A 144179-nucleotide genomic window follows, 5' to 3' on the forward strand; every position below is an offset into this window, starting at 1 on the left:
TTTTAAGTTTAAAATCATATTAGTTTATTTTAATTTTTATATTATCTAAATAAAAAAGTAGATATATTTATATTAAACTGTTATACATTTTAATACATTCTAATTTTTATTTCATTGGATAATTGAAGATGAAGACAAAAGTGTTGGGGATTAGCTTATGCTTTAGATATCTAAAATTATACTAGTCCTTTGTGTAAATAAAGTCTAACCTTTTTCCAAATTCTAAAACCTCTTGGTTTAAATGATAAAGATGTAAAAAAGGAAAACTAAGAGAAAATTTTGAAAGATATAAAATATATTTTTTAAAATATTATAGAAATTAAATGGATAATGAAAAATTAATTTTAAAAACTATAGAAATTAAAAAGAAAAAAAAAGGAATAGATGCGCCATTTGTCATCTCTTTTCTCTAATTATTTTTGAAACCTATGCTCAAATGATTTTAAATGTTCATGGGATAGGAGAACGAAGTATTTATGACTTCTTTTTCAACTTTGTTCATGTTTTATGCCAACAAATAAATTAATTCATTGAGTCTTAATTCGATTGATACGGATATTGTTGCCAACGTAGGAGGACGTGAGTTCAAGTGTGTTGAAGTACATATCCTCCTATTTATGGGTTAATAAGAGACTATAGGTAGTTTTAGATATTATGTAAAAAAAAAAGCAGATATGATTAGCAGCGGCGAAGGCAGAACAATTTTTTAGGGGGTGAATGAAATTTTAGTTTTTTATAGTCTATATCTTTATAATTTTTAAAGGATTAAATCAAATTCTTATAATTTTAGGGGGAGTCAAAGTGTAATTTTACCTTTATTAATTTAAAATTTTTTAAAAAAAATTAGAGGGCCTCCATTTTAGGGGAGACTGGGGCCGGCCTATGCCAACCCCCTCTAGATTCACCTTTGATGATTAGAACATATAATGAGATTATTAAAAATAAATAAATTATGTACTGCTCTTGGGTGAAACTAATACATGATTATATTCTACTTGAAATTGAGTAAAAACCCATTTTCTTCTTCTTCTTCTTTATATATATATATATATTCTTCATGTTTGTTTTATAATCCATGTTTGGGGTTCATGATTGTCCCTTTCAACAGTATTATCTCTAAGATTTAAACCTAGATTATTCCCTTAGAAGTACAATGTATCTAAGCATTGCACCCAACCACTTATTGATTATTTAAATCATTATCTTACAACCTTCTCTTATTTCATCGTACGTTGTATTAACAGATTCTCGAACAATCATTACTTTGTTCAATCTTGATATAAAAAATACAATTTTTACATGTATAAAAAGCTTTAACTCTTGCTATGCATCATTTTGCAACTCAAATTCCATGCCAACATATGGCTGTATTGATATAATCAAAATCATTGATTGTTGGATAGCATGTTCTACTGTATCTTCATCTCTAAGGACTTAAATATTCTTCAACATCTTCTGTTTCTACCAAATGTATTCTCCATTTTAATCCAAAAAAAAAAGTTAAAAGTAAAGGATTTGTTTAAAGCTATCAAATATAAGAACTTAAATTTCTATCAAGTGCTTAAAAACAATTTTTCCTGATATTTAAATTAAAACCATGTGCATCTCTTATCGGCTCTTAAAATAAAAAATTATTATTTTAGTTCTTTAAAATTTATAAATTTATAAATTAATATATGATAAAATTATTATTTCATCTAAAAAATGCTAGAATTTCAATTTACTCATTCTAAACATATAAACTGATATAATGATAAAATTATATTTTAACTCTCATAAAAATATACAACTTAATCTCAACCCTAAAAAAAATATTAAATTTGCCCCTCATAACTATTTATATAACTCAATAATCACAAAAATAGGCATGCTTGTGAATGAAATAATTTCCCATCAAATAATAATAAATGATATTATTATATATAACATACAAAGAAATAATTTTTAATACAATATAATAACAAACTTTAGAATTATAATTGTAGAATTTATGCAAATTATTTATTAAATAAAAATATATTTTAAATTTATTTGTAAATGTCCTTAATTTTATAATACTTAATTGAAAATATATATTAATATTGAAAACTAACTAGATTAAAAATACATCAAATTAATTTATAAAATTTTGTTACAAAATATTAATTAAATAAAGTAAAAAAAAGCAACTTAAATCTTCTCAATTTCAAGATTTTCATTTCTGTCAAAAAAAAATATTTTTTATTTCTCAATATATTTACTAGAATGAATCCAATAACTAATCCTCTACAATATGTAAACTTATTGAGGAAAATTAATAATTGCATATTAAATATCTCCCCCAATAAGGAAAAACAGAAGAAAGCAAAATCCATGTGAAGTTTTAGTGGTACATATAAATTAAATTTTACACCTAAAAATATAATTAAAATTTCCCAAAGCTGGTTAACCCAAAAACCCAACCCATCTCAAACCCCCATCGTCATTGCTAAAACCCCAAGTTAAGGGAAGAAATGGGGTTAAAATTCCATAAATAACTAAGTTTGAATAAGAGCGTTTTAAGATTTTAGCCTTTCCATCTAAGGGGTGAAGGGCCGCCCGTATTGTGTTGGGCAGCTACCTAAGAATTTGCTCCTCATTTTGGGGCAAGAAGAAGCTACAGCAAAGATAAACATAAAGAAATTTTGGGTAAATCAAGGAGCTTATAGCTTTGTGGCTTCCATAGGGAAGTTTGTTATATAAATTGAAAATCTCAAGGGGAAAATGAAAACTAGCAACGACGATGGGGGATTTGAAGAAATTTTATTTGTTTTTTTATTAGGTAGGAATTAGGTGCAAATTTTAATTTACATGTATCAATTAAAATTTGACATGTGGATTTGTTTTTTTTATTGTCTATTCTAAATTCAGAAGAAATTATTGAGGCTGTAATTAATTATTTTTAGTTATTCACGAATTAAATTATTTTATTCTTTAAGAAACATCAATTTGGGAGGAAATTAAGACATCGTTTTATTTTTAGACAATTTGTGAGAAAATTTAGATAAAAGAATTAAAATATAAAAATATTATATTTTTTTATTGATATAAGAAATTTTTTAATATTTGATTATGTTTTGAATTTGTCATATACAAATATAAATAGATTTGAGTAAAATCGAAGACTCATGTTTCCAGCCAAGTTTAAATAGTTATATATTAATATCATGAATGAGATTTAACATGATTCAATCCATAAACATGATTAACGAAGAGGATTTAGAGCAAGGTTTGAGATAGAAAGTATAATTAGTGGAAGGGTTGAATAATTAATATACCCTATCCCTAATAATTAAAAGGAAGAAAATGATGGTGGGTTCTTTTCCATCACAAGAAAGACCAATATTCTTAAGGAACTTGACCATACTTTTAAAAGAAGAAGATTACCCCTTTAATCAAACCCACAAAACAAGACTTAAAGTAGTAAGGGACTCCTTTTTGTATTTGGGTTAGAAGGGGGTATGTGTATATAGGATCATATTTACAAATAATAATTAAAGGAAAAGTGGAAACATTTTGAATCTTTTCCAACGACTTGGAGCAAAAGGGAAGCTTAGATAAGTGCCCTACAAATCTAGAGAGACGAGTGATTGAAAGAAATTTTGTAGATTTTGACAGCAACCTATAATATATTAACATATATTTATTTTGATTTTGTTCCTTCCATACCAAAATATTGCCCTTTGGTTTCACTTTGCACTCCACAATTTTATTCTCTTCCAAATAAAGGTGGGAATGATTAATATGGGCATTGGTCCCACAATCCTTAAGCCACACTCCAAATCCAATCACACATTGGTGAGGTCAGTCAAGGTTGTAGGCTCCCCACCTCTTCCAATTATTACAAATTAATCACATATTTCTTTGTGAGATTAAATATGTAAACCAATCTTGCCAAATTTTAATTTTATTTCCTTGCTAATTCACATTTACTTCTTATTGTAGGAAAAATCACCAAACTCTAGACTAGTATTAAACATCAGTCTGGTGCATAGAAAATGATAGACATATATAACACATGTAAAAGTTTGGTCATAAATGAAACACAATTGGCAGTGGGATCATCCATCCCACATTTACTCTCACGTCTCACCACGATAATTGCATGGTCAAATCCATAATAAACTCCGGGAGCCTCTACCAGTTCTTTTCTTCTTTAGAATAGGGCTATGGTAGAGTGGAACCAAAGTCTAAATATTAGGGGGTTTGAATTTGATTCGAAATTTAGAGTTTTATATTTAGGTTAAGTTTTTTCTAATATTTATTTTTAGATTTGAACTCGATTAAGTTTATAGTATTGAAGCTCAAGTTTAGCTCGATAATTAAGCTTAGGGTCAATAATATATCTTAAGGGCAAATAACGTAATTTAATAATATAAAAATATTTAATATATATAATGAAAAGTTCAATAAAACTGGTAAGTCGTTCAAGCCAGGTATTACTTTGGGAAAAGTCAAGAAATTTTTTAGGAGAGCTAGGATTATGCTATACATTTATATGGGTTTTAAAATACAATTTCATCGTTACATTTTGATTTGTGTTTTTATAGTTTTTTGGAGAATTAAATCAAAATTTATTATTTTTTGGAGAGCCAGTTATCATGTATTAACTTAAGAAGTTATAGATTTTGGAAGATGTAAAATATAATTTTTTTTTTCCAGATTCTTAGTTTTCAATTATGGAACTTCCAAAGTGAAAACATTTTGTTTTAAGTTGTTGTTATTGAAGCTTCCGATTTTGTCATGCTTTTGGAACATAAGAAGTGAATTACATAATGGTAAAAGCTCTATTCTCTCTTACATGAATCCCAATTGAAGTAAAAGAATATTCCAACACTGAAAGAAATTGGATCGAGGGAATTGGGCTCGAAATCCACGGCTTCGCCTAACTGAGTGATGGTGTGGGTTAGGAAGCAGGGCCCATTTTTGTTAAGGGTTGCTGTCATCACGATACAAACAAAATGTGAAAAAAGGTGATTTCTTGTTCAAGGGTTGGCCCGGAATCTCTTTGGATTTAGTTGAGCAACCGACACTGATGTTCACAAGATTCATTCCTTTTTAGTTCTGTGTTTTCCTTTTTTATTCCTTTGGGTACAAAATCATTTTTTTTCCTTCATCTTGTGATGAAGATAATGGACAGTAGAAAATAACAGTTTCAAATGTCCAAGAATAGCCCAAGCCATAGTCTCTATGGCCCGTAAATCATAACATGAAATCTTTGGCCCGTCCATCTCATACTTCCTAACACGGTACACGGACAAATTCCAAGCATGCATTCACTTATTTTAAACCCCCAACAACAATAATACGTTTGCTGATTGTAAAAACCCATGGACTTTGTTGACTCGCATTGAAACGACAAAAAATCGTACATAATGACAAGGAAATTTCACATTTAAAAAAAATAGAAACATTGGAAAAGCAAAACAAGATTATAAATCTCAACATCAGCAAACAAGGAATGGAACAAACATTATGGCTACGTTGTCTGCGCTTCTGAATAGAATTAAAAAGGATGTGGCAACCATGGAATTGTCTCGACTTGTTAGAAATGGCTACTTATGGAAACAGGACAGTGGTCCATACAGGACCCCCAGCATTGACACAATTGCTTCAACGCAGAGGAGACCCATTTCTAGACCCCATGAAAACTAACAATACTCTCCTTCCTTCCTCCTTTTGCTTCCCACTAGTTTCCAAACCACCACAGCAAAAAAAGGCCGTTGCTGGCTTGTGCACCCAAAGCTTAAAAAACACCAACATTGCAGGCCCATCCGACATTGCCAACTGCCACATGGGGTTAAGTCAATTTCCAATTTGGAGTTGGCCCCACAATCTTATAATCCAGGACAAAGATCATTAAGACGAGGAAACATCTACGACTGGACTCATAACACAACATGGTTCACACAAATAGAAGTAATGAAATGTAAGGAAACGATTTGAGAAACAAAAAATAAGGCCGCATTACTCTGCATTTTATTTAAGTAGTGTACAACATTGCTACAGAAAAACGAATAAAGATCCTAGTAGCGGAAGCAGCAGACTTCTAAAAATTAGAGGTTGTGGAATGCCCAATTTCCTCGGTAAGAATTAAGATTTGAGTGGCGAACAAATTTACAAACGTAAATTTTACTAACCCGAATTCTACTTTTCAGCTTTTGCTGCATTAAGGTTGGTTCTCCAGCCATCGAAGGAAAAACACCCCGGGCCTGAGTGAGAACCATAAGAATCACAACTAGGACGTGCACTTTGCCCCAGTTTTGGAGGCCTGCACAAAGAATAAAAATATTAATGTCCTAAGCTTGGTTAATCTTCCGCTGCTACCCCTTAGTTGAATCGGTCATTTGGAATTTTATTGTTAGAACCCCCATTTAGAAGGAATGAAGTTAGCCAAGTCAAGCTCCAGAGTCAGGACCCAATCACCAGCCATCAGTTTCTGCACATCTATATCTTTGGAATTTTATTGTTGGAACCCCCATTTAGAAGGAATGAAGTTAGCCAAGTCAAGCTCCAGAGTCAGGACCCAATCACCAGCCATCAGTTTCTGCACATCTATAACTTCAAACCAGTCTGCTTTCTGAACCTAGATGTATTGGGCTTGGGCCTCTCACTTTAAGGCGCTTTGGACCTGTCTCTGAAGGAGAATCCCTCTTGCGCTTTCCTAACTCCTGCTGGAACCTATCATTTCTGTGGTGCTCTCGCCGCCTGCTACTCATTCCTGCCTCACTGCCCATCTTCTTATATTTTATAGAAATGGGAATGGGAAGTGTGCCTCTTCCAAGTCTGTCCTTCACGGCATTCTCCAGAGCTTCTTTAGAATCAGAACTACAATTTGTATTGCGGTTTGGTTCGTCGTTTCTACAGCATTCAGATTCATATGCCACTGGTCGCCCACATCTTCCTTCATGTTGTAGTTTCTTTAATCGTTTGAACGCCTGCCATATGAATAAAAGGCATGAGGACAAGATAACTGAAGTCCCATTAAAGTGAATAAGCAAGGCAAGAACTGATTAAGCAAAATTCAGAAAGCAATATCAGAATAGTCATCCTCTACCAAACCATCAAAAAACTTCCCTGGAATACAACAGCAAATGAGTGATGAGATGCTTTCTCTAAAGTAAATCTATTATAGGGGCCCAGGTACAAATGACAATTACAAAACAGAAAGAAACCGGCCAATGACAAAGTAAAGACTACAATTTCGTTTTTTCCTTTTTTTTAATTTTATGCACAAAGACAAAAGGGAAAATTTAAACAACAACAAAATGTTAAATCCCACTCAGTTGCTCTTGTTCTCCCCCCCATCCCCTCCCAATTTTTTTTTTCTAAAATGAAAAAACAAAGATCATGATGGTCACAACCCAATATAAGTCCAACTCTTTCATCATTAAAAATATTGTCAAGTCAAAACATTTACCAAAACGGCCCTAAGCGAGGGCCTTTTTGGATTGAATCTTTAGTCCATCAGTGGTCTGAAGCAGTTTTGCCCTTTCCAGAAGGGGAGTGAAAGTTTAGGCCTTAAAAAGTAAGCGAACAGCAGTTCTACTCAGGTGTGGCATTCCCCCTGGACTTACCTAACGTCTAATAATTGCATCTTAAATTTCCATGGGCCCAATGATAAGTCAAAAGTTAAAGTTAAAACAAGGTTCTTTATAAAACCAAAGGCATCCCTGAAAGTTAAGATAGTAACTTTATAACAGACAAAATATAACTATGGGAAGCTAAAACTATACCTGGTGTTCTGAGTTCTTTGATGATATGGTATCATTCCCAAATCTTTTCTCAACCTTCGAAAAAGGACGTTTAACCCTAAATATTGGTGAATCGGAACTATCACTGTTTTCATCCACTATAGACCTGCTCACTGGGTCATGAACATTATCCTGATGGATACTTCGATGATCTTCACGTGACAAACAGGAAACAGACAATTCATATGTTTTCTCTGAGACTTCTTCAGGGAATCTTTCACCATTAATGCTTACTTGGTTAGCTACCCTCTGTACCTGCTTTGAGTATATACCAATTGCACACTTAATGGAGGAGCAGAAGATCATGTTCAGATTAAGAGGCTCAGTGGGCAGAGAGCTAGACTTACAGTTTTTGGTGACGATCCGACTTGCTCCAAATTAGTAGAAAGACTTGATGTGGCAAAAGTAGAGAAAGCATCAATCAATTCAGGTTGAAATTTTCCATGGTTCATAGACGATATATGTTCTAGTGGTTGAACCATTGTATTTATTGGGGCAATATCAGGACCCAAAACAACATTAATCTCACAGTATGGAAAGTATCCATCCTCTACATCAGTCTGCAACTTATTTGACAGTGGAAACAAATACAAGTCATCACCATTTTCAACTTGTTGCTCGATTTCTTTTGATATGGCATCATCTTGCTCAAACTTCTTGGCAGCGGCCTCCATCTCTGCAACATCATCCCTCAAGAAAAGATAACGATAGCTCCCACATGGTAGGTTTAGTGACCTGATATCTGCAGAAGGCAATCAGCTCATCATAAGAAAAAATTATTTATCAAAGGGAAAACTACCAAAGCAAGGCAGGATCTGGGAAAGACTACCATGTCGCAGGCAAACAGGATGACCATTACAGCTGCAGTTAATGAAAGCAACATAACAATCGCGTTTGCATAAAGTGCAGACAATAGTTCTATAATAGTTTGGGGATATACTAGTGCATGCCCTTGATTTCATGACAGACCAACGCGCCCGGTGCACGAAACGCATTAGTTTTACAAACGAAACCTTGATGCAATGATGAGCAGCAAAGTCTGCCAGTGAATAATCCAAATCTTCCAGTTCTAAACTTGTATAGAGAAGCATTGCTTCTTTGCACAGAAGTTCCTCGTGAGGAAGGAGAGGTGCCCTGTTGAGATGTGCATAACGCAAGCTTGCTATAGCCCCTAAAGGAAACCAATCACCAATAGCAAAGTTCACAGCCTCACCACAGTTGAAACCTAAATGATTAAAGTTAGGAACATATTCATTAATTCTGTGGGAGCAAATATGAACAAATTAAGTAAAACATGCCTTACCATGACTAAATCCAGCATGATATGCCCTTGGAAAGGTAATTACAAACTCTCCCGGCTTCTGCACAGCCTTGTAGACAGAGACATCATGTTTCAACAAAATACTTGGAGGAAATAATGTTGTTTTACCCAAAAGCACATCAAAAGCTCCATCTTCACCATCCGCAGATAGGATATCATTAGTGTACACATGTTCTCTGACAACCTTCTCAAATTTTGATGCAGCATGACCAGGTATACCATACCAAGTTTTCGAAGCCCCGCAGTGATGATAATTAATGCTGCCACAAAAGAATAGGAGAAGGATTAGTTAAAGGATTAGTTAAAAGAAAACAACTGTAAAGGAACTTAATGTTTAATGACATTTTACCTATACAAATAATGATCCTCCACGTGCCAAGCAAACATACTAAATAGCATTCCTATGTAAAGCATAGGGTCAGTTACACCCTGAAACAAAGACCAGTTCAATTGAACAGGAGTATACATGTGAGAATCAATTATCTGTATGTATACAGTGCCAAATTGAGATTAGGATCATTTTGATACCGGAATTGCTGTTTCAAGAAGACGCAAGGTGGACTTTGGCAGCCGTGAGAGTCGCTGAAATCAAGCAAAAGGAAGCATATAAGAAACAATTGAACCAGAATCCAGAACAGGGATAGAGCAAATCATGATAGTATTAGTATCAAATTGCTTCCTCAATTTAAATCGACCTTGAAATTACTAAATTCAAGAGAATTTTGAGAATCATACAACATTACTTTATCTGAAAAATGTCAATAAGTAATAACATAAATAACTACTTTCCCACTTATAACAGACCTTGGCAACTTGGGGATGGAATAGAGAGGTATCAACTCTGTTGGACCCTCCTGGAACCAATTTGCAACAGGAAACATTTAAGATATTACCAAACAGATACTGACAGGATGACTTAGATATAGCAGCTTTAACAACCACTGTGCTAGTTTGACAGGATCTATCTCCTTAGGACCACATATTAAGTCATAGTATCAATCTTAGTTGACAGGGTCTCCTAGAATTAAATTTTGAGACCACATCTATACTTCAGTTTATTCTGGACAGTCCACTAAATGACCAGTCTTACAGCGAAAGTCTTTTGATAAACTTTTTTGGCAGGAAAAGAGATCGTGGTTCCTTGTTTACAAACAAGTATAACTTATAGCCAAACGAGCATTGGAGCTTTGATTTCAATCCAACACATATGAACATCTAAACTTGTTACACTTTATGAAGCAAAGTGATAAGAAAGGATCAAAAAGACAACACAAGATCAGTCTATCAAGCATAATCTACAAAAAAAAAGTTACATGAATATCCAATAACATGACCCAAGAATGAGATTGGTCAGCTATGCAAAATAATAGCCATAGTACTTTTCTAAAATTTCACTATCATGGTAAAATTAAGCAAACAAAGCCCTACAAGAAGCATTCAAGGAGGAAAAAAAAATGAAAAGATGATAGTACTGAAATCAACACCTCCAAATTCCATTTGCTACTTCCAAGTGGGTCACTGGGAGAAGAAGAAAAGGCACTACCCTCAACATCACAAGCATATTCAACACTTTCTGTGTTCCCATAAGCAATTTCATGCCAAAATTCTTTTTCCAAGTAAGTTGCCGAAAGACAACCAGCACTATAATATCTACGACCAAACACCTTGTTCGCCATTTTCTCGAAATCACGAAATGTATAATTTCTGAAAAGTGATGCTCACATTCAAAACCAGAAAAATTGAAAAAAAATACTCAAGGCACAAAATAACATCTGTTTCAATAGAGTGAGCTCACATTCCACTCATGAAAAAGGTGACTTTGTCATCAGTATCCCACTCAGCAAGACGAAAAGGCTGTACTCTAGTTGTGAACTTGAATCCTACTTTCTCCTTCATCAATACAACTCCAGCGGGAACAGTAGCAACTAGAGGGGAAACAATCTTGCAAATACCTAAGAAGCATACACTCAAAATGCTTCAGTGTTTATCATTAAAAATCTAGAGGCAATTTATACAAAATTTCCTTCAAAACCAATTGATAGAGAGAGGAAGGATATCAAAAGTGTTGAAGCTAGAGACTAAAAGCAGAGAAGGTGTTACCATATCTTGAAGCTTCAGGAGCTATCTTCTGCAAATAGACCAAAGGATCTTCAAACTCTTCCTTTGTTGGGCAGTACACGGGACATTCTGGAATTTTCTCAGTCCATTCTAGATCACTCGTGTCAAACTTATCAACCTTGTGCTTAGAAAAGACATCATTCTCACATGAAGCGCTGTTTGACCTGGAAAATGATCCTGCATTCCCCTGTAACCTCATTCCACATGATGCTGAAATTCTCAGAGCATCTCCTCCACTTCTAGCCATCATATTTATGAGATAAGATGTCCCAGAGGAAGATTCTGATTTTATTTGTTGAAGCTTTTTATGCTTCAAAAACTCTAACCGGTTTTTAACCTCCTTTGACAAACGAACCCTTCCTTCCACCTATAAAAGGAGGCAGATAATTGCATTTAATATATATATATCAGTATATAGAAGCATACTTGAGAAAAATGTAGCAAGAATATAAAACTCGCCTCAATATTTATTATTTACAAAGTTGACCACAATTCATGTCCATGCAGCTACAATATTTATAACACACTAAACACACACAGTCGACACCATTACTTTTTAAGTTATAGCTAATTAGCTATACTAGTTCAAACTCTGCAGCAGATTAACTATATCAGCTCGACCAACGCAAAGCATAGATTTCAAAAGAGCTCTTAACAAACAAATATTATCTGATACTTCAGTAATTTGTTTGCGTTATTCTCTTGACAAAAATAAATGAAAAAAAAAAAAACCTATTCAGGCCACACAATCAAAAATTGTGTTCAAAGGTGCAAAGGCCCAATCCAGTCCATCCATATAAGAACAGCTCAATAAATGTTAATGAAAGAGCACCTATAGCTGTATTTCAATCACTGTCACTAGACTAGACTATCCACTAATTAACAGAAGAAGGGAACCAAATTCATTCCGAAATGATACAGTCAAAAGAATAAATTTGAAAACATGCATAACCATTTGTACCGAAATCTAAGAACATAAACCGAAAATCCGACGTCAATCTGAACCGGGATAATTTCTAAGGCACACAGAAGATGGATGGTTGGCTGAATGGAAATCAAATCAAAGCCCCAATAATAGATTAAATTTATACCACCAAAATTTCCCATTAAAATCGTGCGTCAAAGTTTACAACCAGTTGAATTCATCATGCATAAATATGCCAAAAGTATAAAGTCAAACTATGAGTAATTACATATACCCGATAAAAAAACTAGACAATTTAAACAATAATACACGGTATTACCAGATCAGGTTTTTAAATAACAGTAACAATAAATTTACTTGAATAACTAGAATTTTATCCAATTTTATCCACAAAATTAAAAGACGCAGTGAAAATAAAGCTCTACTTTAAGAACAAATTCAACAAATACAAACGTGAATTCTCTTACTAATTGAAAAATAAATCATGATAGAAATATAGAAAATAAAGTCTGTAAAATTTTACTAATGAAACATAAAAAAATTTAAGGAAAACCTGTCCGATGTAAAATTTAACTAATGAAAAATAAATCACAGTATGAAATTTTCATCGAAGAAGATTAACTTTTCTAGATTTCAAATTTGAATTTCTATAATTCTCTAAAGATGTAGGAAAACTGTAGGAAGCGAGAACAGTTATTGAAAAGCTAAGAAACGGTTTCAGAATTAAAACAATGTCTACAACGACAAAGTAAATAGAACCAAGGAAAATTCATTAAAAATATAAAAGAAAAGAAATTTTGAAAGAACCCAACAGAAAAAATTAGCGTACCATCTCATGCCGCAATGGTTGTTCGCGCGCCACCGTTTTGCCGGGATTCACCAAAACAAACAATCCAATGGAAAATGAAAACAAGAAGAAGCCGCAAAATCAGCAAATACCAAACGTTAGGTCACGATCTTCGCCATATGCTATCAAAACAAAGTATCAAACGTCAACCAAACTCGCCACATTCGCACAACGAGACGCGTATACAACCGGACCTGGTCAAATTCGGAGATCCAAATCCGAATCACGAAAAGAAACGCCCGCACTATACGCGAAATTATCGAAAGTTGAAAGATGCTTCCCGGCAAATTTGACTCCCTTCGTCGGATAAATAGCAGTTTCCCGGTGGAGAGAAGCGGTTTTCCGGCAAAGGCAAGAGAGAAGCAAAAATGAGAAGCGGTGAGAGAAAACAGGAAAAGGGTAAGGCTTGGAAAAGCGGAAAAGAACTGCAAGAGGATGATTTATAACATTTTATACCCAAATATTAATATGCTTTATCCTTTAGATTAGCTTTAATAATTTTATTAATAAAATGAAATAAAAATATAATTTAAGAAACTCTAAAAGAAATGTAAAGAGGTGGAGTTGTGAAAGGCTGGAAAAGTGGTTGTGTTACTTGTTAGGTGTTTCAACCAAACGCCTTGCTTGCCGGCCAAAACGCGCTTTTTTGGCTTGGCGCGTTTATAAGGAACCTTCCAATTTTTTGTCTCTTTTTACCTCATTGCCCCTTTGAATTATTTTACGTATGTTTTGGTTAGGGCTTTTTTGTCAATCCAAAGGAACAGTGTAATCAAAGGTTTCTGTTTGGTCCTCCGTTTGGGTCAGAAATCAAAAAAGTGTGTGGAAGAATTGACATTATTACCTGTGCCCAACCCCAGGAGCTAAATAGTAAGTTTGCATCTCGATTGAATCTGGCCATCAACTGAATTTAATCAAATGGATGTTTAACGGCCAAAAAAAAAAAAAAAGGTAACGAACTCCATAGATCCGGCACAAATAGCTGGCGTGTACTTGGTAATTTGAACAGCTGAGTTGTACAGTAACAGCTTCACCTATCTTCTAGCTAGGCTACCATTGGATAAGGGTGCCCTTCCCTTTTTTCTTTTTTTTTTGTGTGTGTGTGAAATAATAAGGGTGCCCTTTCCGTACGCAAAAGGAGGGTATTTTCGACTTCCTATAATCATTAAAGTTACCACCCGAGACTCCACAAATAAGTGTGAACTCGAAACGTGGCCCAATCAAAGGGATTGATAAGACACGTTGCAGTAAGATTTGTTGTCGGGTTCCGCCGCTCATGCTCTGTGCTACTGTTCTGGAACAATTTTTTGAAAAATATTAGGGTTATCTTATAATATTATTTAAAAATAAAAAATTAAATCAAAACTAACCAAATCACACTGAATTGCTTTTATCTGAAGCAATGATCTTGATCATCAATTTTTGAAAATAATTTTATTTTATAATTTTAAAATTTCTATAACGTTATTTATTTTATATAATAAAATTAAATGAAAATTTTTGAAATTAATACGATTGAGATCATTATAATTTTTAAATTTATACAAAATAAAATGAATATTCCAACCAGTTAAAAACCTTAATATAAGGACAAAGCCAACATCATTTTCCGTTTTCCGTTTTTTAATAAATTTTTAAGTTTGGCGGCTCTAATTATCAAAAAAGGGAACAGTTTGGCGGCTCACTTTTACACTCAGACAGTCAATGTTAGTCTTAAGCTCGCCGGCTTAGATTCTTAATAAGTTGGTCTTAAATATGTCAACCATCAACGATAAAATTTTCAACATTTATATTATAAATTCGTATTTTGATTATGAATTTAAAAAATTTACTAATAAAACAATAAAAAATGGGTAAAATTAACCACTTACTGTTTGACAGGAAATGACAAAAGATACCTTTCTTTTTATTATTTCAAGTAACTGCCACAATAAAAGTACAACCATACCAACCACGCTGCTTCGGGTCTACGCTTTATGTTTTTTGCCAATTCTCGACAGCTGTCAAATTACGGTAAGTTAATAAGATTACGATTCTAGAAGGTTGAGTAATTGACGAAAATGCCAGCGTGAACAGTGCGAAATCACTTCAATGCCCCTTTCACAGTTTCACTTTTTGCATGTTTGGTGAGTTTATCTTTAATGTTTTAAGAGTGATATATAATTCGAGTTGCTGGGCCACCTAAGAGCTTCTTAATTATATCCAAATCTTGTTTTCATGAAACTTAAAATGTTATTCAATCTGTTTTCAACCTTATAAATTTGATTCTTCCTAATTAGTATCCATATTTCTTAAAACATTTTATTTATTAACAGGAAAAACTATTAATAATATAACGTAATACATGTTGATTGAGTAACTTACATTTTGGTGATTTCTTCTTTCTTGGGTGATGAGATAAATTTGCCTAGAAAAAGGTAATATAGGGCAGGCCACTGCTCACAAGCAAGGGATGGGGACCCATGGTTAGTTAAAAGTTGGATGAGACTTTAGTCTCGGGTAGGCCATAAATTGGCATATAGTAGATACTTGTAGCATACAATCTTTTGATAGATTTTATGACACTACCTTTAATTACCACCGTCAGTTGTTATTGTTAACCAACAAAAGTGAGCAATACCAACCCAAATTGGGTAATTTTCCCAAAAGTCGATTTCCCAATTACACTCCAAAAAGATAGCGTATTAGTATGACAAATTCTAGGGAATTTAAGTTCCAAATGGTTAAATAAAGGAATAGTATAAAAGTCTATAGGTCATAAGCTTCCTTGAAAACCAACCTTGCTCATAAGAATTCACACCAAAGCCTCAAACCAACATTTGCTTAATTACTATCCTTCTCTTTTTTGTGTGTCACATTCTCAATGGCTGAGTGGCTGACCCTTTAATGGATTTTTTTTTCTATATTATTTTCTACAAATTGCAAATTTGTATGCATAACAGCCTTACAAATGAGGGAGCGAGACAAGCTTGCTCGGGGCTCACAACCCAATTGTTGAGATTACAATCAATTTTAGTATGTTTACCAATCTAATCCGCCACTTTATTTTCTTCTTTAACAGGAAAAGAAAAATTGAATTTCCTCAAAAGAGGAAGACAAGGAAATAATATCCTGCTCAATTGCAAAAGTATTCCAAGACTCGGATGGCAAAGCTAATTTGTCACATTTGATGTGTAACGTCTCAATTTTTAATGGTGTCGAAAAGTACAATTTTGAAACTCAATTCCGTAAATTGAGTTAGTGAAATTATGAATAAGAGAACTTATGTGCTTACATTGAAAACATATTAATGGACGATCAAGAAATTAAATCAAGAAAATCGTTAATTATACTACAGGGATTAAATTGTAAGAGTGCAATCACTATTAAATTTTAATCTATAAAATGCTTGAGGACTCAATTAGCAATTGACCAAAGGACCTAGTGGTTATTTAACCATTAAAGTCTTAAGAGCTAGTGAACTATGATGTTCATCCAGTTAGTTTTCATAAAGAAATGTTCATTAATTAATTAAACATGCTTTAAGTTAAACTTAAAGGTAATTAAGCTTAATTAAGTAGTTAACCATCATATACAAGGCTATGTGAGTAGAGAGATGAAAAACATTCATCTTTTCTCCTTCATTGTGCCGTCCAAGTGAGGAAAAGAAAAGAAAGAAGAAGTTTTGCTCTTTTTCAATTTTGTCCAAAATCCCTAAGGTACTTAAGTTCCTTCAGCAACAAACACGGCATCCCACATCTCGGATCTAGCGATCGGGTCGGAAGTAGGATGTTACATAATGACACTACCATGATTGATTTCAAGAATAATTTTGGTTCACCTTTTTCCTTTTGCAAATAAATAAGCATGGTGAATGGGAATTGCCTCAACATCCTCTGTAGATGCGACATCGATATTCTCAACCAAACCATCAATCACCAAGCCATAATGGTCTCAAATGGCAGTTCCAGTGCCAAATCTGCCAGATATGGGATTGAAGAAGGCATCACAGTTACCTTTAACGAAGGTAGGAGGAGGTGCCATCCACTTTGCAGTGAATCTCTCTTATAATAGTCGCACTAAATTTTTGACAAGGTTGTGTAAAATCGCTAAAAGCATCGTGCCAAACCCCTATCAAGTTAATCATAGAACTATTAAATGGGAAGTTGTTTTGTGCTTTCCATAATTGCTAACATATATAAGCAACTGTTCTTTGGATGGAAAACCATCTCGGTGCGATTGAAAACTAAAATTAGATACACCCCATGAGGCCAAAGCAAAATGGCAAAAAGAAATGGATATGTTCAATAGTCTCTATTTCCTCACCATATCGAGGGCAAGAGGAGTCAACCTCTTTTAGTCGATTATGGAGATTCTCCTTTGTAGCAACAACATTGTCGCAAGCTCTCCAAAGAAAACATTTAACTTCTAGTAAAGTTGCAATCTCTTAGCATATGCAAACTTGATTCTAACTCAACAACACAACAAGGACATCAATTATCTATTGTCATCCATCTCCTAACCCATTCCTCATTTGTCAATAACCATTCCTTAAATAAGATCAAAAGAAATTGCTTAACTCATTGAGGGCAGATTGCATTTCCATACTAGCTCTGATGTCGCATCATCTTTCCCCCAATTTCCCCTACAATAGCCCTACATGTCGTCGAGATAGAGAAATCACCATTTTGAGACCACTCCATGCTAATGTATCCTCGTCTGCATCCTTTGATGGTGACAACATGCCAACAATTTTCGTTACAATGTTTTAAGGTAAAACCATTCCTAATTTTTGCCAAGACCAATATTCCCCATTTGTCTCCGCCATATCCTCAACACATAATCCTCTCTTAATGGTTCACTTCCGACATGTAGGTGCTTAAGCAACCATATTCCTTTCCCCCAACAATCATTACAAAAATTAATAATTTTATCATTTTACCTACTATTCTTTCTATAATTCCAACCTCCTTCTTTATAAATATTAAAAATAAAAAAAAAATTATCTTTCCAATTTAGCAACAACAATACCAACAAAAAAAAACACTAAATTAATTAAGGGATCTTATGGACAAAATCAATACCCTTTACATGAATTAAATAAGTCCTGTAGTGCAAAAGGGGAGCCTTCAATGTCCCCACCAATCAAAATCATAGAAGGGAAGCAAAGTAAGTAGATTATGCAAGGAAAAAGTAAACCATCCAAATTATGTTAAATCAAATGTGAATAAGTGGTTATGTATCCATCCCCTAAATGTAAGTGTTATGGATCATATGGTGTTTCTTGAGTAGGAGTAATGTAACATTAAACGATCTTTTATTTGGAATTAGTAGGTAAGATTTTAAAACCAAGTCGTAACATAATGATAAAGGAAGATTATAATATGCAAACAATGGAAAAATTACATAAATCAATTTAATTGAATATTAAAGTGGAAAGATATCAAAGCTTGATGTTATGATTATTGCTAGAAAAAAAAAAGTCAAATGGTTTAACTAAACAATTAAAGATTAAAGGGAATCAATCCTTTTGCATATTATAATTGATTGAGTCCATGTGCCTACATTGATAACAACCTTTAACTTGGGATCCTCCTTTGCATAATCATGATATTTTAAACTTAAAATATTACAAGAGGGCATAAGATATTGTAATACCACGTGCTTGTTAACAAAAACAATTAATTTGAGTTTGAAAGGGTTTCTAATTTCCATGGACCAAGTCTATTGTGAAGCCAAAATTATTTTTTGATTTCCTTTTCGATGATCAATGTTGTGAGGTAATAATTTCTACGTGGAAAGCCAGGTAAAACATTTTCAGAACTGAATCCCGACATTAACCAAAACAGCTGTCAAAAAAAAAAAAAAGAACGTCCACTCCACATGACATAACATCCTTATACCTCCCTAGATTTCAAGCATCGGGGCAAAGTACGAGGTAATTTATAAGAAGCTGCCCAAATAATATAAAAAAGGACCCAAACAAGTCTACTTCTACAGTGACCTAAACTCCGATGCAATCTCATTTTCATGGTACAAAAAATACTGTGTTAAAACTCGTGGGTCATTTTAATGAAAAATATATTCTAGGATAATTTATTGTAATCTTTGATCATAAATGTAGTTATTTGAACTGTCTAAATATAAATGTACTAAAAAATCTATTACTTAAAAGAAGCACAAGAAAATTTTAATTATTTTATACTACTATTTTGACCTAATGACTTGAACCAACTTTGATTTGTTTATTTGCCTAAATTTCAGCTTTTTATTTATTTATTAAGGAGGGTGAATGGAATGTTTGTTTATGGGAAATGGTAAAAGAAAGCTCCACGTTGCACACTCCAATTGCACAGGGAAACGAAAGCAAAAGGCAACTCTTTTTACATACACATAAAAATTGTTAAGAGAGTTTGCTGGCCCAGTGATTCAGTGCCACATCTTTATTTGCTTTTCTCTCCTTTACTCTTTTTTGTGATAAGGCACAAAATGAGAGGCCCAATTTGGGTTTGGTCTAAATTCTCAGATTTCTCATTTCTTTTTACATCCTATAATTACATGAAAATCTGATTAATATGATTTAAATTTAAATCATATTTAAGATGATAAATATTTTAATTATCACACCAATATAAGATTTATTTAAATAGAACGAATACGGTTGGATTAGTTCAATTCATTTCTCCTTATGGAATCAAAACTCTTCTTCAAGGCGCTTACACCCCAGCAGGCTTCTCTATATATAATATTAGATTTGATGGTCCATTATCCTTTTTGCGTAGCAATACAGAATCTTTGCCTATAGATTTTGATGTCGCATCTTCCTATTGATGCGTCCATTTCTGAAAAGGATTTAGACATCAATTTTAACCTCGATGAATAAAGAAAAAAAATAGCTATCCCCTCTCTCTCTGTCTCAGCCTTTTTAAAGTTAATTTCCAGTGGATGGAGACATCAAAACTTGTCGCTGTTATTGTAGATATGGTCATGTTAGTGGGTCATACTTATCAACTTCAAAACAAGAATGGGTCACATAAGTTTAAAGATTAGAGATAAGGTAAATAACCGACATCCAATTCCTTCACCGTGAAACACTAGTCCAGAATTTTTGGAAGTGAGTTGCGGTCTTTTGACTAGGACCAATATTTAGACGTAAAAAGCTGAATGGAACCTGCGCCGTTAATCCCTCAAAATATCAAAGAATGAGGCCATTGGGTTCTGTGGGATCTTAACACATCAATTTTCTTTCTACGTGATCATTAATGATAAAAAGAGCAATAAATTGGAAGAGTACAAATGTAATTAATAATTAATATAATTTTATTTAAAATAAAAACAAATGATAATTCTTTTTTAAATATATTTATAAATATTACATATTTATATTAAAATTTTATTAATAAGAAAGGTAATTAATAATATTTTTTATGTTAAATTTATAAAAAAATTAATTTAATATAAAATATTTTTAATATTATAATTATATATGTATAATAAATATATAAAATTAAAATTTAATGATAATATAATAACATATTATATAATTATTACCGAAATCGAAGCTAATTACACCTTATACCAATATACTAAATTAGTATATTACAAATACATAAACTAATATTATAGTATATAACTATTACTAAAAATATTAGTACATATATCACTATTATTACAATATCATAAAATAATAAATTTTACTTAAAATAATCACTTTAATTATTTTTATATAAAATAACTTTATTAAATATATATAATTTATGATTTTTAATAAGACAAATTTGAATTGTGTTGTCATAGTATAAAAGTAAAATAAATTATTACATTCAAAATTAAAACATTTATCTTATAAAATTCAGAATCATCTGAACCGTTAGAGCCCACTTGACTCAATCTGAGCTTGAGAAAATCTAATCTAAACCTACCCATTTGCCAGCTCTAAAGAAGATGTTATAAAGAACTAATTTAATAAAAAAAATATTTCATATTTTATGGTTGTTAACCTATTACTATTATAGATGGAAACATGTTATAAAAGATGAAAATATAATTTTAAAAATCAATTTTAAAACCATATCTGTAGTAGAGATGATTTATATATATATATTATTCATAGTCAAACATGTATTTCAAATTCCAATGGTTGGTAGTGTAACACTTTTCACCCAATTCGGTCGTCAGAATCAGCTACGGGATACTATCATAGTTATCATACTATAATATCACATTCAAATCATGATACAAAATTTAATTACATACTAATTCATGTCATAAAATCATGTATAATGTGAAATACAAACAAACCGAGTCAAAATTAAGCTTACGAAAGTTTTAAAGATGACCTAAGCATGAAAAAGGACTATACTGAAAACTTTTCAAAATTTGAGTATAGGTATCGATACCAAAATTCAGTATCAATACTGTTTCAAAATTTGAAACAAGTCATTTTGTATCAATATCATTATTTAAATATTGATACCTATCCTCAAGGATCGATACTTTACACTGGTATTGATACTAAATTAGCACTCTATCGTTTTAAAATACTGTTCATTTGGTTAAACATGAATACTCTTAATCAAGGCATCAATATTTATGGCAAAAAGGTCAAAATCATCACATTTTAGTACCTATTGATGCTCAAATCAAACGATACCTAAAATGGTGTCTTAGACACAATCAAACCTGCACAAAATCATTTATAGCACAATACATATACACATCAAATGATCCCAAATTTAACTAACCAATATGTCATCACTTGGCACCATTTCACAACAAGATTGCAACAAAATCATTCAACCAAATTATACCATTCATACCATCCATATGACATGATAATCAATATGCATATACATATATCATAACACTAATTATAAACATGATCAAGTTGTCATTACTAAAGGTGTTCAACAACAAGTGAAATTCCAAACCAAACTTATTATTTCCAAGTAACATGATAAACCCTAAGTACATGTCACATATAACCGAATTCAAACCATTGAAAGTCTACTAGGTCTGGAGTTGGATAGTGTGAGCTCCTCGAAGATTTGATCGACACGTTTCGAAAATCAAAATCTACAAGAAAGGAAAAACAACAGGTAAGCATTACGAAATGCTTAGTAAGCTCATATGTAAATAACAAGTAACTTACCTCAAATAACATGTACATATGTAAAACTAACATGAATAGTCAAGTTTACTTAATTCATCAAAACACACTACAACAAGGTGAGTTATATTCATTTCAATCTAACCATATCTCATTCATAGTTATACATATATTCAAACTTGACATTAGATCCTTCACTATGATATCTTTAAGCATTTTGCAGAACAAATTTCATTTTCACCTTTCATATTAACTATATTACCCAACAAAACTCAACAAACAACTCAATTACACATGTATTAATTACATCAGAGGCTTATCCGTGCTGAGCATATAATCATGTCAGGTTACCCGTCCAAGCTAACCTTTATGTTGACACATCAAATAGCTTGGCCAGAGTTATAAATATATGTAAGATTACCAATCCAAACTAAACCTTTAAAACGACAACAGATTACCAATTCAGGTTAAATATGTGTCACATGTATCTTTGAGTTCACAACAAATGCTGGAGCTCGCGATAATCATAAATCATCCAATAATCATGTGTAAGATATGCTTACAGAGTTTCATCAGGGCAATTCCCATTGTACAAGTTCATAGTTATTCATTTTCAGATTAATCCAAAACTCACATTTTTTGTACTAGATTGTAAATAAATAAAAGTTCACTAATATTATAAATATTCACATTATAACATATATATAAGGTTCAAAAAATAAGTATATAGTAATTAATTTCAAACTATAAATTCTAAACATTCCACAACAACATACTATTATCATATATCAGTTCAATTTCATTTATTGAATATACTTTCAACTTTTGCATTTTATTCAATTTAGTCCTTAAAATTGAATTTGTCATAACTTCCAAAATTGAGCTTCAATTTCGAAATTGATCCAATTTCATCCTTCTACAAACCACCAAAACCTATAATTATAGAAAATTCATACCAAAATCGAAGTTATTGCATTTTAGTCCCAATGTTCAAAACCAATAATTTGCACTTTACAAACTAGTCATTTTTCATGTCTAAGCTCAAAATCTATCAATTTAATACCAAAAGCTTTAAGATTCATCAATGTCAACTTTCATAAACTTTAGCAATTTTGCAAAAAGTCCCTGAGCTATCTAAGTCAAGCTCTCAAAATCTCAAAAATATAAAATTAAAAAAAAAACTTAATTTAACTAACAAATTTAAGCTTCAAAAATCCAAAACTCTTAGCCGAATGTTCTTATTTTCTAATTTTCGGTGGTGAAAGGTGAAAACAACAATGTTCTCTCTCTCCCCACGTCCAAGTTTTATTACAAATATTTTATTTAATTAAACTAATTTTATTTTCAATTTTTATGAAATATAATTATATAAATTCTATTCATCTACCCTTCACTATAATTCCAATGCGGTAATTTGGTTCTTAATTTAGTAATTTAACTTTTAACACTTATATAATTTAATTTTTATATCACAATTAAGTATCTATTCAATAAAATTATTATACTAAAATTCAATATAATACTAAAGTAAACTCGTAAATATTAAATAATAATATTTATTGACTCGATAATAAAAAAAGGATTTTAAATTACCATTTCTTATATTATTGAAAACTAACTGTTACAAATAGTGACCAATTGACCTACTAATTTACGAACAATTGTTGCAATTTTCTTAGCCTCATATGTCAAACTCAAGTTGATTAAAAAGCTCGGTTGGGATGATTATTTCAAGGTCTAATGCCAAAACCCTAAACCTTTTATGGGTAGATCACCCTCAAAATGAAAATGTAAGTACGGCATTTTAATGGAGAGCAAATTAAAAGATCACAAGGTCTACGATTAATTAACGTTCATCAATTGTAAAGATTATAGATGTATTTTTTAGATTATTTGAATTTGAATATTTAAATCTATTATTAACCATGAAATATCTAAACCTACAAATATTCAAATCCAAATGAGTCGATTTTTTTAAAAAAAATATTTAAAATCCGCAAAAACCAAGCATATTCAAGAACCGAAAATCATAAGCAATAGTATTAAAAAGTCAATAATTTTACCAAGCTTTTGTTTTTTCAAAAAATTCATCTGCTGTTTGAAATGCAAAAGTTTTAAAAAAACTTTGTTATTTAATTTTGGATTTTAAAAATATACAATGAATATTAAAAAAAATTTTGAAAAGCCATGAAAAGCTTTGATTTTAATGTTGAAATATTTCCATTTTTGTTCTCTACCCAAAGTTTGAAAAAAACTGGAAGAATTTCAAGAACGATTTTCAAGGCAATCTTGGATCCAATAAAATCAACCCATATCTCGGAATAAACAAATCAATTAGCCCAGATGCCAATATTCATCTCGATTTTCCGACACATCGTTAATGGAAGTGATGATCCAAGCCGTCTCAGACAATAATTTCTGTTCCACTTATTAGTTTGCTAATGAATATCTGCATTTTATTGTGATCGATTTGACCGTTGATTGAGAGAATAAATTTATAGAGATTTGAGGTTTGTTATGAAACATGAACGACAATCAACGCGCAAAGCTAGACGAAGAGCAAATGGCTGAACTAAGAGAAACATTTCCTTCATTTGATAGGAGCAACGATGGTAGCTTAACGCAGCTTGAATTGGGTTGGCTTTTGCGGTCCTTGAGGCTAAACCCCAGCAGCACAGACCAGGTGGAAGCCCTGATACAAAAGGCTGATTCAAACAACAATGGGCTGGTCAAGTTCTCGGAGTTCACGACTATGGTAGCACCGGAGCTTCTGTCGGAGAAGTCACCCTGCAGCGAAGAGCAACTGAGGCAGCTGTTTAAGATGTTTGATACGGATGGCAATGGCTTCATCACAGCCGCTGAGTTGGCACATTCCATGGCCAAACTTGGAAATGCACTGACGGTGGAGGAGTTGTTGGAGATGATCAAGGAAGCCGATACAGACGGGGACGGTGGGATGAGTTTAGAAGAATTCTCCGATGCCATTATTTCCGCTGCTTTTGAATTTTGATAATCCTCGGGGTTGATCAAGGCACATGATGCATTGATTTAAAGGGAAATTTTGTGGTATTGAAACTACCTGAATTGCTCTATAAATGTTGATCAACCATTAAATGTTATTAATGGCTGAAGGACATTATTAAATTGATTGGGATTAGATGATTTTAGAAATCAGAATAAATCAAATTTCGTGAAGGGACTAAGAATAGTGACAAAAACAAGCAATAGGTTGAACTATGATGTAGTATTGTACCCTCTGTTTTGGTTGCACGTGTAAACTTAAAATTGAATATTGATTTGTGTTTGTTGGCTTTTGCGTTATCATCTCTAATCAGATAAAACTATATAAAAATTTGTAAAACAAAACCACCACCAACGATGTAACGTTAGTTCAATTCACTCAACACTGCCCCAGAATATAGTTTAATTATATACTAATATGCTATAATGGACCATTCCCGCACCAGAAATACAAATGCGAGAGAAACTACTAAGAGCCGACAGAGTTCAATTCCAAAGGTATTAACAGCAGCAGCAGTAACTCAAAGGATCAGCCCTTGAGCAGATGCAGGCTTAGAGGGATTATGTTGTTCGTTTGGTGCAGTAGCTTTAGATGACTCAGATAGATGAATCTGTGCAAAGTCATCCAGCACTTTTCTTTTTCGCTCTTCTTCAGCCGCTCCCACTTTTTCTTTTGTTTTCTGGCCAACATCACCTGCTGCTTTTGCAACCTTGTTGAAAGCACCAGTCACCCATGAAGCTCCGGTGAATACATACCTGTTCTTCATTATGGCAGTTCCTGCACTGCTCACCTTTTGCTCGGCCACAGAGAATGCTGATTTGGTTTTCTCTGAAACCTGAAATTTTTTATCCACTTCCCTAACTTTCCCACTCACCGCACTAGTACCAGCACTTACCTTCTCGGTGAACCCAATTTTCTTGTCAAAAGATGCTACCTTGGATGAGGCTGTTGATGTTAGCCGGTGCTTCTCATCGAAGCTCTTTGCCTTGTTGACTGCATCTTTGCCCAATATAAAGCCCTTAGCAAGCATGCCAGTAACAACATCCTCTGCCTTCCGCATTGCCGAATCAGCACCAGCAGGAGTTTGGTTTTGTATTGGCTGCATAAAATAGAATTGTAAGCTTTGTTCTAGCGTTTAAACTAACCATAGAGTGTGACACTTACAGGAGGAGGTGCAAAAGCAGCAGGAGGCGGTGCAAAAGCAGCAGGAGGCGGTGCAAAAGCAGCAGGAGGCAATTTGTAGTCTGGAGCTAACGAAATGCTGACAGACAGATTGACTATCGTTGCTCCCTGAAACACAAGTACTCACTCAAGCAATCCTTTATTGACATCTTAGTAACTATTTGTAGAGATTAATAGCTCATGAAACCACAAAGAAAGATAAAAGAAAGTAAAAAAAAAAAAACAACAAATTTGAAATAAAAGATAAGATAAATTAAGTTTAAAAACAGATAACAACAAAAAAAAGATAAAGTCAATGGTTGTTATTACTGTTTAGTCATAAAAAATCAAAGATTTTTCAATATTTGCACGGTCTGGCAAGAGAAGAATCGCACTGCAAATTTCTTTTACAATGGTTATGAACAAAGAAACCAGAAGCAACCATTTCCACGAAAAAGGCCACGTATTATAGCGTATTTATTAATAGTATGCAGTTGAATTACCGAAAGAAGAATAGCAGTCTCTGCTCCTTGTGAATCCTTGAAGGTAACATAGGCAGTTTGAGACCGCTCATTGTCACTGCATAACCATATAATACGCTTTACACCCATCGAAAAGTTGCTAGGAAGGAACTAATGTAAACCTCTGCATTTCTACATATTCTATATCACCAGAAAAGGAAAAGAACTCATTGATGTCTCGCTCAGTAGCTTGTAAAGAAACATTGCTGACCTTAATGGTTTTAATCTGCAATGGCAACAACAAGCATCACTAATACAATCTTCACAGTAACTATCAAAAACGAAAATCACTGTAAATATATGCAAATTAACAACCCTAAAATAACCATTTCTCATTAATTTTATATTATATCTGCAAGTCATAACCTATGAACTCCAATGATTTATCATATAAGCACTAAGCAAAACTCAACCTCAAGAAGCTTACGAGTAGAAAGAAACGAAGCGATCTGGGAAAGAAAATCAGAAAAATTAAATGGTAAATCTAGAATGATTCAATTAAGTAAAAACACGATCAAATGCATAAGGCAACCTCAACTCAAGAGCTATAACCCATTAACTTATATTAATCAAGTCCTCCACCCCTTCCCCAAGAATCCTTTGAAATACAAACTGCATTATGCACAAAGTTACAGTAATTGTTGAATCAACAAACATATATATCAAAAGAGAAATAGATTCAAAGATTGGAACGAAGAAATAGCAAGTGTGAAAAACAACTTCGGATTGCATAGAGAGAATCAACAAAAGGAAAACAAAGTTAACATTCATGAATCAAAAACAAAAGCTAATAGAAGAAAGAGAAAAAAATCAAAGGAAAGGAAAGAGAAAACTAACAGACGACATGGTCAAAGGGAGATGAGAACTTTGCAGCCAATTAATGAAGCCTTTGTGACTTTGTCTTAAGGACGGAAGGAAGAAAGAAAAATAAATGAGGATACCGAGGGTAGCGAAATAAGACTATAAGAGGTTTTGGACACACGTGCGAGGATTGGGGTGGTGGACAAAATGGGTAGTGCCTAGCACGTGCGCGCGAGAGAGAGAGAGAAAGAAAAAAGGGAAGGAGTTTTCTTGGGGCCAAACCGTCAAAGCGAGAATTTGTTTTAAGGCAATAATTACAGATTCCGTTTCTTGAATCTGAATTGCTTGGTTTAGGCCCACCTCACACGTTATTCCGACAAACAAAATCAATTTAATTATATAAAATAATACAAGAGTTAATAATAACAGTTACTTCTGCTTCCTAATAATATCATTGAATCACTTAAAATATTATTAAAATTTCTTTTATATAAAGTATGAAATATTTTTAAAACTCTGTTTCAACTTAAACAATTAAAAAAATTATACCTTAATCGTGATGATTACGGAAGTTAAGAAGTTATAATTCTTTTATTTAATTTTTATAATTAATAAAAATTGACGATTTAATATTTTTATGCAATAAATATGTTATAATCAAATGTTTAAGTTTATATATTTGGATAATTTTTTTAATTTTTTTAAAATGAATAATAAAATTATAATTATACTTATAGTTTATGATTAATCATAAGTGTTAGAAATGTACAAGAGAAGACATACCATATTTATCAATTAATTGATATTTTAACATCCAAATAAAATCAACTTACATTGTTCCATAAGATTTACAAATGAATTGGTGCTGTTTGCTAAGCACAAAATTCCATTTTCTAAGGTTTAAAACAGAAAATTTTCGCCAAGGCTTAAAAACTATTATTTTTCATGTGGGGTTGGCATTAATGAGTATCATTATGTGATTTTCTCTTTGATTGGAGGAAAAGTGTACGGCTTAACACCAAAATTATTTGTAAATTACATTACTTTGTTTAACCACATTAGATAAAAAGTAATCTTAGCACCTTAAATTCCCCTTAAAAATGTTCTAAAATGATAGTTTTGCCAAATGACTATTAACAAACACGATTCGGCCTTTAATCTAAACATAAGTTTAATTATAGAACTTTAATGACTAATCCCCGTTAAACAACAAAAATGAGTATGCATAACACGTGAGAGTAAGACAGCACACCCTTCAATCACTTCAGAAACACAGATTAAACACCCTCCGTGACACATTTGGTAATCTAGTTTCCCATTCATACTATGACAGAGTTGCAAAAAGGTTTATATAGTATAACATAAAAATCTCCTACTTCAAAATACTTTCATGTTGAAACTCTGTCAAAATTTTCTCCAAACCTCTAACCTTTCAACACTCATTTCCTAAAAACACTTTCTGAATCACGAGAACTGTCTTCCGCTTTTATAACCCAAATTTAGCATGGCATCAACAAATTATCTATATTATTATGATGTGTTGGATTGAGTTGGTAATACTCATAGCCAGGTTTTAACTTAGTTGTAAAATTACCAAATGTGTATGTGTTGATACAGATAGTTCTTCGATACGTTTTTTTAGATCCCCACTAGCTTCAGTCATGAATTTGTTAGGAAGAGATTATAATATGTCTATTTTCTGTTGATTATAGTTTTATCTAATGTAATCGCTTAATTTGTACTTTTCTACAAAAAAAATATTTTTAAAATATTAAATCACTTAATAAACAATATTATATATTTATGTATTAGGCTATTATTAATTCGGTCAAATGAACATTATAAATTTATTTATTTTTTATATGTTCTATACTTGTTTTAACAAAAAAAATTTAGTTAACTAATTAAATTAATTAAAATATATTGATTCGATTAATTAAAATATTTTTAAAAATCTAATTCAATAAATAATTAAAAAATTTAAAAATAAATTAATTCAATTAATACTAATTCGATATGATTAACCGATACGTTCCCCGACTATATCTGTCAACAATGTGTGTAGATGCAGATTGTCTTGAAGATCGAAGAGTGTAATGATATTTTATCATGGACTAAGGAAAAAGTTAGGAAGTTAATAAAACTAATGTAATATTGGTATCTATTTGTTAATTTTGGTCACTTTATTTTTTTTTAAAAAAAAAGTGGAACTTTTAATGCGTCACATGTCTAACCTTTTTTCTATGTTATCGATGATATGGCTGTTGATAATTGGGTATTGATCGACATTAATTGGCAATTAATTAATCCTGTATTGAGCGTTGATCAATTATTAACATATTTTTTTAAAAATAGAATTTTTATTTTATATAGTTGGTATACTAAAAAACAATCTTTTTAATTTAATATTTTAAAAAATATATTTTATATCATTTATATTTTTGTTTTTAAAATTTTACATAACTATTATGGGTAAAGGGATGCGCAATGAAGGAGCCAACAAATTTTTCTTGGTAACTGAAATTAAATTATATATTTTTATGATAGTAAAAATATAATTTTATTATTTTAATAATTTATATTTTAATAATTTTTAAAAAATTAAATTAAATTTTTATTATTTTGAAGAATAATATATAATTTTATAATTTTTAATTTAAAATTTTATTTTAAGAGGGCTCAGATCCTACTTACCCCTTAGCTATGCTAATAATGATGTATTCTCATTAATTGAATGTATCATTTTTTTTTTAACATCGTTACTTTTTTTAACTAAAAATTATTCAGAGTAATAGTTTAGGAATGGATAAAAATTTTATGTACGAATATATATAATTTATGAATTTATGGATTAAATGATGACATAAGCTTATAAAATTACACCTTAAGGCTTACTTTTTCATGGGTGGATATGATAATGTTGAATCTATTATTTTATGCGCTTCATTTTGTTTGTCCATATCATGCAAGTAATAATTTAGGAAACTTTCATATTTGATCGACACATCTTCTGCTCGACTATACATATCTTATGGGTTAAAGGTTTTAATTTTTCATTGATTTGAAATGAAAACAATATATTAATTAATTTATTTATTTTCACATTCTTTTATTAAAAAATAATAAATTAAATGAAAAGTCATTTTCTGTTGTTTGGATTTGGATGCACTCAAAAAATTTAAAATTATATTCTTTTAATTTAGTTAATAATAAAACCATCCGTTGACAACTCACCCTCTCCTCTATGAGTCAGCCACGTGTTCCGTTTCCCGTCCACACCACTTTGCCGTACCCACCAAAAAAACCCGAATAATAATATTAATTAACAACCAAATAGATATAATTATTATTTTTTTCCATTTCTGATTTTTAAATCATTCGCGCGCCAACCAAGAAAGGAAATAACCTAAACCAACCGCTTGGCACGATAATTTTGAATTATCAAATCTATTATTGTTTTTCGCTTTTTATTTATTTTTTTTAATAAACGTCAAATTCTTTTCTCCTTCCTATCTGTCGCGATCCCTCAACTCTCTCCTGTTCTTAGATTCCGTTTTTTTTTTTTCCCTTTTACTCCAACTGCAACTGAACAGCCTGCTGGGCTCGCATGTTATTTTCATTTTCCCAAAATCTTTTTCTAAAGAAAGTTTATTTTTCTGGAAAAAGTTAGGGGTTATATCAATATACTTGTAGAGAAGTAGCGATCATGAGCTTTCAAGATCTGGAAGCTGGACGGCCATTAGCGTCTCGGCAAAATCTGAACAACGGCAAGCAAGATGCCACCCAAGCAGTGGCTTCTGGCATTTTCCAGATCAACACCGCCGTTTCCACCTTCCAGCGACTCGTCAATACCCTCGGCACTCCTAAGGACACGCCTGAGCTCCGAGAAAAGCTGTGAGTCTTTGCCCACTTCACTTGAGTAGATCGCTGTTGTAACTGATCACGGGATATAAATCTGACCGTGTTGTGATTTTGAATCAAAGTACATAACACTGTTGGTTTAATTTTGTTCAATTTCTTTAATTTATATTCCATCTTTTTTTTTAATTGGGCTTTTAATTGGGAATGACAAATTGTCATAATGCATTTAGTCGTGTTCAATTTGACTTTCCTCTGGGAAAGCTCAGCGAATTATCATTTTCGTTTCGATGAATGTCAGAATTATCTAAGTATATATCTTTCTTGATATTAAATGTTATACAATCTATTTTCTTTCTGGTTACATCATCGTATTGCATGAGCAACGAGTTGTTATCTTTGGCATTTCTTGAGTGATTTTGACTATATGGTAATTAGTTTTATGAGTGGGGAGTGTACCTGACAAATCTCACTCGGCAGGCATAAAACGAGGCTACATATTGGGCAATTAGTGAAGGACACTTCGGCCAAACTTAAACAAGCTAGTGAATCAGATCACCGTGCTGAAGTTAGTGTAAGTGTTTTTTCTGGTTATGATTTTGTTTTTCGCCCAAGCTGCCTTCTTTTTTTTCTAACTTTTTAAGTTAACAAATAGGGGATGATGAGTGTATTGGTTGTTATTCACGATGTTCCTCTTGTTCTATATTTCAAACTCATTTTTAAACCACTCAAATCCCCTCTCTCTCCCCTTTCCCCTCTGGAAGTACTTGATGCCCTATAGTTTCTTGTTATTGTAGGCAAGCAAGAAGGTAACTGATGCTAAACTTGCGAAAGACTTTCAAGCAGTTTTGAAAGAGTTTCAGAAGGCTCAACGGCTTGCAGCTGAAAGAGAAACAGCATACACCCCTTTTGTTCCCCAAGCAGTTCCTCCTTCAAGGTATTTACCACAGGAGGGTTTATATGTACATAGATGTTTAAGAGAGTGAATTCAATGCATTTGTGTTCATGGCATACATGGAAAATTGAGTTATTAGCAAGATGGTTTTGAAAATCTTGTATATGACATCCATATTGATAATTGAATTTTGTGCCATTTACTGGTAGTTAATGCAAATTTTTTATAGTTGTCCTAGTGTTATGTTTCAAATCTGCCTAGGCTTTTGCATGTTACTTTTATCCTTACACTGGAGGTTTCTTCTTGTTTTATACAGCTACAAAGCTGGTGAGGTTGACACAAGATCAGACGAAAGTGCTGGCCTTCTTGTGCAATCCAGAAGGTAAGTTCTGCTTTACAAATGCTATCTGTTTCATATGCTGCACACTTACCCTTTTTTGAATTTAAACATGAATTTTCTTTGTTGTTGTGCCTCTGTGGTGCTGATTCATGTTCATCGGCAGCTTGGATAAGTTTTTTAATTAGATTCTGGAATTGGTCTTCATGCCAGTTTTTCATTGTATTATGGGTGTCTCTTAATGCGCACTCGTCTGTTTTTGTATTTGCATGTATTAGATTGGAGTGTCATCATACTCGATACCCTGAATTACTAAATTGTAGATTCAAAATCTGGAAGGATGATTGATCATAGATTGACTTTGAAGATCTCATAGTTTTTACCAATCATAGTTCCTTGTTCATGAATTTTTCTGTTCCCAGAAACTTTGAATCAAAGGTTTAGCTAATCCTTGGATACTATTTGTTTTATAGACTGTTTATATATTGCATTATTGTATTGTTGATTTTTATGAATTTGGTTATCAAACTACAGCCTTTAGCATTTGAGTGTTGTTTCTTCTTGCAGGCAGGAGGTATTGCTGTTGGATAATGAGATTGCATTTAATGAGGCTATCATTGAAGAAAGAGAACAAGGAATCCAAGAAATTCAGCAGCAAATTGGTGAGGTGAATGAGATCTTCAAAGATTTAGCCGTGCTAGTTCATGAACAAGGAACTATGATTGGTAAAAAATTTCATCATTTGTATTGAGTTCGCTATGATTTTTCTGACCTTCTGGGTCATGTTAAAAAGAGCTCCAAGTCAACCTATGCTGCAGATGACATTGGAACCCATATTGAAAATTCTCGGGCTGCAACTGTACAGGCAAAATCCCATCTTGTGAAAGCTGCAAAGACTCAGAGATCAAATTCTTCCCTGGTAAACATATATTCTTCTGTTGTAATTTTTATTAATTATACACAATCATGCGCCAGACGTAAAGTACCATCTTGAGAGATTGACACTTTCTTTATCCCTCTTTGATTGGAGTCGTGGGACATGGTATGGGGCTTCCTTTGGTGGGTCTAGGAATCATGATTGATTGTACACTTAAATTGACCAATGAACTGCCTATTTAAAACTGCCTTGTATAGTTGTTTTCACCAGTGAAAGATACCATCCACTATCCTTCCAAGGAATTAATGTCGTTACTCTCTTTGGACAGACCTGTTTGCTACTGGTGATATTTGCAATTGTGATTCTGATCGTGATCATAGTACTGGCAGCCTGATCAACAAGCTCATCCAATGTGTTTGAAGAACCATTTAGGTAGTGTTCGGAAAGTCACCTAGTTCGGTGTAATTGTTTGTAATTACACAATGATGACATGTTTGGGTAACCATTGTAATTGATAAGTCTCACCAAATTGGGTGACCTTAAAGATCCTTAAGATCTTCTCGGGAAGAGGAGGGTGAACTTTTTGGTAATGCATTTGATCATGTTGTTTTGTGAGGATGATGTCTGACTGGAGTTTCACTAAAATTCTTAGTATATAGCATGTGGTTATCGGTCATTCATTATGATGTTTTTGTTTATCTTCGGGTAGGTTCTTTTTAGTGTAAGTTGTTTTTGGGTTTGTTGAGGCTGTGTTACAGCTTTCTTGCGTTGCGTGCTCCCTATTGTTTTCTTGAAATTTCGTGTAATAACCAGTTATAATTCTTTGTTTCTCAATATACATGCATATTACATAGTGCCTTCTGGTATTCTAGATTGATTTATTTCAAGCATTGTTGGGTTAAGCTGACATATAATTTTCTCAATAACTTAAATACCATTGACGTGAAGACATTATTGAACTCAGATGAAAAGAGGTCAAAATCTTTAAGAACAAATGTGCAAAATCTGTCTCCCAATAACGAAGTTTATGACGGAGAAACTGGTTGCTTCAAGTTTTGGATACCTTGGTACCTGACCAAAACATAGATGCGTATACAATTGAGAGAGTTGATAACAAGGCTGTAACAAAGGTTATAACAGATACAAATCCAGCATGTGCCTTCATTCCAGCAGGTATTTTCCATGCTACAGTTGCGCTTGTGGATTTAGCCTTCTCATTGGGTGGTGACATAAACAAACAACTCTGCTTATGTTGCTTTCCTTCCACACTGCATCTCATCAACATATCAGGTTCACCAATTTCAACAACAGAATAGCCACTTTCATCAAGGGGCTGCAAACATGGGAAAAAGAAAACGCCTGAACTTTCTAATCGACACTCCCTATACAAGTGCATTTTGCTAAGTGAATGAAAAAGATTAAACATTTCTAATGATAGTAAAATCTATTAAAAAGTAACTGAAACACAATCGTATTGAAAGGTGATTTTCCTCTCACCTGATATCGAGCATGTAGTGGAAGCAATAAGTTAAATTCCGTTCCATTATTCTGCATAAACAAGATGTTGGATCCAGCATCAATGTGGAATTCAACAGCAGATCGATTGGACTGAAATGAAGGCAATTCCAAGTTGGTGTCTCCAAAAACAGCTATATCTCTAAATGCTGCAACGAATAGAATTGCATATATCAAAAGGTTTGTGTTGTATCATAAGGGAAATCAATAGCTGGTTTACCCTTGTGCTTGTGAGGATTTTGTAGCTCAAACGGGTCAGCAAATACTCCAAGGGGTAGTCTTTGTATGACTATAACTTCACATAGATGAGCAGGCAATTTAGGAATGGAAGCTGCTCCAATCTGCAATCTGATAGACGAAGATAAATGACGATGAGAACCTTCACCGATCAGAGAGAGCTCTCTAACTGATAGTCTCACACCAACATTCCAGTTATCGGGAATCCCTTGACACAAACTAGAAGAAAGTTGATGTGCCATAAAATCTTCAAAACTTGAATCATGCAGGCTCTCATAATTTTCAAAATAAGATTTCATTATAAATTTCCCAGCATCTGAGTTTGTTTCGACCTGAAAACTAAGAATGTCAAATTCTTCGAAACTTGGCACAAGCAAGACAAACTTCATGCGTAGGACATGGTTACTCCGAGCAAAATGAAGAGTTCGAGTAACATACATGATGTCAACTAACCTCAGTTGTGGATGCGAAGACATGTATGCAAAAGACAGCACCAGAAAAGAACATCCACAATATTGCCAGTTTCAGATGAAAGCATAATCGATTACATTGTAGGGTTGACATCGAGTAACTGAATGCAAGACACAAAGTGGATGAGAAATTACATGAAAGTGTCATGATAATAAAATTTCCATATTAAATTAAACGCTTTATATAAACAGGAATGAATTCTGGAAAGGTTGAAGCATAATTTAACAAATCTATCGATCTTGCAATAAATAAGGATAAGTTCCCATAGTTTAAAAATGTTTCTCTTTGTGAACAAGAACAATGATCTAAAAAACAAATTTTAGTTCTCTATTAACTACATCAATACCCCAATTCAAAACTTTACCAAAAGCTTACACACAGAGAGAGATTTGAATTACATAAAAAGAAGATGCAGACGCAAAGCATACAATCAGATTAATCATAACGAAAATAAACATGAGAGGCAAAAGGAGAGAGCTGACCTAAAATTTTCCTTTTATTTTCCCCACTCAAAGCAATCAATCTCCACGCTCTTAGTGACTCAACTCGATCAATCTTGGAAGAGGAAGAGCAACCCAGATTACAGGACCAGGAAAGAACAATTTTTGAATTTAAAAAAGATGAAGATCTATATCAAATAGCATAGCTTTGGGCTAAAATAAGGCCCATATGCTCCGTAGCCCAGAACCCATAAACAAGGAAAAGCAGGAGAATTCAATTTACTATTTTAAATATTGCAAATAAGACCCAAAAACCCAAATCAACACCTTCCGAGTTCCAAGCATGTGAACAGAGTTTGAGAACTGAACTGTAAATCTAGCATTCGAGAAAGGTAGTTTCTTTTTTCCTTTTTCATCCAAAACAAGGTAAAAACAAGAAAAATGAATAGTTCATCACCAGCGAATTCATCAATATCAACTACAGCAATCGTTGGAGGAGGAGGAGCAAGTGGTCGTACTAATGCTGCTTTGGAGGATTCCCATTTCCCTTCTGATCTTATATCCATTCAAGACCGCAAAGATGAGGCCATGCTCGGTTTGTTTCTTTCTTCTCTTTTGGTTTTCTTCCTTTTTCTTCGGAGTTGGAATAATATGCATTTATTAGTGTAAAGTTTGTGCTTTTTAGTCATTAGGGTGATTTTATTTCTGCATTAACACTTAGGGTTTAATTATGTTTGTGGGATTTTTTCTGGGTTTTATTGTATGTCTTTAGTATTGGAAGATTATGGTCTTGTTGTATGAGGCTTTGAGTGGATAAATTTGGGTTTTTGACATCAAAATAATGAAATATATGATACTAAAGTTGATGTCTTCTTTTCAGTTTCATTATTCTTACAGACATTATATTCAATGGGTTGATTTATTTGGTTTATGCTTGTAAGTTTCTTGAGATTGTATTGGAGGATTACTTTGAAAACTTATTAGATTGTTTTCAGGTTTGATTTTAATTGTTTTTAACATTAATTTTGCTTTGATAAGTCCTAACACAATGGAAAGAATGTGAAGAGAAAATTCTTAGGTCCATCTTTATGCTTTCTATATGTGAAAATTTACTTGCCAAGTTACTGTTGCTGCCTACTGCTTATTCTATAGGTCCTCTCAGTGAAAATTCTTATTGCTTCTGCATTGCAGTTTTAAAATCTGATTTGATGGCTGCACTCAATGAAGAGGTTAAATCATTGGATGAAGATAACTGGAAGTTTGAAGGTCCTCGTTCCCGCATCCACCTGATATCAAGACCAGGTTAATCCTTCAATTCATTTCACACCAATTTGCGTTCTCAATTTTGTTACTTCCTGTATATCAAATATAAGTCCTGTTATAACGCGAGCCCTGCAAACTTCAAGTTTGCTTAATGCGTGGATCATTTGATTCATTTTCCAGTTGTGGTTTCCCTCTTTCAAGGTCCTACATTAACCTGACCATACCTTACCTTTACTTACAGTTCCATTGTTCTCATTATTTGCCGTTCTGTTCTCTATTCTTTGTTGTAGATCAGATCCGGTTTGCCAGTAAAAAGGAAGTGATAAAAGGAACTTAAATGCCTTGAAAAAATAGTTGTTTGTCCACATACCAAACTCTTCTTGGCTTCAATATGTATGTCTTTCTAGCTTCCTGTATTTTTGTGGAGTTGTATTTATTGATTCGATGTTATGGATTCCACCAGGTGGGTTTCTACAGAAGCAGATGGAGTTTACAAAAAACTGTAGCACAGCCCCGAAAAAATGATTTCAGATTTCCTGAGACTGGACCTTACAGCTAAGAGATTGGCTTTACTCAGACAACTTCATTATATCTGTATATTGCTGAATTTCACTATGAAATCATGCACACATGTGAAGAATTACAAGTATTTCCTTCTGACTGTTATTGTTAAACAAGACAGTTTTGCCTTTCCATTTTTGAGATTTTAATATCTTAAATGCTCATGTACGTAGCACAGTCCATTGCGGTGTGGAATTCGATTCAGATTCTAAGTTACAGTAAAGAAAAGCAGGATCAATCTTCCATTAGGATATTGCCAAAGAAGCTTATAATGCATAAAGCTCAGGGTTGCATCTTGAATACGAGGCTTAACGTTGAGTTCAGTGCAGCTTTGACCTTTCTTACAGAAAGGCGTTATTTTAGAGCTCTGCAAGGTTTTACTATTCATGGTGCTCATAGTTACAGGCAGCAGGGTGGAAATCTGCAAGTACAATGAGGCCAATTCTTTAATAGCCCGGTACAATTACTGGGATTTTTACATTGGAACCGCGTGCAACTGGTAATATCATTTTGTAAGGGTTAATCAGAGTAGAGTTTTGTTTGTTTGTTTTAAATATAGCAAATATTTCACCATTTAGCACCATCTCTTTGCTTAATTGAACCCTTCACTCATTTCCAACAAAATGGAATTTTTTTTTTTATAAAATTTCTCTGCACATGATTTTCCACCCATTTCTAACAATGGCAAACTTCACATGCTTGGAAACCCAGAAAGGTCGCATTATGAAGGAGAAAAGCTAAAACTGGAAACAAAGTTTTTGTTTTTCTAGCAAAATTGAAGAAGGAACTCAATGGTGCAAATGCAAGGCAAATTCCATTTCAGTCCTTGCTTGATTAGAATAAAGAGCCGCCTCACAAAATCCTATTCACAAAAGGGTGATCAAGAAGCTCATCCACCGACCCTCTTTTTCTCCAATCTTTCTCCAAACACCTCCTCACAAAGCTTCTAAAATCCGGCGAAGCCGTCTCCGGTATCTCCAACCTCTCTCCCAAGCATATGGCACATATCAAAGCTGCCCAATCAGGCTTTTCCCCGAGACCAATCAACGGATAATGGCCAACCAAACATTCTAATAGCACCACACCTAGCGACCAAACATCACCGGAGAAACCATTGGCGTTGCCCCCATCCCACCTCTCTGGATCAACCCTTTCAGGACTCATGTAAGCACACGTACCCATGCACGCCTCACACGCGTTCCGCGTCCCAACAACAATCTTACTCACTCCAAAATCTGCAATCTTCACCTCTCCTTTCCCGTTTATCAACAGATTTGATGGTTTTATATCGCCATGAACGATTTGCATTCCATGCAAATACTGCAACCCTCGTACAACTCTTTGGGTAATCACCGAAACAACATCCTCAGGCAACTTCACCCTCACTCGGAGCTCGTCGTACAAGGATCCTTTCTCCATGTGCTCCATAACGAAACACAGGTCTCCCCCTATAGTATCAAACACTGCGAGGCATTTCACAACGAATTGTGAATCAACCCTTTTCAGGATTTCAGCTTCACATGCCACCTGGTGCCGTATTACAGCCGCGTTTTGATCGAAACGGAGGACCTTTAACGCGTAAACCGACGAGCTTTTACGGTTCCGGACTTTGTAGACAGTGCCACCATTGCCATGGCCAATAACGGTGAGTTTCTCTGAGGTCGGAGAGGCTTTCGATGTCTGGGGATGTTGGACCAATAGCTGAGAGCAACGCTGCATAATGGGACCATTGCCGGAAATCAGCTGCCGCTAACGGTGACGGTAGGGATAAACGGAGTCCCTGTTGGTGCCTTCTCTCCCTAACTAGTGTCATTTACACATTTTCTATTTTTGTTTTGTTACCTCTGCCTTCCGCTTTTATCTACTAGTCTACAATTATTATTAATGTTTTTTTTTTAAAAACCCCACAAATTTTAATTAATTTTCTTATCTTTAAAGATGTAATCTTGATGTTTGAAGTTGCGAAGCATACAGTTGATAGCAAATAATAATCTAACAGCTATTAACCCATAAGTTAGGATTATAGGTAGTGAAAATCCCATGATCTATGGGCGTGTGGGTCTCTTCAGCACTTGAAAGTTGACACGTATTTCTTAATTAAAAATTATGTTTTAATGTATTTTTTTTAAGTAACGAAACACCCAATTTCAAGGGACTAATCGTTAAAAATGTGCTTCTAAAATTGCAATTTCAACTGCGAAATGAAGGGGGAAAATTGAATTCCTTAGTTTTGATAATAATAATAATTAGAGAAGCAATTGAGTTGAAGAAAAGGGGAATAATGTGTTTGCCTACCGCCTATATCAACAAATCGAATTATTAAGATCACAATGCGAAATGGAAGGTCAAGCCATGCATCACATAACAACTTTGATTTTACTTCCGATTAATCAATCATTTTTAAGTTTATGTTGATTTCATGTTTTCTTTTGATATATCTATTTTGTGTTTTTTTTTTTAGATACAAGTGATTTGAGTCAAATTTCTCATCATATTTATCTTCTGATCCACAAGGGAAATAATCTGCTTACTGATCACAAGATAGAATAATGTCCCACAAGATAAACCAAATTTCCCAGTAATGAACATTCATGATTAAACTGCTATCCGCCCCGTGGTAGGGATAATACCATCTCACCCGTCACCAACCTTATACCTCTTGTTTGTTTCACTCTATCTTTAGTTTTACAGTATAGTCAGCCAACAGATGCTGGTGCCCTCAAACTAAAAGGTAGGAGCAACAACCGTCTCCGAACTACTTCATATCAATGTTCACTAACCACCAATTACCAAACTCACAAAATGGTGGAGTGCAAGAAAATTTCCAGTTAGGAGGAACAATACCCAAAACAAAACCAGAATACATATGAAGACATTACTCGTTTTCCAATGACCAAAATAAAGTCAAAAAATACAACTTTCAGGTTCACCTCAAATAAATGGAAATAAAAGATTAGATCCCCTTGTTTTCTGATCTAAGAAGACCCATCTGTTCTGTGAGCTTATCCATATGCTGATATTTGTCCCATCCATCGTCCATCGCCTGCCCTTCATTTTCCTTGCTTTTACCCTCCATTGAGGTTGACTCAATTTCCTCACATACTGGACTTGGAAAAAGGTCATGAAAAAAAGGAGAGTTAACCAGTAAGGCATCTATGTCAGGATCAGAACCAATCTCATCAAGTTCTATGGATAACAAACCATTTACAGCCAATGTATCGGGATCAATCAATCCATCATTCCCCATTTCAGTAGGAATATCAACAATGCTTTCTGGGACCATTTCCAATATTTGACTAAGATCAGGCATAATTACATCTGTCTGTGTAACAGACACGGATGGTGGTTTTTCTGCTCCAATCAGTGCACTCACATCTGGAAGCTCTGCTGTTGTAATCCTTTCAGAGGATGTTGTACACGGGGAAGATTGTATTTCAGAAATGGCAGCTGAGGGGCAATGCCCCGAGATACCTGAAGTTGGTGAGACCTCTTGAAGAGTCACCCCTGATACACGACTTGAACTGTTCCCACCATCCAATCCACTAGATGACGATGAACCGTCACCTATCAGGGTATGTTCATTACTGTTGTTAAAGGAGTCTAGTCTGGGAGAAGCATCCCCTTTCATCATCTGCATAAGCATTGCTTTTGCGTCATTCATCAAAGGTTGATATTTAACAATCTGCCCATCAGAGGCAGTTGAATGGTCTTTATCAATGATGCCATCCTGCTTTAGCCTCCTTTTCTTGTTGGTTTCACTTATTCGTCTATTGCTCTCATTTTGCTGATGCACAAATTGAGCAAAAAAGCTGGGGCTCTGCACAGCCTTGGCTAAGAATGACATCATCTGCTGCTGCCGCTGCTCCATCCCCTGAAGACGTTGCACCATGTTCTGCAGCTGGTTATCAGTAGTCTGTTGCTGCTGCCTTAACCTAACAAGTTCCTGCATAAGGACATTTTTGTCTCTCTTGAGCCTCTCAACCTCTTCCTCAAGCCCAAATTTCCCAACCTCAACACAGGCACCCATAGATGAACTCTGTCCATGTGGTTGTTGTGTCTGTTGATGTCCATGGCCATGGGCAGGCTTTCGACGGCTAATGTTCCGAAGAAGGTGTTTCTGACCTCTTAAAAACCCCTCATTTGCAAATTCCCAGCGGTCTGGATCAACCTTTCGGAAACCCTGTTAAAATAGAGGCAAGAACAAAAAATATGGAGAAAACAGATAATTCAGCAGAATTGCTACTGACAATAAAAAAAATTAAATAAATATCGGTCCCAAGGGAATGACAAAAAATAAAATTCATGGGCAATCACTAACAAGCAGCGCTTGGAACTGATTGGAACTAGTTTAAATAAAATAAATCGAAACTGTTCTTTCAGCTTGTTTGGAAAATGAGCCAAGACTGAGCAAAATGGGCCCCACCTCTGATCCCCAGTCAAGGACAAAGCTTATCACTGCTCTAAACTCTGAAGGCAAAAAATACCATATAACGAGCTCAAATTGAGCTCAGAAATTTGACTGGAATAGAATACCTCAATAGAAACTAATACAGGGAAACTCAAGTAAAAGATGGCAGCTTGAGTCAACTAAACCTTGAAATTTTAATTAGAAAAAGTTCCAGCATTCCGATAACCATCACAGTCGAAATTCCTATTTTCACTGGAGGCTGTAGAACAAAGTTAAAATTAGACACCATTCTAGGCATTTCGAGCTCCTAAAGATCAATATATTTATGTTACACAAATCATAAATTCAAGCCATTATTCTACGATCATACTTGAGGGGACATGGATTTGATGAGATACCTACTTCTTGGAACATTTTATAATCTTATTAAGAACACTACTAACTAGTAAAAAAGCTTACCTAAATGCAGATTGATATAATGTTAAAAGGAATATCTAATGAAGAAAATGATTAAATGTAATGCTCAATCTGCCAAGACGCCAACCTAACATATATCTCAGTCCAAAGGAAATCTGTAGAGGATCATTCAACAAACATTATGCGACACCCATGGTACTAAGATGCCAAAATAATATACAGCCCCACTCCCAAGGAAATCTGTAGAGGAGCATGACATAAATTAGAATCAGATCTACACAATACTATAGAATTTGAGATGAACATTTCCCGAACTACAGCATAAAAAGTACTATAAGATTTCAGATGAGCATTTTCCAAACTATAGTGTAAACAGAACTATAAGATTTCAGATGAATATCTTCCAAACTACTGTCTACAACAAGCACCTTTTTCTAGATCTCTTGCTTTACAACAAAGATAAAAACTGCTCCAAAGTAGCCCTCACATAATGAGAAAAACATAAATATATCTGAACTCTGAATCTCATATTGGTAGAATGACAACCAAAGCCAAAAACCTAGGATCATGCATGAACAGAATAGTGTATGTATTTATGATGCACATGTACATAAAAAGAGCATGTGCATGCAAAGAACATAAAAGGTTACGCATATTGTTTGAGGGTTGCATGTGTAGCAGAAACAAATTTTTAATACACACAATTCATTTATTGGCTAGCTCTTCCATTTTTAAAGAGTGATGGTAGAGTTATCACTGAAAGAAAATTGAACTAAGATCTTAGAATATTGAAGACGTCGTTTTCCTAAAAGAGATTTATTTTTGCATGTACTAAATGCTAGCCTCAGTCAAGTGAACACTAGATTCGTGGTATGGCATTAGTCTATGATTGCTTATCAGGATTGAACAACTATCTGATTGCACAACTTTCACCTGAAATATGCAAAAGATTTCCATATTGAACAAGTTATCTAACTAGAAAAATGTAAAAAGACTAATTTTAAATTTTTCCCTCACATCACAATACAAAAATCTTACTATTTGGTTACTCATTCCTGCAAACAAATTCATTCTTTTTAGTCATTTATTGACCTTAATATCACAAATTAAATTCCATGTCAGTCCAAAAGACAAAATCTAGCTCTTGAGGACCTAAATCCACAGTGATCAAAGCCTAATCCCAGAGAAAAGCCTAGCACACAGATTTCATAAAATCTGTCTAGCTTAAACTAATACAAGAGAAGTCTGAATACTTGGATAATATGACTTTGCAATAAGCATGTCTTTCACCCAACATTGAAGAACATATCCAATCTTATGTTGGATTATCAGGATCTGAACAGTTAATTATTTAAGTGAGACATTCTATGCACCACACTCTCCACATCTAATATTAAATGTTCTTTACGTATGAGTCATTTAAGCTAGCAGCAACAAACAAATAGAAATAAAAGTAACTATCCATTGATGACCTTGTGACCACGTGTCATGAACAACATGGATCTGCTTTCTTTTTCCAATTTCCCCATTGTGCTCCATTTAGTTGCTGAGAAAATCCAGGAAGAAGCACAATTAAAACCTTAAATCACACAATTCCAGGACATGGGAAACGATGACAAAGCCATCAACTCCCCAGTATAAACATCACAATTAGTTGAGACAGGATCCTGAGCCTGTTTTTCGAAACCAAAGCAACCAAAATGATAATATAGCTTAGCACATATGATCCTTGATTCTTCACAAACATCTTATAACCAAACCCTAAAGCCTCAGTGAGAATTTAACTGATAACTTTGAAACCCTAGCTGGCTAAAGCCCTCACCTAGAGATAGCCTAACATAGAACAGTGATTTGCTGCTACCATGCAATCCTATATTCCTAAACTTGTTCCTCTAAATTTAATTTCACATAAAAGATTCCTAAAACTTATCCTCTACGATAGTTGCTTTCCTAAACCTTCTCAGAAATGGCTTTAGAGCCGACCACTTCCAAAGCATTTAACTCGATTAGGAGCAATGTCAAATCCGCAATAAAACCTTATCATCAAGGAAATCAAATATTTCACAAGTCAAACTAAAAGAGACAATATCAATTAAAATTTCCTACATTTTTTTTCTGATAAAGGTAAGTTCAAAACACTAAGCAAGAGTTAACTACTAAGGCGTACATAGGTGTTTAGTTGCCTGACAAAGCTCGAGAAGTTGTTGTGCTTAAAATACTTGGGCAAAAGATCCCGAGCGAACTCCGGCGGGTTCCAAACAACAAAGCTATTGTTGGTTGGGCTCCAAGAAACGATGGCATCGGTGGCAGGATCATCTACCATATCGTAAGTCTTGCTAAGGAAAGGCGGTGGCCCGTTTGCACTATGCCCTGCCACCGGCTGGGGCATTGGCTGAGGTTGTGTTGCTGTTTGGGTTCCTCCGCCGCTCGTCGATGCATCGGTTTGGTTGTTGCTACTGCTACTCACTCCATCCATTCCACGTCACAAAATCAAAGAAATAATAATAATAATTAAAGTATAAAGTAAAGCCGAGAAGTGAAAGGGGGGGGGGACTCTAGGGTTTAGAGGCAGGGTTAATTTGCGGCATTAGATATTTGCGAAATTTGAAATATAAAAGAGGATTGATATGAGAAGAAAATAGAGAGGAGGGAACTTAGAAACAGACAACGGGCGGCTTAACGGCCGAAAGAGAGAGCGGCGTTAAAAGGGAAAGGGAAGCCTGCAGGAGGCGCTTTTCTTTTCGTGATTCGGCTTTTCTGAGGAAGCTGATGTCGAAATTGGCTTCCCCATTTTCAGTTTTATTGTAATTTGTTGGGTTGCTTTTAATTCACTGAAAATATTTTATCATAAAATATGTACCAGATAATTTAGTAAATCGAAATATAGTATTTATTCAATTAATTTTATTTTCTAAATATGATCATTACTACATGGTTATATGTCATGTTGTTATGTTAAAGGATGATTATTTGTAAATATACCATTATAGTTTAAGTAATTGCTCTTTTCCTTTTTCTTTTTTTTTTTTAACTTTTGATTTATTATTTATTTATATCAAAATATAAAATTAATATTTTCATATATATAATCAAATAAGAAAAATTCAAATCTTCAAATTATATTTTATTTTATTTTTTCAATTAACATTTGATTTAGTTATCATGTATTGTATTCTAAATATGTTAATATACATTTAATTTTATATTAAATTAAGGTGAAATATATATAAAAAACTCTTATTTAAACACTTTTAAAAAAATTAAATTTTTATAATATTTCTTTTATTTACTTAATAGAAAACATTTAGTTTTGGTCATAATAACCTAATGACTAAAATATATAGGATTGTAAATAAATAAAACTTCGATAAATTATTTGTGAATCGTTGAAATGATATTCATTTATTAAATTAAATAAATGAGTATTAAAAAAATTACAATAACATCTACGTTCTATTTTTTATGAGCCAAATACTCCAATACCCAATATAAAGTATTTCCTTATTGAATTTGATAGACAACATAATCATCCTTTTATTCGATTTGTTCAATTTCAATTCTTCACATGAACATTTTAAATTACAAGTAAAAATGGCAAATAAACAATACTTAAAAGCTTTTACAATTCTTTTTAATTCTTTCAATCATATAGAGAAATTCAAATACTACTTAATGAAAACTTAATTCTTTTATTTCATGATCTTGAAATGGACCATAGTCGATATTTTTTGTTAATAACTTTATACCATTCATAATCGAATCCTCTTTTCCTTTTAATGTATCTTTTTATTTCCATTAAATTGACAACTATCCATTAATTCATTTTGAGATGGTTGAATGCCATTCATCTTTAGAGATCGTCAAATACCATGAAAATATGAACTGCCAAATGTCATCCATGGCTAATGGTCAATTGCCATTTCAAATATTTCAATAACTTAAAGACATTATAACTCTCATATTAAAAGATCTTATTTTATACGGCATAAAGAACATACTCGTTTAAATTTTATTGATTTTGAACTATATATATAACATTTCATTAAGCAATGAATAATATAGGTAAAGGTTTAATTCAAAAAAACCAGCATGTGCGCATAGTCTCTAGATACGAACCCGAAAAACTAGAACCAAATGGCCAAGATATATGCTGACGGATAAAAGCCGTCCCTTTAAACTGTGAAAATCTAATGTTAAAAAGATACTGCGACAAAATTCAAGTCGTTGCTATAGGATTTTGTGGCTATAAGCTTTTAGCAACAGTAATTCCTGCCTCTCTATATTGAAAATCCATCGATAAACAGATTATTTTTTGGAGATCATTCCCATAAAATCAAATACACACAATTTAACAACAGTAAAAGGGCATTCCCAAAAAAATTCATTTAACTACTATTGATTTTTCATTAAAAGAGAATTTATGGATTTGAATGCAATTAATAAAATTATACTATAAAATAAGATTTATATAATAAAATGAAATAATAAGTGGACTTATTTGTAATAATAATAATCGAAAGCCAGATAATATTTGTGATTTATAATTCTTACTTCAAATTTGATCTTAAAGCAATCATTTTATTGATAAACTATTTGAAATATCGTATGAAATTATATAAAGACCTTAAGACAGTTAGAAAAATAAATACTAAAATCTAATTTAATGAAATATAACGATTTTGAGGCATATTTTCACACAAAAAAATATAAAAAAATTTATTATTTTTAGGCTCTAATAAAATTTCAATACATCACCCATTTTTAAATATATAAAATTATTGTTATATACTGACTCATATTCAACTTATTTTTTAATTTTAATTAAATTATTTTTAAATATAAGTAATTAAAATAAAAAAAATCAAATATTAAGAAATGTTAGGTATAGTCGCAAATCAAGTTGCATTTTCAAGAAAAGAATAAGATTTAAGTTTTGAAGAAAGATATTATTGGGTCGGACACTGAACATGAAAAATAAAAAAATAATTATATAAATTAGTTATGGAATTTTGTTTTATTGGAGCTACTTATGTTTTAAAATAATTTAATTAGAGTTAAAAAATAGGTTGAATATATAGCTAACTACCACAAAGAAAGCACCGCCAAAAGAGGCTCGCTGGTAACTTCGGCCTCCACCATGAGAAGAGCAAGAAGAGGATCAAGGGGAAGCCACCACCAAAGCAACGATACCTGGTCCGTCAAGCCTGATCGTGGTACTCCTCAACAACCACCGCATGGTTCCCAAGAACAACAACAGGAATCCAATCTTAATTCTCCTTCAACCTCCTCTACTTCTAATCAACAACAATTCCTCAATTCTACCCCAGAACCCCATAAAACGCATCGAAATCCCAGCTGGAAATACCGACGTGGCCACGTGGTGAAAACCCAGTTCGTTAAAAGATCCGACCTCGCTTCTTTCAAACATGAGCTTAGCTCTGAGGATAATAACGCGAGTTTGGGTGTAGCTGAAGACGTGAATGTGGACCAAAATGAAAATAAAGGAAGAGAGGTTTTGGAGTCAAAGATTGAAGAGGACGGAGAGAAAATTGAAGGAGATGAATCACATGACGGCGCGGATGATTTAGTGAATAGGTTGGAGGAGCTGCGGTTAAGGGGGGATGAACCCGAGTTGCCGGAGGAACAACTGAGCATCAATAAACAGTTGCAGGAGGACGAGGTAATTCCTCGAATTTTTTATTTCTACTAATTTCCCTTTTTTTTTTCTCGAACAATTATGTTGCGTTCTCTAAATTTGTGCACTTCTTTTATTCTATTGTTATTATTATTGAAGCCGAAGGCATTATAATCTTGGTCCGAATAATGATGATCTTGAGTTTAGCTTAGCTTCTTGAAGTTCATATGCTTTAAAACTATGTCTTGTGTCATTGTTGTCCTAATGAAAAACCTAAAATTTGTGTCAACGGAATGTGATGATGCTAAAGTTGTTTCTTCCCCCTCTCAATTCCCTGGCCATAAAAAGGGTTCATTTTTATCTATATCCAATTCTCCTTATCTGATCTCTCTTCTTTTTTCCTGGTAGCTACTTGTGATACAGTCTATTTATGGAGACAATGTCTTCATCCTCGAGGAACATATGGGCTTACGGTCCTTGAAGGTTATGTATTTGCTCTATAACTTCATGTTTTAGCTAGTAGCTACAATCAATTGATTACTGACTAAGATGATACCTTTGTATTATTTTACAGATTCATATTCATCTTGAAGGCTGTGGAGAGAAAATTATAACAACAAAATTTAATTCATCTAATGGTGTTGGTGCAAAAAGTGAGGCTTCGGTTGACTTTTCATACTCATTCAAAGTCCAACATCTTCCACCGATTGTGTTGACTTGTTTACTGCCTAAATCATACCCCAGTCATCTTCCTCCTTATTTCACCCTCTCTGTTCAGTGGTTGCATCCTGCTAGAATCTCCGATCTTTGTGGTCAGCTTGACTCATTATGGAAGGAGCAAGAAGGGCAAGAAGTTATGTACCAATGGGCAGAATGGTTACAGAATTTCTCTCTTTCTTATCTTGGGTTTGATAAAGAAATAATTCTTGGTCCTTATGGTATTGAGAACACTGGAGATAGACGTGCAATTTCAGGAAGTGTCTCCCCAGATGTTGATGTTCCATTTATTAGGAGTTACAATGAAGATAAATTGCATGAGAACTTCCTAAAAGGCTTGCATGAATGTTCAATCTGTCTTAGTGAGCATGCAGGTAATTTTACATTGATCAATTGTAAAAGTTCTGCTATTGTCGGCATTTCCTTCTGAGAACATTTTAGGGCTCATCCTTTGTGCTTTACCAGAGAAGAGCATGACTTGAAAAGAAGCAAAGGGTTTGTAATATCTTGATGTTTTAAGTGTGTCATCTTTAGATGATTTTATTTGTTATGCTAAGGTTAATTAACATTGTGGATCCAAAGTATCAGTAATATCATTTTCAGTTAAGAAAATTTCCACTATAATAAGTTGGAGAACTTGCATTAACCATGCTGGGAGCTTGTGACTTCTGGGGGGTTGGATTTGAGTATGGATGGCCATTAAGCATATGGCATGTGCATTTAATAAAAAATGAAAATAAACTATGATTTTGGCTTTAATATGATGAAAATATTGTGCATTCTATTGTGACATTTTTGGTCCTATGTTGAATATTGCTCTTTTTTTTTTTTTTTTTCCTTCTTTCACCAGGTATTGACTTTGTTAGGCTGCCATGCAAGCATTTCTACTGCTGGAAATGCATGGAAACTTATTCTAATATGCATATCTCTGAAGCCACCATAACCAAGCTGCAATGCCCTGAAGCTAAATGTGGTGGTATGGTCCCTCCTGCTTTATTGAAACGGTTGCTTGGCGATGAAGGGTATGAACGGTGGGAATCCCTTATGCTACAGAAAACACTTGAATCAATGTCAGATGTTGCATATTGCCCAAGATGTGAAACACCTTGTTTAGAGGATGAAGAGCAACATGCACAATGCTCCAAGTGCTTCTTTAGCTTTTGTACCCTTTGTAGGGAGCGCCGTCATGTTGGCATAGCTTGTATGACACCAGAAATTAAGCTTCGTGTCCTGCAGGTATTAGCTATGTCATTTTCTTCAGTGGTGTTTTTCTGCTCATGTCTACTTGGACAAGCTTATCATTTCTTCTGCAGTAATTTTTCATCAGCATTTGCTCTCATGTTTTCCTTGTAAATTGTAGAAATTGGCTTTTAAAGGTTAATTGGATAGTTTATAGCTTTAGCTTGGACTTCATGGAATAATATAGATCAATGATTGTCGATGTCTTCTTCTTGGCTGTGCTCCTTTCCCTTCACTGCTTTCAGATATTTTAGCATTTTCCTTGTCCTGTGATCATCTACTTATATTATAGAAACTTTGCTCATCACTCATGGAATTAATATTGTTGACAGGAACGCCAAAGTTCATCCCAATTGGACCATGAGCAAAAGCGCAGGGAGCGTGAGATGATCAATGAACTTCTCAGCATGAAGGAAATAATGCGTGACGCCAAGCAATGTCCATCTTGTAAGATGGCAATCTCAAGGACTGAGGGATGTAACAAGATCGTATGTGAGAACTGTGGGCAGTATTTCTGCTACCGCTGTAACAGTGCGATCAGCGGATATGATCATTTCAGGTACACAAACACATACGATATTTCCAGATAAAGTCTTATTGTTGGCTTGGTTCAACTCGTGAATAGTTGATTGGTCAGTATTTAGCTAACAAGGTTTTTCCTCTTTCCTTATTGGAGGGATGGGTCATGTGAATTGTTCCCACAAGAAATGATACGGGAGTGGGAGGAAAGGGTGAATGTACGCCAAGTATTAGGTCAAGTTCACGCTCAACTATTTGCTGACCGCGGGCTGCCGTGCCCTAACTGTCGTCAGTTCAATGCAAAGGTGAGAAAATTAAATCGGTTTGTTGGAAATTTTTTCCCCTTATATGTACCTTTTATCTCCTAATGCAATCTTGTGGAAACTAACTGATATGTCACAGAAGTATGAATGTCATGTTATATAGCATTCATCCTGATTTAAAATGACAACCCCAGCCAATGGTACTTTTACCCAAAATTACTGATATATGTGTTGTAGTCGAAAACATAACAAAAAGTTTCTTTGATATTTGAACCGGAATATTTTGACATTGTTAGATTGATTTATTGATATGTAAATAGGGGTTCTAGTTTAATGTTTTGATTGTACGCATTAACAGGTAGGCAACAACAATCACTTATTCTGCTGGGCATGCCAAATGCACTACTGTTACTTGTGCAAAAAGATTGTAAGGCGCGGCTGTCAACACTATGGACCCAAGGGTTGCAAGCAGCACACAGAGGGATAGCAGCAAATACCATCGATCAACCTTATTGATAGATGAAGTGGTGAAGGAATAGAAACCTTGCCCGTCGTCTTCCAAGGGCAAGGATATTTGGCTGGGCTATTTGTGTTTCCTATTCTTCCTTAAAAGACATTTTTCCCGTGTGTTGTAAATTACTATAATTTTGTTATTGGTAACATCATCCCCGTCTAGGTAATTGCTTTGAAATAATTTCAGTTTCCAAATTGGATGCTGGTTCTGGACGTAAATTTGAGATCTGTCTTTCTTTCAACTGAATTGTAGCAAATAAAAAGGAATATTTGGAACCTATCCAGAAGAGATGTTATTATGGATTATTATCCTCAGCAGTCAGTTGAGTAAAAACTCCACAAGACTATAATAAAATAATAATTATTTTTTTATTATATATTTTTTAATTAATTTTTTGGATTAATGTGACTTTTGTCAATTAGGTTTTTTTTATACGAGTGATCCAATTATTAGTGCTTATTCTTTTGGATGGTTCAGGTCTAGAAGTTTTCATATATTTTATTTTGGTGATTAAAGTTTAAAAAATTTTAATTTAGTTATTACTAATGCTAGCGGAACTGTTTTTTTATTGGTATAAAAATAAATTTAATTTTTTATTATTTTATTGATTTTATCAAATTATCGTAATTTAAAAAATTTAACTAGTTTAATTCTCAATTTTATATATTTTATCAATTTAAACTTAATTCTTAAAAATAAAAAATTTAAACTTAATTCTTAAAAATAAAAAAAATTACACAAGGTTTTATAAATATACATACAAAATTACAAAAATATGTCCCATTTCCTCTTCATTTTCATCCTTTGCTGAGGCCACTACAGCATCTGCAAGTTCGTCCGATGCATCATCTTCATTCAGCAAACTCCATCCAGGTATGAGTTTTCCTGCTTGTCTGATCAGACAGCTATAGTCATATATATTGTGTTGGGGCCAAAACTTGCAGGCCAAGTAAGGGCTTCACTAATAATCGGGGTGAGGTTGGTTGTGGGGCAAATTACTTGCATTAATTTCCAAGTCAACACTATTATTTGTTACGGCAAATGGGAGTTCTCACCATTATCTTTCTTGGTACTTGAAGTAGAGTGAGTGAGCTGTTTTTTTCCACCTTGTTCAGATAAACTTTCTCAAAAACAAGAACTGTAGGCTCAGCTTCAACTTTACTTGCTGCAGGTTTTTGACCTCTTGCTTGAGGATAACACTCATCAGACACGTCAATCGAAGCAACCAAGTTCTTAGACATACCCTTTTTTGATACTGCTCCTGATGGCTTCCAGTCTGAACAGCTTGAGCAGAAGGCTCGTCCGTTCTGAATATTTATAAGGGTAAACTATTTAGTCGGTCAGCCAACTTTTAGGATGCTTTCAGTTTGGTCACTCAAAATAAAATCTTTACAATTTGGTCACCCAAACTGTACATACCAAATCATGTTTACACTTTCATTTTAGTCAACCAAAAAAATATCTTTTTTAAGTATTGATTGGGACAAAAAAATCAATGATTAAAGTGAAAAAGTGATAGAAATTTGACAATTTTTGTATATTATTTTAGTTTTTAAACTTTTTTTAATATAATCTTTGATTTTTTTACCTCAATCAATACTAAAAAAGATATTTTTGGGTGATCAAAATAAAAGTACAAATATAATTTAATATATACATTTAACCGTCTTTAGAGATATGAATGACTAAAATGAAAGTGTCTTAAAAGTTAGTGACTAAATTTCAAAGATTTCATTTTAAAAAATCAATATAAAAGTCCATTAAAAGTTGGCTCATCAAAACTAAACAGTTTACCCTATTTATAAAATGGTTACTGATGAACATATCGCCAACATCTAAAAGTTATAAAAAGGGATATTTTATTTATTTTTTAAATATTTTTATAATTTTGTATATATTTTTACAGAACTTTATGTATTTTTATAAAAAATAAACTCTAAATAACTATTTTTTTAATTTTTATTTTTAAGCTTTTAAGAACGAAAATTAAATATAGAATATATAAAATTTGAGACTTAAATTATTGACTTTTTAAAACTAGGACGAAATTAATAAAATTTATAAACATTAAAAAAGTAAATTTTATTTTTATGCAAATACAAAAAATCACTTTAGTATTCCATTAATTACTTAAGGAGCCTTTGGATCTTCGTTTAGTCCTCGCGTATAGAGATTTTGTATTCAAAATTGTGCAATCGCAGAATAAATCTGTGGTGGGATGGAAAAAGTGTAATCACACCATACCCTAAAATTTTCATTGCTCTATTTTGGTCTCGTTAAAGCTTTAACGCTGCATTTGCAACTTATTTATTTTTTTTATCGGTGAATTATAAGAACATAATAAAACTCGAATAAAAAATATGATTAGTGTGATTTAAACTCAGATCACATTTGAGATTATAAAAATTCTGACTATCAGGACATCACATGGGATTCTATTTTTTTATTATTATCTTTCTTCGTTGTTAATAAATCCGATAAAACAACCAATGAGGCTTTTAAAAAAAAGATATAATAAAATAAAAAATAAATTCAACAATTATAATTAAATGTATAATTAATTTTGAAAATATAAAATAAATAAAATATTATAAAATAATAAATATTTGAATCTTATCAAGTTTTAATTTTTTAAATTATTTATTAATAAAATTATTATTAGACATAAATATAATTGTAATAATTTATTAATTTTATAAATGTTAAATAATTTATATATATTTTTAATTATATATCATGTTTAATCAAATATCTTTGATGATTATTTTATTTTTTATTATAATTCATATTATCGCCTCCACAACGATTGAATCCAAATATTTATCTCACCACTAATTTTAATTTTACCACTACAGTAATTAATTTTGTCATCACTATTATTTTTAATATAATCAGAGCTAACCTCACCACCTATCTAAAGTAAGATGAAAGAGGGGAAAAAATATTAAATATCACTAAAACAATTTTTTTAAACTTAAGTGATCAAAATATGTTAATAATTAGATAATTATTTATGTAATTTTTTTTATAAAATTAGTTTCTTTGAAAATCGTTAAATATATAAATCCAAAATGTTAAAAACAAATGCTGAGTTGGCATCCTTAGCTAACCACCTTTGTTTGTTGCTGTGAAAAGAAAAAAAATGTTTCATATGTGGAAATATTGGAAAATAGATAAAAATATCAAAAAACTATATATAGAAATATTTTTTTAAAAATATTTCAAAGAAGTGCAGTCTCGGTTCCGCTTCAGAAAACAAAAACATTATTCTTTTCTAAATATTTTTAAAATATCAAATATGTTATGTTTCTATTATAGAAAAGTAAATACCAAAATATTTTTTAACAAATTATGCTTATTTATCAAAGGTGTTTTTTAATTTAAAAAAAGAAAATAAGTTTTTAAAAAAATAAAAATAATATCAAAAACCAAACAAAGCTGTAAGTTTTTTTTTTGAATTACAATAACAGGATAAATCCCGAACAACCAACGAGACTCAAATCTAATTTATACTTGAAACAGTGAACACCCTTAACCATCATACCATTACATGAATTCAAAGCAATAAATTATTCAAGAAAAATAGACACAACCTTTTTATCATTGTTGAGCCTCGTTTTCGGCTGAGAGGGGCACTAAACTAAAATCTCAACTATCTGAAGGGTTGATTTTGAAGTAGACAACAAACTTACGGATTTAAACCAAACACGAACTTAAATCTGTCTTCATCTAACTTACCGATTGTTAGATCATCACCGCACTTCAACTGTGGCTTCTCATTTGAATCTTTCTTCTCACCATTCCAATATGTTGAATTCCTCTTTGGCTTTATTTCTCTATGACGTAGCGAAGGGGGGGCTGGTAGGGTAGCCTTCCCCCCCCCCCAAAAAAAATTCAAACTCTTTAGCATCTATTAGTAGAAAAGGGGATATTTCTATGTTTGGCCCCTCCAAAATTTCATGCTCTTTGACTACTTTTTAGCATGCATAATAAAAGGACTATTTCCATGTTTGGATCCTTAAGTTTTTTTTTAATTTTCTTTAAAATACCCCTTAATTAAAGGTGTCTATGGTTTAGGCCAAGTTTCTAATCCAAAATATTTTTCAAACTCAGGCCCATTTTCTAGTAGGCCAGGTCATCTAAAAAGCTCGTTTTACTATTAAAATTTTTTTAATAAAATATTATAAATATATCTTTAGTTGTTATTTTTTATAATTAATATTTAATTAAAAAAACTTTTTTATTACTCAAAATTGAATTCGAAACAGGTCAACCCGAAGCACAAAACTTCTTATTCAAGATTGACCAAAATCGGGTCGAACCTATCGGGTTAGGTGGCTACCCAACCTTTGGACAAGTCTATCCTTAATGCCTTGAAAAATTATGTAGAGGTAACAAATCCCAAAGCTAAGGAGCAGGGTATGTTTCCCATTGGGAAACGATTCTCCCAAAAAGCACAATATAAAGGTTTTATCAAGCTTCAAATTTACAATGTATGATTGAATAATAAGTTTATTTGGGTCTGCTTTGCCAAAACTAGCCTCTAGAAGCTTGCCTCTAAATGGGTCTTATTTCGCTTTGTCAATTTAGGCTTTGCCTCTAGTGGCATATTATTTCATTTCACCAAATCAAGCTCACCTTTACAGGCATTTTATTTCATTCCACCAAATCAAACTTGCCTCTAATGTATCTTTGTAACACCCCCTAACCCCAAACCGTAGCCAGAACAATGTTACAGAGCACTATTGAACCTATCGGACAATTTACATAAAATACCTATGTTCAACCAATCTAAACACATTTAAATATGCTCAAAACTTGCTAAATTTACATATTTTATATATTATCCAATACTCAATTCTAATTACTTATCAAATATTATCAAATAAATCAAATTCATATTAAATTAGTCAAGTCCTATTATATACCATTACCAAAATCTAAATCTATTTATTTCACTTTTACATTCACCATTCAAAATGACACACATAAGACACCTTAAAATAAACCGTATCAACAATTAACACGCTTTCCCTCGTTGAATTTGGGATCAGCCTGGGATGCTGATTCGACATTCTCACTTTAACTTAAACTGCACACGGAAATAAACCGTACACTGAGTATGGGTATACTTAGTGGTATTTCTATAATCCGAACACTTAATAAAATAAAAAAAATAACAAACACTTAAAATCATATAACAATCATAACTATTCAATTATTTAATTAATAGATAAATTTATTGTAACTTATTTCATTTTTTTCACTTACTAACCTATATAGCTTTCCACGATTTATTCACAAGTCATTAAACAATTATAATATTCACTTTTATCCAATCCAGAGCTACATAATTCATTTGTCTCAATCATACTTTAGTTCACTATTTAATATCAATAAACTATATTCAACTATTTACTTTTCAATCAGTGTTCTGTACATATCCATTTCAATAACAGTCATTGCCATTCATATCAAATCAACTTGCTATCCCAGATAGCTTTCACTGTATAATACGATTCGTGTGTTTTAGTCCACATTTCAATTCTTCATTCAGTATCAATCTGATCACTGTTATATTTAATAACTCCTATTAACATGATTCGGACTCAGACGGATACACGGATCCAACCAAACACACTAGAATGACACCCAGTGCCTCATCGGATAGTTCGAAGCAATATAGTGACACCTAGTGTCTCATCGGCCTAGCCAAAGTAAAGTGGTACCCAGTACCTCATTGAATCTGTAATACCCCATACCGTACCTAAGACCGGGATAGGATACGAGGCATTACCGAAATTTTCAGAATAATTTCAATTAATTTATATTATTTAGTATTCATTTTCATGTTTCATGTAACATCCTTTTCATATATTCAATTCAAAATATCATATAAAATACGATACAATAATTAAATTTTCATATTTACATGCTCATTCAGGGTATCCGAACCTACCTGACTAAATTGCAGAAATACAAAGATTTAGGGGCATATTGGTAATTTACCATTTTCCCAAATTTCACCCAATCTTAAATTGATAATTTCATTCAATTTATTAATTTAGATAATAAAACAATTTATTCGCTTCAATTTAGTCATTTTTGACATTTTTACAAAATTGCCCCCTAAAGTTTTACTTTTATTCAATTTAGTCCATGAGCTTAAAACATGCAAATTAGCCATGCTAACTGAATATTCATATATATTTTTCCTCCTCCTCCTCTCCATTCCACATCCTTAATGTATATAACATTCTTGTAAGTACGATTTCACAATTTACTTATTAATGCTCACATCAATCTGTTCACACGAGTCATAGTCACTCAATTATTTATAATTCGAGCTACAGAGCTCAAAATTAAGATCTGTAAATTTTCCCTAAAACTAGACTCACATATCATTCCACCATAAAATTTTAATAATTTTTTGTTTAGCTAATTAGTACAGTTTATTCATTTAAGTTTCCCCTGTTTCACTATCCAACAGTTCTGACCTCTCTTCACTAAAAATTAATTATATCACAATACAAAACTTGGATAATGTTCCCATTGATTTCTATTGAAAATAGACTCATTAAGGATTCTAAGCATATAAATTTGAGACTCTAATTAATTTTCTCCAATTTTTGGTGATTTTCCAAAGTCAAAACAGGGGAACCCGAATTCATTCTAACATTGTCTCACAAAATTCATTATATCTCATAATTTACAAATCCATTGCTTACACCTTTTCTCCTATGAAAAACTAGACTCAATAAGCTTTAAATTTCATATTTTATTCATCTTCTAATTCGATTTCTACAATTTATGGTGATTTTTCAAAGTTAGTCTACTTCTGCTGTCCAATATTGTTTTAGTTCAAGATGTTTATTACCATTTTTCCTCTAAATTTCAAAGGTCATACAATTCAGTCCTTGCTCAATTAGCCCATCTATTAAGCTAATTTTTCTCAATTAACATTTTATTCCATCATTCTAAACTATTACACAATCTTTAAAAATCAGAATTTTAACACTAAACCTTAATTCACAACTTTTTTACAATTAGGTTCTAAAATAAATTTCTATTGAAATTACTTGATAAAATCATCAAACAACAAAATCAAAGCTTCAAATTCATTTTATTTCATCATAAACAGCTAACACTTATCAATGATAGCTTTTAATTTTGTTCATAAAATCAAAAACTAATGAATTAAACATTTGGACCTAATTGTAAAAGTCACAAAAACATAAAAATCTCAAAGAAAAGGGTAAGAATTGAACTCACATATGTCAAATTATGAAAAACCAGCAGCTTTCAGACCTCCCATGGCATTTTTGCTGAAGAAAAATGATGATATCTCTAGATTTTTCAAATTTGTCTTGTTTTATATGTTTAATTTGCAAAATTTCCCATTTTGCCCTTGTTTCTCCTTGTCTTTTTTGCTGATTTTCTTGCCCAACCGTCCAGCCCATACAATTTGGGTCCAATTGCCTTTTAAATCCCTCCTTTTTAATCACTTAAATTTTTTAATCACAATTTAATAAATTTCGCACTATTTTCAATTTAGTCCTTTTTAATTAATTGACTAACCAAACGTTAAAATTTTCTAACGAAACTTTAATACTAACTTAATAACACTCCATAAATATTATAAAAATATTTATGGCTCGATTTATAAATCCGAGGTCTCGATACCTCGTTTTCAACCAAATTTACCTGATTAATTCTTTTAAAATCGCAAAATTTACTAATTAAAAATAATTCTTTTAAGTTCGCGATTGGCCTATAATTATTATTTGTTAAAATTTCTAAACTTACTCGTCGGATTTAGTGATCTCGAATCACTGTTTCCGACACCACTGAAAAATTTGGCTATTACAGAATCTATCCGAAGAAATATAGTGACACCTAGTGTCTCATCGACTCGAGGTCGAAGTATCCCTGAACTCTTCCAATCTTATGACATGTCAATTATATCCGACCTAGCCCGATACTGTTAATAGGGTTTCCAATTCACTTTCCAGTTTCCAATCATTATACACTTCAACAATCACATTTATTCCCAATTCAATATAACTCAATTCACTTTTCAATAACAAATATTCAATTTCACAATAATCACTTATTCATATTAATTTCATCACATACTAAATCAATTCATTTCAATTATAAAAAAAAACACAATACAAATAATTCACATCTTAATTATTTATCATAACATTTACCCAAAATTCAATTATCATAATTGCACAATATCACATTAACACACACACACATATATATATGTATAATATATATAATTCAATATTAATTCAATAAATTCATAACATATCAAATCAACCCTCTTCCATTATCAAACACAATAATTCTCACTTCAACATTCACTAAAGGCATTGAAAAAAATATAACAATTAATAACTAGGTTTGGATTATAGAAATACAAACCGTAATTTCCGAGCTAGCTCCCATCGACTTTTCCTTTTCCTTGCTTAGCTGAGATTTCCGAAACAACGCTAGCTACGTAAATTAATTAAATATTATCAATACACTACCATTCAATTTAAATTTCTATTCAACTTTTACTTAAATTCCAATTTAGTCCCTAAACCGAGACTAACTTTTATTCTTCATATTTAACTCAATATTTTCATTCAATTTTCACTTTAGACTTATTTCAACTCTCTAATTTCACCATAGGACCATAATTTTGAAATTTTTTCAATTTAGTCCCTACCATTCAAAACTTATGAATTACTTTACAATTCAATTCTTATTTCACTTCTAACTTGACTTTCTATCAATTTAGACCTTAATTCATCATTTTATTCATCATGAACAATATCTAGAAATCTAAAAATTTTCAAAATATCCTCTTAATTTCATCAAAACCTTGTTTCAAAGCTTCCAAAACATCAAAATTAAGTAAAAAGGACTAAATTGACTTACCAATTAAACTTTTAAACCTTAAAATCTGAATTTTCCCTTTTCTCCATTTCTTTCTTTTCTTTCCTTCCTTTCACTGTTTCGTTTCATACCATTCTGTTTTTCTATTCTTTTTCTTCCTTTTATTTGCTTTATATATATAATATAATAACTTATTAAATATCTATTTAATAATCAATATATTTATTACAATTGTAATATTATTTATATTTACACATGTAACATATCATCATCATACATTTGTCATGTTTTAATTTATTTATTACATAAAAATCTTATAATATAATTATTTAATTAATAAATATCTATTAATAATTAAATACATATATTACAAATGTATGCATAATATTTATTACACATATATTTTATTTTTATCACACACTTGTCACAATTTAATTTATTTATCATATAATTATCTTATAATATAATTATAATAAATTAATTTAATATCATTTATTACTAATAAATATATATTTTATATATTTTTACTTTATATGCTGCCCCACTTATGCTAAATGGCATAATTCCTATTTGGTCCTTTTTATTTTCTTTTAATATATAATTAAACTTTTACACTTTATTCAATTTAATCATTTTATCCAATTATCCTTAATTAAGTTAAATTCACTTAATTAAACTCTAATTAACCACTCAATTAACTTTGTAAATATTTTTGATAAATATTTACGGATCCATTTTTCAGCAACGGAGACTCAAAAATACACTTTTTCGATAACCGTAAAATTCGGGTCATTACAATCTTATTTTGCATCTTCAGACTTGCTTCACCAAGTTTGGTTTTGAAGCTACAATAATAGATATTTCTATCGTCACAAATAAGAGACACCATGCCAATATTGTAATGCCCCGAGACCGTTGCCGGAGTCGAACACGAGGTGTTAACGAACTTAATTCATTTACTTACACAGATCATTTAAAAATTTTCAGACAAGCTGGCTAACTGCATCACAGTTACTTTAAAAATCATATCTCGAGTTCCAAAACTCGAAAACCGATTCCGTAAATTTTTCCTGAAACTAGACTCATATGTCCATCCACAAAATTTTTTCTAGAATTTTTGGTCAGGCCAATTAGTACAGTTTATTAGTTAAAGTCTCCCCTGTTTCAGGGTTCGACTACTCTGACCTTCATGCATTACGACTTAGATATCTCCCTGTACAGAGCTTCAATACTTATGCCGTTTGTTTCTAATGAAACTAGACTCAAAAAGGAATCCATACATATAAAGCATGACTTCTAATTGTCTATGGTTAATTTATGGTAAATTTTCAAAATCAGAACAGAGGGTCCAGAAAACGCCCTGGCCCTGTTTCACGAAAACTTAAACATCTCATAAAATACATCTTGTATGGTCTTTTCGTTTCTTTCATATGAAAATAGACTCATCAAGATTCGATTACATAATTTATTCACTATTTAATTCCATTCCTACTATTTTTAGTGATTTTTTAAACTTACAACACTGCTGCTGTCAGCATCTATTTTAAGGTAAATTTTACCTATTTCATAATTTTCCATGAATCCATTAGTAAATTGACATACATTATTTTCAAGTATAATCACGATTAGCCATGACGTACGTAGCCCCAATAGGACCGTGATCGGCCATTCCAATGGCTAGTCTTTACCAAACATTTCCACACCACTTAATAACCATATCATAAGACCGTAATGATATACTTTCAAAATATACGAGCCATTTTCGCATGGCTATACGAATATACATTACCAAAAGATACTTAATTAACAATAAGGGTCAGCCTTATACATGCCATTATCAAAATTCAACTAAAAGAGTACCAAAAGGGCTTAGATAGTGTGGACGACTTCGACTTTGACACTTCCGAGTCCGATAGCTGACGAACAAAATCTATAAAACAGAGAATTAAAGCAACAGAATAAGCATTTTGATGCTTAGTAAGTTTTAAGTAATGAAATTATTTACAACTAAAGTAAAGTGTTCGTAAGACTAAATAAATGATTGCATATACGCATATTCCCACAATCATGGTTACTTCACGCTTCAACCATTATATTCATGCCCTCAGGATCGAACCTAACTAAAGGCCGGAAGCTTGTTAATCAATTAAGCGAATACTATTTAAAAAGGAATCGACCTTTCCAGTGCATATACGAAACATACTTTATCGTTTGGATTTATGAGCATATTAATTGAAGTTATTACAGCAAGGTCGCTCATTTCCAAACCCAAGTACCTTCGGGATTTAGCCGGATATAGCAACTCGCACAAATGCCTTCGGGACTTAGCCCGGATATAGTAACTCGCACAAATGCCTTCGGGACTTAGCCCGGATATAGTAACTCGCACAAATGCCTTCGAGACTTAGCCCGGATATAGTCACTAGCACAAATGCCTTCGGATCTTAGTCCGGTTATCATCCGAATAATCATGCACATATATCAATAAATCATGACACATCCATATTTCATTTTCATTACTAAAACTCAAACACAAGACACTTATCAACCCTTACCATTTTCGGCTCAATAGCCACATACAAAGAGCATGATTTTGATTGGCTTTATAACATGATCTCTATGCACATTCGGCTACTAGTAATAAGTATAACTAATTACCCCGATATACAATTCAAGTAGGATCATTATATCACCGTTTATTTGTTATGCTTATATGTCATGACATAATCAAATCATAAACTAAGTTCCATTACTCAAAGACTTACCTCGGTATCTTGGAACGGTTGTGGGTTGTTTACTCTATTGCTTTCTCTTTTCCCCGATCCGACTTTGATCCCCCTTGCCCTTGAGCTTAATATATATACAAGTAGAAGTATTAAATATTTTTACCAATAAGGTTTACTTGTTAATCACATTCGGCAATCACATATCAAACTCATTTTACTCATGTGGCCGATTATACTTGGTCATACATACACATAATTAAGTTATTTAACACCTAACTCACATAGCCATAGTGTACAAAATCTTAAGGTCCAAATATGAATACCCCCAAGTTCTCATGACTTAACCCCAACCACATTCTACCGAAATTCCTTTGAATTTCTACTAGCACACACACATATAATCAATTTGGAGACTCTATTAACCGAACATACATCCGGCAATAGTCTATAGCTCTCTCGGCCACTCATTTCACAACTTAACAAAGCTTCAATTCGAAATCATTAGCGAGTATCAATTAACTTAAGCTACCTTTAAACTTTTATGTATCACCTCATGCCAAACCATCAAAATGAACTAATTATAATTATACAAGTACTACCAAAACCGAAACCTATGCATAATATTATTTCTTATGCCCAAACCAAAGACCACATTCGGCAACTCATCCACCATTCTACCAAGCACAACCGATTACCCATTCTCTTCTTAAATCTAAATTCGGCACCTCCAAACAAAATGAGTTAAGAATCTCAACTTTCATGCTAACATAACCAGCAACTTAACACATCCACATATCTAACATGCTAATAGCATCAAGGCATCAACTAAAATTTTTAAGCTTCTTAGCCGAATCCTAACTCTCCAACAACCCCAAATCCAACCATGAGTTAGATAGAATTTAGACTAATCATCCAAGGGATGTATAAACTTCCAAAAGTAACATTGAACATACCTTAATCTAGAGAACCACCTTGGCCGAATTTTTCTTCATCTTCTTCCTCTAGTTACGGCAATGGAGGAGCAACCTAAGCTAACTTTGGTTTCTCCTCCTACTAACCACTATTATTTTATTACCCGTATCCTTTATTTTATTATTTTTAACACAAAATGTTAACATAACATATTTATAATATGTTTTAACCCATAGCATGGCCGGCCACCATCTAGATTTTGGCTAATTTGACATGCAAGTACAAGCATTTTCTAACATGCTTTAATAGGCCACTTTAACATTTGCCTAGCACATTTCTAAATTTTCTCACACAAGTCCTATTTGATAAATTTCACATACTATATACGAAATTTAAGCATGAAATTTTCACACGTGCATGTTCATATATAATAAGCATTAAATATGACTGTTAATTATTTTCTTATGGCTCGGTTTCGTGGTCCCGAAATCACTTTCCGACTATGGTCAATTTAGGGCTGTCACAACTCTCCCCCACTTAAGAAATTTTTGTCCCCGAAAATCTTACCGGTAAATAGGTTTGGGTATCGTTCTTTCATAGAGTTCTCGGTTTCCCAAGTTGCTTCTTCGATCCCGTGTTTGAGCCATAACACCTTTACTAACGGAATCCTTTTGTTTCGCAACTCTTTCACTTCACGAGCTAGGATACGAATTGGTTCTTCTTCATAACTCATATCGGATTGAATTTCAACCTCGGAGGGATTAATTATGTGCGAAGGATAAGATCTGTATCGTCGAAGCATCGAAACATGAAAAACGTTGTGAATCTTTTCGAGATCAGGGGGTAAAATCAATCTATATGCCACTGGACCAACTCGTTCGGATATTTCATACGGCCCTATGAACCTCGGACTCAGTTTGCCCTTTCGGCCAAATCTGAGTATCTTTTTCCAAGGTGAAACTTTAAGAAACACTTTGTCTCCCACCTGATACTCAATATCTCTTCGTTTTAAATTCGCGTACGACTTCTGACGATCTGATGCTGCCTTCAGACTTTCACGAATTATTTTTACTTTCTGCTCAGTATATTTAATCAAATCAACTCCGAAAATTTTACTTTCACCGAGCTCGGTCCAAAACAATGGTGTACGGCATTTACGACCGTACAAAGCCTCGTAAGGAGCCATCTTAATACTTGATTGAAAACTATTGTTGTAAGCGAATTCAATCAAAGGTAAATACCGCTCCCATGAACCACTAAACTCAAGGATGCAACATCTCAACATATCCTCGAGTATCTGAATTATCCGCTCGGATTGACCATCCGTCTGGGGGTGAAAAGCGGTGCTAAAATGCAACTTGGTACCCAAAGCTTCTTGCAATTTCTTCCAAAATCGCGAGGTGAATCTCGGATCTCTATCCGACATAATAGAAATAGGTACCCCGTGTAGTCTTACAATCTGAGAAACATACAATTCAGCTAGTTTATCCAGTGAATAATCCGTACGTACGGGAATAAAATGAGTCGACTTAGTCAGTCTATCAACAACAACCCAAATCGCATCTTTCTTATTTGCTGACAACGGCAACCCAGATACAAAATCCATCGTGACTCGATCCCATTTCCATTCAGGTATCATGATTGGCTGAAGTAAACCTGTAGGCACTTGATGTTCCGCTTTCACTTGTTGACATATTAAACACTTCGAAACAAAATCGGAAATGTCTCGTTTCATACCATGCCACCAAAACTGACGTCTCAGATCGTTGTACATTTTCGTACTCCCCAGGTGAATTGACATTCGGCTACAATGAGCTTCGTTCAGAATTATCGAAATAAGTTATGAATTTCTTGGAACACACAGATGACTTCTGAACCTCAAACAATCGTCATCATCAATTTGAAACTCTGATTCCTTATTCGAAACACATTCAGCCCGTTTTGCAACCAATTCATCATCGACTTTCTGAGCTTCACGAATTTGATGAATCAACAATGGTTTGGCCTTTATTTCTGCTACTAACACATTATCGGATAGAACCGACAAATGCACATTCATCGCTCATAAAGCAAACAGTGATTTACGACTTAAGGCATCTGCAACCACATTAGCCTTTCCCGGGTGATAGTCAATGACAAGCTCATAATCTTTTAACAACTCGAGCCAACGTCTTTGTCGCAGATTCAAATCTCTTTGAGTCATCAAATATTTGAGACTTTTGTGATCCGAAAATACATGGCACCTCTCACTAAATAAGTAATGTCTCCATATTTTCAAAGCGAATACAATGGCAGCTAATTCGAGATCATGGGTTGGATAATTTTTCTCATGTGGCTTCAATTGCCTCGACGCATAAGCTACAACTCGACCTTCTTGCATCAATACACAACCCAACCCAAGTAAGGATGCATCACTGTAAATGACAAACTCTTTGCCTGATTCGGGCTGCACTAGTACTGGAGCTTCAGTCAAGTAAGTTTTTAGTTGATCGAAACTTTTCTGACATTTTTCTGTCCATTCAAACCTAACATCTTTCTGAAGCAGTTTCGTCATTGGTGTGGCTATCATCGAGAAACCCTTTACAAACCGTCTATAGTAACCGGCAAGTCCCAAAAAGCTCCGAACCTCAGTAATATTCCTCGGAGGCTTCTAGTTAAGTATGGCTGAAATTTTGCTCGGATCAACTCGAATACCCGATGCAGATACCACATGACCCAAGAAGCTAACCTCTCTTAACCAGAGCTCACACTTACTGAACTTAGCATATAACTGCTTATCCCGTAAAATCTGCAACACTAATCCCAGGTGTTCAGCATGATCGGTTTCACTTCTCGAATAGACCAAAATATCATCGATAAACACAACTACAAACCGATCCAAAAACGGTCTGAAGATTCAATTCATCAAATCCATAAATACCGCAGGGGCATTAGTGAGCCCAAACGGCATCACTAAGAACTCGTAGTGACCGTATCTCGTTCTGAAAGCAGTTTTGGGTATATCCGAATCTTGAATTCGCAACTGGTAATAGCCCGATCTCAAATCTATCTTTGAAAACACTGAGGCTCCATTTAGTTGATCAAACAAATCATCAATACGCGGTAACGGATATTTATTCTTTACTGTCACTTTATTCAGCTGACGATAGTCGATGCACAACCTCATGGTTCCGTCCTTCTTTTTCACAAACAATACTGGTGCACCCCAAGGTGAGAAACTTGGTCGAGCGAAACCTCTATCCATCAACTCTTGCAACTGAGCTTTCAATTCCTTTAATTCCGTTGGTGCCATACGATACGGAGCTATCAAAATCGGTGTAGTCCCAGGTACAAGTTTGATGCCAAACTCTACCTCCCGAACAGGTGGTAACCCTGGTAATTCTTCGGGAAAAACATTCGGATATTCACAAACCACTGGTACCGACTCAAGTTTCTTTCCTGATTCTTCATTATCAAGTACGTATGCAAGATACGCTTCACACCCCTTTCTCACATATTTTTGAGCTAACAACGAGGATATTATTGTTGGCAATCCATTCAAGACAGTAGACTCAACTCGGATTATCTCATTATTTGTACACCTCAAATCAATAGTCTTACTTTTGCAATTCACAACCGCATCATGTACAGTCAACCAATCCAAACCGATAATAACATCAAATTCATCAAACGGTAAAAGCATCAAGTCAGCTGGAAAACAGGAACCTCGAATTACTAGGGGACATTTCTTACACACCTTATCAACAAGTACATAATGACCCAAGGGATTCGACACTCTAATAACGAACTCAGTAGACTCAACGGGTAAAGTCTTACTGGATGCTAAAGTTTCACATATATAAGAATGAGTAGAACCAGGGTCAATCAAAGCAATCACATCAGTATCAAAGAGAGTGAATGTATCGGTAATAACATCAGGCGATGAAGCATCCTCGCGTGCACGTATAGTATAAGCTCTAGCAGGAGCACGAGCCTCAGATCTGGTGGTAACATCTCTAAATCCTCCTTGACCGCCACTAGCATTCCCCGCATTTTTAGTTGGTCTACCTCGAGCAGTAGTAGCACCCGGTTTCCCACTCTGATTTACATTCTGTTCAGACAGTCTCGGGCAATCCTTGATAAAGTGGTCAGCTGCTCCACACTTATAACAGGAGCAATCATGGAATCTACAACTCCCCGAATGCCATTTACCACAATACTGGCACTCTGTTCTGTCTCGACGATCATTTCCAACACTGGAAACCGAAGTGACTCGTGTACTCACAGGGGGTCGATCACGATCTCGTCTAGAAAAACCCGAAGTGTCTTTAGATCGGCCTAAATCATCTCTAAATTTCTTCGATGACTGTTGAAAGGGCTTCCCCGGAGATCTCTTACGAAACTTCTTTGCTTCCATATCAGCTTTTCTTTTCTCCTTACTGAGCTCTTCGGCTTTGCAAGCTCACTCGACAAGTACCACAAATTCTCTGATTTCTAAAATGCCAACATACAGTTTTATTATTCGTTCAGTCCATCTTCGAAACATTTGCACATTACAGCTTCTGAGGAAATGCATTCTCGAGTGTACCGGCTAAGTCTTACAAACTTTCGTTCATAATCAGTAACCGACATGGAACCTTGTTTAAGTTCAAGAAATTCTTTCCGTTTTTGATCAATGAATCTCTGGCTGATATACTTTTTTCGAAACTCGGTTTGGAAAAACTCCCAAGTTACTTGCTCTCTGGGCACAACCGAAATCAACGTATTCGACCAATAGTAGGCAGAATCACGTAGCAAGGAGGTAGTACACTTTAGGCATTCATCGGGTGTGCAAGATAGTTCATCAAGTACCCGAATAGTGTTGTCCAACCAAAATTCAGCTTGCTCGGCATCATTGCTGTCTGTAGCTTTAAATTCAGTAGCCCCGTGTTTTCGGATTCTGTCAACTGGGGGCTTATTTAACCTCATCTGGTCAGTTACCGGAGGTATCGCAGGTGCAGGGGTTGTATTAGTCGGGAGTGGGGGTTGTGGAACAGCCGTATTAGTTCGAATATACTGATTGAACCAATCATTCATCACGCTATAAAAAGCCTGTCTAGCTTCATCATTCTGATTACTAGCAATAGGTTGAGAGTCCACCGGCGCTGTCCCTTGCGCGGGAGCAGGCGCTACACTCTCAACATCATTAGCTACCGCTCGGTTGGGATCGGGATCTATTACTATAAGTAAACACATTTTTAACTGTCAGAAATCACCACAATATCAAATAAACACATAATGGCATGTATAGCTAGACCCAAACGTATTACAGTAGTCCTAGAATCGACTAAACCGTAGCTTTGATACCAATAAAATTGTAACGCCCCGTACCCGAGACCGTTGCCGGAGTCGAACACGAGGTGTTAACGGACTTAATTCATTTACTTACACAGTTCATTTAAAAATTTCCAGACAAGCTGGCTAACTGCATCACAGTTACTTTAAAAATCATATTTCGAGTTCCAAAACTCAAAAACCGATTCTGTAAGTTTTTCCTGAAACTAGACTCATATGTCCATCCACAAATTTTTTTCTAGAATTTTTTTGGTCGGGCCAATTAGTACAGTTTATTAGTTAAAGTCTCCCCTGTTTCAGGGTTCGACTACTCTGACCTTCATGCATTACGACTTAGATATCTCCCTGTACAGAGCTTCAATACTTATGCCGTTTGTTTCTAATGAAACTAGACTCAAAAAGGAATCCATACATATAAAGCATGACTTCTAATTGTCTCTGGTTAATTTATGGTAAATTTTCAAAATCAGAATAGGGGGTCCAGAAAATGCCCTGGCCCTGTTTCACGAAAACTTAAACATCTCATAAAATACTGCTCGTATGGTCATTTCGTTTCTTTAATATGAAAATAGACTCATCAAGATTCGATTACGTAATTTATTCACTATTTAATTTCATTCCTACTATTTTTAGTGATTTTTCAAACTTACAATACTGCTGTTGTCAGCATCTATTTTAAGGTAAAATTTACCTATTTCATAATTTTCCATGAATCCATTAGTAAATTGACATACATTATTTTCAAGTATAATCACGATTAGCCATGACGTACGTAGCCCCAATAGGACTATGGTCGGCCATTCCAATGGCTAGTCTTTACCAAACATTTCCACACCACTTAATAACCATATCATAAGACCGTAATGATATACTTTCAAAAATACGAGCCATTTTCGCATGGCTATACGAATATACATTACCAAAGATACTTAATTAACAACAAGGGTCAGCCCTATACATGCCATTATCAAAATTCAACTAAAAGAGTACCAAAATGGCTTAGATAGTGTGGACGACTTCGACTTTGACACTTCCGAGTCCGATAGCTGACGAACAAAATCTATAAAACAGAGAATTAAAGCAATAGAATAAGCATTTTGATGCTTAGTAAGTTTTAAGTAATGAAATTATTTACAACTAAAGTATAGCGTTCGTAAGACTAAATGAATGATTGCATATACGCATATTCCCACAATCATGGTTACTTCACACTTCAACCATTATATTCATGCACTCAGGATCGAACCTAACTAAAGGCCGGAAGCTTGTTAATCAATTAAGCGAATACTATTTAAAAAGGAATCGACCTTTCCAGTGCATATACGAAACATACCTTATCGTTTGGATTTATGAGCGTATTAATTGAAGTTATTACAGCAAGGTCGCTCATTTCCAAACCCAAGTACCTTCGGGATGTAGCCAGATATAACAACTCGCACAAATGCCTTCGGGACTTAGCCCGGATATAGTAACTCGCACAAATGCCTTCGGGACTTAGCCCGGATATAGTAACTCGCACAAATGCCTTCGAGACTTAGCCCGGATATAGTCACTAGCACAAATGCCTTCGGATCTTAGTCCGGTTATCATCCGAATAATCATGCACATATATCAATAAATCATGACACATCCATATTTCATTTTCATTACTAAAACTCAAACACAAGACACTTATCAACCCTTACCATTTTCGGCTCAATAGCCACATACAAAGAGCATGATTTTGATTGGCTTTATAACATGATCTCTATGCACATTCGGCTACTAGTCATAAGTATAACTAATTACCCCGATATACAATTCAAGTAGGATCATTATATCACCGTTTATTTGTTATGCTTATATGTCATAACATAATCAAATCATAAACTAAGTTCCATTACTCAAAGACTTACCTCGGTATCTTGGAACGGTTGTGGGTTGATTACTCTATTGCTTTCTCTTTTCCCCGATCCGACTTTGATCCCCCTTGCCCTTGAGCTTAATATATATACAAGTAGAATTATTAAATATTTTTACCAATAAGGTTTACTTGTTAATCACATTCGGCAATCACATATCAAACTCATTTTACTTATGTGGCTGATTATACTTGGTCATACATACACATAATTAAGTTATTTAACACCTAACTCACATAGCCATAGTGTACAAAATCTTAAGGTCCAAATATGAATACCCCCAAGTTCTCATGACTTAACCCCTAACCACATTCTACCGAAATTCCTTTGAATTTCTACTAGCACACACACATATAATCAATTTGGAGACTCTATTAACCGAACATACATCCGGCAATAGTCTATAGCTCTCTCGGCCACTCATTTCACAACTTAACAAAGCTTCAAGTCGAAATCATTAGCGAGTATCAATTAACTTAAGCTACCTTTAAACTTTTATGTATCACCTCATGCCAAACCATCAAAATGAACTAATTATAATTATACAAGTACTACCAAAACTGAAACCTATGCATAATATTATTTCTTATGCCCAAACCAAAGACCACATTCGGCAACTCATCCACCATTCTACCAAGCACAACCGATTACCCATTCTCTTCTCAAATCTAAATTCGGCACCTCCAAACAAAATGAGTTAAGAATCTCAACTTTCATGCTAACATAACCAGCAACTTAACACATCCACATATCTAACATGCTAATAGCATCAAGGCATCAACTAAAATTTTTAAGCTTCTTAGCCGAATCCTAACTCTCCAACAACCCCAAATCCAACCATGAGTTAGAATTTAGACTAATCATCCAAGGGATGTATAAACTTCCAAAAGTAACATTGAACATACCTTAATCTAGAGAACCACCTTGGCCGAATTTTTCTTCATCTTCTTCCTCTAGTTACGGCAATGGAGGAGCAACCTAAGCTAACTTTGGTTTCTCCTCCTACTAACCACTATTATTTTATTACCCGTATCCTTTATTTTATTATTTTTAACACAAAATGTTAACATAACATATTTATAATATGTTTTAACCCATAGCATGGCCGGCCACCATCTAGATTTTGGCTAATTTGACATGCAAGTACAAGCATTTTCTAACATGCTTTAATAGGCCACTTTAACATTTGCCTAGCATATTTCTAAATTTTCTCACACATGTCCTATTTGATAAATTTCACATACTATATACGAAATTTAAGCATGAAATTTTCACACGTGCATGTTCATATATAATAAGCATTAAATATGACTGTTAATTATTTTCTTATGGCTCGGTTTCGTGGTCCCGAAACCACTTTCTGGCTATGGTCAATTTAGGGCTGTCACAAGTATTGTCTCAAGAAAGGCAACTTCATAACATTCCTCTTAACTTGGGGAAAGGGGGCTATTGTCATACCTATCTCTACTGCCATCTACTGCCATCCTATGTTCAACAAGACTCACTCAAGGGTCACCTCCATAACATCCTAATGAAGCTTTCCATACCTCTACAATCACTCTATGCAATAGGCATCATTTGAGGGGATTCACGTCAAGCTACCCCTTCCCCTTTGATATAAGGCTCTCTCCATCATCAAAAGAGAGGAGCTGAAGATATAACAAAATTGATTGTAGTCATAAACTAATTAAAAATCTAACTAAGGCAAGTGTACCTATCAATTAATAGTATAGCTATGGTGAGCAAATATATCATTCCCATGATGACTAAAAGTATTAATAATTACTGTCTTTCTATTATTTAATCGACAAATTGTAAAGATTGATTAAAACTAAAATTAACTAAATTAATTAACTAAAGTACATGACAAAGTATGAATCAGGAAAATAAACGATTAGCAATCAATAAGTGAAACAATACTTAGGAAAGAATTCACTTACATTTCATCTGTCATCATCAATTTGAATTAAACAATTTCTTTACTTAGTATCTTGATCAGTAGAAATCCCTAAATTATGATAATACCTCTTTCGAGAGTAAGAGCAACTGACTCTAGGTTAATTAATTGAAATTTCTTTCTAATTAAAACATCTATTATCGCATTAAATCGGTCTATGGATCCCCCTATTAGATTTGACTCTAATCCAATAGATTTATGTCGTCCTATTTCTAGAATTGCATGCAACTTTACTCAATTATGCTAGATCTACTCTTAAATAGGGATCTTTTTTCCTCTGATTTAAGCACATCAAACATGGATTAATAGTCAGGAAATACTAAACCAAGAATTAAACACACATAATTGGGAACAAGATTCAAGTATTTATTGCTAAAACATAAATCAAAAGACAGAATCCATGCTAGGGTTCATCTCCCTAGGTATTTAGAAAATTAGTTCATAATCGCAAATAAAAATATCTCAAAGACAGTATAACCATAAGAAATAAAGGAATTCATAATAAACTTCAAAAAAATCAAAATGAAATATTCAATCTTGATGGAAATCTATTTTAGAGACTGTTTTAATGGTGTAACTGAGTCATTTTCTTGTGTATTCTCTGATGGCTCATTCCTCTCTTCTCATATTTGATATATATAGGTCAAAGAATGTTCGAAAACCTAAAAGTTGCATTTTTCCGCATGTTTGGAGTGCAGATCATGATTTCCACATGGTCTAGCATGTGGTCGTGTGGCAACCCGTGTAGCTCACACGGCCGTGTGCGCCCAGCCTGTGTAGCCCCTGTACCTTGCTCTAATTTTCTGATTTTCTCTCATTTCTCACTACTTTTGCTCCCAAATACTCTCCTGAGTATAGAAAAATGAATTTAAAGGATTAAGAGCATAAAATTCACGATTTTATATTGAATAATCATCCAAAAATGCATTAAGAATGAGGTTAAAATATGTTACTTTTGACATTTATAACAAATCCTGCCCATTCTGTCCTAGAGTTTCCAAGTACTTGAAAACCTCTATGACCGACTTTTCACAATATCACAATGTGAACCATTTGTAATCTCCACTACTAAATATTGCATCATCAACAAACATTTTCATTAAATTATTTCAAGGATATGACATAGTCTTTTTAGTAAATCAAATATTAATTTCTTTTATCAATTTTTAAAAAAAGGTTTAATCATTAAGTTTGATAGCGCAAATAACAAAAAAAGAAAATGATCATTTTAATTTTATGGGCCGATGATTAAGCCTTTCAGTTGTGCCGAATACTTGGGGGACTTTAGAAAATGTAACACCCCCTAACCCTAAACCATCACCGGAAGAGAGTTATGGAGCATTACCGGAGTTTACAGAATAATTACACACAATTCCATTATTTTCTTATGTTCATGTCAAAGCTGTCTTCTTGAGAAACAGTCACTAAAATATTTATATCTGGAGCTACGAAGCTCCAAATTAAGTTCCGTTAATTTTTCTTGAAACTAGACTCATATACCTTTCTACCATAAAAATTTCAGAATTTTTGGTTTAGCCAATTAGTACAGTTTATTCCTCAAAGTTACCCCTGGTCTGCTATTTGACAGCTTCGACCTTTCTTTACTAAAATTTAATTATCTCATAGCACAGGACTCGGGTGATGTTCCCGTTTATTTATCTTGAAAATATACTCATTAAGGATTCTAAGAATATAAATTATAGCCCATAATTATTTTTATACAATTTTTAATGATTTTCCCAATTCAGAATAGGGAATTCCGAAATCAATCTGACATTGTCTCATAAAAATTCAAATTCATACCAAATTATTCAAATCCTATTTTATACCATAACCAAACCTTAAATTTATTTATTTCATCCTTACATTTACAATTTCAAAATGACACACACATAAGGCATCCTAGGTACATGCCATTACCCATAATTAACACACTTTACCTCATTGAATTTGGGATCGGCCTGGGATGCTGATTCAACGTTCTATCTTTACTTAACCTGCGCACGGAAACAAACCGTACGCTGAGTATGGTATACTCAGTGGTATTTCCATAATCCGAACACTTAATAACATAACAATTAAACTTAAAATCACAATAACAATTATAAGTATTCATTTATTTATTTTATAGATGAATTTCATTTATTTACCGTATAAATTCTATACAATATATTCACAATTCACTTGTATTCACACTTTACTTCTTAACAATATACCATTTTAATTCATTCTAACATCAATCATCATCCATTTGAACTTCACTCATTTCATGAACCTTTTGGTTCATGTTTTCAATCTCATATCTCAATTTCAATTCTCAATTCAATTTCTCATTTCATTCTAATAGCTCAATCAATCAAATTCACTCGATTTATCTTTTCACTTATTTACCCCTATTAACAAGACTCGGACTCTGATAGATACGCGGATTCCTCCCAAACACACCAGAATATCCAACCCAAACACACCAGAATATCCAACCCAAACACACCCGGAATATTATAAATCCTCCATAACACACCAGTATATCATATCCTCCCAAACACACCAATAAGGCATTAAATGCCTCTTCGGATAAACCGAAGTATATAATAATAGAAATATCTTCTCGGCCGAACTACAAATCTCCCCATCACATCACAAATCCAATGGCATGCCATTTGTATCCAATCTGGTCCGATACTGTTAATAGGGTATTTGATTCACTTTCTCAATTTAATAAGTCTTTCATCAATATACCATTGTAATAATCACATATATTCATATCAATTCCCTCATATTTCCAATCAATATAATTTTTTTCAATATAACATTCATTCAATATTCAATTTTTTACATAAATCATATATATATATTATATTTCAATCAATATAAATTCAATCAAAATGATTTCAATCAATATAAATTTGATAAATTCATCACATACCAAAATCAATCCATTTCAATTGTAAAATATCATAATTCTAACACTAACAATTGTCATCTGTATATAAATATAACAAATAATGACTGAGTTCGGATTATAGAAATACAAACCGTATTTTTCGAGCTTTTCCAAGCTTTTCCTCGTCGACTTTGCTATTTCCTTACTTAGCCGAAACTTCTTGAGACAACGTTAGCTACGGAAATTAAAACAATTCATATTCATTAATTCACTACTAATTTATATCTAATTAATTGAATTTTCTATTCAATTTTCTACTTTAATTTCAATTTAATCTTAACTAATTTTCACTTACGTTTCTAATTCAATTCACATTCTATTTCTATTCAAATTTCATCCATACTCTCATTTAAATATTAAATTTCCAGCATATTTTCCTAATTTCAAAATTTCATCAATTTAGTTCCTACAACATAAAACTTATAACTTACTTTACAATTTGATCCTATTATCAATTCTAACTTGAAATTCACTCAATTAAACCCTTAATTCACTATTTTATTCAACATGAACTATACTTGAAAAACTATAAACTCTCAAAATATCAACTTAATTTCATTAAAACCTTGTTTTAAAGCTTCTAAAACATCAAATTTAAGAGGAAATGACTTAATTGACTTACCAAATTAAACTTCAAGCTTCAAACCTTATATTGTCCCCTTTTTTCTTTCTTTTCTTTCTTTCCTTCCTTCCCTCTCTGTTTCGTTTCTACTATTCTGTTTCTTCCCTTCTTCTCTTTTTTTTTTCTTTTGTTTTATATACATATATATATGTAATATTATTTATACTTAAATAATAAGTAATATTTATTTATTATTTATACATGTGTATATTATTAATACATGTGTATCTATTTAAAACCATACATTTGTCACTTTTCTTTTTTTTTTAATTTATTTAATAATAATAGTTAATAATAATTTATAATTTATAATTAAACAATAATCTAGAAAAATCTTTAGATTTTTCATTGTTTGCCGCCTCAACTATACTAAATGGTCTATTTTCCATTTTGGTCCTTTTTATTTTCTTTTAATCTACAATTCAACTTTTATCCTTTATTCAATTTAGTCATTTTCCTAATTACTCTTAATTAAGCTAAATTCACTTAATTAAACTCTAAGTAACCACTCTACTAACTTCATAAATATATATATTTAAAATATTTACTAATCAAATTTTCAAAAACGGAGACCCGAAAATACATTTTTCGATAACCTTAAAGTTCGGGTCGTTACATTTCTCCCCCCCTTTTTAATAAATTTCGTCCTCGAAATTTTCCTGAAAAGAGGTGAGGTTACAAAGATCTCACTGTTTCTTTCGGTTCCCGTATTGTTTCCTCAATATCATGGCTTCACTTACTCAAGCGAGTATCTCAACAGGCTTTTTCTCCATACGATAAATCATATCAAATCTCATTATTCTTTGTCGATATAACATGTAACAAATCTGATCTATATCATTTTCTGAGCTTCAAATCAGGGAAAATTATCATAAACTTTCTGTAACTTCAGAAGCAAAACCAAACAATATTTTACCGATTTGACTTTTCTATAACTTCACATAGCCCAACAGAACAAGAACTCAATTTCTTTTTTAACCCGATCTTCAAAATTTTCTTCCAAAGTGAATCTTTAAGAGATATCATATCACTAATAAAATACTCAATATCCCAACGTTTCAAATCCACATATGATTCTTGTCTATCAAAACTACTTTCAATCTATCTCGAATCACTTCCACTTTTCTTCAATTTCACGAATTAAACAACTCTGCATATTCTTTTTCTCACTGTATTTAATCAGATCCCATGCAGTTTTACATCAATCATTATTCAAAACTTCATATAGTGTTGAAAACTATTATTACACACCCAGAACTTCTTGTACTTGTTCTATGCGGTTATGCATTAATTATCGACAGTTGAATAAAGTGACGATCAAGAACCGGTATCCGTTACCTCGTATAGATGATTTGTTTGATCAGCTTAAGGGAGCTTCAGTATTTTCAAAAATTGATTTGAGATCCGGGTATTATCAGCTGAAGGTGAAGGAAAGTGATGTGTCTAAAACTGCTTTCCGTACTCGTTATGGCCATTATGAATTTTTGGTAATGCCATTTGGGTTAACAAATGCCCCAGCTGCTTTTATGGATCTCATGAACCGCATTTTCCAGCCGTACTTAGATCAGTTTGTGGTGATTTTCATTGATGATATATTGGTATATTCGAAGACAAAGGCAGAACATGATCAGCATCTTCGAATAGTTCTACAAATTTTACGAGAGAAACAGTTATATGGAAAGCTCAGTAAATGCGAGTTCTGGTTATCAGAAGTGGTATTTCTGGGACATGTAGTATCTGCAGATGGAATCCGAGTTGATCCGAAAAAGATCGAAGCAATTATTCAGTGGAAGACGCCAAAGAATGTATCAGAGGTACGCAGTTTTCTTGGTTTAGCTGGGTATTACAGGAGGTTTGTAAATGGATTCTCGAAGATAGCACTACCAATGACTAAACTATTGCAGAAGAATGTTCCTTTTAGTTGGGATGATGAAATGTTTTGTTTTGAATCAGAAAAGATTGAATGATTTGTCCATTATGATATTAATCATGTCAACACAGAAATGTGCCGGAAAAGGTTAGTAGAAGTCAAGTGTCCCGGCTCAGCATCCAGAACAATCCCGACTCCAAAATTATTTATACACATGTATAAATAATAAATAAGTATTACTTATTATTTAAGTATAAATAATATTACATATATATATGTATATAAAACAAAAGAAAAAAAAAGAGAAGAAGGGAAGAAACAGAATAGTAGAAACGAAACAGAGAGGGAAGGAAGAAAAGAAAGAAAAGAAAGAAAAAAGGGGAAAATATAAGGTTTGAAGCTTGAAGTTTAATTTGGTAAGTCAATTAAGTCATTTTCCTAATTACTCTTAATTAAGCTAGATTCACTTAATTAAACTCTAAGTAACCACTCTACTAACTTCATAAATATATATATTAAAAATATTTACTAATCAATTTTTCAAAAACGGAGACCCGAAAATACATTTTTCGATAACCTTAAAGTTCGGGTCGTTACAGAAAATGAGTAAGATAGTTAGGCTAAAGAAGGGATTGTATGAAATTGTGATTCCACATTATCTCTATCTATTTTTCCAATAGGAAAATGACAAACTAAATTTTTCCTTAATCTAATTTATCATTCTCCTATTAAAAAGGGATAGAGATGACGTGGAATCACAGTTTCATACAATCCCTTCTCATTGAGCTAACTTGATCCTTTTCATGTGGTGAACTTTAATGTTTTACTACGTCGAAAAAGTTGGATGAGAAAAGGGGTAAGACTATATATGTATATATAGCGAGAATTGTCCTGCTTCAGAAATGGACATTAAAGACAACATCGCAAGAGTTGGGACAAGCAATGCTTTTATTATCATTTGGGAAATTGAATAGCCATTGGACATCCTAACCAGCTCGTCTGAAGTGGCTCAAATGAATGAATGATGGTACTAGGTCTTCACTTCAACATCCCATTCAATTGCCTGGTCCAATCTATGAAATAAAACTCCCACAGTCACATTTCCTACAATGTTTTCCCAAAATAATTATGTCCCTCCTCCTTTCCCTATAAAAATAGTATCAATGACATTGAAAATATGTACATAAAAAACCTTGACCTAATGTATGGTATATGGTTAGATGAATGACATCGGCGACATTAATTGAGAGCATGATCCATATCAACTGCCCTTGACCATAAAATGGGTTCGAGATTCAACCTTTACGAGAGCATTTTTTGCATTCCATTCCAATCCAAAATTTGACCATCTCCTTGGAATTAATTCACCAATCATTGATCACATCCATCCTTTTGATGCATAGCTTTTGAGCAAACAATACTTTTATTTCTTCCAATTTTAATACTATACCAGCTGTAATTCCCTCAATACACATCCCCCTTGGCTGACTAAAACCATGCATTCAATTTCACTCCTAGAAGAATAAGTTTTTACACCAGCTTTTTATCGGCCCCTTTATTTTCATTTTCAATAAAATCTATTTCACTTAAATGAATTTTTTATAATAAATATTTAATAAGAATATAGAAATGTACATATGAACTTTGTATATATATATCTTTATATTATATATCCATATTTTACTTATCCGATGAAATTAAAAATACATACTAAAAAGCGTTGGATAAAATACATTTTATTTTAAAAAAAATATGTAAGTTTAAAATTTTAAAAAGACATTATTATGAAAATAATTATCGTAAACTATAAAATATAGTCGAAGAGTCAAAAGAAAGGGATTGAACGGATTTGTTGTAGTTAGGCCTTGGTTTTATCATTTAAGATTGCATGAAACAACCGTGATCTCTCAGCTTCTCAACCGTTTTCACCCCCTGTTTCTTCCTAATAATTAATATGTCTTGGCATGCAATTTATTATCTTCACGAGGCGGTATATTTCCACCCTTATTTTAGTTTCCCCTCTGTCTATATATTATATAGTTTTCTTCCATATATATAGAAAATGAAGGGATATATCTATATTGTAAAATTGATATGATTTTATATTCTATCATAATCTTTTTTTCTTATCAATATTTTAATAATTCCATCCTCATATTTTTTGTTCCATTAATGTAAATCATATTGCATGTTAAATTTAAAGTAATAGTTTTATGTAAAAATAAATAAAATTCAAATGTTAACTATATATTAATATAAACCATATTTTATATTGATACGATAGAGATATCGGATCGATTCGAAATTTTACATATATGACAAGTACAATTATATTGATAAATTCATCAGTTGAATTGTTAAAATATTAATCATAACATATTATAAAATTATGTAAAACCATGTTAGTTTTACACTAGTGTTAATAGATTCCTCCCATATATATGTATTTGTCTTTAGAGAGTTTAGAGTACACACCGTATAAGTAAAAAAAAAAAGTAAAAAAATATATTTTTTAAAATTTATATAGGAAAATATGATTGATATAATAAAGTTGAAAATTAATAAGAATACATCTCAAAATTATACATGTAATTTGATTTGGTATAATTATACATATGAAACTTTGATTGTTGTTCAAAGCTATACATTACTTTAATTTTGATTTAATCATATATATTTAAAGAAATAAATATATCAATTTATTTTTATATTCGATAAATATAATTATTTGTTACTAGTTTTGTTCAATAATTACTTTTGTTTACCTCAAGTTACTTTTTAGTTATTTATGTTTGAAATGTTACGTTTTAATCACTTACATTAACATGTTGTAACATTTTAGTTACATTAACGTGTTGTAATATTTTAGTCACTGAGTCATTATTTGTGGTTAACGGTGTGACAATAAGCTGACGTGGCAGGTTAAATCATCATTTCAAACAAAAATTTTAAGTTAAATTATACAATTAGTCTCTATATTTTTTTTATTTTGAGCAATTTAATTTTTTTCTTTTATGTTTTTTTAACTTTCCTTCTTCTTTTTTTCATTCTCTTTTGCTTCTTCCTTTGTTTTCCTCCATTCTCCGTCTCTTTTAATGTGGTTTTTCTATGTTTCCATTTGTTAAAACTAAAGGGGAAGAAGAAAAGGAAAATAAAGAAATAAAAAGAAAAAAAATTAAATTGTTCAAAAAAATAAAAGTATAGGGATTAATTTTAACAAATGAAAAATATAAAAAAAAACTACATTAAAAGAGATGGAGAAAGGAGAAAAAAAAGGGTGAAGTAGAAGAGAATTGAAAAAAAAAAGGAAAAAAAAAAAGAAAGTTAAAAAGAACATAAAAATTTAAATTACTCAAAATGAAAAAAATATAGAGGCCAATTGTATAATTTAACCTAAAATTTTTATTTGAAATGATGATTTAACCTACCACGACGTCAGTTTACCGTTAATTGTTAACGATAATGTTTTAAATATAAATAATTAAAATATAATTTGAGATAAAAATGAATTTTTTTATAGTTAAAAAAATTCATTAAAGAATATTTAAGGTACATAACTACAGAACTACATATATATATATTTATGACAAAAGCCAGCAAGATTAGGTTATACGTCGTTGTTACAATAAAAATAATATACCATACGATAAGAAAAACTCAAATACTAAAAATACCCATTCGAATATCTCAATTCTCGAGAGAATTAACTACTATTAATTTTTTCAAGCTCAGCTGTGCTTTTATAAGATTTTTTCTTTCGTCATTACTTCCAACCGTTGAAAAAAGTTCACTTAAATAGATTTTACGGCCATAGGTTAAGTTTGCAATAAAAGGTCTCATCTTCTTCACATTTCCTATCTTTTCTTTCTCTTCAGTTCTTAAACCTTCTCTTTCACTGTATTCCATTCATCTTCTTCGACTTGTGTGTGATTGTTTTTTGGTCTGGCTTTTTTTCCCGGCCGTATTTGAGGCCAAAATGACACCTTCTGGTTCATTTAACCAAGATATTGATGAGGATGACACAAAGAAGAAAGAAGGAAAGAAGAAGAAGGATCACAAAGTTCCATTGTTGAAGTTGTTTTCATTTGCAGACATTTACGACTATGTGCTAATGGGTTTGGGTTCCATTGGTGCATGCGTGCATGGTGCATCGGTTCCTGTTTTCTTCATCTTCTTTGGGAAATTGATAAACGTTGCTGGAATGGCTTATCTCTTCCCTAAAGAAGCTTCTCACAAAGTTGCAAAGGTATACTATCACAAAAACTACCAACGAAAAGGGTTTTTGAAACAACAAACTAAAGGTTTTCTTTTTTGCAGTACTCATTGGATTTTGTATATCTCAGCGTGGCTATTTTATTTTCCTCATGGATAGGTTAGTGACAATCTTTCCCCCTCACGCAAAAAGCTTCCTTAATTTATCAAAAGTTTTACTCTTTTTTTTTTTTTGATGATATACATGTATGTATAGAGGTGGCTTGTTGGATGCATACTGGAGAGCGACAGGCAGCAAAAATGAGGATGGCATACCTCAAGTCTATGCTAAATCAAGACATAAGCTTATTTGACACTGAAGCTTCAACAGGACAAGTCATTTCCGCCATTACAAGTGACATTATTCTTGTTCAAGATGCTCTTTCTGAGAAGGTATTTCATTTTTTCATCCGCTTTGGCTTAATTTTGTTTCTCAATCTTATAGGAGTATAATATGAAAACAAAAGTAGCATTTTTGGGATGGTCTTGGGATTTTATTGACTTAAAAAGACAATTAAGACAGAAAAACGATAAAACTGTAAATAATCAAATAAAACAAAGTAAAAAAAAATGACGAAGCATTAACAAATTGAAAAAAAAAAAAGTAACGGTGTGGATGAACCGACAATCCCAAGAGAATTACTATAATCTGACGCCGCTTTTATTTATCTGCCTCTGCAACTTCAAACTTAATAGTGGCAAATAAATGAAAAGAGAAGTCGTTGTAAATTTTACCCTTTATAAGTACATGACAAGATTCACTAGCATTTATTAGTCGGTTGGCTTGTTCGATGTATTTTTCTGGGTTTTAAGCATCCCCAGATGTTTGTCAGCTGCTCTTTCTATTTTTTGATGTCAAAACTGAAATATCCTTCTTATATATGGTTCAAAGTTGTATGAACCAATTCGGGTAGTCCTGAAACTATTTTGCTCTAATTCCTCTGAATTTAACTTCCTTTGTACAATAGTTAAATATATGTTTAGATTTAAATTTTATTGTAAAGATGAAATGATAATAGAAATAATAATTAAAGACATTTTATCATATCAATATTTATATATAATATATAATATATAACTAGAATTATGTTTTGTTTATATTAAACCATTAATTAAAAACATAAAATTTATATACACTATTTATATATGTGATTACAGTGATCATCTTAATTATAATTATAAATTACATTTTATTAATTTATAATGTAATAAAATCATTAGTTTTATCAAATTAAAATTATTTTATTTTTAAATAAAATGTACCGTAAAAGGAAATAACAATTCATAAGAAGAAAAAAATTAAAAAAAGTTAAAATGTAAAAAAAAAAAAGTTAAATTGGAGAGCTATTTGTCCAAGTTTCTACCTGGACTCTAAACGTACCGGTCCTTTGTTACCCAAAGGCAACAAAACCGTGAGTTGGCCTAAAAAATTGCTTAAACTCATTAAATTGAGACTCTAGTGGTAATCTAAACAAAGCCTTAATCTAAGAATTTCCATTAATTAAATTTTGTAACCTTGTGAAAACCCTACAAGCAAAAAGAAGAAAATTGCTGATTTTTACTCTTAATTTTCTAAAAAAGAATTGAAGAACTTGACAACCCTAATTTTGGAATTAAAATCCTCCCAAATTTAGATTTATTAATTAATTATTTGTTTATTTTGACATTTTATATATGTAATATTGATTAGATTAGAGATTTTTTTTACCTAAAAAAGTAAAATAATTTAATTTAATGAACTTCTTCGATAATTTATGACTAATTAAAGGTGAGATTAATATAAAAATAAAAAGCAAAAATATATAAAATATTTTTGCTATAAGGGGTGAGTTTGAGGGGACCTGTCTGATAAATTGTGTCTGGATTGAATTGAAACAAGTCATAAGTGCATGACGTAAAAGTATTTTGTTAAAGCCGAACATGATTGGGATATTAAGATGTGATGGATATCCGTATAAAATTATTAGATTTATTTGAAACGAAAAAAAGGTGGGAGAATAGAGACGTTGCCGTCTGTCTTCTATCTTTAACCACAAAATGGAAATTAATATTTGGTTGCTGATTTGACAATTACAGATTCAATATTCCTACCATGTTTTAAATGAATTCCTTTTCCTTTCCCCTACCAACATTGAATACTATTTGGTTGGTTTTAATTCCATTATAATTATGTTTTTGTAAAATTATATAAGTTAATGAAATCATTTTTAAGAATATATTTTTGTAAATTTTTAGTAATTAGATTAATTTTTTATTTTTAGTAATTAGATTAATTTTTTACATTTTTAAATACAAAAAAAAAGGAACGTTGAAAAATTGGTGGTGCGTAAAATTAATGAGAAATGAGGTGAACGATGGCAGGTGGGGAATTTCATGCATTACGTAAGCAGGTTTATAGTAGGTTTCTGCATTGGATTTGCGAGAGTATGGCAAATCAGTTTGGTAACACTGTCAATTGTCCCCTTGATTGCCATTGCTGGTGGGCTTTATGCTTACGTAGCCACGGGGCTTATTGCTAGAGTTCGAAACTCCTACGTCAAGGCCGGTGAAATTGCGGAAGAGGTCAGTTCATTTCGATCTCCCATGCATGCATAATAACACATTTTACGTACAGAAATTATCTGACAGATTTTGTGACTTGTCTTTCAGGTGATCGGGAATGTTCGAACAGTCCAAGCATTTGCAGGGGAAGAAAGGGCAGTGAAATCATATAAAGAAGCATTGATGAACACATACAAGTACGGCAGAAGAGCTGGCTTAGCCAAGGGCCTCGGACTGGGCTCTATGCATTGCGTGCTTTTCGTTTCCTGGGCGTTGCTCGTTTGGTTCACCAGTATAGTTGTTCACAAGAACATTGCCGATGGTGGGGATTCTTTCACTACCATGCTTAATGTTGTCATCTCCGGCCTGTAAGCTTAGGATTCTTATTCATCATCTATTCAACCGTTCATATATATATCGATATTTACATGGTTTTGTTGTGGTGCAGGTCACTAGGACTGGCAGCTCCCGACATCTCAGCGTTTATTCGAGCAAGGGTGGCTGCGTATCCGATATTTGAGATGATAGAGAGGAATACAGTTAGCAAAACCAGCTCCAAAACAGGCCACAAACTAGGCAAAGTGGAGGGTCACATTGAATTCAAGGACGTGTCATTCAATTACCCGTCTCGCCCGGATGTAGTAATCTTCAATAGGTTCAGCCTCAACATACCTGCTGGCAAAATTGTAGCTCTTGTGGGAGGAAGTGGCTCTGGGAAGAGCACGGTCATATCATTGATTGAAAGATTTTATGAGCCCCTTGCAGGGGAAGTTTTGTTGGATGGGAATAATGTTAGGGACCTTGATCTCAAATGGCTTAGACATCAAATTGGTTTGGTTAATCAGGAGCCAGCACTTTTCGCAACAACGATTAGGGAGAATATCCTTTACGGGAAATATGATGCTACACTCGGAGATATAGCACGTGCTGCGAAACTTTCGGGGGCCATTACGTTTATTAATAATCTCCCTGATAGATTTGAGACTCAGGTAGCCATTTACCATTATTATTCTAGTCACCTTAACATGAGTTTGTTTAGAATTAACATGGACGACCACTTCGGAACTGTAAGTGTTTGGTTTGGTTTTTCAGGTTGGTGAAAGAGGAATACAACTATCAGGTGGACAGAAGCAAAGAATTGCGATATCTCGAGCAATAGTGAAGAATCCATCTATCCTTTTACTTGATGAAGCAACAAGTGCACTTGATGCGGAATCTGAGAAGAGTGTGCAGGAGGCACTTGACCGTGTGATGGTGGGACGAACCACAGTCGTCGTGGCTCATCGACTTTCTACTATTAGGAATGCAGACGTGATAGCTGTTGTTCAAAGTGGGAAGATAGTAGAAACTGGCAGCCATGATGAGCTCATTTCAAATCCTAACAGTGCCTACTCTTCACTCGTTCAGCTTCAAGAGACGGCGTCACTTCAACGATACCCCTCGCAGAGTCCTGCAATGAGTACACCACGCAGGTGAGTAAAACAATGCAGTTGATTTGCATCAGGCATTATATCATGTTTTCTGTATGCTAGTCTAGTAAGAATTCATTAATCAGAATTGTTTGTTTTCCCCACTTTATAGTTTGAGTTATTCACGAGAATTATCCCGAACAAGGACAAGCTTTGGTGCAAGTTTTCGTTCCGACAAGGATTCCGTATTTAGCCGTTTAGGTGCTGAAGGAATAGATACAAGGAAGCCTGTTTCACCAAGAAGACTATATTCTATGATAGGACCTGACTGGTATTATGGGGTGTTTGGAACCATTGCTGCATTAATTGCTGGAGCTCAGATGCCTCTCTTTGCTCTAGGGGTTTCTCAAGCTCTAGTATCCTATTACATGGACTGGGAAACAACATGCAATGAAGTGAAGAAAATTGCCACCTTATTTTGCTGTGCTGCAGTTATAACTGTCATTGTTCATGCAATTGAGCACCTATGTTTCGGTATTATGGGAGAGCGACTCACTCTCCGTGTGCGTGAAGTGATGTTTTCTGGTAATATTTGATGCTGTACTCGCAATCATTTGTCTTTTCCTAACCACCTGTAAAATTCATGTGCTTGTGACTTAATTTTGCAGCCATTTTGAGGAACGAAATTGGATGGTTTGACGACCCAAACAACGCAAGTTCCATGCTAGCATCGCATCTAGAGAGTGATGCAACATTTCTAAAAGGTGTAGTTGTCGATCGGACATCAATTCTCATCCAGAATCTAGGCTTGGTCGTTGCTGCCTTCACTATTGCTTTCATCTTAAACTGGAGAATCACACTTGTTATCTTGGCCACTTTCCCATTAATCATAAGTGGTCACATTAGCGAGGTTTGCACCCTTCCTGACATTAATTTATATAAGCTCAAAACTTAAATTATAGTGACATTCTTCCCTATTATTCAGAAACTATTCATGCAAGGCTTTGGAGGTGACTTAAGCAAAGCATATCTAAAAGCAAACATGCTCGCTGGCGAGGCTGTCAGCAATATTAGAACTGTGGCTGCATTTTGTGCTGAGGAGAAGATCTTTGATCTTTATTCCCGTGAGCTGGTAGAGCCTTCAAAGCGTTCGTTCAACCGTGGTCAAATTGCAGGGATATTCTACGGCATTTCCCAGTTCTTCATCTTCTCATCTTATGGCCTTGCCTTATGGTATGAGAGTTAACTAATGAGCATTCACAAATCATAACACAGTCTTTGTGCATTGCAATACTTAGTAAATTGTTAGTATCAAATGAATTGCAGAGCTCAATCATGAGCTGTTAATTTGTGCAGGTATGGTTCTATTTTAATGGGGAAGGAGCTAGCTAGCTTTAAATCCGTCATGAAATCATTTATGGTTTTGATTATAACGGCATTAGCCATGGGTGAAACTCTGGCATTGATTCCAGACCTTTTAAAAGGGAACCAAATGGTGGCATCGGTGTTCGAGATTATGGACCGAAAGACTCAAGTTGTTGGGGATGTTGGAGAAGAAGTAACAAATGTGGAAGGTACAATTGAGCTAAGGGGTGTCCACTTTAGTTATCCATCAAGGCCAGACGTAGTCATTTTCAAGGACTTCGATCTAAAAGTACGTTCAGGCAAGAGTATGGCACTGGTGGGGCAAAGCGGATCTGGTAAAAGTTCGGTTCTTGTTCTTATACTTCGATTTTATGATCCAACAGCTGGGAAAGTGATGATTGATGGTAAGTTTTTCTCGTGAAAATCTTGAAATCCTCCCAGTAAAACGCCTTATTTCAACCAAATCTCATTTGTCAAATCCTTACAGGCAGAGATATCAGGAAACTGAAGCTGAAATCCCTTCGGAAACACATTGGTCTAGTGCAACAAGAACCAGCTCTTTTTGCCACATCCATTTATGAAAACATCCTTTATGGCAAAGAAGGAGCTTCAGAATCAGAAATAATAGAAGCAGCAAAGCTTGCCAATGCACATGGTTTCATAAGTTCCCTCCCCGAGGGTTACTCAACAAAAGTTGGGGAACGAGGAGTGCAACTATCGGGTGGTCAGAAACAGAGAGTAGCCATTGCTCGAGCTGTTCTGAAGAACCCAGAAATCTTGCTGCTTGATGAAGCTACCAGTGCTCTAGACGTCGAGTCAGAGCGTGTGGTGCAACAAGCTCTCGACAGGTTAATGAGGAACCGAACAACAGTTATGGTGGCACATAGGCTGTCAACTATTAAAAATGCAGATCAAATCTCGGTTATACAAGGAGGAAGAATAATAGAGAAAGGGAGTCATTCTAGTCTCATAGAAAACAAAGAGGGGCCGTATTTTAAGTTAATCAATCTTCAGCAGCAACAGCATTGCAGCTAGAACAATAGTGTCACAATGTCGATGACACAATAATTACATTGTCGATAAAACAAATTACCAAGACTAATTATGCAAGGTGCTTTGTTTCATATTTCACCCCTGCCCTTTCTTTTTTCTGACTAAATGTGAATTTATCTTCAATAGAGCCATTGTTTCCATGTGAAGAAGATAAATGTAAACATATTGAAGAATGCTGTACAAGGCATTTTTTACCATACTCTGCCAATAAAACGGAGGGATACAAAGAGAAATTTCTTTCTTTTATCGTTTCATATGTTTTTTTAGTTTAAATCAGGGGGTAAAGCCTTTGGCTTTAATCTGAGGGTAGAGTGAAAAGAAAATTAAAAGGATGAAAAATTGAAAGGGATAGAAAAATAAAATGACAGTGCAGTGTTTATTTTCCAACTCGGACAAATTTCAACCTCAACTAAACTGTTCATGGTAATAAAATTATCTATTACTGAGAACCCAGTTATGCCTTATATTTTGAAACTAAAAATTGTAGCTGAAAATTCAAATAAGAAAATCACATGACAAACTTGACATTGAACAAATAAAACAACAGTTAAAATTGTACAATACTTCTATCGGGTTGGAGCTTTTAATCAAAGCATGATACAAGGCCTATCTTCTGTTCCTACCTAAACATTTTGCCTTTCTTCGTCTTATGGGAGCCACTCCCTGGACTGAAGCTGTCCAGCTTGCGTTTTACACCTGTTTGTTTGGGCACACTACCATCCTTGTGTACTTTTGCCTTGGCCTTTCTAGCAGCAACAGCTGGTCTTTTGGTCAAGCGTTCTTTTGGCTTATCCGTTATTTGAGCTTTAAATTTCATTTTTACAGGGCCAATAGTTCCCCTTGAACTAACTTTCTTCTCAAAACCTGATTTGCTAGCACGCAAGCCCTGGTACGACAAAGAAGCTTTTGTATTTGATTTGTTGCCAGTAGTTGAGGGAGTCCTTGAATCAATTGCCAACTTCTTGGCTGGGGTACTATCTGTCCCTGAAGATGATTGGTTCTTTCTCTTAGATGAGGTAGCATCGGATTTGGCATGAGAAAGCCTTAGCTCTCTATCCCTAAGCTTCATTGTTCGCTTTTTAACAACCACATTTGCCGCTTCCTGCATAAACAATGCACAACAGTGACTTGTAAGACAAGTATAAGTTACCTGTGCCCTGTCTTGCTAACATAACACCTACAAGTTGCCCAATCTAGAGACCCTCCTCTCCTCTTCCCTCACCAAAGACGGAAAATTTTAGACCAGACTAAACTCTATGAACACAGCTAATCAAACTATTATACTACAGAAACTAGATTGGATTGCAACTGAAGTTATACAGCAATACAGAGTGTGATTCCCTGGTTCACCTCTAAGATGCAATAGATAGCAACAAGCAGGAGTGTAAATGAGCCGAGCCCAAATAGTGTTAATTAATTAATTAACCTAACAACACTACTGCCACTAAGTTTCAAGACTCAAGAAAGTACACAATTTTTGAAACAAGAAATAAAATGTTTCACATTTGAATTGATAAATGAAGGCTTGAAAGTAATTTAAGAATAGAGTAGACATACCCTTGTTTTGAACAAGACATAAGCAATACCCTTGCCAACACCAAATTGAGGATCTCGAATAACCCGAACAGCTTCAATGCTAGACTCCAGATTATTGATACCACAAAAGAGCTGATAAATTTCTTCATCCTGCAATAAGTTTTAACCTTATTTTCAGATCATAGCACCATTGGCAGGAAATATTGATTTCACATAGTAACCAAGATCCAAATATCAGGCAGAGTGATCACCTTCACATCAAATGGGAGATTACCAACAAAAACAGTCCTCCTGTTATCATAGAGAGGAGCATTCTCTGCTTTCAACTTCTTCCTCGGCGGGCACGCCCTATCAACACGAATGTGATTCCCTGCAATCTATATCCACAAACACAACAATATAATCAATATACAGTATCTTCACCCTATGCATTACAATTGCTCAGCCAGCACTAACAAAAGAAACATACCACAGCCATGTTATTGGCTAAAGATGCCTCAGCAGATTGCTCAGTTTTGAAAACAATGTACGCATGAACGCTGCAAAAAACCAACATTAGTAGTCAACAATATATGGGAGTTGACTTTACAAAAGGAGAGGGGGAGGGAAAGCATTTTGACAGAAAATTGCTTACATCAAAATAAAGAACTACAGATATGATAGAGTGAAACAATCACACGTGTTCAATATAAATATAGTTTTTAACAGGAATTATGTCCAGAATTTATATTTCATGGGAAAACAATGCAAAAAACATTATATCTCCTTAATTTTCTTTAACATACCTATCAGCATTCTCATTAATTTGCTTTAACATTATAGCTCCTTTTCTCGGCTTCTTAGTCTAAACAGGAAAGAAAACAATTAGAAACATAATTGACAATAAAAAAAAGACACAAAAGAGCAGGAAGAATTACAGAAAACTTACATCATTTAGAGGAACAGATCGAATTCTAACAGACTCAATCTCTCCAAACTTACTGAACTCCTTTAACAAGACTTTCTTCTTCGCTTTAATAGGCAAATTTCCTACAAAAACAGTCCTCATAAGTTTACTGTCATCATCAAACCCCTCTTTTGGAACCAAAGCAACTACCCCAACGTCCTCTGGCTTCTTCCTCTTCTGCCCCACGACAACCTCCTCCTCTTCATCGGACGCCACCGCCACCGTCCCATATTTTCTGTCCTCGTACTCTTTCTCCACTTCATCTCTCTTCCTTTTCTTGCCTTTTGCATCAAGACCTGAACTTTCAACATTGCTATCTAAAGAACCCAAATTTAGGTTTTCAGGGTTCCTCCCTTTCTTTGACTTCTGAGTCTCTATAGCTTCTTCGCTAGAACCCAAGGTAAGATTTTCAGCTTTCTCTTTCTCCTTCCGCTTCCTATGCTTCAATTCCACCATATCTGAATCCAATGAATAAACTTTTTCAGGGTTTTTGACGGTTTCTTCGGGTTTTCTTTTGAATGGATTGTCATCGGAAAAAAGGGATGAAGCAGCGGCATTTGGCTCAGTAATGTCACCGAAGATGGTTTTGAAGATATCAGATTGAGATGAAACGGTGTCTGGTCCGGCCATCGTTACCGGTTCTTTAGACTTCTTCTTTCCCATGATTGGGGCGAGCAGATGAAGATTGAGAGAGGAATGAAAACCCTAGAACTAATTTTATGTACGAAAAGACAATAATTTCAGTGTATCTTCTTGGGTCGGGCCGAAAGGAACAAGTTTGCAAGGCCGAGATTCACAGCTCTAAAATTGGCCTACACTACACAACTTGTTTCTTTGTTAAGAAAAAAAAATAAAAAAGCACCGTCCTTGAAATCTCAATAAAAAGCCTTTCTATAAATTGATAAAAAAAAGGGAAAATTTTTAAGAAAAATCCCTAGGGAAAATTCTACTGTTTCTCTATTTACATATTACTCTATAAAACAAACCATGTTCATCACAATTAACCAAAATGAAATAAATAATTAAAAATAAACATATTTTTCACAACAAATTATTATCTAAATTATTTAAAAATAGACATAAAAGTAAACAACTAAATTTTCCACTAAAAGGGGTAGGAAGGAAGTTGCATTACAACATGCATATACGTCCATATTGCAAGTGGTTAACCAAAAAATTAATATTTGCAATTACATTTTAAGAATGAAGTTTGAAAATAAATATAGATGTCTATTATTATTATTATTATTATTATTATTATTGAGTGTTTTTGTGAGTTTATCTTTTAAGGAGGTTAATTTTTCTATTTATATGGTATAGTCTCTAGATGTGACGTTTTAGGTAAACTCTATATATGTTATTCTAAAATTAACACGTGTTTCCTAAGTGTGGGTATGCTTGCATGACGATATGAACCTATTTAAGCGAACTATACAAGCTATCACCACCGAAGTAAAGAAAACCAGGTTGATATTAATCGAATAACCAGACAACGAGTCAATAATGACGAACATCATAACAATTCTTATTATTATTAGTATGCCCCAAAGATCTATGCTTTTACTGCTCAAGAAAAAATTGATTGAATAGAAGAATAATGTTTGATCTTCAACATCTATTACATATACTCTCTGCCAAAATACCAAATATAATTCTTAAAAAAGAGAAATGTAGTTAAATTGGGTCAGATTTTTAAATTTTTTTGAATTATTCATTATAATTAGTTCGGTTTTTAATTTTTTATATTAATTTTTTGTTTTAATTTTCTAATTTTATTTTAATCAAATGAGTTTTATTTTATAACTTTTAAATATTATTTGATAAAATTTTAATATCTATTTTTTAAATATTTTAAAAATATATATATTTTTAAGAATTTTTAAATTATTTTTAATATAAAATATTTTTTATATAATAAAAATTAAAATTAATTATATATTAAATAAACAGAATTCGATTCAATTTCGAATTATGACCATACACCTCCTAAATACCTCATCCCTACAAAAAATTAATTTGACATAATTAAAAAAAAAAAAAGCAGCCAATAAAAGGTAGAAAAAACTACAAGTTTACGCTTGGCCTCTTTACCGGTTTACCTCTTCTTCCAACTTCTCTGCTGATTGCAGAGAGTTTAACCATAATTTTTTCAGAAAAATAAGTGTTGAAACTCTTTCTTTGCTTTTGTTGATTTCTTCTCTTTGTGGTCTATAAACGAAATCTATCTCGAATTTATTTCCATAGGTGAAAAATTATATATCTACGTTTACATGTTTATTATCCTGATAAATTATATATCCTTTTCCAACATTTCGTGATTTAAAAAAAAATCTCTTATGGTATTTTAATGTTATAGATCGAACAACAAATCTTTCAATGGATTTTTTCTTTTATTGTTTCTTCATTTCTGTCTTTGTTTGATCTGTTGTAGTTTATTTCTATCTTGTTGTTGTCTTCATATTTTCTGTTAAATTTTGGTGTCTTTAGATGCGTAATCAAATACACATTTCTCAAATCATTAAAATCTCACAGTGTAACTTCGAAATCATCCAGTTGATGTAATTTTAGCTTCTGGGTACATCTGCATCATGTTTTCTTACTAAAATTAGAGTTTTCTCTTCTTCTTCTTTTTTTTTTCACAAAAAACTCCTTTTGATAATCTTTTGTGAAAACCAACATGGATTACAGTAGAGAAAATGTAGTTCATGTAATTCCAAATTCGATAGACCCTTCAGTTTGGGCAACAGAAGAAGATTACCGTGCTTGGAACAATGAAGAAACCTTTAACGATGCACCTTCTAATTTCAGCTACGACCAAAGACAACCTCAATCGCGGTCCAATTCAGACATGCCACCAGACAAGAAATCAAGAAATTCCCAGGATTTAAGTTCTAGGTCCAAAGCCATAGGCAAAATGTTTTTCAAGACCAAGCTTTGTGGCAAGTTCAGGGCTGGCACTTGCCCATTCATTAAAAACTGTAACTTTGCACATAGCATTGAAGAGCTTCGACGCCCACCTCCTAATTGGCAAGAAATAGTAGCTGCTCATGAAGAAGAGAAAGGGATTTTGGCAGAGCCAAGAGAGGAATTCCACATTCCTTCTTTGGGGTCTAATAGTTTTTCAGGGGAAACACAGAGATCATATAAAGGAAGGCATTGCAAGAAATTTTATACTGAGGAAGGGTGTCCTTATGGTGATAATTGCACATTTTTGCATGACGAGCAGTCAAAGAATCGAGAGAGTGTGGCTATAAGTTTGGGACCTGGAGGATATCATGGTGTCGGGGGAGGGGGAGGAGGTGCCGCTAGTGGCGGTTGTGGGAGTGGATCGAACATTAAACCATCTAATTGGAAGACCAGGATTTGTAATAAGTGGGAACTCACCGGGTACTGCCCGTTTGGAAATAAATGTCATTTTGCTCATGGACTTGCTGGTACGGTGTATTGATTGTTTAACCGTTTTACTTTTCCTTTTTATCTCTTTTTTGGTTTAGATAAATGCTCCCATTTACGGAAAATTAGTTGTAAATTTTCAATTCCCTTGAGCATGATGGAATTTTCTGCTGTTGTCTTTAAGTGGCTAGAAATCCAATAAAACAAACGATGATATTATAATTTTCTTCCTTGACAGCAACCATATAGTTTACTAATCATTAATGAGTATCAGGTGAGTTGGATGCAAGTTAATGCTGGACTGTTATCATGGTAGAACGTACTTGTTAAGTGAGATCATGAACTTATTACAGGCATATGCTTGTACTCTTATGTGCTTTAGCGTGCATTTTATTTGATGGAAACAAGCTTTAACTGGGGAGTTGTTTTGGTCTACTTTTGCTATAGGGATGAACATTTCTTGTTTATGCAGAGCTACACAGACATGGAGGTGCTCTTGGGGATACAGAAGCTAAGGATTCTTTTGTTGCCCCTTTCGATTCAAAGCAAGCAGGAGGAGCGCCTTTAAAGACGCCTGCAGATACTATGGCTGCATCAATCCCTTCAGTTCCACTTTCAGATCTTGGAGTTCCTTCACAGCGGACATCTATTGTACTCCAGAAACCAGGACAAACAACTCCCCACAATTGGAAAGGACCAGATAAAATCAGTCGGATATATGGAGACTGGATCGATGATTTTGAATAAACTCTGTTGTTATAGCAAACAAGAGATAAGAGCTGAAATTCCTTGCAAGTGAGAAAGTGAATAATTTAGATATTCCCAGGACAGTTGTGTCATTTACCCTTTAGCTTATGTGATGTGGGAAATTTTTTTCATTGCTCACTTTTAGCTTTCAAATTGAAAAGGCCACCTAATTGACATATTTTTATTATTTAGTTTAATTAATTTTGATTTTAGTATTCTATGGATAATATTTTATAAGGGTATAATGTTGCCTAATTTGTTGGAAAACAAGTTAAATTATGGACTACAATGAAAATTTTGCATCAGTAGAGCACAAAATTCTTAAACATTACGATTATTCTAATAATTGAATTAGGAACTAGATTTACCTTGAAGCACAAGAAATGACTTATACATTTCATTCTAGGGTTTAGTAGCTTTTAAATTATTATTATTATTATTATTATTATTGTTATTTATGGCGTGAAAGTGGGGCAAATATAAAAGACCAGCATTTTTCTTGAAGTGGGGATTTTGAATTTTGGCTGTAGCCGCATAACGACGGTTTTTATTTTTTTATTTTTTAGCTTTTCTTTGAATTTTCAATAATATTGCTTTTGAGCATAATTTTCCTTTATGCATTCTTTAAAATTATGAGTAATTAAATTTTAATTCTAACTTTAGGCGGATAATTAATTTAGTGTTTGGACTGTGAGACTTTAAAATTATACATTTAATTCTATAGTTTAGGATATAGGTTCACTCATTTCATAACGTTGTTTTAGCATCAAAGATGACATACAGTTGTTGAACCGATGTGATTCGCAATTATCGTGTTTGGTTCACTGAAGAACAAATTGACATGACCAATTGAGTGAGTGGTTAAATCCGTCAAGGGAGTTAACGATCAAATTTAATCAACCTACGCAGTTAAGACTGTTGATTTGAGTCAAATTCTTCTAGTTCGCAAGGAGGCAAAGGAATCAGATTGTGGAAGCTGATTTCAAGGTTATTCACTTGGTAAGGAATTACCTGTCGATTTATTCCAGCAATTAATTTACAAACAGAAAGATCAGTGGTTTGAACATGTTAGAAGTTGAAGTTGAAGTTGAAGTCAAAATCTTTCCTAAAGCTGAAACTTTTGTTATATTAGTTTACTCAAATTCTTGGTCATAACAAATCTGACCATTGGGTAAATACTCAAAAAACTAGGATTTTTTTCTCTAGAATGTGACACAAGATTTGAATTTGAGTATTAGTGGTAGTCATGGTTTCTCCTATGTGGATAATTTGACAAAGTATTTAGATGTTCCACTACTTCATCAAAGAGTAACAAAAGACACTTTCCAATATATAATGGATAACATGAAGAAAAAAATGGTAGGATGAAAGGCTAAGCTACTTTTGCTAGCAGGTCGAATAACGTTAGCTAAAGCAGCATTAGCAACTATCTTTATTTATGCTATGTAGTTGATGGTAATCCTGAAAGGAGTTTGCGCTAAAATGGAGAGGATCATTCCTAATTTTGTTTGGGGTCATACTGAGAAAAAAGGGATAAGTCTTGTGGAATGGGAAGAAATTTGTAAAGATACAAAGAACAAAGGCCTCGGTTCAAGAAATGTGGATTTTTGGAGAGATAATTGGGTGAAGGAGTGGGGTCTCTTGTGGATGTTTGCACGTAACCCGAGTTTATACCTGATAATCATGTTTCAGTGTCAAACATGGTATCACTGTGTGGGGATTGGAATTGGGATTTGTTCAAATCTATCTTGTCGAGTCCAGTGGTGTTGAACATTTTAGCTTATAAACCTCCTTCATCACATGACAAGGATGGTTTTTTGGATGGGGTATTTGTCGAAACCATTTTTTTTGAAAAAAGGGGATCGACTTGATTTTGAAAATGAAAACAAACGTGGGAGTCGCCACCAATCCTTTTTGATGAGGTGTGATTGGGTTTCCTCGTAAAAGTGGTTTTTAATAAATGGTTTTATTTATTTAAACAATGATTTTGGTCCACGAAATTTAGAAAGGTGGGTTCGGGATTCGGTTACACACGAGGAAGAATTAGCACCCTCGTAACGCCCAAATTGGTACCTAGTTGATTAACTAGTGTCTTAGTATCGAAAATTGAAAACTTTGAAAAAAAATACAACCCATCGTTAAATTATTGCTTAATTGAATTTTTTTTGAGAAAAAGGTGTGTTTCACGTTAATTGAGGAAAAGAATTATATTCGTTTATTTGGATTCATCGAGAAAATCGAAATCCCGTAAGTTAGGGAACGACCTTTCGAATTCAAAAATACGAAAGCTTGCTTATTTTAAAAATATAGTTTTGTACATCGAGTAAAGATTATTGCAGTACAATTTATAGTAAAAATGTAAAAGCAAATCACGGTGTTAATACACATTACAACATAATAATAGATGCGATAATGTGAGCGACAATAATAAAGCGAAAATAAATGACAATAAGGTAAATGAATAAATGAAAAGCAAGCTAATAGTAAAATAAATAAATAAATAATGAAAGAAAATAAAAATATTAAATCAAACAAAATAAAAAATGATAATAATAATAATAACAAGAATTATAATTAAAATAATAATAATATAAATTTTGAAAAAATATATACATAAGTAAATAAATAAATAATGAAATAACAATAATAAAAAAATAAACAAACCAAAAAATAAAAAAGGACGACAAGTCGAGAAATAAATAAAACAAAAAAGCTTAGTTAAAAAATTGAAAGTAAAATAAAACAAATAATAATAATAAAAATAATAAAATAAAGAATAATAACATATTAATAATAGTAATAATAATAAGCATGATAATACTAATAATAAGAATAATGATAATAGTAATAAATAATAATAAATAGTAATAATAATAATAGTAATAGTAATTAATTTAATAATAATGTAGCTAAAATAACCAAAAAGGACTAAAATTGGACTTAAACCAGAAACTTGGGGCAAATCTGGAATAAAATAAGGCGAAGGACTGAATTGAAACGTGCAAATAACAATGAGGGGTCAAAAGGTAATTTTTCCTTCCCCTCCAAAACGCATAGCATCAAGAGGGACCAATTTGAAATCAAAACAATTTGCAACTTAAAAATTAGAAATAATAAAAGATTTAATTGCAAAACTATAAAAAAGCAGAAGGGCTAAAAGCGCAATTAGCCCTTTCGTTAAAAACACTCGGATCCTAGGCCAGGAGTGGGTCGAATCTCGGGTTAGAGGATTAAACGGCGTCGTTTTGACGCCTGAAGCTTAGGCCCAAAACGGCGTCGTTTTGCATCATTACTTAAACAATTTTTTTAAATCTTTATTTTTCTCTTTTCCTCAAAAAAAAAAAACAGAAACTTTCTTTTAGATTCTCTCCTCCCTCTTTTCACCTGCGAGCCCCGAGAAGAATTCCGGCACCTGTAGTCGCCGTCTGCTGCCGTCGACCACCGTGCACGACGGTCGGAGTTCAAAAGGTAATAATTTTTTCTTTTTTTTATACTTTTAATATATTTATATATAAACTGTTTTTTAAAGGAAAATAAAGAAAATATAGGTATATATATATTTTCGAAGGAGGAAAATAAAGAGAAATAAAAAAAGAAAACAAGAAAAAAAAAGATCTTAGCACATTTGAACTTTGTTATGCTTGAATCTATTCTTGTTTTTTTATTCAAAAAAAATCTCCCTTTTACATTGATTTTACTTGGCTTATATAGCCATTTACAATATATTTCTTTATTATTGTTGTCACTTCTGTCTTTATTTCTTGCAGGTGACGGTACAAGTGGCAAGGGTGGAGTAGGTGGTGGTAGAGGCGCTGATGTCGGTGGCGTAGCAGAGGCTAGGGACTAGGGGCGGCACTAGGTTTAGGAGGCTAGGATTTTTCTTTAAAATTTTTAAAGTTTTTGGCCTCTTAGGTTTGGGTTAGGATTTTTTAATTTTGGGTTTCGGTGTATGGTTTAGTTTTGGGTTTGTTAGATTGGGTTTGTTTTGGGTCTGATAGTTTAAGTGTTTAAAGTCTTTTTGGGCTATTTAATTGTTTTGGGGTCTTATTGGGCCTCGGGCTAATTTGGCTTGAACAGCTACCCCTCTTTGCTCGTTGTAGTGTAATAAGAATAGAGTAAAGACTTTCGAGCAAGACCAATTTTGCCTGGCCTCACGGAGTTTTGACTTCTTTTGGTATTTCTCTTCTTTAAGTAGCCTCATTCCAATCCATTGCGTCTTGTTGCTTTAATCCATTCCACCGCAACTTCAGAGAGATAAGACCTGTAGTTTTGATCTACTCTGCTGCAAATTCAGGGAGGAGAGATTTGTGGTTTTAGGTTTAATCTGACCTACTGCAACTTTAAAGAATAAGACCTGTCGCCTTAATCCGCTCCGCTGTAACTTTAGAGAGATAGGATTAGCTGTCTTTAGTCTGCTCCACTGCAACTTTAGGGAGTTAAGATTTGCAATGGTAGGTTTGATCCGACCTACTACAACTTCAGAGGTATAGGACTCGTCGTTTTAATCTGCTCCACTGCAACTTCAGGAAGATAAGACTTGTGATTTCAACCTGCTCCACTACAACTTTAAGGAGATAATATTTGTTTTGATCTGCTCTACTGCAATTTCAGAGAGATAAGATCTGTAATTTATAGCTTCAACATATTCCACTACGACTTCAGGGAAATAAGATTCGTTATCTTCAGTCTGCTCCACTGCAACTTCAGGGAGATAAGACTTGTAATTTTAACCTGCTCCATTGCAACTTCAGGAAGATAAGGTTTGTGTTAATCTGCTCTACTGCAACTTCAGAGAGATAAGATCTGTAATTATAGCTTCAATAAGTTCCACTGCAACTTTAGGGAAATAAGATTCGCTATCTTCAGTTTGCTCCACTGCAACTTTAGGGAGATAATATTCGTAATTTCAACCTGCTCCACTGCAACTTCAGGAAGATAAGATTTGTTTTGATCTTGCTATATTGTCCTCTGAGGGACATGACTTGTAGAATTGATTTCATGGGCCTATGTTTATAACAAATGATTAGGATGTGATGATCAGAATGAATCAAATGCTCCCAACTAGATGTGTATGAATGATATTTGTATGAATGCAGAATGTCATGAAAATGATCATTTCTTAATGTTTGGGTTGTCATTGCTCTTTGTTCATCAAGGTTCTATCACCGACACAATATCTTGTCTTCTTGTTCAGCTTATATCTTTGATAGAAAACCCGAAGAAGTAGTCCCAATTTAAACTCTTCTTTCTCAAATGTTTTCAACCCTTAGGTTTGGTTAGTTCTAAACAACAGTCCTGTTTTAGGTTCTTGTACTATTTAGAAGCCTTTAGAGTAATATGCATAACTTCTTTTGTGAAAGTTTTATTAGTTCGTTAATCATTATCTCAATGCAATTGCTTGAAAAAGATCATAATAATTGACAATAAGGAAATTGATTGGGAGCATAGCTCAAAACAAATTAGTTAAGCAAATGCAATAATAAGGAAATTTATTAGGAGCGTATCTTGAAACAAATAAAGTAATCAAAGATAATAAATTCAATATGGGTAAGATGAAGACTAGGTGCCTCAGATATCGCAGCCTGAGCTATTCTACACGAACTTCTTGAGGACCATTTTGAGCTTGACATGTGTTTAAGATATCTAGAGTACTTTGTCGATACCCCAACATGTAGTATACCTCCTCATTTTTAATTCAGAAATAGCAAGACTACCGCATGCCCCACTTTTTATCAAAATTTGAATTGCCCTTTGCGGGTTTTCGCCTTAGCCTCTCATTTTTCTTTTTCTTTTTCTTTTTTTCTTTTCTCTTCCCATTTTTTTTGTTTTTTTGGAAAACTTTTTACTGAATCTAAATTTATGGGATTAGGCAGATTCTTGCCATCCATTTCGTTTAAAATCAACGCTTTTCTAGAGAAGACCTTTCTTACCACATAAGGTCCTTCCTAATTCGACATCCACTTTTTTCTAAAGTCCTTTTATATATGAATGATCCTTTTCAAAACTAAGTCCTTCTTATGGAATTCTTTGGGGCAAGCCTTCTTGCCATAAACTCGCATTATTCGTTTTTGATACATTTGACCATGATGGATACTTTTAAACTCTTTTCTTCAATCAGATTCACTTGATCATATTGAAACTGGACCCATTCTGCTTCATCCAATTCTTGACTCAATCGAAGCTTAGAGAGAAGGAACCTCGACTTCAATAGGCAAAACCGCTTCTATTCCGTAAACCAATGAGAAAGATATTGCCCCGGCGAAGGTCTTCGCTGACGTTTGATAAGCATAGAGGGTAAATGGTAACTTCTTATGCCAATATTTATAAGTCTCGGTCATTTTCCTTACGATCTTTTTTATATATATTTTTTATTTTTATTTTTTTTGCTGCCTCTGCCGCACCATTCATTTTAGGGTGATATGACGTTTGATCTTAAACAGACTGCAAACTTTTGATATCATGCTATTATGCATTATTAGATATGATCCTTTCTGGCATTCCTTGTTGGTACATGATCTCATTTTTTTTCTTTTTTCTTTTTAGAATTTGATGGCTGTCAACTTTGTGACATTGGCATATGAAGCGACTTTCACCCATTTAGTGAAGTAATCGACAACCACAAAGATGATGATGTTTGCTAGAAGCTTTTGACGAGATCGGCTTAATAACATCCATGCCCCACATAGAGAAAGTCTATGAAGAAATGAAGGAGGCACATGAATCTTGTCTCCATAAATTTGGCATTTATGGCGTTTCTTGGCATAACTGATGCAATCCCCTTCCATGGTGGACCAACAGTACCCAAATCTCATGATTTGCTTGCCTATTGTAAAACCATTAGCATGTGTTCCTCAGACACCTCTATGGACCTCTTCCAAGATTTTCTTAGTCTCAACAGCGTCCACACGACTTAGTAGCTCAGACATATCTTGATACAATCATGCGAAAACATCTTTGAATTCTTAGAATAACTCAATGAAGTCTTGCTTTGTCTCTGTAGTGATATAGGCTCAGATCTTCACCTTTAGGCTCATAATGTCCACTGACTCTTTGTAAAGTAGTGTAACGACCTGAATTTTAAGGTTATTAGAAAGGTGTATTTTCGGATCACTGTTTCTGAAAAATGGATTAGAAAATATTTATTAAAAATATTTATGAAGTTAATCGAGTGGTTAATTAGAGTTTTAATTAAGTGAATTTAGCTTAATTAAGAGTAATTAGGAAAAATGACTAAATTGAATAAAGGATGAAAGTTGAATTGTAGATTAAAAGAAAATAAAAAGGGACCAAATAGGCAATTATGCCTAATGTATGAATTTAGGCGGCAAAAGATGGAAGAGTCTAGGATTTTCTTATATTAATTAATTTATTTATTATTATGGTTATTATTATTTAATTGATATTAAGTTATTATATTATGAAATAAATTGAAATAAAGACAAATGTGTGATGATAAAATTGTACAAGTGTAATATATGTATTTGCACACTTGGAATATAATTGTATATTTACTTAATTTTAGAATAAAATATATTTATTAATTAAATAATTAAATAATGAGATTTTTGTTTGATAAATAAATTAAATAATGACAATTGCAATGAATTTATTGGTACAAATGTGAAATATAAGTATGTACAATTGTAATATTAGTATTTAATATTAAATAAGATATTTATTAATTAAATAATTATATTATGAGATTTTTATGTAATAAATATATTAAATTATAACAAATGTATGGTAAAGTTTGCGACATGTGTAATAATAAAAAAATGCATACAAGTGTTAAATAAATATTTGTTATTAAATAGATTTTAAAAATAGATATTTTATTTTTATTATTATATTATATATATATATATAGTAAATAAATAAAGAAAAAGAGAAAGGAAACAAAGAAAAGAAACAAAATAGGCAAAGGAAAAGCAGGGGAAGGAAAGAAAGAAAGGAGAAAGAAAAGAAAAAGGGAGAATTAGGGTTTGAAGGTTTGGAAGTTTAATAGGTAAGTTAATTTAGCCTTTTTTACTTAATTTTGATGTTTTAAAAGCTTTAGAACAAAGTTGTGATGAAATTAAATTAATATTTTAAAAGTTATTAGAATTCTAAATATTGTTCATGTTGAATAAAAAAATGAATTAGGGGTTAGATTGATAGGAATTCAAGTTAGAAATGAAATAAGGATTGAATTGTAAAGTAATTCATAAGTTTTATGTTGAAGGGACTAAATTGATGAAATTTTCGAAATTAGGAAAATATGCTGAAAATTTAATAGTTAAGTATGAGTTTGGACAAAATTTGAATAGAAATGAAGTATGAATTGAGATAGAAAAAGTAAGTGAATTTAGTTAAGATTAAATTGAAATTAAAGTAGAAATTGAATCAAAATTTATTAATTAAATATAAATTAGTAGAGAATTAACGAATATGAATTGTTTTAATTTCCATAGCTAATGTTGTCTCGGGAAATCTTGGCTAAGCAAGGAAAAATGGCAAAGACAACGGGAGTTAGCTCGAGAAAATACGGTTTGTATTTCTATAATCCAAACTCAGTCATTATTTGTTATATTTATATACAGATGACAATTTTTAGTGTTAGAATTATGATATTTTACAATTGAAATGGATTGATTTTGGTATGTGATGAATTTATCAAATTTATATTGATTGAAATCATTTTGATTGAATTTATATTGATTGAAATATATAATATATATATGATTTATGTAAAAATTTGAATATTGAATGAATGTTATATTGAAAAATTATATTGATTGGAATATGAGGGAATTGATATGAATATATGAGATTTGTGATAATTGAATACTTGATATTGAAAAGTGAATTGAGTTGTATTGAATTATGAATTAATGTGAATAATTGAAATATATATATTAAATTGAATGAAAATGTATGAAATTGTGAAAATGTGTGAATATATGTGATTATTAGAATGGTATATTGATGAAAGATTTATTAAATTGAGAAAGTGAATCAAATACCCTATTAACAGTATCGGACCAGATTGGATACAAATGGCATGCCATTGGATTTGTGATGTGATGGGGAGATTTGTAGTTCGGCCGAGAAGATGTTTCTGTTATTATATACTTCGGTTTATCCGAAGAGGCATTTAATGCCTTATTGGTGTGTTTGGGAGGATATGATATACTGGTGTGTTATGGAGGATTTATAATATTCCGGGTGTGTTTGGGTTGGATATTCTGGTGTGTTTGGGAGGAATCCGCGTATCTATCAGAGTCCGAGTCTTGTTAATAGAGGTAAATAAGTGAAAAGATAAATCGAGTGAATTTGATTGATTGAGCTATTGGAATGAAATGAGAAATTGAATTGAGAATTGAAATTGAGATATGAGATTGAAAACATGAACCAAAAGGTTCATGAAATGAGTGAAGTTCAAATGGATGATGATTGATGTTAGAATGAATTAAAATGGTATATTGTTAAGAAGTAAAGTGTGAATACAAATGAATTGTGAATATATTGTAAAGAATTTATACGATAAGCAAATGAAAAGAATTGAGCAAATATGTTGTTGTGTTTGTTATATGGCTTGTATAGAATTTTTATGGTAAATAAATGAAACTTATCTATAAAATAAATAAATGAATAGTTATATTTGTTATTGTGATTTTAAGTTTTTGGATTATAGAAATACCACTGAGTATACCATACTCAGCGTACGGTTTGTTTCCGTGCGCAAGTAAAGTAAAGATAGAACGTTGAATCAGCATCCCAGGCCGATCCCGAATTCAATGAGGTAAAGTGTGTTAATTATGGGTAATGGCATGTACCTAGGATGTCTTATGTGTGTGTCATTTTGAAATTGTAAATGTAAGGATGAAATAAATAAATTTAGGTTTGGTTATGGTATAAAATAGGATTTGACTAATTTGGTATGAATTTGAATTTTTGTGAGACAATGTCAGATTGATTTTGGAATTCTCTATTCTGAATTGGGAAAATCATTAAAAATTGTATAAAAATAATTATGAGCTATAATTTATATGCTTAGAATCTTTAATGAGTCTATTTTCAAGAGAAATAAACGGGAACATCATCCGAGTCCTATGCTATGAGATAATTAAATTTTAGTAAAAAAGGGTCGAAGTTGTCAAATAGCAGACCAGGGGTAACTTTGAGGAATAAACTGTACTAATTGGCTATATTAAAATTTCTGAAAATTTTGTGGTAGAAAGTTATATGAGTCTAGTTTTAAGGAAAATTAACGGAACTTAATTTGAAGTTTCGTAGCTCCAGTTATAAATATTTTAGTGACTGCTGCTCAAGAAGACAACTTTGACATAAACATAAGAAAATAATGGAATTGTGTGTAATTATTCTGTAAACTCCGGTAATGCTCCATAACCCTCTTCTGGTGACAGTTTGGGGTTAAGAGGTGTTACAAGTAGGATCCGTTTTTCATCTTTTTCTACCATCATTAACAAATCAGGAGATAAGTTACAATCTCTGTTATCTTCAAAGTCCTGAGATCCCTCTAGACACATACCTCGCTCAAAAGGAGATTCTGGTTTAGTAGCAGCTTTGCTCATACCGTTGATATTTGGAGACCTGTTATAGGTACGAAGGAATATTCCAAAGAATAAATAAATTTGAGAATAGTTATTTATGGTATGATAATGAATGAAGAATAAAAGAATATTTGAAAGAGAGTCCAAAAGACAAAAAGAATCTAAAAATAATTATTTGTATAGTATGATTATGAATGAAATGGAAAGAATGAAAGAATGTTTACTCAAAATAATAGCAAAGATCCATTTTATTGAAATAAAGATTTTGAACATAAACCTATTTCAAAAAAGATTCTCATCACTCCTAGGCTTAGAGCAATAAGTGTGTTTTGAACATTACTCTGAGTTAGCTCTAAAAATACAGAGATCTCTCCCACATTCTAATTATTCAAAACACTTCTAAGTATACCTAATAAATTCTCTTTTCCACATCCTTCTTCCGATACTGTATTCAGAATTCCTAGCATTCTTTCTGGGCCTTTGACTTCTTCAAAGAATTCTAACTCTTTATTATTCGTTAGACTCTGCACCAAAACTTTGAATTCAGTGCACTCCTTGATTTCGTGACCACCTTCAGCGTGGAACTCACAGTAACACTCTATCCTTTTGGGTATCTTCCCCGAATTCTCATATCTATCATTTATTTCAAAACCCATTTCAGTGGGGTTTCTACCTCTTTCTCCCCTCTCAATTATCACATTTACCCCCTGAGTCTGGATGATTGGGTAACAAATTTCCTACCACATTAAGTCCTGATGGATCGTCAAACTTCACGATACCCATCTTAATGAACCTTTCGATTAACTTCTTAAATATGGTGCAGTTCTCAATTGAGTGCCCCGTTATTCCTGCATGGTATTCACATTGAGCATTCGTGTCATACCCTTTTGGGAACGGAGGTTGTATAGGTTCCGAGTAGAGATGGGATACTACATGTACATCAAACAGATTTCGATACAGCTCTTTATATGACATTAAGATGGATGTAAACTGGAGTCTTTCTGTGTTTAGCCTCGAGTTGGATTCTTGCCTGAAGGAGCCTTGATAACTAGTAGTTACGACACTCGGCAGGCTTACAGTGACCGATTTAGAATACCCTTTCCTCATATTATTCACTTATTTTCATTTCTCTTTGGGGTTGACCTCTTGGCACTTTCTCTCGCGTCTATCTTCCCGCTCCTTTTTGCATTTTCAATCATCTCGCCAAACATTACTATAGCTGAGAAGCTCATAGTGGCGCTTCCCAACATATAGGTAATGAACGGAGCCTTTAAGGCATTGATGAATAGAATGGTGGTTTCTTTTTCTAGGAGAGGTGGCTGGACTTGTATGGCAACTTCCTTCCACCTTTGGGCGTATTGCCTGAAACTCTCACTCTGCTTCTTTTCCATATTCTACAGTGTAATTCTGTCGGATGCCATGTCTGTCACGTGGCCATATTGCTTCATGAAAGCCTGTGCCAAGTCCTTCTATGAATGAATTTTGGCACGGCTCAGTTGGTTGTACCATTTGACAGCTGACCCAATCAGAATATCTTAGAAGCAATAAATTAACAGTTGATCGTTATCAACATATCCTGTCATTCTTCGGCAGAACATTGTGATGTGAGCTTCAGGACAACTAGTCTCATTATACTTTTCAAATTCTGGAGTCTTGAATTTCAGTGAGAGTACTAAATCTGGAACCAAACTCAGATCTTTGACGTCAACCCTGCAATGGTAATCAGCATTCTCTATTGCTCTAAGTTTTTCCTCCAACCACCTGTATCGATCTTCGAGTTGTTTTGGCAGTTCAACCCTTACTTTTTCTATTTCTGTCATTTCGTCTAGATCAGGAACTACATGATTGGTTAGACTGTTCCTCGGATTGAAACCTGAGCCCTTCGGGTAGTTCATCGGTGCCAAGGTACCGGCTTGATGTTGTTGGGGCCTGACAGTAATGGATGCCCCTTGTAAATGGGCGTCTGGTTGGGTCTGAGCGTTTATTGAGGTAAAACTTGGGGGATAGATGGGGTCTTCATTACCATCCTCACCGTTGACTACTGAGCCTTTCCCTTTTTTGAGCCCTCCAGCTAGTAACTACGTCAATTGGCTCATCATACTTCTTTGGGATTCAAGCATTTGATCCCTCATATCCTGTTGAATTTTGGCTAGTTGTTCTTGCATCTGTACTTGCAGCTGGTCTTGCATATCTCTTTGCAATTGCTCTAATCTTTCCATTCTTTGATCCATTACTTTCGTCTTGCGGCAAGTACTGTAGTGATACTTAGTTGGTGGGTTTTCATTGGTTTCCAGGTTAACTGCCATAATTTTAATTAATCAGGGTCCTTTTATAAAATTTAATGCATATGATGAAATGCAATGCAAATGCATGAAATGAATGCAAAAAAGAGACGTTGATTCTGATTCAATTCTAACAGAACAACTTTACTAGAAAACAAATCTCTTTACATAAAACAGATATATATTCAGCCTTGCCCTAATATTCAACGTAAAAACATCGATCCCTTTCTTCTTATCAGGATGTTAAGATCAAATCTCTCGAATTTTCTAATATGCCTTTACTAGCTCCTTTTTGCTTGATCCGGGCTGCGACCCATTATTCATTTATCCTCGTGATACTCGTTATCTTCTTTAAGGAAACTGGAACGTTGACGGATCTCGAACAATCTTTGTCAGCTTGAATCCTCGGGCAATGAAGCAAAGTCGTGTACTCCTTCGTTAGACTATCACCCTTCTATCGTCGTGTTTACTCGAATCATATTCGGACGGCCGAATTATTTTCCACTTTATTAAGAAATTCGTTTTCCATGTCAAGCTCTCTATTTAGCAACTGAACGTGAATCAACACCTCTTTTCTATTATGAAAATGTAATGCAATCATAACCAAAACAAAACAAAACATGTAAGTACAGAAGAAATAAATAACAAATAGAGCACCTATTCGAGAACTACTAGGGTTTGGCACAGTTTTACCTAGGGTGGGCCCTCAAGGCTCGCTATATGGGATTCGGTTCTAGAGTAAAGGTACCTGAACTGACAGATTCCTCGACCCTCACCCATTATAGGATCATACGGACCGAGTTTAGTTCAGGGGGACACATTTCCCTATGGCTGCACGGAGATGAAAATCTCACGAAGACATAGGTACGGATGTATCCCGAAAGCGATCCACTATCCCATGCGGAGGTGAAAACCTCACGAAAGAGTAGTTTTTCACTCCCACTTAAAATGGTAAGATCAACAGCTTATGCAATGCAATGTGTAAAAAGATACCGAAATTTAAACCAACACAACAATTATAAACCATAATGATGAAGATCGTAACAAAAATGGATGAAATGCAACGAAAGGATTGTAAATTTAAACCAAGTTTCTAATTTTCGACAAAAAAAGATAAAAGCTAATCAACTCGTGGCTTGACTATCTTATTTTGGATCCCCAATGAAGTCGCCAAGCTGTCGAAACCATTTTTTTGAAAAAAGGGGATCGACTTGATTTTGAAAATGAAAACAAACATGGGAGTCGCCACCAATTCTTTTTGATGAGGTGTGATTGGGTCACCTCGTAAAAGTTGTTTTTAATAAATGGTTTTATTTATTTAAACAACGATTTTGGTCCACGAAATTTAGAAAGAAGGGTTCGGGAGTCGGTTACACACGAGGAAGGATTTGCACCCTCGTAACGCCCAAAATTGGTACCTAGTTGATTAATTAGTGTCTTAGTATTGAAAATTGAGAACTTTGAAAAAAATACGATCCATCGTTAAATTATTGCTTAATTGAATTTTTTTGAGAAAAAGGTGTGTTTCACGTTAATTAAGGAAAAGAATTATGTCCCGTAAGTTAGGACACAATATTTTAAATTCCCGAAACGAGAATAAACACCAAAAATTATTTATTTTTGAAATATATTTGATTATCTCAATTTTAGAAAGAAATCATATTCCGTAAGTTAGAATATAATCTTTTTCTTAATACTTGAGAATATTTAAAATTCGTGCTTTAAAAACATTCGTTTATTTGGATTCATCGAGAAAATCGAAACCCCATAAATTTGGGAATGACCTTTCGGATTCAAAAATACGAAAGCTTACTTATTTTAAAAATATAGTTTATACATCGAGTAAAGATTATTGCAGTACGATTTATAGTAAAAATGTGAAAGCAAATCATGGTGTTAATACACATAACAACATAATAATAGATGCGATAATGTAAGCGACAATAATAAAGCGAAAATAAATGACAATAAGGTAAATGAATAAATGAAAAGCAAGCTAATAGTAAAATAAATAAATAAATAAATAATAAAACAAAATAAAAATATTAAATAAAACAAAATAAAAAATGATAATAATAATAATAACAATAATAACAATAATAATAACAACAAGAATTATAATTAAAATAATAATATAACTTTTGAAAAAATATATAAAAAATATATACATAAGTAAATAAATAAATAACGAAATAACAATAAAAAAAATAAACAAACCAAAAACTAAAAAAGGATGATAAGTAGAGAAACAAATAAAACAAAAAAGCTTAGTTAAAAAACTGAAAGTAAAATAAAACAAATAATAATAATAATAATAATAATAATAGTAATATTAATTTATTTAATAATAATGTAGCTAAAATAACAAAAAAAGGACTAAAATTGGACTTAAAATAGAAATTTGGGGCTAATCTAGAATAAAATAAGGTGAAGGACTAAATTGAAACGCGCAAATAACAAGGAGGGGTCAAAAGGTAATTTTCCCTTCCCCTCCAAAACGGATAGCATCAAGAGGGACCAATTTGAAATCGAAACAAATTGCGGGGTAAAAATTAGAAATAATGAAAGATTTAATTGCAAAGCTATAAAAAAGCGGAATGGCTAAAAGCGCAATTAGCCCTTTCGTTAAAAACACGCGGATCCTAGGCCAGGAGTGGGTCGGATCTCAGGTCAGAGGATTAGACGGCGTCGTTTTGATGCTTGAAGCTTAGGCCCAAAACGACATCGTTTTGCATCATTATATAAACCAATTTTTTTTAAAAAAAATATTCAATTTTTCTCTTTTCCTCAAAAAAAACAGAAACTTTCTTTTGAATTCTCTCCTCCCTCTTTTTGCCTGCGAGACCCTGGAAGAACTCCGACACCGGTTGCTGCCGTCTGCCGTTGTCACCACCGCACACGGCGGTCGGAGTTTAAAAGGTAATAATTTTTTTCTTTTTTTTATACTTTTAATATATTTATATATAAACTATTTTTTTTAAAGGAAAATAAAGAAAATATAGGTATATATATTTTCGAAGGAGGAAAATAAAGAGAAATAAAAAGAAAAAAGAAAACAAGAAAAAAAAAGATGTTAACACCTTTGAACTTTGTTCTGCTTGAATCTGTTCTTGTTTTTTTATTCAGAAAAAAAAGTCTCCTTTTTACATTGATTTTGCTTGGCTTATATAGCCATTTACAATATATTTCTTTATTATTGTTGTCACTTCTGTCTTTATTTCTTGCAGGTGGCGGTGCAAGTGGCGAGGGTGGAGTAGGTGGTGGTAGAGGCGCTGACGTCAGCGGCGTGGCAGAGGCTAGGGACTAGGGGCGGCACTGGGTTTAGGGGGCTAGGGTTTTTTTTTTTAAATTTTGAAGTTTTGGGCCTCTTAGGTTTGGGCATGGGTTTTTTAATTTTGGGTTTGGGTGTATGGTTTAGTTTTGGGTTTGTTAGATTGGGTTTGTTTTGGGTCTGATAGTTTAGGTGTTTAAAGTCTTTTTGGGCTGTTTAATTGTTTTGGGGTCTTATTGGGCCCCAGGCTAAATTGGGCTCGTACAGTATTGATAACAAGAACAAATTTACGATTCACTCTGCATATGACTTTATTTGTGGACTAGAGATTAATGGTCATGACAAAATTTGACATTTTTCGAGTCCTTAAAAGGTACAAGTTTTTCCCTAACTTGTTTTTTCAAACAAAGTACTTTCTAATTATGCAAGAGCAAGGAGGCACCTTATGTTGGAAATCAACAAATACCATTAATCATGTTCTAAGACATTGTTTCCTAGGTCTAATGGCATGGATGGTGGTGATCAAACAAAAAAAAAGACAGGAATTTTTTTAATCTCAGTATGGAGGATTGGGTTGAGATTAACTTATCCGACTCCAATTATTTTGCACGTAATTTTGATGATTGGCCGACTCTTTTTGGTGTTATCTGTTGGCAATTATGGATTAGAAGAAACAATGTTATCTTTAATGCAGATTTCATTGAAGGGTTTAATATCTTGGAGAAGAGTAGTAGAATGCGGGATGAGTTTTTTTAGCTCAACCGAGAAACAATGAGTTTGTTCAAGCAAAGGGAAAACAAAACTTGCAGTTTCGTAGGGTGGCATCCACATGAAGAAGGATGGTATAAGGTAAACACTGATGGTGCTATGTGTAAAGTGTCTCGTAATGCTTCAACAGGTGAAGTTATCCGGGATAACCATGGTACGTGGATTAGAAGAAACAATGTTATCTTTAATGCAGATTTCATTGAAGGGTTTAATATCTTGGAGAAGAGTAGTAGAATGCGGGATGAGTTTTTTTAGCTCAACCGAGAAACAATGAGTTTGTTCAAGCAAAGGGAAAACAAAACTTGCAGTTTCGTAGGGTGGCATCCACATGAAGAAGGATGGTATAAGGTAAACACTGATGGTGCTATGTGTAAAGTGTCTCGTAATGCTTCAACAGGTGAAGTTATCCGGGATAACCATGGTACGTGGATTTCTGGCTTCTCCAAATATATTGGTTGTTGTTTTGAGCTAAACGCCGAACTCTAGAGAGCTCTAGAGGGTCTTCAACTTGCTTGGAGTTTAGATCTTCAAAGGGTTGCGCTTGTGATGAATAGTATGACTGCAATTCAGTTAATTCAAGATGAATCAATTGAGTTACATCATTCAACAATGTTGTTAGCTATTAAAGAAATGATTCAACGTCCTTAGAGGATTATCGTGACACATGTATTCAGATAGGGCAACCAAGTTGCTGATGGTTTGGCAATAATGGCATTCGCAAAGCCTCTGGGCATGTATGGATATAAGCAATTCCCGGATGAAATCCTTCAAAAACCAAATGACGATTGCTATAGAATGACTTGATCCCGTCTAGTCTAATTATGGTTTTATCCTTCTTAATGTACCAAAAAAAAATTGATCAATCTAATTTTTGAGATGACCCTACTTACTATACTGCAAAATTAATTTAATTTTAATTTAGGCCTAAAAATTTAATTTCGATACATTCGACACCCATTACACATTTTAAAGAATCCCTAGCTATTGACATCTTGGCTGTATAACTTTTATGCATGAATACTCCGTCCCTGGCTGGGAATAAGAAGTTTGTATGACTGCTGTAGATTCCGCCCTTGTTATCAAATATTATTAATGACCCTTTTTAATCTGAAAAAGAACAGGACTTCTACTCTGTTAAAGTTACCATTTTCAAGGAAACCTTTGTTTTAACTACAAGTTCAAATCTTCTTAACCTTCAGATTGACTATATAATCAAGTAATTATTCAACTAAATGGATGGATTAGTATTCAGTGCATGTAAATAAAGTTTCAGATAGGTTGAAGCAAAAGGAACCAAATACTAAATACGGAATGTTGTAGTTTGCCATGTGTGGTTTCAATAATGTCATTGGTTGGCAACAATAGTAAACAGAGCAAAGTCACACAAAGGACTCGCTCAATAGCCATAAATATAATGCTTACCAAGCATCCATCAGCTTTCAAATTACTTAATAGTACATTGACATGCCACCTAATTAACCCCTTTTTTCCCCTTCACAAAAAAAAAAGAAAAGAAAAAAAAATCTCATTCTTTTTCTTTTTTCTTCATTTTCATTTCTCATCAATGCAAATTTACGAGGCCGGAATGACTGACATTCTGGTCATTGCTACCTTTACTATTTCAATGTCACCATCATTTTGTTATGCCAGAACACCCTCACCAGACTTTAGCTTGCCAGCACCTGTAACCGTAGCAGTAATTTTCTTCATTTCTTTCTTCTTCGGTTTTTTAACATTATACTTTTGTAGGTGTATCCTAGAAAGTCTTGCATGTCTTTGGAATAATCAGCGTAACCCTTCACCTCCGGTTGATGTAGCTCCGGCAGCAGGTGAAAATATTAGTAATGGCCTTGATCCTGAACTAATACAAGCATTTCCAACATTCTATTATTCCACTGTCAAAGAGTTTCGTCGTGAAAAGTATGGCCTAGAATGTGCTATTTGCTTGGGAGAGTTCAAGGACGAGGATATGCTTCGTCTTTTGACAATTTGTTGCCATGTTTTTCATAAAGAGTGTGTTGATCTTTGGCTTGAATCCCATAAAACTTGTCCAGTTTGTCGAGGAGAGTTAGATGTGCTTAGTAAGAAATCCCCTTTACTTATTCGTAGCAATTCCATGCATGAAATTTCAACAAATGCTGAAAGTTCAGCAAATCAAAGTCCAGTAGAAGATTCCGTTTGCATTGACATTAAAGATGATAACGATGAGAAAGTTGATGGAGAAGATAAAGTACAAGTCACCTCAAGTACAAAAGAACAACAATCTAGGAAAAACGAAAGAATGGAAAAATTTTCTAGGTCTCATTCTACGGGACACTCCATAGGTAAAGCTAAAGAAGAAGATAGATATACCCTCAGATTGCCTGAGCACATTAAAATAAAAATTGTCAGGGGGCATCATGCTGCAAGAAGTTGTACTGTGTTTGGTGAATTTACGAGCCCCTCGAACGACAGAAACAGAGGATCTGGTGAACCGTCAGAGACTCGCATAGGAGATTGAAATCGATAAACAAAAATTGGATTTTCACGATACCCTTAGAAAATTCTGAATAGAATTTATTGACAACCTTCACCACTCTAATGTTTTAAACTAACAGGACTTAATTCAATATTCCTTGAACCGATAATTTGAGAAAAAGGACGAGGGGATCATTCAATCATAAAACTGCTCATTGGAATCAACCTACAGAATTGAAACTTGGTTCTTCCAGTTATTTTCTGAGCGTTTCAAGAGTTTGATTCTTTATGTTCTAAAATATGAGCAAAGTTCAGCAATGTGTGATACCATTGAACAACAATCGAAAAGGTTCAGCAAGGGACTTTCAATATTACCTTCTGTTGCTGCAACTGAAAGTCGAGACATCTTTGGTGAAATGGATTTCAATATGGCAACTTAATTACATCAAACTTTTCATACTTTTATAGCTCACACGAAACAAAGAGGTAAATTTTCTAGGTCTGCAATGGAGTCAGATTTTACATCAAGTATAAGATTTCCTGTTATATAACTTAACTTGCATATCTACCTAACTGCTGGTAAGGCATTTTATTGAAAGTTCTTTTATATGGTTGTACCATCCACCATTGATGAACTGGAAATACTTAAAAAGATGCTAGGTGTCATGATTGATTGGCCAAAAAAGGCAAAAAAGAAATGAAAGCAAAAAAATAGCCATTTTCAAATATTAAGGTTTCTTATGTCCAATTGCTGATACTTGCTAGCTAGAATAGACCTTTCATTATGCTTAAAAAATAAGATTACAGTTTTTAATATAACATTTATATCAAGTAGTAATTTGATATTCTTTTAAATATATAATTTCAGAGTTAAAAATTAAATTACTGTATAAATTATACGAAGTATACTATAGCAAGGTTTTAGAGTAAATATGGAAATTGTCTTTGTTGGCTTAGTTTACAACTAATTTGTATTTGTATATATTAAATTTGAAATATTTTTTATAATATTAGTTTTTATTTAAATTTTTTAATGAATTTCTTCAAATAAATTTTAAAAATATTGTAATTAAAAAATATTTTCAAAAATATGTAATTAATTTTAAATTATTTATATTAATTTTATTTAATTTAAAAAAATAATATTAAAATAATATACAAATTCATCATGATTTGGATATTAATATTAATATATTATAATTTAATAATATTATTATTAATTTCTTACAGGTTATTTATTATACATTATTAAATTAATTTATCTTAATATTAAAATTGTCAATATTCATTTTTTATAATTTTATATTTAAAGCTGAAGCATTATGTACATTTCCAATAAGTTCTTAATTTGGGAATTAAATATATAATTATATCATATCTAAATATAAAAATATAGTAAATATTATATAAAATTTTGAAAAGATTATTGAATAATATGGACCTCACATTATATGTTAATATTTACTTATAAAGTTTAAATTAAAAGTAATCTAATTTAATTAAAATTTATTGAGTTTCGGCTACTAAATAAGGTGCGAGTCAAATATGTGTAGATACTCAAGTAACCAATTTTTAATTAATCATATTGATTAGAAATTAAAACATAACACGAATATAATATAGAAAAAATAATTAAAATAAAACATCAATAAATAATAAATAAACACAACACAAATAAAAATAACTAAATTTGGAAACTAAAAAGAAGTCTTGCCTCTATGGCACAATGCTCGTAGGTTGGAGAGAGCTACCGAAGGGAAAAGTCAAACAGTTTTTTGTTTTCCTACTTGATGAAAATATATATTTCTATTTATCAAGAAAAATATTGCTTGTTATATTGCTTATCGTTTGTTGAACGTTTGAAATTGGATATACGGATTTGTAAATCTTGCAAAAGGCATTCAGCATCGGAGGCTCACCTTTTTAATGACAATCGATGAAAAAGCATATAAGAATCCATCAAGAGAAGCCTGACAATTAGCTAGGGGCTATCCCATCTCTTTTAACACTTCGTATTGAAATGAATTCGAAGGAAGGTGAAACTCAACCTCGAAGATAAATAATGAAAAAAAAAAAACCTCTTATCATGTCCCTCGTGCAATTTACTGCATCAAGAATAAAAAATTCAAAGGCGTAATTGGGTATACCCATTCATTATCATTGACTAGCCTTATCTATCCTTTTCCTTCCCACCACTATCAACCATGGTACTAATCTAAAAGCTTAGTCCTAACACACAAAAACATAGTCAAGAATTCTGAAACTTCCCAAAAACCAACGACGGATGAGATTCCAACAAAACCTTGAACCAGAAAACTCTTCTTAAAATCTTTTCTCCAAAGATGCAGAAGCCAAAAAATCTCTACAAATTCCCCAAGGCACCCTATTTATAAATAAAGAAATGTACAAGAGAATATTTAAAATGGCACATCACATGTCCTATATTATAAATTATAAACTCATCATTCATTAATCAATAATGGTTGAACACAGGTCTTCCTTATTAACTAGTGAAAACTTAAACGGCGCCCTTTCAAAATTCAAAACACACTCTTCAAAAGTTTTATCTATACAACATGTGCTACCTCTTTACCGATTGTATGTTAGACGCGCATTCATCACCACAAAACCAAATATGTAGATCTATATAGGGAAGGCCACTTTATAACCTCCCTTTAATTGGAAGGGGCAATTGTTATTAGTACCTCACTCACCCAAGCTTTGCCACCTTTACCTCGTTGTAGCACAACTTTGCCATCCATTACCTCACCAAGAACAACATTTCACTACTAAGGCCGGGCTTCATAGACTAGCATATGCATAAGAGGTGAAACTCTTATAATCTATCTCGTCAAGAACAAGTGTTGGATATTTTCTTGAATGGCTTATATGTGAGACCTCGGTTGCTCATCTTTATCCCATTGTTACTTATTTAAAAATTTACTGTGTGCTCCAAATAAACAATCAAGATGAGACATGCGTCGTACACGTGTTAAGACTCGGAGTTAAGAGAGAGTTATCTTCACCTATTTTGCCATCAACAAAATCTACAAGCAATTAATCTGGTTTTGTTGCGCACATTGCTTCAAAAGCTTTAATGTGACCACACAATCATTTTGTTATTGTTCTAACATTAATGCTTATCATTTCTTCTATTAGTATGCTGATTACTTGCAATAACTCCTTTTGTTTTCTTCTCATAATTAAGTATATTTATTCATACAATATCTCTTATAACCAAGCTATACTCATCGACTAAGATAACGAGCATGCCCATGTAAATGCACATGCATATGCATATGTATATGTATATGTTATGTTGTGCATATGATGTGGCTATTATTTAGCACATCTCGTACAAGCAATGACTCGTGGTATGGATGGGATATTTATAATCGTATGTCGTTTTGGAGTTTATGAGGTGTAAGATATCGACGTTTATTTGTACAAAAGAATTTAAAAACAATAGCAGAGAGGAAAAACTAGGAAAAGTTTAGATTATGGAAGGTAAAAGCTGAAAAAAGAAAAGGTAAGAGATTAGATTATGGAAGATTGCAAAACTTTTGTACTGCTTTGTAAGTCTAGGAAGCTGACGGTCACATGGATTACCCTGCAATGTGTCTGACAAATTGGTCCCTGCATGGTCCACCTCAATCAGTACTTAAAAGGGCATAAGGCCACCCTTTCTATGTTTCTTGTCTCTCTCTCTCTCTCTCTCTCTCTCTCTCCTTCACTCGCTCTTGTGCCAACCGATGCATACATATCTGTAGTATATCATTGTATATACGTATATATACGAATTTGTTTTTATGTTTTCCATCATATTTTCAGATATACAAAATAGTACTACTAAACTACACGAAGCAAATGGCTATGGCTCGAGTCTCGACGTCTTCCTTGTGCTATTTTAGGAAGCACTGTTACGTTATTGCCATGAGTACTGCGAATGTATAATAATATAAAAAGAAAAAAGAAAATTGAAGATTAATAATTGGGTTTCGATTGAAATAAGGCACCGCATTATTGTTGTAATAAATCAACATTGTAATCATTAACGAAGGCGTTCTTGTACTAAAGTCTAAAACCGTACTAATTGCTTTCATGTTCTGTTAATATGCATTATGATAACTAGCATTTTTTTAGAAAAAAGAGGAAGCCAAGAAAAAATGGTTTTGATCAGCTTGTTTTGATGTTTCACGCAAAGCAACAATTCCACTAACACTAATCTATAATGACAATCTATATTGAGTAAGATTTCGACACATTAGCTATCATTAATTTATAAATGTCTGTTTGCAATTTTTGGCTGATTTTACTTCTTTCGTGCCTTTCCCTTCTTTCTTTTTTTTCATATCGAATTTTCCTTTATACAAATATATTTACCTTTTAAGTTAAGAGGTTGTTTGCGTACCAATTTATTTTATTGATCTTACAGCTTTGTATAAGATGATTTAAATACTAATATTTCAAAATCAATTCTAGTACACAGTCACATAAAATGGTGCAACTAATCAAAAGAGGGGGAAGGGATGCACGAGAGGCTAAATGGTTAGTCCTGGGTGCAGCTTCCATTTCATGGATTTCTGATCACTTACAACAAAAGCTGGGTCTATAATTGACATCACGGTTGGGGTTGATGATCGTGATTCATGCAAAATGCTGAAAAATCACTTTAATAACTCAAATAGGTCTTTTTAACCTAAGCCTTAGCCTACAGCATCATGGATTCTCACATTTTCATATGTGTTCTTTGCATTTTTCCAATCAATATAAAGACCGATGAGAAACGACCTAGGTAGAATCCAATTTCCATGAAACCAAACAAGGAAATTCATTAAAAAAAAAAACTTTCCCAATCATATTGCAGAGAATGGGCTGTCATATGTCAAGCACATGATAAGTAAGTAAAGTAATGTGTATTGAGAATCTAGAGTGCGTGAGGCAGTCATTTTTCTCCCCCCTGCACATTGCAACACAGATTTGAATGTTGAAAGGGTAGCTTTTAACCAGTTGCCTGTTGTGTTGTTGGTATGCATATTTCAATATAGATTTGGGTCCCCCCACCACACTCTCCATTGCAGAGACTTTGCCAGTGTTGACAGCATCTATGAAAATCGGGAAGACAAACCCAAATCTAAAACAGGGTTGAGTGAAGACCTTCTTTCTTTCTCTCTCATTTCATGCTATCACAAAATAAAACCTTATTTTTTCCTGCCCCTCTCACGTGCACCATATCCTTCTGACTTTCTCTCTATAGATAACATAACATAAGATTACCCCCAATGCCCCCTCCCTAACTTTGTTTAACCTCTTGGATATAAATAAATCTACCTTTCAAAAAACAAAAAAAACACCTTCATTTTAACCTCTATGTAGAGCTGGGAGGTTCATGCTAGAAAGTGGTTTAGTCTTTAGAGAAACTAGAATTGCAAGTTATATTGTTTGGAGGTGTAGATTGGGCTTCAGCAGAGAAATGACTCTTGAAACCCTTTCTTCCAACGACCTCTTGAACTTCGTTATCTATGATACCATATCTGCAACTCCATACAGCGGCAATGACTTTTTCATGACTACTTTCTCAATGGAAGAACAATCTACTAGTACTGCTTTGAATTGCTTTCCAATGGTGACTCCTCCACAATGTTGCCGCTCAACAGCAACGGAAGCTGTGGAGCGGAGGCCGAATTTGGCAGTTCAAGGGAGGAAAAAGAGAAGGAGAAAGCCAAGGTTATGCAAGAACAAAGAAGAGGCCGAGACTCAAAGAATGACTCACATTGCTGTTGAGCGAAACAGGCGAAAGCAAATGAATGAGCATCTAGCTGTTTTACGCTCCCTCATGCCTGAGTCTTATGTCCAAAGGGTTTGTCTTCCCCATCCTTTCTCTTTTTATCTTCCTCTCCTCAAATGAGTCATTACTTCAATTCTATATTGGGATGCGCTAATAATTACGATTAACTGTCTAACAAAAGAGTGGGGTTTAGTTTATAGTATATATTGGATTTGGAATTAAATGTTGTATCTATATTATTCTGGGTTGTTTAAACTTAAGTTCATAGCTTTAGAATTTTATAAGTATAACCATATTTTATTCATCAATTAACGAGTTCTTTACTTTTAGAGAAATCCTTCAAAGTTTAACTAATTGATATACTTAAGCGAAATGCAATTCTGATGTGATTCAGTACAGTTCTGAAAAGCTGGACTGATTGAGGGTCTAAAGTTCAATAATAGTTCCGACCTGAAAAAAGGTTGGCATAATGTTGCGGCAAAATTGTATCAGACAGGTAAAAAAGTTCAGCTAGAATTGGCAAATATTAAAAGAAATCTATTATTGCCTTTTGCTTTTCTTTGGATTATTCTTTTGTTTGCTAGTCATGCAAAAGCTGAATTAATAGAAGAAAAAGCTGTTCCTCTAAATTATCGAAATAGTAATAAAAAGGATATATCAAAATAGCTTTTTCATTTGCTATATTATTATTTAAATAGAAATTCAGCAGAACCATGATTGAAAACTCATGGTTAATCTCATTTGCTATTTGAATATATATATCTACATTTTTATCCCAAATCAAAGCAAGTTTTAAGATAAATTTATGATTTTTGCATGTGTAGGGTGATCAAGCATCCATAGTTGGTGGTGCCATAGAGTTTGTGAAGGAGCTTGAGCACCTTCTGCAGACCCTTGAAGCTGAAAAGTTTAGGGTACTGCAACAAGTAACACCAGCTGCTGCTGCCAATGAAGAAACCACCAACACCAACTCCAAAATGCTATCATCACCACCATTTGCACAATTTCTTATGCAGCCTCAGTACACCTGGTCTCAGATCCCTAACAAATATACATCAAAAACTAAGGCATCAATAGCCGATATTGAGGTGACATTGATTGAAACTCATGCTAATCTTCGAATTCTTTTGCGAAAAGGTCCCACTCAGCTTTCCAAGCTTGTTGCTGGTTTTCAATCACTTTTCCTTTCCATCCTCCACCTCAATGTCACAACCCTGGATCCATTTGTTCTCTACTCTATCAGTGCCAAGGTAATATTATAACAATCCAATTTTGCGTATAAATATATAAATTGCACTCTATAAGAAACTGAAAAAGTAATATACTAAGATGAGTCAATGAAAATTTTGAGTTCATTAATTTTAGAAAAAGAAAAGATTAATTTATATTTATGTTTTCATAGAATAGTAGAAAACAATGATGGATGGGGTAGTGTTTCTTCGGACATTCTACGACTATTAAGAGATGGTCGTCTTCAATTATTGACATATGGGGGAGTGGGCAGATACCGTCTTTTGCTCTCGTATACTTATGTTTTTCTCCTTGAAAAGGAAAAAAACGTCATTTTCCATTATTTTAGACGACCATTGTTTAGTTATTTCTTTTTTCTCTCTATAATTCAAGAAAACCATAGGATTTTTGGGCTAAAATTTGAAACATTCTGAATGCAGGTTGACGAAGGATGCCAGCTCAGTTCCGTAGATGACATAGCAAGGGCAGTTCACCACATGATCAGAATAATTGAGCAAGATGCCACTGCCTTATGTTGATCTATTCATATCACCAATATGCCACCCACTTTTTTTTCTTTTTTTTTGTGTTTCTGGATTTCTTCCTTTTTACTGTTCTTGTATGTATGTAGCTTGAATCAATGAAAAAATAGTGTGTTATGAGTTTCTCGTAGGCTTGACTTTTCAGGTCGGTGTGTAATATATACAAACTTTAATACTACGTATTGTTTTTTCTTAAAATGCCAATGAGATCGTTGTTTAGGTCTCATGCATGCATCAGCATATCATATGAGTAGCTTCACCCCAATTACTTGCATGATTTTTCACTAAAATCTTAAAGATATTAGTTACTAAACGTGAATATGACATTGATTCATTGGTTTATAGCTGTGTATCTCTATTTTAAGAATCTCAGTACATAACTTAATTATTACACTACTAAAGATTAAGAAGTTATGTTACTATCCATATAAATCGATATTTCACTAAAAGCCATATGTTGAACAGTAAATAAAAAACTGTCAAACCCTCCTTTTCATTATTTTGGGTTTACATACATGTAAGAAAATCCAAGAAGGTACAAGCAGGTGATTGGCAGGTTTGTAATGAAACTCATGTCTCTCTTTCTCTAATAATAGAGGAGACAAATTTTGGCATCAGCGGGTTTAGATGATCAAGAAAATTGGAAAGTTGACATTGCAGAAGTTGGTGCTAGGACCGGGACGGGTATTGGAAAAAGTGTTTTGGTTTTTTTCTAGTTTTTACAAGCTTGATGGGTCATATAGAGGGTTTTCTATTTTTTTTTTAATTTTGATTCTAATTTTATTTTGGGGATTCGATCATTATATCTCTCTCATTTCAGCCTTCATTTTTGTTTCTTTATGTAAGCATGAACCTTAATTAAGACTTATGTCTTCTTGTGTAAACCAGACAGTGACGTTGGATCAGTCTTTACCCTCTCTTTTTTTTTTTTTAAGAAGGAAAGATAAAAAAAAGAAATGTATAAATATTCTTCGAACTATGTATTTTTGCCTGATTTCAGTTTTCTATTATAATTCCATTTTTTTAATTTTCAATTTGTGTACTTTCAAGTTTAAATCCATTCCATCAATTTATTTTTTTCTTAAAAAATGTAATGTAATGTAATGATATGGTATATTGGTATATACATTTATATAATTAGATAAATATTATATATTTTTCCTTTTTTCTTTTTTCTTTTTTAATTTAATATGAAAAATGTTTTAGTGCACGTAAATTTTATGGTATATGTACATGGCACCATATGTTTTTTTAAAAAAATAAGTTACATCCAATTATTTAATAGAATTAAAAAAAATTGGTCTTAACACACTCAAAATGCACATTTCGAAAATCAAAGAAATTAGGAACAATTAAATTATAGTAAATCGACGTAGTATAGAAACTTCATAATAAATTCAAATTCTCATACTAAAATTTTTTAACCTACAAATACATCACCATAAATTCAGGTTAATTAATAGGCTTAATTCAACTATATTGTTTTATTTATTTATTTATTAAGGTATTTAAATTTTTTTAATCGAATCATGTGCTGAAAATGTAATTTTATAACCATTATACGTCTTTATCATTATCTCCGATAACAAATCGTTCAATCAATCCAGAGTTGGCACGTGATATTTTTTAATAATATAATTTTTTAAAATAAAATAATTATTTAATATTATATTTTCTCTCTCCCTCCATCTTCATCTTCTTCCTTTTTTTCCATCATCATCACCTCCTCATTTTTATTCACGACAATAAAAAAAAAGAGAAAGTTTTAGGTAAATAAAAAATGGTAAAATATAAAAAATATAAAAATTATGGAAGAATAAGGAAGTGGAAAATCCTAGATTTAATGGAAAACAAAAGGAGAAAGAAAAAGGAATGTAAAAAAAAATATTTGTTGGGGAAGCGTAGAAGTGAAAAAGAAACAAAGGAAAAAGAACGTGAAAATAATAACATGGGTGGTTTGAAGACGAAGAGCGGTGAAAAGAGAGGAAGAATATAAAAATAAATTAATTGTAATAATATTTAATATATATTTTTAATTTCATGTAAATGATTATGTAGATTAAAAAAGACACGTGGTGACTTTTTATTGGTTGAATTGGACTTTTTATTGAAAATAATGGCAAGGGCCATGGTTATAAAATTATAGTTTAAGTACATTATTTGACCGAAAAATAGTGGGTCTTTTATTTAAATAATATAAAAAATAAATATTTTTTGATATTATTTACGAAATTAGACAAATTAAATAATAAAAAACGGTGTCACTTATCAATCGATAACACCAGCCTCACCTGTCACCAATCATTACACTAATGATTAGTTGTTTAGAAAAAAAAATTTTGTGTCGTCTGATCAGCGACACCGGTATGTATTATGTTAAAATATACACCTCAAAAGTACAAATACAGATCGAAAAAAATTAATGTTGTCACTAATGTGTCAGATGGCACTAGAATAAATTGATAAATAATTTCCTTTTTTAACATTTAAAAATAAAATAAAAATATAAAAAATATAAATCAGCAGAACCTGTGACTAATAATCGGTCACGTCGATGATAGACTGTCAAGCCGATGCCGCCACACTCGCGATTGGTCAATCACAGGTTCTGCTAATTTTTTACTTTTCCTGTTTTTTTTCTTAAAATGTTATGTTAAATATTTATTATATAATTATATATATATACACATTGCAGTATAAAAAAGAGTGGGTTTGATCCCCCAACCCCCACATTGTCGACTAAAAAAAAAAGGCAAGGAAGCTCCTCTCTAGCTACAGCCGAGAGAAAAAAAGGTCCCCAGCCACAGCAAACTTAAGTAAGGTTAAATTTTTTTAAATATTAAATTTGAAAAAAAATATATTTTTATTTTAGATTTGTAAATTTTTTTTTTGAATTATCATTATTATTAGTTTAGATTTGTGTTAAAAATTTATTTATTGATATATTATTAGATAAGATTAGTATTAAGGTATGTTAACTTTGAAAATTATATTTTTGAAGCAATATTTTAAAATTATGATTGGTAATCAAATCAATTAGATAATTGACACAAAAGATTCGGTTTTTAATCCAAAAATAATTCAATAAAATTAATAGATATTTAAAAAAATTATAAAAAATATTTATCAGTTGAATTGATTCAACCACTAATTTTTGTCCCGATTTTTGGCTTTTTACCAGTTCCAATCGATTTGCTTAAAAATCGATTCAATTTCTTTGTCTGGACCACTATACCAATCAATTCTTGTTCAAATCGGTCGGTCTGGTCCAATTCCAACAACATTATGTTGAAGTGCAATGGCTTCACTAATTTCACTATACATGCTTTATATATAAAGCAAATAATTTTTTAGTAGATCAAAATGTATTGGAAATTATCCCTCGTCAATAAAATTCTTAAATTATTTAAACGTGATTAGTAAAATAACATATAATTTATTTTAAAATATAAAATATATGTGCTAAAATTAAAATTCTATTATTATTGCATAAAATAACTTTTTAATCTTAAATCAAGATGGAAAATGTTTGAAAAGTCATAGGTGAATAGATTTGAATGTAATTGTTTGACCTACATAATTACTTAAATTTAGACATGTTCATGGGTTGGGTTATCCATTTAAGCCTAAAGGCCCGTCCGAAATATGAGAGGATTTGGTCAAAATTATTAAGCTCGAAAAATAGACTTGGGCAGAAAAAAATATGCATGTTTAAAATATGGGTTGAACTCGGGGCTTGGGCAAAATTTTAAGCTCATTTTTTGGGTCAAACTAAATGTAACATCCCTAACCCGTATCCAATGCTGAAACAGGGTTACAGAGCATTACTGGACTTACAATTGAACAAACATACATTTCATGTTTGTCTCACATTTAAATCAAAAACCATTCATAATCAATCATATAGTCCCTAATACGAGCCCTCGAGGCCCAAAATAGACATTAAAAATAGTTCAGGACTAAACCGAGTACTCAAGGAATTTTTCGAAAAACATTGAATTTTTTTCAAAGTGCAGGGGACACACGCCTGTGTGGCCAAGCCGTGTGTCTCAGGCTGTATGGGCATTTGAAATGGGGACACACAGCCGTGTCCCGACCCGTGTCCGTACCCGTGTGACTCACTAACTTGGGTCACGCGGCCAAACCACACGCCTGTGTGCCAGGCCGTGTACCTTTCGAAATAACCTCACACGCCCGTGTGCCAGGCCGTGTGCTAGGCTGTGTAAAAACTGGATGGTATATTGACTTGTGTCACATGGTCAAGACACACGCCCGTGTGCTAAGCCGTGTGAAGCTACTGACTTGTTTTCTTTAGAAATTACAGGGGACACCAGGCTGAGACACACGCCTGCATCTTTGCCCGTGTGGACAAAAATAGGTCTTTTTCCAAGCAATATTTCTCACCCAAATAGGTACCAACCTAAACACAACAATTTGCATATGACTATAACACAAATAGGCATTCAAAACCAACTCACATTAAGCTTATAACATGTTATAACATCACATACAACCATGATACTCATAGGCACCTCAATTGGCCACATAATTACATACCAACAATGTCTCCAAACTTACCTACATGTTCAAACACATATGCATCATTGTACCTAAAACTTAACATGTATATCACTTATCAAACTCAACTATTTGGTACCGAATATACCAATTCACAACTAGCACACTCACATTATAAACATATACCAATATGATAAGGCCATTTACACATATATACATAATAAAATATACCCAAATACAAGCCAAACCAAATTACTAAAACATAATCAAACATATAGGCTATCATTAGCCAAAATGACCTATTCATGCCATTAAACCCAAAATTAAAAGCCAAAAGTACAAAAATAGTTTATTGATAGTATGATGAGGTCTTTGACAACTTCCAACCTGAACGAGCTTCCGAAAAACTATAAAATACTGAAAATAACACAGAGTAAGCAATTAAGCTTAGTAAGTTCGTATAACTAAAAATATAACTTACCATTTGTAATGACCCAAATTCCCAGGCACCGGAAAAACGAGTCTTAGGGCCTCCGTCTTAGGAAATTAAGTCCGTAAATATTTATTAAAAATATTTATGAGGATAATTATGAGTTAAATTAGAGTTTAATTAAGTGAATTTAATTTAATTAAGAGTGACTAAGTAAAAGGACCAAATTGAATAAAGTGTGAAAGTTGAATTATAGATTAAAAGAAAATAAAAAGGACCAAAATGGAAATTATGCCATTTGTCCTAAGTGAGGCGGCATAAACATAAAAATCTGAGATTTTTATGTGTTAAAATATATATTAAATTATTATTATTAAAAGTAAAGTAAATAAAAAGGAAATAAAAGAAAAAGAAAGATAGAAAAGAACAGAGAAGCTCACGAAACAGAGAAAGAAAGGAAAGGAAGAAAAAAAAAGGGAAAATTTGGAGAATTGAAGCTTGAAAGTTAAATTGGTAAGTTAATTAAGCCCTTTCCTTTCTAATTTTGGTATTTTTGAAGCTTTAGAGAAAGATTTTCTTGAATTCATGAGAAAATATTGAAAATTAATGAAGGTTTGATTAGGGTTTATGTTGAATAAATGATGAAATTAGGGATTAATTTGATAAAATTTTGAATTTGAATTGAATTAGGGACTTAATTGTAAAACAAGCCATAAGTTTTGAGTTTTAGGAATTAAATTAAAAGAAATTCGGAATTATAGAAAAATGATGAAAATTTGATAGTTATATGAATATTTTGATGGAAATTGAATAGAAATAAGGTGTGAATTGGTGTTATAAACTTGGTTATTAGCATTTTACATCAAAATAGTTTTGGGAAGTAGCAATGGTCTGACTTTAAAAATTCACTAAAAATTGCAGGAATTGAATTAGAGGATGAATAAGATTGAAATTAAAGCTTATTAGGTATAGTTTCTTATAGTGGAAACAGTGTAAGCAATGAATTTATGAATCAAGAGATATTTGAAATTTTGTAAGACTGGTTCAGGGTGATTTCGAGACACTCTATTTTGACTTTGGAAAACCATTAAAAATTGTAAAAAAATTATTATGGAGTATAATTTATATGTGTGAACTCCTTAATGAATCTAGTTTTAAAAGAAATAAATAAGAACCTTATTCGAGTTCTGTACAATGAGATAATTGATTTTTAGTAGAGAGAGGTCAGAACTGTCGAATGGAATAACAAGGGAGTATTTAATGAATAAACTGTACTAATTGGCTAGACCAAAAATTCTGAAAATTTTATGGTGAGAATATATATGAGTCTAGTTTGAAGGAAAATTTACGGATATTAATTTGGAGTTTCTTATCTCAAGATATAAATAATTTAGTAACAATGACAACAGACAGCTTAATGGTGAAATTATATATCTAAAAAAAATGGTCAAATTTGCATGTTTATACTCATGAATTAAATTGGATTGTATTATATTAATTAATTATAATTATGCTAATTTTCGTAGCAAACAAAGGAATCGAGGCATCCAATACAAAGGGGAAAGAGAAAGTAGTCGAGGAATAGCTCGGGGAAAATCAATTTGTATTATCATAATTCATAGTATTTATTATTGCATATTTAATTGTAATATATATATATGAATGTGCGTGAAAATGACTTGAATGTGAATTGTTGATTAGTTGCGATTACATTGAGAAATATAAGAGAATTGATTGAAATGTGAAAATGTTTCGAAAATGGAAATATGATCGAAACCCTATTAACTAGTCGGGCTTAGTGGATATAATTGGCATGCCATAGGATTGGAAGTGTTCAGGGATTCTTCGACCTCGAGTCGATGAGGCACTAGGTGTGCCATAGATTTACTTCGGATAGTTTCGATGAGGCTTTGGTAGCCACATTGCTTCGGCTTGGCCAATGAGGTACTTGGTGTGCCATAGATCTGATTTACTTCGAACTATCCGATGAGGCGTTGGTCGCTACTCTGGTGTGTTTGGTTGGATCCGTGTATCCACCTTGGTCCGAGTCAGGTTAATAGGGCCTATAAGTGAAATGAGCAAAAATTATCTGAATCTGATTATCTGAATTATCGAATGAAAGGTGAAAGAAAATGATGATACGAAATGTGAAAAGAAATTGTGTTGTGAAGTTGAAAGCATGAACTTTATGTTTATGAATTATGTATACATGAAAGTGTTATGAATTAAGTGTTTACATGTTGATGAAAATTTTATAATCATTTGAATGACATTAATATGACATTAATTGGCATATGCAATTGACTACTTGTGCATATATGTTTTGAACTTGATTTGATGTTATGAATTGAATTATGATAATACCACTGAGTATTTTCAATACTCAGCGTACGGTTGTTTTCCGTGCGCAGCTTAGGTAAAATAGAGTCCGGTTCTGCATTCAAAATTATCTCCGACTCCAGCTCATTTTGTGGTAAAAATCTTATCTTTTGGTAATGTGGCATGTACTAGGTTTTAGGTGGTCATTTGTATATATTTAATGTTTTGAATGTAAAAGATGGTGTATAAACTTTAAGGAGTTTGACGTATAAAGGGACGATTCCTAAGTTTATGAAATGAATGGTATATAGTTACATGTTATGTGGAAGTGAATTGGATTGGTTTGTATAATTGTGTTTAATGTTTCAGGGAGGCCTGTAGAGTTAGGATTCGAATCCTAACCCCACGAAAGGTTCATATTAGGTCCGTAGAACCTCGATAAGGGTAATTAACCTTATTTGAGTATAATTTTGTGGTTATTTTCGATTTGTAATAATAAAGTTTGTCTGTTTTTGGTAATGCTCTATAACCCTATTCTGGGGACGGTTTGGGGTTAGAGGGTGTTACACCATTCAACTACAATTTAGGTAAGTAAAATTGTAACACCCTTAACCCGTATCCGTCGCCGGAATAGGGATTTGGATATTACCAAAATTTACAGATCATTTAACAGAAATTTCGCTTCACATAACATTCATACCTGAAATCAATCAAATTTAATCATAGTGTCTCTTATGTGAGCCATCGAAGCCCAAAATATATATATCGGGATTTAACCGAGAACTCAGAAAATTTTTTTCGAAAATATTTAAATTTTTTTTTCAATACTGTAAGGGGTAACAGGTTGTGTGGCTAGGTCGTGTGGTTCACACAATATTCAGGAAGTTATATTCATCAATTCACAAAATAAATAAATCCACAGCATTATTTATACATATCATCTCTAGCTTAATAAAATTTTAACTTTTCCGAGTTCCTTTATTTTCATATGTGTTTCTTTACTTTCCACACTTATTCTTTATGTATAACACACCGGTTATAAGCATACCATGCCATCATACCCACAAGCTAGTTCGTTTGGACATAACTCTTTTCAATTAATCACATGATAAGTCATTTGATAAAATATTGCATAACTTAAAACTTGCCACTCTCTCATGAGCATAAGTACATTTTTATTTGAGCGCTTACCCTTTCAACACATCATACAAAAATAAACATTTTACCATTTAACCAATAGCTTGGCACTTGTCTAAGCATCAACAGCAACACTTGTTAGCATACTTGAACATATTCATATAAATTCAACATAGATAAACTTATTTTCTCATCATATCATACTTAAGTTTATTGCTCGTCTCAACATACATAATTTCCCTTGTAACAACATATTAAAGATAATTACTTTTTTACATATCATTATACATATCATTCTTTTGCTGTTTCTTTATAAACATTTATCATTCATTTCATTATATTAATATTTCACGTACCATTATTTCCATATATTTCAGGTATATACCGGTAATAATTCATTTCAAACTCATATTATTTCATATTAGAACTTTACCCCTTGAATCATTTAAATATCAATGGTACACTTATTTTAGATCAATATCAATAATAACCATAAGTCTACCAATACTAATTTCATATCTCACTTACCAATCGTTGTCAAATTAGAGAACGTCTTACGGAATTAAGTCATTCGTGATCTGAAGCCCGAAGTTTAGCTGAAGCACATAAGTGCTAAACGGAAGCCCGAAGTTTAGCTGAAGCACATAAGTGCTAAACGGAAGGCCGAAGGCTGACTGAAGCACAGAAGTGCTAAACGGAAGCCCGAAGGCTAACTGAAGCTCACCAGAGCTGAACTGAAACCCCAAAAGGGTTAACTGAAACTCATATGAGTTAACGGAAGCTCGTAAGAGCTAAACGGAAAGCAAACACGAGAATTCATAACAAATGCTGAATCTCGATTTACTTGGGTAATTTACCGTCAATTCATCTTTTTCACTGAAAGATTGTACTCATTTCCTGCATTCCATTCCTCCAAAATTCTCAGTTTAAGTTCATAACTTTTGTACATAATTTACTTATTTTCAACAATTAACATACATAAATATTAATCACCATTCATAAAATAATATTAAAATTTAATAATATTAACAAATGGTCACTAAATTTAGTTATATAAACTCACAAATTCAATTTTTGTATTATAGCGATAATCATAATTTCATAATAAATATTCCAAATAAAACATTATATCGTTTCTAATTCAACACTTATCGATTATAACCGGGCATGTGATCAATTTATACACGAGTCATTCATATATTTTTTGTATATTTTCCTCCTCCTCCTCTCCATCCACATCCTTAGTATAAACAACACACTTGTAGGTAACATTATCCATAATTTTGACTATCTACTTATGTGAATATTCAAGCTGTCCATCTGTATCATAGTCACTAAATTATTTTTATCTTGAGCTACAGAAGTCCAAATTAAGATCCATAAATTTTCCCAGAAACTAGATTCATCTATCTTCTTACCATAAAATTTTCATAATTTTTGGTTGGGCCAATTAATACAGTTTATTCATTGAAGTCTCCCATGTTCTGCTGTCTGACAGTTCCGACCCTTCTTCACTAAAAATTAATTATCTCCTCGTACAAGATTTAAATGATGTTCCCGTTTGTTTATATTGAAAATAGACTCATTCAAGATTCTAAAAATATTAATTTAAGCCCATAATTATTTTTATCCAATTTTTTATGATTTTACAAAGTCAGAACAGGGGAACCCGAAATCATTCTGACCTTGTCTCACAAAAGTTATTGTATCTCATAATTTACAATTCCATTTCTTACATAATTTCTTTTATAAGAAACTAGACTCAATAAGATTTAATTTCATATTTTATTCATCCTCTAATTCTATTTATAAAATTTTTGGTGATTTTTCAAAGTTAGACTACTGCTGCTGTCCAAAACAGTTTTAGTGCAAAATGTTGATTTCCATTTTGCCCCAAATTTCACAATTCATACAATTCAGTCTTTGCTCAATTAACCCCTCAATTAAGATAATTTTCTCAATTAATACTTTTCATAAACATTATAAGTTATTTCATAACTATTGAAATTCATAATTTCCACATAAAACTCTAACTTCAAACTCTTTTACAATTAGGTCCCAAACATTCACTTTCTATTCAATTCTTACAATAAAATCAACATATAAACAATTTAAAGATCTAATTCCATGCCAAATCATCATATACTTCCATAACATATGTATAGAAACTTTCAATTTCTTTCATAGAATCAAAAACTAATGATTTCAACAAGTGGACCTAGTTGTAAAAGTCACAAAAACACAAAAATTTCAAGAAATAATCAAGAATTGAACTTAATTGGAGTAAAAATATGAAAACCAGCTTAATAGAACTCCTCCATGGCGTTTTTCTGATGAGAATGCAGAAAAATAAAGAGAAATCTAGATAATTCCACTTTAGTCCTAGCTTTATTAAGTAAATTTTGCAATTTTCCAATTTTACCCTTAATTCTCCTTATTTTATTGCTGATTTCATGCCCTTGCCGTCCAGCCCAAATAGACCTTGGGTCTATTTTCCTTTTAAACCCTCTTTCTTTTATCAATTAAGCTATTTAATCATTTCTCACAATTTTACATTTGATACAATTTAGTCCTTTTTGTTCAATTAACTATCAAAACTTTAAAATTTCTTGACGAAACTTTAATACTAACATATTAACACTCCATATAAAAATATTTATGGCTCGATTTAAAATTATCGAGGTCTCGATACCTCGTTTTCGATTCTAATTATTTTAATATTTATTTTTTTAGTACACTATTCACTATTTCAAAATTTTTCCTAACTTCACATTTAATTTATACTCACTAAATTAATAATATTTCCTACTCATTTGTAGGATTTAGTGATCTCGAATCACTGTTCCAACACCACTAAAAATTAGGCTGTTACAAAAATCAAGGCATAATACAACTCAATTTGGCCCAAAAGCCTAACACATATTTATCAACAAAGTTAGCCATGTATTCATATAAAAACCGAGAATTATGTATAAGTTCAATAACTAATTAGATTGCATATACATGTGACATTTATACCATATATCCATGTATCATATATAAACCATTTCCTTGTAATTCATGTCAATACCTGTACTAGTTCATATCGAACTCATATAAAATCGTAACAAAAACTATGCCCGTTGAACCCCTTAGGATATCGTTAGATACGCGGGTATATGCTCATACAAGCTATAAATGGAAAGCTCCTACAAGCTTAATAACAGTAAGCTTATACGAGTTAAGTATTGGTAACCCTAATGACATGTGATTTGTATCCCACAAATTCCTAAGGTTCAAACGGGGCTCGGTATTCTTCGTACGGCGTCGATTATGCGCTTGATAATTATATATAGTCATTATACAATCCACATACATATATTTCAATTAAAGCATATAAGTACGGAATTTAATTACACGAACTTACTTCAAACTCGCACAGAGAAAAACGTTCGTTTATTTCAATACTTTGTCTTTTCCCCGATCTAAATTCGTATGTTGCTTTTATTTATCTATATAATCAAATTTAATTAATTTAAACCTCATTCTATTCAATTCAATCCAAAAATCATGTTTTAAAAATTACCATTTTGCCCCTATACTTTTAACTTCTTTACAATTTAGTCCTTAGGCTCGTAAAATGAAATTCATGCAATTTCACCCCTATCCAAGCCTAGTCAAATTTAATACATGCTTATAACAGCCCATACATCTCACAATTTCACACATTTAGCACACAATTAGCACATTTCTCAATTTAACCCTTAATTGACAGTTTCAACAAAAATTACTTAACAAAAGTTGTTTAACTCACAACAAAGATTCATTTTCTTCCATTAAACTTCGCAAACAACTAAAATGAATTCATGGTAAAACCCTATACATTCAATAATTTTGCAAATTAGCCCCCGAATTAGCTAGGTTAAGCTACAACGATCCCGAAAACATAAAAATCATCAAAAACATGACAAAATTTACTTACATGCAAGGGATTTTCTTTTCCAAATTTTTTAAGCTCCCAAGGTCTCTCTTTGCTGTAAAATTCTATAACACTCTCTAACCCTTATCTGTCGTTGGAACAGCATTACGAAGCATTATCAGACTTAACAGAACAAATACGAACAATCACATAATAATTTATCATACACATCATAATTTAATCATAATGTCCCTTTATTGAGCCCTCGAGGCTCAAGTCATGTGTTGGAAACAAATCGGGACTTAACCGAAAGTCTAGAAAATTTTACATGAAATTTCAAAAAAAATTTCTAAGTACAGGGCTCATACGCCTGTGTGGTTCAGGGACACGCCCGTGTGACTCTAAACACCCCCGTGCTTCAAGCTATGTCTGACCTTGTGTAACTCCCTGATTTACCTCACACGACCAAGTCACACGCCCATGTGCTAGGCCATGTGCCTCACACGGCTGAGACACACGCCTGTGTTTCTGCCCGCGTGGAAATACCTAAGCATTTTGTTTTAATTTTTTAAGATGCAGGGGACACACGGCCTAACCACACGCCCATGTGTAAGCCGTGTGTCTCACACGGTCTGGTCATGCGTTCGTGTGTCAGGCTGTGTGGACTCAAAATGAGCATTTTTCATTAAGTTGACCAACCCTGTGAATCTTGAACCTCAAGCAACACAAAACTAATCATTCAACCAATCTAAAATACATTCAAATACATTTAAAACATGTCAAATTAATCATTCTAAGTAACTAACCAATATACCCTTATAGGTATTTCACATATAATGTCCAAACAATTCAATTAAACATCATTTAAGCCATTTCTAAATTTATATCAAATTCAAACAAAACACATTACTTAATAACTTTAAACATGACACATATATTCATATATATATTCAGTCCATTTCATACTATAACATCATTACAATCGTTTTCCAAAAATGACCTACATAAAATAACCTAGGTACATAACATTACTAAAAAGAAATGTACTTCACCACTTTAAGTTTGAGATCGGCTTTGGATTCTAATTCAACGATCTGACTTTAACCTAACCTGCACATGGAAACCAACCGTATGCTGAGTACAAACTCAGTGATATTTCTGTAATCTGAATACTTAGTAAACAAGAATTTACAATATTTATATATATAAACACACATAACAAAAACCATTCAAACAAATAATCAATTTCATAACACATCATTCATAACACTATCAATTCTTATCTCTTACTATTTCAATTTCATAATTGATATTCAAATAACTTTTCTCAATAGGATATACATATCATTTCACTATATCAGTAATCATTTTATGAACCCATTGGTTCAAATATTTCAATTTCATAACTCAATTCAATATCCCAATCCAATTCATGTTCAAAATCATCCAATATCATTCATATTACCAAATCATTTATTTACCCCTATTAACAGGACTCAGACTTTGGCGGATACACGGATCCAACCAAAATACACCAGTATGGCACCCAGTGCCTCATCCGATAATTTGAAGTAATAGATTAACACCCAATGTCTCATCGACCATGCCGAAGTAAATTAGTACCCAGTACCTCATCGAATTTATCCGAAGAAATAGTTTGACACCTAGTGTCTCATCGATTCATGGTCGAAGTATCCCTAAACACTTCGAATCCTATGGCATGCCAACTATATCCGACTCAACCCGATACAGTTAATAGGGTTTCCAAATCATTTTTCCATTTCCAATCAATACACATTTCAATTCAAATATTCACATATATTCATAATTCAATTCAATTCAATTCAATACCACAATATCAATATTCACCTCAATTCCACTTACCATACATATTAAATAATAAAAACAACAATTAATAACTAGCTTCGGATTATAGAAATACAAACCGTAATTCTCGAGCTACTCCTCGTTAATTTTGTCTTTTCCTTTCTTAGCCAATGTCTCCGGCTCAATGTTAGCTACAGAATTAAAACAATTTAAAAATCATCAATACAACACAATTTAACATTGAATATTTCAATTTGTACACAACTTTTGCCTAAATTCCAATTTAGTCCTTAATCAAATCTAACATTATTTTCTTCACAATTTTATTCTTTATTTTCATTCAACTACCATTTAAAACTAAATTTAACTCTCTAATTTTACCATAAATCTCTAAATTTTGAAATTTCCCAATTTAATCCTAATTACTTCAAAACTTATAATTTGTTTTACAATTCAATTCTTTTCTCAATTCTATCTTGAAATTCTATCAATTTAACCCCTAATACTTCAATTTATACAACATAAACATTTAAAAATCCACTAACTTCTAAAATTCCAACATAAATCAAATAGTATTTTATTCTAAGATTCTAAAAAATTAAAATTACAAGAAAAGGAATTAAAATGACTTACCAATTTGAGTTCAAACCTTAAAATCCTAATTTTTCCTTTTTCTTTTCTTTGTCCTTTCTCCTTCGCTGTTTCGTTTTCAATTATGTTTCTTTTTCATTCTTTTTGTTTCTTTATTTACTTTATTTGTTTATTTTATTATTAAACTAAACTAAACTAAACTAAACCAAACTAAACTAATACAATATAATATAATATAATATAATATAATATAATATAATATAATATAATATAATATAATATATTTATATTTAAATACTAAGTAATACTTATTTATTATTTTTTATACATGTGTATATTATTAGTACATATGTATTCATTTATTACCATACACTTGTTATGGTTCAATTACTAATTTAGTTCCTTCACTTTTCTCTATTTTATAATTCAAATTTTATCCTATTTTCAATTTAGTCCTTATACCTAATTAACCTTAATTCAAGCTAGTTCTCCTAACTAAAATCTAATTAATCACACAACTGTCTTCATAAATATTTTTAATAAATATTTACGAACTCATTTTATTAAAACAGTGACCCAAAAATGCACTTTTCTGATACTCATAAATTTTAGGTCGTTATATTTCAGTTGGTGAAGAAACAAAGATGAAGGCTTTGTTTTGCTTTATTTATTTTTATCATCAATTTCTTACGTACCAATTTACCCTTACCTAACTTTAAAAATTACTCAATTACCAAGCCATACACATCCACTAACTCATTTAATGGTCTAATTACAATATAAGGACCTCCACTTTAAAGTTCTATAGCTATTTAATACCTTTAGCTAATAGAACACAACATTTGCACTTTACGCGATTTAGTCCTTTTCATCAAATTGAACATGTAAATACTAAAATTTCTTAACGAAACTTTTATACTATAATACTAGCATGCTTTAGATCACAAAATAATATTAAAATAATTTTTTTACTTCGGATTTGTGGTCCTGAAACTACTATTCCTATTTTACTAAAAACGGGCAGTTACACTAAGCTTCGACAAACATAAAGTATATTAATATAATGTATAGATCCGACTTGATCCATGAACACGTCTACTCAAATTCTAACCCTTTTCCTAGATTGGAGAATGTAATTAAAGTGTTCCAGGTATACTCAATGCAATGGAACCTACTAATTACAATAGTTACCCAAATATATCTTTTGTTGGCATAATGACTTGTTTGGTCTTCCAAATTTACAAAAAAAAAATCATTTTAGCCATTCATTAATTTATAGCATTTTTTAGCCCTTATACTTGAATTTTTTATCAAATCACTTCAAAATGGATGGAAAAGTTAACATTTCTTAACTTTGCTGACGTTACATAAACGTGAATTGTTGCTTAGCATTTAATTAATTTTTTTTTAAAATTTAAAAAGTTGAAAACAAAAACAAAAACTATTTCTAAAAGTTAAAAATTACTAAAAAATATATATTTTTATTTTTTTTTAAATTTGAAAAATTAATTAAATATTAATGTGGCAATCCATATGTATGTCGCATTAGTAAAGTTAACAAATTCTATTTATTTTTGAGTGATTTGATAAAAAATACAAGTTTAATAGTTAAAAAAGACGAAAAAATAAATTAATGGCTAATATATATTGTAAAATTAGAGGATAAAAAAGTCATTATGCATTTTTTCTTTTCTTCAACATAATTACCCAAATATGTGACATATATATAATTATAATAAATTATATTATAATATATTTATTAAGTATGTTTATAAACACGTAGTTGGTCAAAGATTAGAGAGTAGATAGTATTTTTGGGTGTTGGGATAAATAATATTAATGAGTCATTCGTTGGTACAAGTTTCAGACAGCAGTACCCTAAGGCCTAATTCAATAAACCTTTTTTTTTTTGATAAATATGACTGCATTTTGCATGTAATAAACAAATATCTACGTGAGAAGAAGATATATGTGTCCGAGCAAATAATTTAGATGATCCCAAAATTGAAACGTGAACAATAAAGAAATATATTTTGGGCCTTTTATTACAAGATCTTCCCCACTTTTGGGTCTAAATTTGTTCCACTAGGAAATGGTGAACCTAAAAGTTTAGTGCAAAAAAGCCCATTCATTGGTTATAATTTTAACGGAAATAGATGACTGTAGAGGATACCCATCAATTGAGTACATTTATAATTGTAGGTCCATTTTGAACTTTCTTCACGTATTGAGTTTAATGTACATTAAATAGATAAAATGTGGATGTAAATTGGAACCCTTGGAATAGAGGCAATCGGAAGAAAAAAAGAAGTACTAACAAAAGAAATGGGGAAGTTCTAAAACATTGAAATAATTTTTGGCTTTCACAAGAGTTGTCTCACTTGGACCATCTTTACCAATTACTGATATAGCTATTAGACAGTCACACAATCTCTCTTATCATTTTCATGAATCATGATTATACAACGAGGGATATATATATATTTAAAGATGAATAGATGGATCTCTTACTCTTCCTTGCCTAGTAAGAAAGAATCTACCACTGGAAAAGGATCTCTTCATTGCAGCAGGGTTGATTACACGGTGCAACACACACATTCTATTGCTAACCTTACTGCCTTCTGCTGATTGTTTTGATGATCCAGCCATACCTAATGAGAAATGGTACCCTTCACCTCTGCTGTGATCTCCCCCTTGATTCCTATGCAAATTGTCTGCAACTGAAAGTTGGGGTTGACAGAAATGATCCATCGACACTGATCTTCTCATTTGTTGATAACCTTCTCTGATATGAATCACTGCATCTCCTCCTTGCATGTTCCCTAGATCACTCAAAGTACGACATGGAGTCTTTGGAATGAAAACCCTTTCTGAATGTCTTTCATCAGCTGGATTTTCATTTCTGGATGGTTGCCTATCCTGCAAGGATTCATTGACTGAAGGAGTTTCTGTCAGTACTGGAGGTGGCAATGGAGGTGTTGGTGAAGCAGAAATAAAGATTATATTAGCACGACACAAAGGGCAATTTGAGTGAGACCTAAGCCAGGTATCAATGCAGTGGACATGGAATGCATGGCTACATTTAGGCAACAGCCTCAAACTCTCATCTTCTTGGAACTCGTTGAGGCAGACTGAACAATCCGTTCCTTCCATCAAGCCATCGCCCTTTCTGTATTTGAAAACCGCAATGGACTTGATCAAAGCCTCGTCCAGTCCGGTAGTTGAAGTCTGCCATGGCTCATGCACAGATGGGTTGTGATTGTGTTCCATTACTTCATCAGTTTCATGATTTTCTCTTCTACTAGAGGAGTCCGAGTTCCCACAATATTTAGATATTATTGTGTAGTAACTTACTAGAAGAAAAGCACTGGCCAGAATACCAATGATCGCAATCACAAGAGGGGAGAAATTCGGACCTGAAGGATTAACCGTGAATTCTATTGGAGGTGGTGGAGGGTAAATGATGTAGCACCATTGTGGACAATACAAGCTACAAAAACCTTGAGAACAGTCTTTGGTGGTCATGTACGGCACCCAGGTTTTTGTATTACCAGCAGACCCCATAGCAAGTCGATAAAAACTCTTAAAACAATTTAACTTACTATCACTTCCGACATAATCTCTCTTCTTCCTATGTAGGAATAGCCCTTTAGACACTAGAGAAATAATAAAGATCAAAAGGAGTACCTTATGAATACTGCAAACAGGATGGCATGATTAAGCATATAGCAAGAACCGGAAGAGCAAAATTATAATGCACTGCAATTGAACAATACATATGCAAAAGGACAGTGTAAGCCTGAGAAGCGAATTTGTTGAAGAGACAAAGAAGAGGTGGAAAAGTAGGCTAAGCCCAAAGAGGGCTTACATGGAAAGCAAAGCAAATACAGGAAAGAAACAAGAGAGGTACTAATGGCTTTCTCTTTCTTTTTTTTCTTTCTCTTCTTTTTCTTTAGCTATTTTTTTGTATGCGAGGATAATGATATGTTGACTAGGTGCGAGGGGGTGATGTAATGATGTTGGTTGGGAATTCAAAAAATAATCAATGCTTTTATTATTGTCTATGACAGTAGCAGTTGAAGTGAAAAATATAGCATATGTGTAATCTTCTAAAATAGGTGGAACTGTGGAAGATAGTGATGATTTTCTTCTACTTCCTAATCTAACCCAAATTTGGACAAAGGTTTAATGTAACCCTAAGTCTTAAATTCTGGAATGAACCATCAGATTAGGTATACAGTAAACCAGATAAGTTCAAGCTTGCATTTTGTAGTGACAGAAATTCTACCTCACAATGTGCCAAGGTAGTGTTTCTTTGCATTTTCTGAACCTCATGGCATGATTTAATATCCCTTTCATTGTTTCATTATAATGAACAAGGGCGGAGCAAAAAAAAGGTAGGAATATTTCTTGAGACACTAGACAAAATTATCCCCAGCAATATAAAACTCAATATGCTCCATTGTGACTTATAAATTCATCAAATTGTAGCTGTGGGGCCTAAGAAAATTGTATGAAAATTCGAGTTGAGATAAGCATATATTCCCCCACAGTACCTCACTCTCTTTTCCTTGCCATTGAAGCAAAGGGACTTTGATTTTCTTACTATAAGATTAAGTGCAAGTAAAAGAAATCAGGAACTTTAGCAACACCAAGAATGTTGACACAAACAACTATTTTCCAGGCACATTCTTAGACATGAAATGACTTTTTTACAAGGTATTGGATACCTACAATCTTTGACTTTTCAAAGATGAATAGTGGCAGAAAGTTGGCACCGAAAGGCACCGAATGTAGAAAGTAAGATTGGTTGGCAAGTTGGGTTAAAAGTTGGCATGGGATAATTGCAATTTTGGTCCCTAATTGTATAGGGACATTGCAAGTTGATCCTTAAACCTCAACTATAAATAGGCCTAACCATCTCTTACTTTCTTCATCCCACACTTGCCATTCTCTACTTAAGGCAATTGTTCTCTCTCCCTATTTGTAAACTTTCACTTGTATTTTTGGAGTGAAATATATTTGGTAGTGCCCGAGGACGTAGGCAAAATTTGCTGAACCTCGTTAAAATTCTAGTGTTCTTTATTTTTTTTTTGTTCTGCATATTTTGCAAGTGTCATTGTAGTGATTTATTGTGCTATTAAATTACGATAGAGGGATATTCTGGCTAGGAAAGATCTGGTATGTAAGCGATCCTCGTGATCCACCTCTCTTTCCTGGGAATTGAACTTAGTGTGATTTTTCAGTACAATAATTTTACTCTTTCACACGCTTCCGCGCAACAATTGGTATCAGAGCCAGGTTCGTACTTGGGGAATACGACCGTTTACGGTACTATTCACGTATACGGCACTATTCATGTATATGGTACTATTTACGTATACAGCACTATTCAAGTATACGGTACTGTTCACGTATACAGTAGTTGGGATTGAGGAGAAAAATGGCAGCAGCATCGTCATCAGCAAGGACTACTGTGACAAATGCAAAATTTGAAGTAGAGAAATTTGACGGTACCAATAATTTTGGTATGTGGCAGTGTGAGATCCTGGATGTCTTATGTCAGCAAGAGCTGGATATAGCCCTTGAAGAAAAACCTGACAAGATGGATGACAAGGAGGGGGCCAAGATCAATAGACAGGCGTGTGGTACAATCCGCCTATGTTTGGCCAAAGAGCAGAAGTACTCCGTCATGAGGGAGACATCAGCGAAGAAGCTGTGGGATACATTGGAAGAAAAGTTTCTAACGAAAAGTCTTGAAAATAGGCTTTATATGAAAAAGAAACTTTATCGATTCACGTATGCACCCGGTATGTCGATGAATGACCATGTGAACTCATTCAATAAAATTTTAGCAGACTTGCTAAATTTGGATGAGAAATTTGAAGATGAAGACAAGGCATTATTGTTGTTGAATTCCCTTCCTGATGAATATGATCATCTTACCACCACATTGCTTCATGGGAGGACACGATCACATTTGATGCAGTCTGTAGTGCGTTGTATAGATTTGAGACTCGAAAGAAAGATAAAAGAGATCACAGAGATACAACTGCAGAAGTCTTAACAGTAAGAGGTCGTTCACACAGCAGCAAACCTGGTAGAAGGGGTAAGTCCAAAGGGAGACCCGCCAAAGATGAATGTGCCTTTTGTCGTGAGAAAGGGCATTGGAAAAAGAATTGTCCTAAGCTACAAAAGGGCAAGGCTATTTCTAATGCATGTGTAGCGGAGCATGATGAGGAGTCAGACTTTAGCTTGGTTGGCATGGCAATGGCATGTCAAACGGATGAATGGATTTTGGATTCAGGATGTACTTACCATATGTGTCCTAATAAGGACTGGTTTTCTAGTCTTAAAGAGCTAGAAGGTGGAATTGTTCTTATGGGCAATGATAGTGCTTGTAAGACAATGGGAGTGGGTACAGTCCAATTGAAGAATCACGACGGCTCAA

At 33.0% G+C, this 144179-nt stretch overlaps 15 protein-coding genes and 1 long non-coding RNA gene across 30 annotated transcripts; 8 read left to right on the forward strand and 8 right to left on the reverse strand.

Annotated features, from left to right (window-relative positions):
- Positions 1–5368: 5368 nt before the first annotated feature.
- LOC107946767 (lysine-specific demethylase JMJ706) lies at positions 5369–13611 on the reverse strand. Of its 4 annotated transcripts, none has more exons than XR_005906473.1 (12): positions 12966–13611; positions 11194–11578; positions 10889–11045; positions 10578–10797; positions 9622–9675; positions 9443–9522; positions 9076–9353; positions 8602–8997; positions 8120–8514; positions 7755–8027; positions 6159–6956; positions 5369–5805 (listed from the first exon to the last, which is right to left on the reverse strand). XR_005906473.1 is itself a non-coding variant. In XM_016881224.2 (11 exons), the coding sequence occupies exons 1-11, from the start codon at positions 12966–12968 to the stop codon at positions 6582–6584; spliced, it is 2616 nt and encodes an 871-aa protein (XP_016736713.1). In that variant the 5' UTR covers positions 12969–13611; the 3' UTR covers positions 5966–6581. The 4 variants fall into 4 exon arrangements, 2 of the variants coding, with proteins under 2 accessions (XP_016736713.1, XP_016736712.1); XR_005906472.1 differs by having other exon boundaries at positions 7755–8030; XM_016881224.2 differs by lacking the exon at positions 5369–5805 and having other exon boundaries at positions 5966–6956.
- Positions 13612–24243: 10632 nt separating this feature from the next.
- LOC107946766 (probable calcium-binding protein CML11) lies at positions 24244–25276 on the forward strand. Its single transcript, XM_016881222.2, has one exon. It carries the CDS (start codon positions 24593–24595, stop codon positions 25076–25078), a length of 486 nt encoding a protein of 161 aa, XP_016736711.1. The 5' UTR covers positions 24244–24592; the 3' UTR covers positions 25079–25276.
- A 110-nt stretch (positions 25277–25386) lies between these two features.
- LOC107946765 (binding partner of ACD11 1) lies at positions 25387–27722 on the reverse strand. 3 transcript variants are annotated; one of them, XM_016881220.2, is made up of 5 exons: positions 27610–27722; positions 26895–26998; positions 26755–26830; positions 26255–26380; positions 25387–26189 (listed from the first exon to the last, which is right to left on the reverse strand). In XM_016881220.2, the coding sequence occupies exons 1-5, from the start codon at positions 27616–27618 to the stop codon at positions 25611–25613; spliced, it is 894 nt and encodes a 297-aa protein (XP_016736709.2). In that variant the 5' UTR covers positions 27619–27722; the 3' UTR covers positions 25387–25610. The 3 variants fall into 3 exon arrangements, with proteins under 3 accessions (XP_016736709.2, XP_016736710.2, XP_040939296.1); XM_016881221.2 differs by lacking the exon at positions 27610–27722 and adding an exon at positions 27305–27590 and having other exon boundaries at positions 26755–26998; XM_041083362.1 differs by lacking the exon at positions 27610–27722 and adding an exon at positions 27186–27277 and having other exon boundaries at positions 26755–26998.
- A 3190-nt stretch (positions 27723–30912) lies between these two features.
- Positions 30913–34406, forward strand: LOC107946763 (syntaxin-22). Its single transcript, XM_016881216.2, has 7 exons — positions 30913–31467; positions 31912–32005; positions 32229–32368; positions 32643–32708; positions 33231–33388; positions 33482–33582; positions 33869–34406. Exons 1-7 carry the CDS (start codon positions 31280–31282, stop codon positions 33932–33934), a joined length of 813 nt encoding a protein of 270 aa, XP_016736705.2. The 5' UTR covers positions 30913–31279; the 3' UTR covers positions 33935–34406.
- Positions 34407–34505: 99 nt separating this feature from the next.
- Positions 34506–36379, reverse strand: LOC107946762 (phosphatidylinositol-glycan biosynthesis class X protein). 3 transcript variants are annotated; one of them, XM_041083364.1, is made up of 5 exons: positions 36246–36379; positions 35746–35863; positions 35276–35403; positions 35038–35204; positions 34506–34873 (listed from the first exon to the last, which is right to left on the reverse strand). In XM_041083364.1, the coding sequence occupies exons 2-5, from the start codon at positions 35766–35768 to the stop codon at positions 34589–34591; spliced, it is 603 nt and encodes a 200-aa protein (XP_040939298.1). In that variant the 5' UTR covers positions 35769–35863; positions 36246–36379; the 3' UTR covers positions 34506–34588. The 3 variants fall into 3 exon arrangements, with proteins under 3 accessions (XP_040939298.1, XP_016736703.2, XP_016736704.2); XM_016881214.2 differs by having other exon boundaries at positions 35276–35624; XM_016881215.2 differs by lacking the exon at positions 36246–36379 and having other exon boundaries at positions 35276–35624; positions 35731–35863.
- A 136-nt stretch (positions 36380–36515) lies between these two features.
- On the forward strand, positions 36516–38600 carry LOC107946764 (protein SAMBA). Of its 6 annotated transcripts, none has more exons than XR_001696990.2 (4): positions 36516–36798; positions 37395–37505; positions 37757–37859; positions 37930–38159. XR_001696990.2 is itself a non-coding variant. In XM_016881218.2 (4 exons), the coding sequence occupies exons 1-3, from the start codon at positions 36645–36647 to the stop codon at positions 37801–37803; spliced, it is 312 nt and encodes a 103-aa protein (XP_016736707.1). In that variant the 5' UTR covers positions 36516–36644; the 3' UTR covers positions 37804–37822; positions 37930–38159. The 6 variants fall into 6 exon arrangements, 3 of the variants coding, with proteins under 3 accessions (XP_016736707.1, XP_016736708.1, XP_016736706.1); XM_016881218.2 differs by having other exon boundaries at positions 37757–37822; XR_001696992.2 differs by having other exon boundaries at positions 36517–36798; positions 37762–37859.
- A 39-nt stretch (positions 38601–38639) lies between these two features.
- Positions 38640–39840, reverse strand: LOC107946761 (mitogen-activated protein kinase kinase 10-like). Its single transcript, XM_041083363.1, is given in 2 exon segments — positions 38640–39683; positions 39685–39840. Coding segments are annotated over 2 exon segments (960 nt in total). The 3' UTR covers positions 38640–38879.
- Positions 39841–40752: 912 nt separating this feature from the next.
- On the reverse strand, positions 40753–45658 carry LOC107946760 (heat shock factor protein HSF8-like). Of its 3 annotated transcripts, none has more exons than XM_016881212.2 (3): positions 45020–45658; positions 41229–42207; positions 40753–41129 (listed from the first exon to the last, which is right to left on the reverse strand). In XM_016881212.2, the coding sequence occupies exons 1-3, from the start codon at positions 45326–45328 to the stop codon at positions 40981–40983; spliced, it is 1437 nt and encodes a 478-aa protein (XP_016736701.2). In that variant the 5' UTR covers positions 45329–45658; the 3' UTR covers positions 40753–40980.
- Positions 45659–47876: 2218 nt separating this feature from the next.
- On the forward strand, positions 47877–52113 carry LOC107946759 (E3 ubiquitin-protein ligase RNF14). Its single transcript, XM_016881209.2, has 7 exons — positions 47877–48532; positions 48896–48970; positions 49062–49578; positions 50055–50440; positions 50776–51002; positions 51120–51267; positions 51584–52113. The coding sequence occupies exons 1-7, from the start codon at positions 47990–47992 to the stop codon at positions 51710–51712; spliced, it is 2025 nt and encodes a 674-aa protein (XP_016736698.1). The 5' UTR covers positions 47877–47989; the 3' UTR covers positions 51713–52113.
- A 19302-nt stretch (positions 52114–71415) lies between these two features.
- Positions 71416–77122, reverse strand: LOC107947634 (uncharacterized). The gene is made up of 4 exons (XR_001697203.2): positions 77007–77122; positions 76477–76559; positions 75381–75437; positions 71416–74288 (listed from the first exon to the last, which is right to left on the reverse strand). It is a non-coding gene; the product is annotated as an uncharacterized lncRNA (long non-coding RNA).
- Positions 77123–82577: 5455 nt separating this feature from the next.
- Positions 82578–89736, forward strand: LOC107946757 (ABC transporter B family member 2). The gene is made up of 12 exons (XM_016881207.2): positions 82578–83122; positions 83194–83248; positions 83345–83520; positions 85489–85689; positions 85777–86036; positions 86117–86657; positions 86761–87140; positions 87250–87662; positions 87746–87987; positions 88063–88310; positions 88434–88846; positions 88930–89736. Exons 1-12 carry the CDS (start codon positions 82853–82855, stop codon positions 89475–89477), a joined length of 3747 nt encoding a protein of 1248 aa, XP_016736696.1. The 5' UTR covers positions 82578–82852; the 3' UTR covers positions 89478–89736.
- A 259-nt stretch (positions 89737–89995) lies between these two features.
- On the reverse strand, positions 89996–92746 carry LOC107946758 (RNA-binding protein 34). Its single transcript, XM_016881208.2, has 6 exons — positions 91960–92746; positions 91817–91875; positions 91501–91570; positions 91283–91408; positions 91053–91181; positions 89996–90597 (listed from the first exon to the last, which is right to left on the reverse strand). The coding sequence occupies exons 1-6, from the start codon at positions 92638–92640 to the stop codon at positions 90115–90117; spliced, it is 1548 nt and encodes a 515-aa protein (XP_016736697.2). The 5' UTR covers positions 92641–92746; the 3' UTR covers positions 89996–90114.
- Positions 92747–94058: 1312 nt separating this feature from the next.
- On the forward strand, positions 94059–96332 carry LOC107946756 (zinc finger CCCH domain-containing protein 12). The gene is made up of 2 exons (XM_016881206.2): positions 94059–95411; positions 95843–96332. Exons 1-2 carry the CDS (start codon positions 94655–94657, stop codon positions 96115–96117), a joined length of 1032 nt encoding a protein of 343 aa, XP_016736695.1. The 5' UTR covers positions 94059–94654; the 3' UTR covers positions 96118–96332.
- Positions 96333–114512: 18180 nt separating this feature from the next.
- On the forward strand, positions 114513–116185 carry LOC107944227 (RING-H2 finger protein ATL29). The gene has a single exon (XM_016878051.2). The coding sequence runs from the start codon at positions 114556–114558 to the stop codon at positions 115489–115491; it is 936 nt and encodes a 311-aa protein (XP_016733540.2). The 5' UTR covers positions 114513–114555; the 3' UTR covers positions 115492–116185.
- A 4200-nt stretch (positions 116186–120385) lies between these two features.
- On the forward strand, positions 120386–123206 carry LOC107946755 (transcription factor bHLH71). The gene is made up of 3 exons (XM_016881205.2): positions 120386–121308; positions 122061–122486; positions 122907–123206. Exons 1-3 carry the CDS (start codon positions 120838–120840, stop codon positions 123003–123005), a joined length of 996 nt encoding a protein of 331 aa, XP_016736694.2. The 5' UTR covers positions 120386–120837; the 3' UTR covers positions 123006–123206.
- Positions 123207–140042: 16836 nt separating this feature from the next.
- LOC107946754 (E3 ubiquitin-protein ligase Os04g0590900) lies at positions 140043–142042 on the reverse strand. Its single transcript, XM_016881204.2, has one exon. The coding sequence runs from the start codon at positions 141290–141292 to the stop codon at positions 140213–140215; it is 1080 nt and encodes a 359-aa protein (XP_016736693.2). The 5' UTR covers positions 141293–142042; the 3' UTR covers positions 140043–140212.
- Positions 142043–144179: the final 2137 nt, after the last annotated feature.

The sequence above is a fragment of the Gossypium hirsutum genome, chromosome A12 (genome assembly GCF_007990345.1).
Source record: "Gossypium hirsutum isolate 1008001.06 chromosome A12, Gossypium_hirsutum_v2.1, whole genome shotgun sequence".
Taxonomy (NCBI): Eukaryota; Viridiplantae; Streptophyta; class Magnoliopsida; order Malvales; family Malvaceae; genus Gossypium; species Gossypium hirsutum.

Bases quoted from the DNA above. Each gene is read 5' to 3' on its own strand.
- LOC107946760 (XM_016881212.2), bottom strand. From the start codon at position 45,328: ATGGATGGAGTGAGTAGCAGTAGCAACAACCAAACCGATGCATCGACG. The intron at 42,208-45,019 runs GTACGCCTTAGT...CTATTTTAACAG, and splicing joins TCAGGCAACTAAACACCTAT to GGTTTCCGAAAGGTTGATCC. The intron at 41,130-41,228 runs GTTTGTTATCCA...TTCCAAGTCCAG, and splicing joins CGATACATTGGCTGTAAATG to TATGTGAGGAAATTGAGTCA.
- LOC107946759 (XM_016881209.2), top strand. From the start codon at position 47,990: ATGAGAAGAGCAAGAAGAGGATCAAGGGGAAGCCACCACCAAAGCAAC. The intron at 48,533-48,895 runs GTAATTCCTCGA...TTTTCCTGGTAG, and splicing joins AACAGTTGCAGGAGGACGAG to CTACTTGTGATACAGTCTAT. The intron at 49,579-50,054 runs GTAATTTTACAT...TTCTTTCACCAG, and splicing joins CTGTCTTAGTGAGCATGCAG to GTATTGACTTTGTTAGGCTG.
- LOC107946766 (XM_016881222.2), top strand. From the start codon at position 24,593: ATGAACGACAATCAACGCGCAAAGCTAGACGAAGAGCAAATGGCTGAA.
- LOC107944227 (XM_016878051.2), top strand. From the start codon at position 114,556: ATGCAAATTTACGAGGCCGGAATGACTGACATTCTGGTCATTGCTACC.
- LOC107946763 (XM_016881216.2), top strand. From the start codon at position 31,280: ATGAGCTTTCAAGATCTGGAAGCTGGACGGCCATTAGCGTCTCGGCAA. The intron at 31,468-31,911 runs GTGAGTCTTTGC...CTCACTCGGCAG, and splicing joins CCTGAGCTCCGAGAAAAGCT to GCATAAAACGAGGCTACATA. The intron at 32,006-32,228 runs GTAAGTGTTTTT...TTGTTATTGTAG, and splicing joins ATCACCGTGCTGAAGTTAGT to GCAAGCAAGAAGGTAACTGA.
- LOC107946757 (XM_016881207.2), top strand. From the start codon at position 82,853: ATGACACCTTCTGGTTCATTTAACCAAGATATTGATGAGGATGACACA. The intron at 83,521-85,488 runs GTATTTCATTTT...GAACGATGGCAG, and splicing joins AAGATGCTCTTTCTGAGAAG to GTGGGGAATTTCATGCATTA. The intron at 87,988-88,062 runs GTTTGCACCCTT...CCTATTATTCAG, and splicing joins TAAGTGGTCACATTAGCGAG to AAACTATTCATGCAAGGCTT.
- LOC107946765 (XM_016881220.2), bottom strand. The intron at 26,831-26,894 runs GTTTACATTAGT...ATGGTTATGCAG, and splicing joins GAATATGTAGAAATGCAGAG to TGACAATGAGCGGTCTCAAA. The intron at 26,381-26,754 runs GTAATTCAACTG...CTTGTGTTTCAG, and splicing joins AGACTGCTATTCTTCTTTCG to GGAGCAACGATAGTCAATCT.
- LOC107946756 (XM_016881206.2), top strand. From the start codon at position 94,655: ATGGATTACAGTAGAGAAAATGTAGTTCATGTAATTCCAAATTCGATA. The intron at 95,412-95,842 runs GTACGGTGTATT...TTGTTTATGCAG, and splicing joins TTTTGCTCATGGACTTGCTG to AGCTACACAGACATGGAGGT.
- LOC107946758 (XM_016881208.2), bottom strand. From the start codon at position 92,640: ATGGGAAAGAAGAAGTCTAAAGAACCGGTAACGATGGCCGGACCAGAC. The intron at 91,571-91,816 runs GTATGTTAAAGA...GGTTTTTTGCAG, and splicing joins ATTAATGAGAATGCTGATAG to CGTTCATGCGTACATTGTTT. The intron at 90,598-91,052 runs GTATGTCTACTC...TTGTTTATGCAG, and splicing joins ATGTCTTGTTCAAAACAAGG to GAAGCGGCAAATGTGGTTGT.
- LOC107946754 (XM_016881204.2), bottom strand. From the start codon at position 141,292: ATGGGGTCTGCTGGTAATACAAAAACCTGGGTGCCGTACATGACCACC.
- LOC107946762 (XM_016881214.2), bottom strand. From the start codon at position 35,856: ATGTCAACCCTACAATGTAATCGATTATGCTTTCATCTGAAACTGGCA. The intron at 35,625-35,745 runs GTTAGTTGACAT...CTTAGTTTTCAG, and splicing joins TCTTCGCATCCACAACTGAG to GTCGAAACAAACTCAGATGC. The intron at 35,205-35,275 runs GTAAACCAGCTA...TATTCGTTGCAG, and splicing joins AAATCCTCACAAGCACAAGG to CATTTAGAGATATAGCTGTT.
- LOC107946764 (XM_016881217.2), top strand. From the start codon at position 36,645: ATGAATAGTTCATCACCAGCGAATTCATCAATATCAACTACAGCAATC. The intron at 36,799-37,394 runs GTTTGTTTCTTT...TCTGCATTGCAG, and splicing joins CAAAGATGAGGCCATGCTCG to TTTTAAAATCTGATTTGATG. The intron at 37,506-37,929 runs GTTAATCCTTCA...GGATTCCACCAG, and splicing joins CCACCTGATATCAAGACCAG to GTGGGTTTCTACAGAAGCAG.
- LOC107946755 (XM_016881205.2), top strand. From the start codon at position 120,838: ATGCTAGAAAGTGGTTTAGTCTTTAGAGAAACTAGAATTGCAAGTTAT. The intron at 121,309-122,060 runs GTTTGTCTTCCC...TTGCATGTGTAG, and splicing joins CTGAGTCTTATGTCCAAAGG to GGTGATCAAGCATCCATAGT. The intron at 122,487-122,906 runs GTAATATTATAA...TTCTGAATGCAG, and splicing joins TCTACTCTATCAGTGCCAAG to GTTGACGAAGGATGCCAGCT.
- LOC107946767 (XM_016881223.2), bottom strand. The intron at 9,676-10,577 runs GTGTTGATTTCA...GCTTGATTTCAG, and splicing joins GTAGCAAATGGAATTTGGAG to CGACTCTCACGGCTGCCAAA. The intron at 6,957-7,754 runs GTATAGTTTTAG...TTCATATGGCAG, and splicing joins CAAAGAACTCAGAACACCAG to GCGTTCAAACGATTAAAGAA.